We start from the raw sequence: 144,179 nt of genomic DNA, 5'->3' as shown, positions 1-144,179 counted from the left end.
CAACCAACTATACAAGCTGAAGTGCTTCAGAAATTGTGCTATCACTAGTTCTGCATAACACTTGAAAAAGGGCAGGATAATAGAAGTGATAAAGTAGTAAAGACACCCAAACTTACACATTACAATTGTGTATGCATCTAGGTATACACATGTACATATGTAAGTTTCAGTCTCCTTGGTGTTAATCATACATTTTCAGTTTATTATATGATTTGTGCAAAACTGAATGTAACTATACATTTACATTAATGCATGATTAATACTTTAAGTAACTTTCAGGATCATACATTCATGCAATTATTGAGCACTATTTTGTACCAAGTAATGTATTATCCTAATGTTGGATGTTACTATTAACAAGCCTAGAAGGTAAGTTTTCCATTGTATTAAAAACATGCAAAGCAAATGATTTGTATTGGTAAACAATATATGTCTATATGTATACTTATACACATTAATAAGCAGAAGATAATATTAGGACCATTTTTAAACTTTGTTTTAAAATAAGAAGTATGTTTTATTTTGGTATTGAAAAATGTCAAAGAACAATACAATAAACACCCATATAACCTCACCTAGATTCATTAAGTAGTAACGTTTTTGCCACGCCTGATCTCCTGTCTTCCCTCCTTTTCCCCTCCCCTTATACACACACTCAGATCTTCTTTTCTCAACCATCCAAAAATTAAGCTGCATACATCAGGACACTTCATCCCTAAATATTTCAGTTCTCAAGAGTAGGTGATTCCTCTATACACTTCACACAAGTACGACACCTAAGAAAATCATCGTTAGTTCAATAACAACATTCAACATGCAGTCATATCCAAATTTCCTCAATTGTTTCATCCTGTCTTTTTTGCTAGATTATTTTTTCAGCCCAGGATCTAATCAAGGTTGATTTATTTCATTTGGCTGTTATGCCTGTTTAGACTCCCTCAATTTTTATCTATACCATTGATTCCTCTGTTTATAATATTAAATCATTTGAAGAGTCCTGCAGAACATTCCATATTCTGGATTTGTCTGTTTCCTTGTGTTTAGGTTCAAGTTGAACATTTCTGGCAAGAACACATTGTAGGTGATGCTACATACCTCCCATCACATAACATCAGGAGACAGGACTTCAGACTATCCCACTAGTGGAAGTGCCAAGCTCCATCACCTGGTTAATGTGGTGATCTCTCCATTATAAAGGCCCTAAATATAAAATTATATTTTGTTCCTTTGTAATCAGTAAGTTATCTGTGGGCTCATACTTTAAAACTAAGAGACTATCCTGTTCTCCAAAGAATCTTTCCCCTATTGTTTAAAGTGAAACATCTATTCTTGATGATCTGCATCGATTTTTACACTGGGGGTCAGATTTTTCTCATTCTTTCCGTCTTTCTGCATTTATTAATGCTTTAAATAAACACTGAATAAAATGATAAAATTTCATCAACCAAACAGTGTTTTAAATTTTCATCACCAGGCCTTAGTACTTCTGAAACTGATCCCAGCTGTCCAACTAGTTTCTCCAAGTTCAAATGTAGATGATGACATCCAAAAGTGTCTGAGATACCTCAGGACCTCAGCTCATTTTCAATTGGATGCCACCCTGAGGTAAGCCAAGCATGTTCACAAGTTGGGTTGGGTGTCACCCCCTCCAAGGAGCCGTTCCTCACTAACCCCAGGTGGAGACAATTGTTTCATTTGTGCCCAAGCTTTGCCCTGTATAAACCTCCTTGAGAACACCTCTGACACTTCATTACACATAATTATGGTTGTGTTTATTTCCCTCTTCTGGATAAGCTCAGGGAGGACAGAAACCTTGCCTTATTGGTCTTCTTACCCATAGCACCTATGACGATGCTCAATGCATACTGAATTAACATTGAAGTCACACACAATCTACATCATGTAACAAAACCCCTGAGAGGTCAGTAGGGCACATGTCCCTTATTTATTTTATATGGAGAGCAACTCAGAGAGGTTAAGTGACCTGTTTTCAGGAGGCTGGTTTCCCGTCCAGTGATAGCAGACTACTGCATATCACAATTGCTACTTGAGAATAAATGCCAGTGATACTCATCAGTGGTTTAGGGATTTCCAGAAATAGGAAAACATCTCAAACACTTGTTTCTATCACAAAATGCCTTGCCCATTTTATCCAAACCTCCTTTTCTTGTATATTTTTTCCATTTTTCTAAAATTATTAGAGCTATCATTTATTAACTCATTATGCAAAGGTGAAACAGAAGCAAGGAAAGACTAAATAACTTGCTCCATCACATTCCTAAAAATCAAAGGGGCCAGGATTTACCCAGATGGTCCAGAGTGTAGGCTGTAACCCTCTCATGATGGTGCCTTAATCATTGCTTTCGAGCAGACCCAATGTCAGGGCCCCTGGCAAAGAACTACTTAGATAGGAATTATTACTCTCCTCATTTACATAGGAGGAAGTCAGTCTTAGAGAGGGGTCAAGCAACTTCAAGCAATAGCCAGTAACTAGCAAAACTAGACTTTTGAACACATGTGACCTTACTCCATGGCCAGAGCTCTTAACCACCGATCCACTTCCTCTTTAACTTGCTGCTTCTCCCATCAACGTTCAAGAGCACTCTCCTTCTTATACAATGGCCTTTATAGAGGAAGGGAAATCAGCAGTTGTGCCAAAAATAATAACAGGCAATATTTACTGAACACTTACTATGTTCCAGGAAGTGTTCTGAGTATTTAAAATGTATTATTACATTTCATCCTCGTATTTACTCCCTAAAGTAGGTTTTGCTTTAATCATGGCACACACATTCTCATTTAATCCTCGCAACCAATATCCTGACAACCAATGATTTGTGAAAATCATTGAGATTTTATCTCAGGAGTACGACTGGTCCATGAAAATGTGCATAGAATATGCAACTTAAACAGAGAGCACCTCATAAGGACCTGTAGTGACGCTCCAAACTGGTTGTTCACAGAGCACTTTTTACTTGATGCAGTAACAATAAACATTAATCTAATGGCTTAAGAAAAACTGAAAAAATTATCTACCTCAGCAACAAGTTAAAAAGCAGAGATCTGTCTTTTTTTTTTTTTTTTTTTGATCACCAGTTTTGGGGCCTTATGATGAAACTACACTTAGTGGTATTTACTTAGTGGTATTTTCAACAAACTTTGTAGTCACATGTTTTTATTTAAAATTCTGTTAAATGCATATTGCCAAGTGAGAGAAGCCAATCTGAAAAGGCTACATACTGTATAATTTCAACCTTATGACATTGGAAAAGAAAAAACTGTGGCGACAGTAAAAGGATCAGTGGTTGTCAGAGGTTCCGAGGGAGGGGGAAGGAGGGATGAATAGAGAGCACAGAGGATTTTTAGGGCAGTGAAATCATTCAGTATGATAGTGTAATGGTGGATACATGTCAGTAAATATTTGTCAAAATCCATAGAACTTACAAAGAATGAACCCCAATGTAAACTATGGGCTTTAATTATTAAGAATGTATCAATACTGGCTCATTGATTGCTACAAATATACCACACTGATGCAAGATGTTAATAAAAGGGGAAACTGGGGGTGGGGAGGATGGGGTATATGGAAATTCTATGTGCTTTCTGCTTATTTTTCTGTAATCCTAAAAGTGTTCAACAAATGAAGTCAATTAATTTAATATTATATATAATTATTACATATTAATATAAATATTCCTGTTGCAGATAGAATATACATATATATGTGTGTGTATATATGTAAGTTAGAAGTACATGAAGCCACTTCCCTCAGACCATCAAAATATCATTACTAATACAACTCCCCTCCTTACTGAGACAGAAACACCCCCTAGTTAGTTTTGCTGTGGGATATGGTCTTTCCTGCTGTCAACTCTGTGCAGTTCATTAGGAATAAATTTACAAGAAGTTAACTGAGAAGCCCAGTAAAGCCAAATTTAAGAATGTTTCACCATATGACACATGAGCATGTTGTAAACACTGTTCTTTCTTTGTCATACATCCCCATTCCTGTTGCAGATAGAGTGCACACACACACACACACACACACACACACACACACACACACACACACGCCAAAAGGATTTTGACTTCAAGACCCCTGGAGATTAAAGGACATGAACATGGCAGGTGGGCACAGAAGGTAATTAACCCTGAAAGAAGGACTAAAAAGAAATAGGAAGATTCTATTAACACAGTGGTGTGCGTGTGTGTGTGCCCATTTGGCAGGAGAAGGTTGGGGGTGAAAGGTGGGGATGGAATGGGATTTTAAAATGGAAATAACCCCCCCACACACACACACAAATACACACACACACACACACACACACATGCCTGGATCATATAAGAGTCTCTCTAGGGAATAATCTCTAAGAATGAAAGTGCTGGATCACAGGATATGCAAATCCTCAAATTTACTAAACAAAATCAAATTCTTTCTAATTTTATTCCTCCTAGTCTATAGCTTGCTTTAACATATTCTTTTTGGTATATTTTGAAGAGCAGAGGTTTTTAATAAAGTCTAATTTATAAACTCTTTTATATTTAATACTTGTTTGTATGTCCTAAGAAACCTTCACCTGTCCCAAATATTTTCTTCTAGGAGTTTTACGGTTTTAATTTTTCACTCAGTTCTCTAATCAATTCAAGTTAATTTTTTAATATAGTCAAGTATTATGGATCAAAATTCATTTTCTTCAATACAACTGGTATCTTCTGTCTAATTATTTCAGTATTACTTGTTTAAAAAAAGAAAAGAAAAACTATACCTACCTTGATATCTTTGTCAAAAATTGTCCATATGTATGTAAACATATCTAGTATATTCATTCTCTTTCATTGTTCTACACATCTATTCTTATATAAATACCTCACCTTTTTTGTTACTGTAGCTTTATAATAAATCTTGAAATCAGGTAGTGTTAAGTTCTCCAAAACTTTACTGATTCTCTTTCAAAATTGCTTTGGCTCTTATGGGTTTTGTGGTTTTATATTACATGTTGAATTGACATAAATTTCTATCCAAAAAAAGTCCATTAGGATTTTGACTGAGATTGAGCTGAATCCCAAGATCAATATGAGAGAACTGACATCTTAAAGATATTGAATCTTCCAATCTACGAACATGGTATATCTATCCATTTGTTTGGCAATTCATTAATTTCTCTCAATAAAGTTTTATAGTTTTCAGTGTACAGATCTTGCACATATTTTGATAAATTTATCCCTAAGTGTTTAATGTATTTGGAAGGTAGAGAATGGTACTTTTAATTTTATTTTTCAGTTTGTATTGCTGGCATATAGAAAAACTACTGATTTTTGTTCATTGGCCTTATTTCCTACGACCAGCTAGATCAATTTATTGGTAGTTCCCTAATCCATTGTTCTCAGTTATCCTTGGCTCTGCCCTCCAGACTATCAGCTCTGCTTTCTGTGACATCTTTCCTTTTTGGTAAAAAAAAAAATCTATGTTTGTAGCTGAATAGCTTTCTCAACTAGATTTCTGCTTCCTGCCCTCAGAAAACTGATGGACCAAGGGCCTCTTTTCATTCTGTATTGTCTTTCTTTCTTTACTCCAAACTGATGACATTTTCCCAACACAAGTCTTCCAAAAGCCCCTCCACGTAGCTTCTTATCATCCCTGTGTCATGGTCACAAGGCAGTGTTCTAAGAGGAGGACAGTAAAAGTTAAACTTTGTTCCAGTGTAACTGAATTCTCTCTCCCCTGTTCTGTGCTATTATTGTCTTATATGTCATAATTATTTCTTCGTACATTTTCATGTCTTTTAAAGAAGTTAAAAGAAAGGAGAAACATATAGTCTTTTACATTAATTCACATATTTACCATTTCTGATGCTCACTTCTGTCTATGGATTTTAGTTACTGTTTGATCTCATTTCCTTGTTTGAATATATCTCTATCCCCCACCCCACTTTGAACTATTATCGTCATACATATTAGATCTTTATGTGCTATTTGCCCAACAATATATTTTTATAATTATAGTTTCATGCAATGATATTTTAAATAAGAGAAGAAAAGAGGGAAAAAGTATATTTATACTGACTTTTATATATTTACCTATGTAAGTACCAGTGTTCTTTATTTATTGATATGGATTTGAGTTTCCATATTCTGTTTTTCCTTTCAGGCTTATTTAGTATTTCTTGTAAGCCAGGTCTACTAGCAACAAATATGCTCAGTCTTTGTTTATCCGTGATGTCTTTATTTCACCTTCATTTTTGAAACAGTTTTTGTGGGTAGGACTGGAACTGGTGTGAGGCAAATAAGACACTCACCTTGGGGACAAAATTTAAGAGAAACCAAAAATCTCAGTAATCAAGAAATATATTTTAATGCAATATTTTAAAATCAAAATTGATGCAATAAAATCCATGAAGAGTGAAATATAAAAATTTTTTATTTCATTCTTTTTATGGCTGAGTAATATTCCATTGTATATATGTACCACATATTCTTTATCCACTCATCTGTCAATGGACATTTAGGTTGCTTGCATGTCTTGGCTATTTTAAATAGTGCTGCTATGAACATTGGGGTGCATGTATCTTTTTGAGTTAGAGTTTTCTTCAGATATATGCCCAGGAGTGGGATTGCTGGATCATATGGTAACTCTATTTTTAGTTTTTTAAGGAACCTCCATACTGTTCTCCATAATGGCTGCACCAATTTACATTCCCACCAACAGTGTAGGAGGGTTCCCTTTTTTCCACACCTACCTAGAGATTATCATACTAAGTAAAGTAAGTCAGACAGAGAAAGACAAATGTCATACGATACCACTTATATGTGGAGTATAAAAAAAATACAAATGAACTTACTTACAAAACAGAAATAGACTCGCATACATAAAAAACAAACTTATGGTTACCAAAGAGGAAAGGGGGTGAGGGATAAATTTGGAATTTGGGGTTAACAGATACAGACTATTATATATAAAATTGATAAACAAGGACCCATTGTATAGCACAGAGAACTATATTCAATATCTTATTCAATATAACCTATAATAGAAAAGAATATGTAAAAGAATATGTATAACTGAATCACTTTGCTGTACGCCTGAAACACTGCAAATCAACTATATTTCAATAAAAATAAAAACAAACAAAAAGGAAACAACAGCAACAAAAAGAAAGTCCTTCTTCATTTCAAAATAATGAAAAAAAGTTCATAATTTCTTCAAAGATGTCTAATTTTGTCCTTTATGTGTTTAAATACTTGATTCATCTGGAATTGATTTTCGTGTAAGAATATTTTTTAATTATCCAGTTTTCTGAATATTATTTATTGAATAATTGGTCTTTTCTTATTGATTAGAATTGCCATTTTATAAAAAAAAATTAAAGACAGGATCAGTATTACTCATTTTTCTTTGTCTCAGGCTCCCATAAGCTTGGCATGGCATGGCTGGATATAATTCTTCATTGAGAGATTTTTTTCTTTTAGAATTTTGACAATGTTATGCCATTGCCTTTTGGTCACCACTCTTTCTAATGAGAAGTTAGCTATTCATATTAATATGGTTCTCTTGTACATGATAAGTTGCTCTTCTCTTGCTGCTTTCAAGATTTTCTCTTTGTCTTTTGGCAATTTGATATGTCCAGATGTTGAAATCTTTCTGTTTACCCCATGGAGTTCTTTAATCTTCTTGGATGTGAAAAGTAATGATTTCTATCAAATCTGAGAAATTTTTGGCTATTATTTCTTCCAAAATTGTGTTCATTCTCTCTCCTTTCCTTCTGGGACTCCCATTACACATATGTGGGTATGTAATGTATCCCACAGGTCTCAGAGGCTCTGTTCATTTTTCTTTATTCCTTTTTCTATCTTTTCTTCAGATTGGAGCATCTGTATTGACCTAGCTTCAAGTTTCCTGATTCATTTTTTCTGCCAGCTCAAATTTGCTTTCGAGATCCTCTAGTAAACTTTTCATTAAAGATTTATATTTTTCAACTCCAGATTTTCCATTTGCTTCTTTTTAAAAATAATTTATTTTTTCTATTGCTAATCTCTACTTGATAAGTCCCTGACATCATACTTCTTTTAATTCTTTAATCATACTTTTCATTAGTTCTTTGAATATATTTATGACAGTTGCTTTGCTTTGAAGTCTTTATCTTCTAAGTCTAGCATCTGGTCCTTCTCAAGATAGTTTCTATTGGCTTATTTTTTCCCTGTGCATGGGTCACACTTTCCTAGATGTATTTTTTTGCTGTCGCATAAATTTTGTTGAAAATTGGGCACTTTAGAGAATATACTATAGCAACTTTCAATTCTGATTTCTTCCCTCTGGAAAGCATTGCTGTTATTTATTAATTTGTTCAATGACTTCCCTGGACTAAGTCTTGGAAGTCTGTTTCACCTGCAGTGTATGGCCACCAATGTCTCAGCTTTCTTTTCTTTTCTTTTCTTTTTTCTTTTTACTTTTAAATCTGGCTCCCTAGGATTTCTCCTGAATTAGAGTAACTCAGTAGGCAGCTAATGATTGATTAGAGATTTTGCTTAGAGTCAGCAAGGCTTCTACCCTTTGCCGTTGGCTCTATGTGTGGCTTGGGGAATGCTTTGAAACTTCAGTCGGTTTAGAAATTTGTTCCTTATTTTACTTTCGCATGCGTAAGGCCTCACGGCCCCATGTTCAGCCAATGATAACTAGATAGCTTGAATGCTTTCCAGTCTCTCCTGTGTGTATGTATGTCCTTGTGCACACATGCAACCTTCCTGAGCTCTAGGGATATGTGGGAGCTTATCAAACCCACTTTAGCTATCTCATTTCCTAGATCTCCTTGTTAAATTTCTGGCTGATCTGCTGATCTGTTACTTGTTCCAACCAGTGTGATCTCAGACTAACTGCAATGTTGGCCTTCCTGCATATTTGCCAGAAAGCGTTATTTTTATCAATACCCCCTTGGGCATATGTTTTTTGCATTCTGTTCCAAATCAATTGGCCCATTCAGGCACTTAGACTGCCTGTTCTCACAGTGTGCGCCACTCTGGTAGACTCTGTGCTATGGAGCTGATGGGGTATGGAATGCAGAACGGAAGCACCCCCAGTCTAAAACTCCACAGACTCTCACTGTTCTTACAGCAGTTCAGTCATTTTTCCTGTATCAATACTGCTTAAATTGTGTGTCTCTGGTCAATTTCCAGAGTCTTTAAATTATTGTTTTTGAAAATTTTTATCCAGTTTTATCATTACTTTTTTTGCAGAGTATGTGCTAAGCTTCCTTCTGGAGAAAAGAGAACCTTCTTTATGAGGTTCTGTCTCCTGCGAGGCTTTTTAAGACTCAGCCCTTGAAGCCACACAATGTCACCTCTGCTTTATTCTATTGATCATAGCAAGTCAGAAGGGTAAACATATTCTGAGGATGGGGAAATAGGCCTTACCTCTTGATGGGAAGAGTGATAAAAAGCTATAGTGCTAAGTGGCAAGCATATAGGGACAGAAGAATTATTTCAATCATCTTGCCATGCCAGCAATCTATTACATTGTGAATAGATGGAGACAGAGATAAAATAGAGAGAGACAAAGATATGGATAAGGATATAGATATGGATTTAGACACAGATATACATTTAGATCATTATATCCTTATCCTTATCTAAATACTTAGTGAAAAGTGAAAAACATGTTAAAGAAGAGACAGAAGTAAAAGGAGTTGTTAAAAATAAAGCCTCTATTTTATTTTATTATTTTTTTAACATCTTTATTGGAGTATAATTCCTTTACAATGGTGTGTTAGTTTCTGCTTTACAACAAAGTGAATCAGTTATACATAAACATATGTCCCCATATCTCTTCCCTCTTGCGTCTCCCTCCCTCCCATCCTCCCTATCCCACCCCTCTAGGTGGTCACAAAGCACAGAGCTGATCTCCGTGTGCTATGCAACTGCTTCCCACTAGCTATCTATTTTACATCTGGTAGTGTATATATGTCTATGCCACTCTCTCACTTTGTCCCAGCCTACCCTTCCCCCTTCCCATATCCTCAAGTACATTCTCTAGTAGATATACGTCTTTATTCCCGTCTTGCCCCTAGGTTCTTCATGACCATTTTTTTTGTTTGTTTTTTAGATTCCATATATATGTGTTAGCATATGGTATTTGTTTTTCTCTTTCTCACTTAATTCACTCTGTATGACAGACTCTAGGTCCATCCACCTCACTACAAATAACTCAATTTCGTTTCTTTTTATGGCTGAGTAATATTCCATTGTATGTATGGGCCACATCTTCTTTATCCAGTCATCTGTTGATGGACACTTAGGTTGCTTCCATGTCCTGGCTATTGTAAATAGAGCTGCAATGAACATTGTGGTACATGACTCTTTTTGAATTATGGTTTTCTCAGGGTATATGCCCAGTAGTGGGATTGCTGGGTCATACAGTAGTTCTATTTTTAGTTTTTTAAGGAACCAACATACTGTTCTCCATAGTGGCTGTATCAATTTACATTCCCACCAACAGTGCAAGAGGGTTCCCTTTTCTCCACACCCTCTCGTCATTTATTGTTTGTAGATTTTTTGATGATGGCCATTCTGACTGGTGTGAGATGATATCTCATTGTAGTTTCGATTTGCATTTCTCTAATGATTAATGATGTTGAGCATTCTTTCATGTGTTTGTTGGCAATCTGTATATCTTCTTTGGAGAAATGTCTGTTTAGGTCTTCTGCCCATTTTTGGATTGGGTTGTTTGTTTTTTTGATATTGAGCTGCATGAGAGCTGCTTGTAAATTTTGGAGATTAATCCTTTGTCAGTTGCTTCTAAACCCATGCACATATGGTCACCTTATCTTTGATAAAGGAGGCAGGAATGTACAGTGGAGAAAGGACAGACTCTTCAATAAGTGGTTCTGGGAAAACTGGACAGCTACATGTAAAAGAATGAAATTAGAACACTGCCTAACACCATACACAAAAATAAACTCCAAATGAATTAAAGACCTAAATGTAAGGCCAGACACTATCAAACTCTTAGAGGAAAACATAGGCAGAACACTCTATGACATAAATCACAGCAAGATCCTTTTTGACCCACCTCCTAGAGAAATGGAAATAAAAACAAAAATAAACAAATGGGACCTAATGAAACTTAAAAGCTTTTGCACAGCAAAGGAAACCATAAACGAGACGAAAACCATAAACAAGACGAAAACCATAAACAAGACGAATATTTTCTCCCTCTTCAGAATGGGAGAAAATATTTTCAAATGAAGCAACTGACAAAGGATTAATCTCTGTTTTATTTTCTAAAAATTTTTATTAGAGTACAGTTGATTTACAATGTTGTGTTAGTTTCAGGTGTACAGCAAAGTGAATCAGTTATACATATACATATATCCACTCTTTTTTAGATTCTTTTCCCATATAGGCCATTACAGACTATTGAGTAGAGTTCCACTGCAATGAGACAGAAGACACTGTATTTCTGGAAACAGATTTACTTGAAAGTAACAAACTATTGGAATTTTTGAGGTTTGCATCAATGGGCAATTCTGTTCAAATTGGTACAATCTCTTTCTACCACTCCCTCTCATTTCTTTTATGAACTTTAGGGGAAAGTATTTTTATAGATCTAATGTTTTACGTGGCTTTATATATAGTTACAACTATTTTTGTGTAACAGGCCCTAAATCGTTACATTCAAGTGCAAGCACGTCTGAATACTAAGGTTTTTGGAAAAGACAATCCAAATAAAGTTTCATCATGTGAAATCTACAAGTAAGTAATTTTAATTCTACATCAAGTTAAGTCTTGTACAGACAGCATTTATTTGTATTACACCCCATATTTTTCCCACAGGAAATGTTTCACATGCTAATGGTGTTTTTATTTTTAGGAATAGAAAAGGGTAGATTTGAGACATAAGTGAACTGTGCTTAATGAGTTAACTCAATGTGTAGAACAGTACTTGGCACATAATAAATCCACATATGTATTAGCTATAACCAGTCAGAATAGTGGTAGTAGATAAAAAGGGGTTATGGATTGGGTAAGAGTTGCAAAGTCATCTCAATAACTTCCTCTTTGTCACTCACGACAAAGCAAAATAATACATGAAGTTTAGTGGAATCTGAAGGCAAAGTTTAAACTGGGCAGAATTTCCATAAAATCTCTATTCTAGGATTATTTGTTCCTTTTTATTTGGTTACTTTTTTCTAGAAACATTTTAGCAGATAAAGAGCTAAGAAATATACCTCAATTTCTCCTATGTAACTGGAGTGTTTAAGTTTCAATTTGGAGCATAACTATCCATTAGGAGCAATAAGAGATAGTTTAATGTATAACACACACGGCCACACTAAAAGGAACACCATAGTCTCTTCTCTGCTAGGTTCTCCCTCCCTTGATATGCCCCCAAATCCCTCAGAATGCTTACTTATTATGAAAGACCAGCCATGTTTGCCTTTGGCTTGCAGACAGAACCAGAATTGATTGTATCCTCTCTGAGAATGATGAACTCCACAAAGGCTATGAGAAGCTAAGTGTGCAGAATAGGCTACATGGCTTCTGCCTGTTAATGCAGCTGAAACCTGTAGAGTCCAAGAAAATTCTCCATTCACCACAGCCTGCACTGGAGCATGTTACTACTGCCTTCATAGTGATGGTTGCTGCAATCACCAGAGTGGTTCTTCAGGTACAAGATAGGAAAGTCATCACACAGCCATAATGTTAGCATTAAAATTGGTCTGAGCCTCCAACATGACAGTTCTTAATTCACTCAGACCACCCTAAGTACAAAGGCTCCCTACCCCCTACCCCACCAAGGTGGATGACTAATTTGGGAGTGGTTCTGGTGTCTGCGACCCCACAGACCCAAAACCACAGTTCCCCCTTGACTATACACTCAGACCAAGGATCAGCTCACCAATTCTGCCTCTTTCTACCTTCATGGAAACTTTTCTCCCTAGGAGCTTCCATGCCTTCCCTCAACCCAGTCATTATACATGGATCCATTAATTTTGAATAGTTTCTATTACCATGCCTTCACTAATCTTTTGCTTCTGCCGTGTCTAAGCTACTATTTATCTCATCCAGTGTATTTTTCAACTCAGACATCATAGTTTTTGTCTCTAGAAGTTCAGTTTGGCTATTTTTATTTTTTCCATGTCTACTTAACTTTTTTTAAACATAGAGAATACAGTTATAATAATTGTTTTAGTGTTTTTATCTGCTAATTCTAATATGTCAGTTCTGGTTTCAATTGATTGATTTTCCACCTATTTAAATATTCTAATTTCCTGCTTCTTTGCATGCCTTGTAATCTTTGATTGGATGTCAGACATTGTGAATTTTATCATGTTGAATGTTGGATATTTTTTTATTCCTATCAATATTGAGCTTTGTTCTGGGATACAATTAAGATAGTAGGAAACATTTTTATCCCTTTGGGTCTTGCTTTTAAGATTTATTAGGTGGGACCAGAGCCATGTTCAGTGTTTGGCTAATTTTTTCCCACTGCTGAGGCTAAACCCTTCTGAACAATCTATCTTATGTCCTGGGCACATTGAGGTTTTCCCAACTGGCTGGAAAAGGAACTATACCCAGCCCTGTGTGAGTGCTCATACTCATCTCTCTAAGTCTTCTGGGGGATTTCCTTGCCCCTGATAGTTTCCTCACACATATACAGTAATGAGTATACTGTTGCATAGTCAGGGGAACACTCTGTATATCTCTGGATTCTCCCTCCTCTTTAGTACTCTGTTTTTTGAACTCTAGCTGCCTTTGTCTCCCTGGATTCTCAGCTCCATCAACACAACTCAAGGAGTCTGCTAACTCCTCCTGTGTTCCTCCTATTTGCACCACAGCCTGGAAACTCTTTTAAAGCAGTAAGCTGGGGCAAAAGTAGGACTCATCTAATTTGTTTCCTGTCTTTCAAGGATAACTGTCTTATGTTGCCTGATGTTTGGTGTCCTGAAAACCATATAATTTCATGTATTATTTTCCTTTTCTTTGTAGTTTCAGATGGAAGGATAAATTTGGTCCCTGTTATTCAATCCTGGCTATAAATGGAAGTACACCCAAATTTTGAATATCAGACAGACTTCAATAATTTTCCATCTTGAGAGGAATGATTTGAAGAAGTGGCACTTTGAGAATGTCTAAACAAGACAGGTTTATAGATGGCAATCTTATTGGAAGAAGGGACTTAAACCTGTGTTTGCATAGCAGATTACATAATACTGAAATAATCCACAGTCTATCAAAAAATGAGGGAGATTATGGGGAGGGGCATAAACCTGGTTGGTTTTGCCTTCGGATTGGGGTCTCAATCTCTTTTTTACCAATACAACTCTTGGGATTTTTAGGCAAATCTGTCCTAAATCTTTACATCAGGTTCAAACACCATATATGAAAAGTGTTTACCCACCCATAATTAAAATTCTACCCACCTCTTCTCAACAATTCAACCCATGAGAAGGAGAATGCCTCACAGAACATAAAAACATAGCAAGTACTTCTGCTGTGGAACTTTGCACAGTCTGCCTGCTTACTTGTGGATCTGGCGTGGAATACAAAAGGGACACACTGTGGGCTAGCTCAGGAGTGGGATAAAACTAACAAGAACACCCCTGCTGAAAATACATGGTCACGTTTGCCAGATTTATTTCACTACCCATACTTCAAGTGGATACAAAGCAGCCCAGCACATGCCTACATGAGGCCTGGCTGATTCTCCAGAGCAGGGCTGTAGAGAAAGATATCTTATTCTACCTGCCATGCATGAAGATGCTCCAATCTAAGAAACCCTCGCTCCCCCTCTGAGTTCTTACAAAGGCTACTGTCTAAAGCAGATATTGTATTTTTCAAGAACCTATACTCACCCACATGGAAATAAATTCATCTTTTAATTTCTAAAATAACTTCACACAAATGATAGTTTTAGGTGCTTCAAAGAATACAGAAGTATCTGACAAGGAAGGGCCTATGATCTAGTGGGGAAGCAAGTCATGTATTTATTAAGAGTAGCACAAGGGAAGGAAAGGTAAATAAGAGGTAAATAACAATATGAAGTGCCAATAGAACAAATGTCATGGGTTATAAAACAAGTGGTAGAGAAAACAATCATATTCTTAAGTTCAGAGGGATGTGTAATCACTAACTGGGTTGGTTTAAAAAGATCTCATGGAAGAAGTGGGACTTGTGATGTGCTTAATAGGATTTCGGTAAACAGATTTTGAATTTTTTCTTCTACAAGGTTCATTATGACTCATTTTGTTATAACTTTCACTTCACAGACTCATCTTCAAAGGTAAAGGAAAAGTTTCAAGAAAGGGAAGGTGTAAACAATTATAAAATTCAGCACTCCCTACAGTAGAAACTCTGAAGCATTACATCCTAGAGACAGCTGAATCCCAGCTTCTCCTGGGCTCTCCAGCTGTGGTGGTCCCACAAAATAGCTTCTAAACTCTTCTTTCACCAAGATGGGGAGGAAGAGACATCGTTCATAAGGCAGGTACTGTTTCATTGAGTATGTAATAGCGCGAAGAATTGCCCATCATTCTGATCATTACCTGATTCAGTGAACGTGACTAAATGAGACAAAGTTGTTTCGATACCGCTGTGTATGTGCATGCAAGATTGGTAGCATCATTTTTCTGCTGTCTGTGGAAGTATCCTATAGACTGGATGCTAGAAAATTGCTGAATGTGGAACTGCTTGTCAATGAAGCAGAGGGAGTGTGCTATTTACTCCTCCCTCCCCCAGGACACAGAAAAGCAATAATGTTCTACATATATCAAGAGACGTGTTAAATAGAGCTAGTGAAAGTTAAGACTCATGGAATTGGACAAACGAAAAAAATTAAACCCATGAAGGAGGTAAATATAATGCTGCATGCTCTCCTACAGCACAAAGGTAAATTGGGGCAAGTTAAAGAGAGGTACATGCAACCAGGGAGGTGAAAGCACTGAAAAGTGGTCATTACATTTAGAACATAATAGATGAACCCTCCAGTGCATGGCTTATAAGTGAAAGCCAAACATTCTCTTGGATTATGGGACCTTTTCCTGAACTGGCTCGATTTATATCCAAAATATAAAGTGTAATTTCAAAACATCTTAAATTAAGTTTGGCAATGTATTTCATAAAATTATTGTCACCATTATAATTAATCTTCAGATTGAAATTTAAGGAAGTCGTCTTTTTTTTTTTTGCGGTACGCGGGCCTCTCACTGTTGTGGCCTCTCCCGTTGCGGAGCACAGGCTCCGGACGCGCAGGCTCAGCGGCCATGGCTCACGGGCCCAGCCACTCTGCGGCATGTGGGATCTTCCCAGACCGGGGCACGAACCTATGTCCCCTGCATCGGCAGGCGGACTCTCAACCACTGCGCGCCACCAGGGAAGCCCTATCATATAAATTTTTGAATATTATGAGTGCATAGAGGATTCAAAGATATTTTTTCAACTATAATGCCAAATCTTTGTCATTATTCCAGTGCAAAATACTTTAAAGTCACTTCTGTGTGAAGAATAAGTATCGATAATTAAATCCAGGAATTCCACCTTTTTCCTTTTAGAAATAACTACCAATATGTAAATAAAATAACATTTCTATGCTATTCACATCAGAAGTGGAATTATATATATGCATTATGAATACAAAGATGGATACACATCTCAGGGTGTGTTCATCAGGCAGAGCTGTGTGAAATGAAACATGTGAGAATCAGAGAACTATGTAAATTAATATTGTTTAAGTCATTGTGTATAACAGCCATGCTTGTGTTTTACAACCTCAAAAGACAGAGATAAATGAAAAGCAACAAGACATAATAATCGCTATTCCATATTGAAGTCAAAAGCCTTAAAAATGTTTTTAAGAACTTCATGTTAATGTTTCATTCATGTATTGCCAATTTTATTGATTGCCTTCTATGTGCCAGGTACTATGATGAGAAAAATTATTAAATATTGCAAAATAGTTAATCCGATAACTAATGAACATTGACTTTCACTAGATGTAGTAGAAAGAGCATTGGACTGGGTGTCTAAATGTGGCTCTGCCTTCACCTGGCTCATTGACATTTGAAAGGTTACTTAGCCTCACCCTGGGTTTTAATATTCTTATCTATAAACTAGATCATACCTAAACTGCAATGCAGCTCTAAATTCCCATGTTCTTATGAAAGATAAATTTATCTTTATTTTTAAATAAGTTATGGTTGAATAATACAATTTTAAGATGAATTAGAAAAACTGGTTAGGCTGTGATGCTAATGAAATCATGCTAATTTCCATAATTGCCATTTTGACCTAAGTTCTAAAGCAGACTCAGTACTAAGTCCTACTGACCAACCTTGCAGAAAAATGCTGTGATTCAGGGGTAAGGCATAGATGTGATAGATAAGTGACAATCCAACTAAAAGCACACACCCTGCTGATGACAGCACCATAGTTTCACCTTTGTAGACCAAAGAACAACCGCGAGATTCATGGATTTAGGCTGATTTTCCATTACAGAAACTAACAGTTTTCAGGAACTTGTTGAAAGTCAGAAGGTAAAAGTGGAATCAGGACAGTTGCCCTTTTGGTGGTGGCCTGAAAAGGCACTGACAGTTCAAGAATGGTGATAAATAGAGGCTAAAGGAATTGGGAGAAAGGACTTTCCCTGCTCAAAGATAGAAGGTCCTGAGCTGCAGATCCTGCAGCCATTTTTGGAGCCAACAAGGCAAGGTACTGTGTATGATTCAAAGCCAATTTTTGTTTAGATCCCCAAACAAGAGATATTTATTTTGTGCCTGCCATGTGCTGGCACACTTCTAGCAATAGGGATACAAGAAAAAGTTCCTACCCTGTGGAGCTTATATTCTACTTGGCAAGACAAACAATACACATTAATGAAAACCTAAGTGAAATATCTTAGTGGAGAGAAGGCTATGAGAACTATGATGTAATGCAATGGGATAGACAGTGTGAAAGAAGAGGGAGAAGGGCAGTGATAATGAAGCTAAGGTAGTCAGCGAGGCCCTGTCTGAGGAAGAGGCATTGGAGATGAGGCATGAATTGTGAGAAGGAGGCAGCCTTACAAAGGTGTTGCGGAGACATGTTTTAAGTAAGGAAATAGTCCCAAAATGGGACTCCGGGGCGTTTAAGGAACAGAAAGTTCTTGAAAAATGGAGCCTGAGGGATAAAAAGAAAAGATATCTTGGAGGTACTTGCAGGCCGTAGAAAAGTGTCTCAATGTTGTTTCAACTGCATTGGGAAGCCATTGAAAGTTGTAAGCAGGGAAATAATATGACTTATATTTTTAAAAGATTACTATGCCTTGATGTAAATCATATTGTTCGGGAATGAGAAAAGTAAACTTTATTAAAAAAATTTTAAAAATAAAAAAAATTCATAAAGCTTTTCTTGAAGAAAAAAATCTGATTTTAAAACGTGAAATATTTGCTTTATCTACATATGTGTCTGAATGTGAAGATGTCTTTAATAAAGGCTTAATAAGGTATATTTGTTATTTGTCTGTCTTGTAATCCATGTTGTAAAACACAGTCTCCAAGGGGAGGAATAATGCTTAACAATGTCTGAAAGAGGGTCTCAGGATGGGCGGGGTGGGTGAGATGTGGGAAAGAAGATTGGAAGGAAGTGGATAATACATGGAGTGGAAATCTCAGCCGAAATAGGAGGTCAGCAATCAAAAATGTGATTTATGGAAAAGTGCAAAAAGGGGAACCCACATAATTTAACTTATCCTAATAAACTGGAAATATGAAATGATGACAGGAAATGGATTTGTACTTTCTAGAGACAGTATAAACATCTCTTCTTAGTTTATTTAACTTAATGGATCAAGATTTAGGAGGACAATTATTACACTACAGGGAAGTAACAGATGCAGATAAATATCTAGATTTTTCCATGAAAGACTTGACACTGTATAACAATATGTATATGCGTGTTTTTTTCCTAAATACTAAATATCTTCAGGAAAATACTCTACACAAACAAAATAAGAACAATAACACAAAATTGCAAAAGAAATTTCCCATAATTTTATATATCACCAAAGAAAATCACTGCTTTTAACACTTTGATTTATGCTTTCCAGTCTTTTCCTATGTATACATATTTTACAACAGGAGTTTCATATTGTATATATCACTTTGTTGTCTGCTTTTATCAGTTAATGTAAGGCCACATATATTACATTTTGTGCATTTTCTTTTTTTCTACCATAAACCTATATTAGATTCTAATTAAAACAGTTATATGTGGTATCATAATCAAAACTGGTTAATATTCTAGAGAGAAAATCTGAGAAAATGCTGTTATATAAACAGTTCAATTTTAAATTTATAATTAAAAGAGGAAATTAGTTTCTCTTTCAACTTAAATTTTATCTGATTATCACTTAACCACTCACTCTACCTGTATAATATCTTCTACGAATTTGGCACCATGCAATGCAGTGTGCATGTTGGGAAGGGGACTCTCCCAGTGTCCTGACAGGCCTGACGACCAGAAAAATAAGTAGGTCTTATGTGTTGGCTCTTGTAGTACATTTTTACTTAAAAACAATATTATAAATATGATTTGTTGCTTAGGCTAGCTGCAAAGACCTAGATAGTCCATAATGTACCTAAAATAAAAAATTATTCATGGAGAAGTCTGGACTAGCCCATAAATAGTACTAAATTCCTTCTATTAGATTTGGAGATAGCATGGTATGGTTAGTAGTAGCTGAGACCCATAATAACTAACTCATAGCATTGCTGGATGCATTAAAAAGACAGCAAATAAAAGACATCTGGTACCAAGTATGTACCATGAAGGTTGGTTCTTTTTCATTCCATTTCCTTCTTCTTTCCTTCCACCTGAATGCAATTACCTTTACTTCCATTTGTTTCTATGGTATTCTGAAGTGCCAATAAACTGACCTTTGGACAACAAAATAGGGAGTTGCTGTGCCTAAGCCATCCCTAGAAGCAGTGTGGAACCTAGAGTAAATCACTTTATGTGCATCCCCCTCACAGTACAAGTCTGTTCAGGAAAAATCAAGTCAAAATAAATATTTAGAGCAGTGGTGATGGAAATAAGTATAAACTATGAGCATGTAGGTGAATAATGTTTATACGTGAAATAATTGAGAGAGAAGAATTGAAGAGAGAAGGCACTTTGCCTTGGATACGGCCTTAGGACTCGATAAAAATAACAGCAAATGGCACAGCATTGTTCTTCTACATATGTCCTTCTTCTCCTTCTGAGTCACTACAGCATACTAGCAAAATCATCCTAAAATGAGGGGAGGCCAGCATGGGGCAGTCATGGCTAGCTGACCACCAAAGACACATGCTCCTCTCCTGAAGGCTAGAGTCGTTGTTGCCGCCTGCCTGTCCCAGCCCCTTTGCTTTTATGAAGAGCTGTGTGACTAGTTCTGGCCAATGGTTGTGACTGAAAGTAACTTCCAGGCTAAGGTGATTAAAAATCCAGTATGAGGGCTTCCCTGGTGGCGCAGTGGTTGAGAGTCCGCCTGCTGATGCAGGGGACACGTGTTCGTGCTCCGGTCCGGGAAGATCCCACATGCCGCGGAGCGGCTGGGCCCGTGAGCCGTGGCCGCTGGGCCTGCGCGTCCGGAGCCTGTGCTCCGCAACGGGAGAGGCCACAACAGTGAGAGGCCCGCGTACCGCAAAAAAAAAAAAAAATCCAGTATGAGATCCTCTTGTTCTCTTCTCTTCCTGTGGCAACCTTGGAGCCATACATTGAAGAGGGCAACACCACAAGATGGAAGGAGCCTGAACTCCTGACTTGGAGGAGTGCTATCTAGGAGAGCTCACTAACAAAAATATCCACTTTGGATATGGCCTGTGCGAGAAATAAATAACATACTGGTACTGCTTGTTTGGGCAGTTAGACTACATTTACTAATACACAGAATAATCGGCCATTTGAGGACTGGACTAAAAATAAATGACAAATGAATGACATCTAGTGTGTTTACAGGAGGTAAAGAGGATTGACCATTTTGGTCCATCTGGATCAGTGAATGTTTGTTTACTTGAGAAGAGAGGTAAGCTGGGTCCTGAGAACGATTAAAAAGAGAAGAGGAAGGAAAAAGGGAAACCCAGGCAGGAGCATCAGCACAAGCAAATGTGTCATGACAGCAGTGGGTAATGTATGTTTGCAAGATAATCAACAGACCAATTTGGCTTGGGGTAAATTTGAAAAAGGATTCTGAGATGTCAGGAACTTTCTGGAGTGAAGGGAATTGGGGCTTTGAATACCATGTCATGAACTTGATCCTGTCGGTGAATGGGACTTATTGAAAAATTTTCCATAGTGCTACGGGGATGATTTTAGGAAGTTGCGAGGAGACAGGAAATAGGAGAGCCAAAAAAAACCCAACAAAAATAAACACTAAAAAACCACCACCAACAACAAAAATAAGAAAACAGAACAAAAAACCTTAAGTTGAGATGCTGGGAGGATGGACAGCAGGTAGAAAATAAGTAGGAAGCACAAACTTTCTGCTCTTCTCAGCTTTGTCCTTCCCCTCTCCACAGATAAGATCTATTCAGGCAGTGTTTGTGCTCCTTGCTACGTGCTGGCAGTCTTTATTGTCTAGCCGACAGCCATTTCTCCGTTCTTATTTGCCAACAAATATCCTGAGTTTGCGCCAGCAATGTGTGCCGTTCTAGAGATAAACTGGTGTTGTTTCAAGTCAGTCTTTCTATCACATACCTCTCCACCAGGTGAAGCTACAGAAGGGCCAGGTGAGTCAGGACTCCTGAATGAAATGTCGGGGGAAGCCTGCTGAGGACCGCTGGGAAATTATTTTCTTCACTGATAAAAGGAAAGAACTCTTAAGGGAAAGAAACTTACTCTTTCTTCCACCCTCCACATCTTGCTTTTGAAAGTGATTGTCATAGCCGTAACTGTGACAACCAGCTTGGGATCCCATAATAAAGGTGACGGAATGAATAGATAGTCACATATTAGTTTCCTGATGACATTACAGAGCTGCCAAACCCAGATGCTACTCCCTACCTCTAAACTTCTTGTTATGGGAGGTCATTAGACGTCTTTATAGATTAAGCCATAGTTAGCTAAGTTTTCTTTACTTGGAACTAAAAGCATCCCTGACTTATACACTCCAAAAGAAATTCTTTCTGATTCATCTGAAATTTTCATATGCTCCAACCCATGGTAGGCTATACCTGATGATTTCACACTTGGAGATGTGTCCGAATCCCGAATAGAGATTTTAAGCAATCAAGCTAACCGTTGCAATATATGCATATAAATATCTTAACCACAGATGCAAAAGCTATCAGATAAACCAAGAATAAAAGTCACATGAAAGCCCTTTAAAAGCTAATGAAAATCAAGACATCAAAGGAAAGTGTCTAAATGTAGAAGTTAAATAATTCACCAGATTACCATCAATGACAAGAGCAGAAGTAAATGAGGCAACGTATTCAGAAGATAGAAGGAATTGTTACATCCACAAGAAACAGTATTATTATAGTTATTTATAATTATCCAGTTATATTTATAGTTATCCAGTATTATTTTGCCCTGGATTTGCAACATCACTGACCAAGAAAAGCATCTAGAATTAAAGCTTCCAAATCAAAAGTAAATATAAATTTCCCCCCAGATATAAACTTAATAAATGATTCAGATAAATTCAGTGGGAGTCATGATTTTTTTTTTTTTTTGGCCATGCCACGCAGCTTGCAGGATCTTAGTTCCCTGATCAGGATCCAACCTGGACCCACAGCAGTGAAAGCACTGAGTCCTAACCACTGGACCGCCAGGGAATTACCAGGAGTCATAATGTTTTTATAGAAACACATACATCCCATTCACTGAAGAAATAATTTATGGACCCTCTTAACAAATATTCCATGGTGAAGGCAACTGGAAAATAAATGTATAAAAATCCTTTAAAACCTTGAGTAAGAGCTATATATGCTCCCGAAGAACAAAAACAGAGTTCTTAAGTGTATCTCTAGAAAATCAGAAGTGAATGAAAGAAGAGAGTATGCCTTGTCCCAAAAGCCAATATTCTATCTTATTCCAACACTCTTTCTACTTGAGAAAAACTCTTCTACTCTGAGACTGTTTTCATTTGTATTCTTAGTTAGTGCTTTTCGATCAGTTGAAATATATGGCACATTGTGGTTCTCAATAAATGTTTGTTGAATGAATACCTAAAGACTGTTGTATTAATTTCCTGTGGCTTCTATAACAAATTACCACAAGCTTGTGGCTTAAAAATGGCAGAAATTTACTCTCTCACATTTTTGAAAGCCAGAAGTTCAAAATCTGTATCACTGGGCCAAAATCAAGGTGTCAGCATGGCGACTCTTCCTCCAGAAGCTATAAGGAAGAATCTGGTCCTTGTCTCTTACAAAAGCTTCTAGTAGCTGCCAGCATTCCTTAGTTTGTGGCTGCATCACTACAATCTTCAAGACCAGCATCTTCAAATCTTTCTCTGCTCTATCTTCAAATCACCTGTGTGTCTGTGCATAAAATCTCTCTCTGCCTCCCTTTTATAAGAACATGTGAGATTGCATTTCAAACCCACCCTGATACTTGATAATCCCAAAATAATCCCCCCATCTCAAGATTCTTTAATCACATCGACAAAGACCTTTTTTTTTTTAAACCATGTACAGTAACATTCACAGGTTCCAGGGATTAGAATGTGGATATGTTTTACGGGGGCAATTTTTCAGCTTAAGGCACAAGCATACAAAGAAAGTAATAAACAAAAAACAGAATATATGCCAAGAAAAGAGAGCTCCAATAGAGAAACATTCCGTTGCTCATATGGATGTCTTGGATCATCTTAATGCAGCTAAAATCTTCACTTCCAAAAAAACAAAAATTAAAGATAACTTTATTAAAATTAATGTGGTACATAGAGGGGTGGGATAGGGAGGGTGGGAGAGAGAGGCAAGAGGGAGGGGATATGGGGATATATGTACACCTATAGCTGATTCACTCTGTTATACAACAGCAACTAACACAACATTTTAAAGCAATTATACTCCTAAAGATGTTAAAAAAATTAATGTGGTAATAAAGAAATTTTCAAACCAAACAGTCAGTGCTAATAAATAAAAATTGGAAAATTACAGGCCTTTCCCCTGAAAGAAATAATATTACTTAAGATGAAGAATGGGTCTAATAGAATTTTTGTGCGGAACGAGATCCAAAATCACCATTACTAGTATAATTCACTTGGATTCTTTGTGGGATAAAAGAACATTGGTTGAGATATTTTCTCTACACCAACATTATTTTTGCAGACTTCTGCAGATAGGAGAGGAGAGAGAAGAAAATATTGCCAAGAATTTTGACAATACAAAAGGCTGAAAGGAAATGTTGAATGAATTAAGCATTTCAGGGAGTTTTAAAACTCAGAATATAGAGCTATTGTTTAGTGCACTGAGAAAATTGATAATTTTGAAATTCTTAGAACAGAAATCTAGACTATATTATCACTATTATTTTTCTTCTGCTGTTTCTATGTCCTGCCACTGTCTCCCAACGTATTATTGCACATTAGGGAACCCAATATAAAAGCAGTTTAAAATTATAGAAATAATAAAAATCCTTTCATTTTATTTTCTTTGCTTTTCTGAATATTTTCAAAACTTCTATTGATACATTCTAAGAACAAAGCAGGGGTTTACACACATGTCTTTACGAGTATTTATTAACATTTCTTTTAATGTCCACATTTTAAAGTTTATCCTAGAATTCCTTATCCAGTAAATATTTGTTGAAAAGTAAATATTTATTGAGTTAATATATATTTTTTGAGTGGTTGAATATTTACTGAATGACTGAAAGGCAAATGAATGAACAGTGGCTCACAGACACTTTTTCAGAGGTAGGTAAAGTACACCAATTCTACCTAGAGCCATCCAAATGAGAAACAGGAATGTGATTCTTGCTTGTGGCTTATGAAACCCTGGTGCCCACGGACTATGTAGGTGGGGAATATCATCAGCACAGTCTGTGTGTCCAGAAAAGCCTACAGAAGGATTCTCAAATCAGTCTGGAAACAACAAAAATAGAGAAGACATAAACGTTTTCTTTTTCTTTTTTTTTTTTTTTGCGTACACGGGCCTCTCACTGTTGTGGCCTCTCCCGTTATGGAGCACAGGCTCCGGACGCGCAGGCTCAGCGGCCATGGCTCATGGGCCCAGCCGCTCCGCGGCATGTGGGATCTTCCCGCACCGGGGCACGAACCCGTGTCCCCTGCATCGGCAGGCGGACTCTCAACCACTGCGCCACCAGGGAAGCCCTGTTTCATTTATTTTTATTTTTTATTGAATTATGTTTGAATGTATTTTGGAAGTTTATTCTCATCAGTTTCTCTGAAAATGTTTCTTCCCCTCCTCTTTCTTACCTCTTGACCCTCTTCCTCACTCTTTTCCTCCTTGTCTTCCCTACTGTGTAGTTCCTCTTATTGTGTTATCATTGGACAAATTCATCATTATCAACCAACAAAAGTTAGATGTGGCCTGATGAACACTTTCTGCCTGACATCTGCAGCTATTTTCAGCTCTTGGAAAAAGTCAGAAGAGATCACTTAGGTCTTAAGACCAACTGAACGTTTTAAAACAGTTGCTGAGACCACACAAAAGATGACGAATAGAAAATAAAATAAAATATAATTGACCAGGATCACAATGAACATTGCCAATATGGATTTAGAATGCATGGTCGTCCAAATCAAATGCAATGGTACTCTCCTTTTGTAATTCCAACTAAACCTTTAAAGTTTGGAAATACTTGGATTGACCATGGGGTTTATAGAATTGACATGGTTGATAATTGAGACCCTGTGGCAAGATGGAAAGAAACTCATTCTGATTCTCCCTGTTCCTTATATAATATAGCCCAATTTGCAGATTCTGCTTCTTCTATTGTGATTCTAGCTTGCCATTTTTGTTTTTTCTCCTGAACCATTCAGCTATGATCAACTAATAGGAGTGAAGAGCCAGTCAAATAATCACATTGTGGTGTTAGTTATTGACATTTCTGGTGATGCTCTGAGTTCTCTGGTCAGCCAATAGCACCCCATGTACATAGAAGGGTATGTGTAATTCCTGAGACTTAACAGAAGAGCTTTAAACTGCAGCTCCAAGTGAAAAAGGGAGGTATGTGCTGTGTATTCAGTAGTATGGTGGGTCTCCTGCATCAATCTACCTGCTGTGGGAAGAATTAGCCAGGAAGTGCCTTATCTTCTCAAGATCAGGAACGATTTTCAAGTCCTCACCTCCAGGGAACTTCTTTCTAGTCATTATTGCAATTTGAACTGAATTTATTTTATCTCAACATTTCTGGCATATTATGCCCACTAACCCTTCCCATTCTGGATTCTTGGTGTTCTTTTTCCTCCTTTTTATTTATACATTCGTTTGTTTATTCAAAAAGCAATCAATGAACATTTATTGAGTGTCCTATATGGGAGAGATATTGGATTGGTACTTGGGTACAAGATGGTAATAATACACATTGTCAAAAGCTATGGGGGAGTGTGGTTTATGATCTGCAGTGAATGGCCGTGCATTCACTCCTCTGGCTTGAACCTACATGGAAACTGACCAGAGGCAGCCTTTCCAAAGCAGTTACATGTAATGTAGATTTTTCAACATAAGATTAATCAATATAAACTGTTTAACTAGGTGAGTGCCTATGATGGTTCCTTGGTCTCATTATAGGAGTTGATTCTGTGTGTGTGTGTGTGTGTGTGTGTGTGTGTGTGTGTGTGTGTGTATGTGTGTGTGTGTGTGTGTGTGTGTGTGTGTGTGTCCTGCCAGTGGCTGCCTTGACCTTCACTGTGGATTAGATCTGGAACAAGGGCTTTCAAGATCAAGAGCCCCCTGCCACAGACTCAGTGTTCCAGTGTCAGGGAGAAGGACAGCAAGAACTGCTGCAATGGAGTGCAGCATTACCAACTATGAAAGCTGGGGCTTTATATTTAGTAAACCCTAATATGGTGACCCTAAATGTGTTTAGTGCACAGGCTGGCTCTGCTACTCCCACTTGTCTGGCTGGACGTTTTACCTCTATCACCTCAGGCAACCCTAATATGCTGACATGGATAAGATGTGATGCCCTTCACTGGATACAGGCGGCTCTTTTAGGTTGGTACTAATAAAATGCTGTGGTTGGGCCTTAGACTAAAAATTTATGCACGTGTTCACACACACACACACAAAGTACATGGATTTAAGGTATTTTATTTCTGCTAGCAAAGAATTGCATTTATCTATAAATAATGAACCCCTTATGGTGGAATTTCAGGTAAAACAGGAGAGATATTTGATAGCAGGTGGCCATTCTCAAACCCCCTTAAGTGCACCTTATTCCAAAGGTCTATTATCTTCTTTGTTCAGTTTAGTGCAAACATGGGACCTGGTGATAAGACTGCTGTCTTTCTAGACAAAATTGAGTTTAAGAGTTTTATATATGTTTGCCTTAGCTGAGATTTTTAAAAAATGCTTCCAGTTTAATATAATTTTATGTACATTCTTCAAAATCCTTTTCTTTTTCATTTTTTTCAGTAATTATGCTGAGATAAATTTGATCCACACTTTCCTTTTAATTTATGTTCCTTTTAATTTAATTTAATTTTCCTTTTAATCCACACATTAAAATGTTTGCCCTGTGAAACATTTAGTGAAACATCAGATGGTATTTCTGATAAAAAAGGGATTTCAAGGCTAAAGTTCATAAAGTTGATTTACCAAAATTAAACATACTATGATTAAAGTTTAGGATTACTTCAGAATGTGAAATTAATAAACAAGATGAACCTATGATTTAGAAAAATATAACCCTCTTGCCTTTCATTTATTTCTCTTACTACTATTTTATGAGAAAACAATAGAAATGCGTACAGCAAAGTCGACCCTTTCATTCTTAAAATCTTCTCTTTTTATCCGTGTGTTTAATTTATAACTTGGAACAGTTTAAAGTAGGATTTTTCAGAGTGTGGGAACACAAGACCCTCAAAAGGTATCTCACCAAACAAACTCTCTCATCAACTAAATATAGAAATCACACAATAGTATATCCTATCTAGGAGATTCACAGTGTGATGGTAGTGCCATCTGGAAGCTCTGGAAGAATGGAAAGTAGTGAAAGAATATTCTTAACTCTATCTACCGCAGCACTGCCTGCTTTGCAATTATATCTATTAATATTATCCATGGATTGCACTTTGGGAAATATTGACCAAGTTTTTCATGGTTACTTAACCCTTAAACATTTTTCCTCTTCAGAGAACAGAGGCAGTATAGTTAGATATTTGGATTTTGGACTCAGATAACCTGAGTTCAAGCTCCAATGCTGTGACCTTGAGCAAATGACTTACCTCTTTGAATGTCAGTCCTTCCACCTCTAAAATGGGCATCATAATAGTATCAGTCTCATAGAGTTGCTGGTAAGTCTTAAATGATAACTTCTATGAAGTACCTAGCATAGTGCCTGGCATACAGAAAGCTCTCTAATTTTTTATATTTATGATTGTACTGCTACTATTAGAGATGGCTTGGATGTATACATCTTAGCTACTCATAAACGTGGAAGTCATTATTGTGATTTCTATCATCTTGAGCTTTTCATTCAGAGGCAATAGGTTTGGGCAAATAACAGATCTTTCAACAGCCAACTTTGCATCTGGAATCTCCTCCAAACCTCATCTACCACACTCTAGGCTAAAGAATTCAATCTCACTTAGATGAGATTATCTAAGAGTTTAGTTATTTAACCTAACAAGTTAATCAAGTTTATCTTCCTTGTCCTTCTGTCCTTCCAACCCATTACTTTTCTGTCTCTCTTTTTTCTTCTTATGCTTTTGAGCTCCAGTACTGCTTTGACTAATTTATGTTTCCTTTTCTCTTTCATCCAGCATCAACTGAACTGATTTAGGGTGACCTGGCCATGTTTTACTAATCCAATTCAACAAATATTTACTCACTACCTAAGTGGTCCTTGAATTTATGTATCACTCTGTGCACGGAACTCCAGGACCTGACTTTGGCAAAAGGCAGAATCTGAATGTTTACATAAGATGAGGAAAAAGAATGAAAAGAAAACACAGCTACCTAAAAAATAGCTGAGATGCAAAAAGCCCTTTGGTTAGGAGAGAGAGACTGCGCACACAACAGGAAGAAGCCACAGACTCAGTGGCAAAGGGTGAGATTTTCCATCACAAGCACACCTCTTCCCAAACGTTCTCTCCTCGAAAGCTGCTGACAGAGCTTTGGCAAAGGATCATCCTCCCACTGGCTGATAAGCAAAGCCCTGTTTTATATTTAACTCACTCCAGTAGGAGGGGTGGAGTGGGGGATGCGTTGTTTGTAAGAGGAGCCGTGACAATATTCTCGTCAGTCCTCTTCCTCCAGCTCAGCTCCTCTTCTGGAGTCCTTACCCCACCCCCTTGATTCCACATTCATCCTTGAGTGTCTAGTGGGAACGTGAAGGGAGAGGAAAAGATTCAAGCAGCCAGAGAGAGAGAGGTGTGGGAAAGGCGAAAGCAGGCTGCCAAACCAGGGAATTCCTTCCAATTGAAAAAGGAAGACTGCTGACGTTAGTTAGTTAAATTTAACAACCTTTTATGTGTAACATTTGACTTTGGAAACAAAAATGATCTTGGAGGAGGGAGAAGGCTCTAAAAGATACTGCATTAAAAGGAAACATGTGGCCATTATCTGTGCGGTGGTGGTGGGTGTCGGATTAATAGTAGGACTTTCCGTGGGCTTGACCAGATCGTGTGACTCTACCGACGGAGGACAGGGCACAACCCAGGCTCCTTCCCACAGGCCTCCCACTTCGAGCCCTCCACAGGACCAGGGGGTCTGCCCTGCCAGTGAAGATGAAAGTGGAGGCTGGAAAGATTTCAGGCTGCCGGACTTCATCAACCCAGTGCACTACGACCTGGAGGTGAAGCCCCTGTTGGAGGAGGACACGTACACGGGCAGCGTGCACATCTCCATCAACGTGAGCTCACCCACCCGGAACCTGTGGCTACACCTCCGGGAGACGAGGATCACCCAGCTCCCGGTGCTGAGGAAGCCCTCTGGGGAGCAGGTGAAAGTCAGGCGGTGCTTCGAATACAAAAAGCAGGAGTATGTGGTAGTGGAGACAGAAGAAGAGCTTGCACCCAACGGTGGCAAGGGTCTCTACCAGTTGACCATGGAGTTCGCCGGCTGGCTGAATGGCTCGCTCGTGGGGTTTTATAGAACAACATACGTGGAGAAAGGACAAATCAAGTAAATTTTTAAATTTTTTTTGCTTTATTTCTCCAAAGCTGTATATTTGCTTTCCATTTCTTCTCCTTCCCTTTCCTTTCCACCTTTCAATTATATTGATGGCCTGATCTTTATCTAAACTTGGTTTCATTTCTGCCTGTTCATCTGGGAAGCAAAAATTTTTGCCCATTTATATTTTCAAAGCCTACCACAAAATTTGAAAGTATTGAATGAGCTGCATGGAGTCTAAAAAATCAGTGTAAGTCCTTTATTTCATCAGGAAAAATCATAATATACTGCATTCTATCCTTAATATTTACATGAACTACCTCAAACTTTAAAAATACATGTGTCTGGTAAATTTCACTGGTGATATTCTTGCGCTATGTGGCAATGATTTTAAAGTGAACTTTTAAAATTATATCACACTAAATTTAAGTGAAAATCAGTAAATATCAATTATAATTTTGTCTGTTTTATTGGAGAAGAAACATTGAGAGTATGTAAAATTCACACAATTGTTTTTGTGTTTTCATTTAGGAAGGAAGGTAGGACTATGTCTTTTTAATCTCATATGGCCAGAACTATGTTTTACAGATAAGCTTTCAATAAATACTCATTGAGTCCATACATTAGTGGTAGCACACGGATAACTCTTCAGGCTTATTATCTATCATGCAGTATGCAATGGTTATGCTAAGCCTTAAGCAATTAAGAACATAAATATATCCCCCACACACAGCCCTCCTAGTATACATGTATATATACTTGCATTCCCTGAGTCTAGCCAAATGGTTACTTGCCTTGTCGCTCAATCAGAGGCTATTACTAGAGCTTTGTCAAAGGCATAAACTCTCTCAATGAACTCAAAAAACCTTCACTCTGTGGCTGTGGTCCTTGCATCAGAGAGGAAGGCTACACCTGAGGTAACACTGAACTTGAAACTGCTTTGACCTTTGCCTACTTAGATTCTGAACAAGTAAATGATTAAGAAACCTTATATCACTGTTCAGAGTGAGACTGAGGCCAGCCCTCTGTATATTCCTTTCCTATGTTGTTTTAAGCATTTTATAGAGCAAAGCAAATCTTTTGGTCAGAATTCTTCCAATTGTTTGTCAGAGAGACCCAGGGATTAAAATAAAATATTATACGTTCTTATCTCACTGTGTAGTACAGCAATAAACTGAGTAGAAATGATAGTCTGAAAAAATATTTGGAGGGATCATGTTCATATAGATACTGTATCTTAATATTACTTGCAAAAAACAAGCTTCTTTATTGTTTACATATTCTTTCTGTTTATAAAAATTACAAATGTTGAAAGCATAGAAAATTTATAAAAAGGAAAAAAAGAACCTATAAATAATTTCACCACCCAGTGGTTAGCCCTGTTAAAACACTAATGTATATTCTAAATTTTTTTAGGTAATCAAAATTGTAATTATATTATGTCTACATATCTCTCTGTCCATATACCTTTTAACTGAATATACTGTAAGCATTTCCCTTTGTTAAATATTTTCAAGAATCTGATTTTAAAGACTGTGCAATATTTCACTGCATGAATGCAGTTATTTTTTTAAAACCAATTCCCTAATGTTGGACATTCAAGTAGCTTCCAGTGTTTTATTACTATAAGCAAGTCAGAAAGAACATAGTTGTAAGTACCTAAGTGTGTATCTGTTTATTTTCTCATGTTAGGATATAGTCCGAAAAATAGAATTGCTGGGTCAAAGGGTACAAATATGTCAAGAAACATGTAACATTTATTTTGTTTAATTATTTCATAAATAAGACACATTCACTACAGAAAACTTGAGAAACAGAAAATTATAAGAAAAAAAATCCATCTAAAAGTCCATCACTCAAGCATAGTCATTGTTAGCAGTTAGGCAGACATTCTTCTAGTTATTTTTTCTGGATACAGATAAACATGGCATTATTATGCTGTATATAGTATTGTGTAACATGTTTTTACAATATATCAACACTTTAACATATAATTTGGTATTCTTCCACAAATGACTTAATGGATATATGATAGCCCATTGTACCAATAAAATGTAATTCATTCAACTTTCCCATTAGATTTGGGCACTTAAATTGCTTCTACTTTTTTACCTATAAACACCTATAAAATGTAATGAACAGCCTTATAAAAAACTATGAATAGTATTTTCTAATATTTCTATAGGAAATTTCTTAGGAAATTGGCTCAAACTACCCATGTACGAGTGCATGCATGTGTGTGTATATATACACACATCTACACATATATAACACATGTGCATGCACATGTGTATATGTGTGTATCTCCAAACTGACTTTCAAAAATATGTCCCAAATTACATTTCCACAAACAATGAATGAAAGAACTTATTTCTCTGAGCCTTACTAACGATAAGATGATTTTTTTAAGTGTTTGCAATTTGGTAAAGGAATAATACTCTAAAGAATATCTACTTTCAAGAGATTCTAAAAATATGTTAGTGTAAAGTGAAAACAAGTCAAAACTTTTAAATGATTATTGCTGAGTTTAAAACTGCTTTTTGGGTTGTGAAAAGAACAGAAATTGCATCTGGGTAAAGCCATCAAAATACTTTATAAAATTCTATACACTACAGGAAGGCCAAAAAATATGGAACACAGTTCCATTAATAAGTTTCTGTTATATATTTTATAAATACAAAAAATTACTATATGCTAAAATATATATTATTCATTCTAACTCTTTGGATTATTTTACTGTATGAGTTAGTTTTATGATAAGATATATACTTGAGAGATGACATTCTGAAACTTAGCTGTCTTAGTTGCTAAAATACTCAGAAATACTAAGTGACGCAAGGTTGGGGAGGAAGGCTGGTGCTCAATTAGGCTCCCATGGAGGACTGGTGTCACCAGGTTTGTCTGTTTTCATTGGTAGCAGATGAGGCTCTTACATTACACAGGATGCAGCCAGTTTTGCACTGCACACATGGTTTTGGAATGGTTCTGGAACATAATAACCTCATTTAGGCTCAATGGAATACTTTTTGTTTTTCTTATTCTGAAATATTTCAAGCATATGAGAAAAGTGCATTGTTTTCTTTCAAGCCTGTGAATAACATTTTGACAGTGCAGGCCTCTTTACTGGGTCTCATCTACAGAGTGCAGAGGAGGGCCACAAGCATGAGTTCAGGGGGAAGAGCACCGTCCTTTCAGATTATAGAGTGAACTTTGTAATATTTGATGCTCATGCAATTTCAAATGCCATCAGAGTAATACATTTTATGTACACCATCAAGATTATACTTTCCAACCCTTCTGCTTTATTGTAAAATTAACTCCAGGATTGAGTATATGCGGTATGGGATATGACCGTCGCAACCACAGTGCAAATAAACATTAGTGCACTCAATAGTAGCCAAAATTACTTGATTTCTGTAAATACAACTGACACTTGAACTTCACGGAGAAGAGACAACTATCTGAGCTTCTTTCCCTCAAAATTCAGAGGCAAATGGAGACTTGGAGAAGGTAGAGCAAGTTTAGAGTTCCCTAGCCATAATAACCGTATCATCTCACCGGGGAGACAGCTATAGTGAGGGTCAGGAGAAGGAAGTTTGGGAAACTTAACAGTCACTTTTCCTACTCTCTGGTCTGTTCCTTCGGGTCTGAGGAAAACTACTTCGAAGGATTGGAACCTTTGGAATGTTTTCCTGCCCACACCACCAAACCACTTCAACACTCCTTCTCAATAGTTATGTAGGATTTCCAGTTGTTCTCAGAGTTCCCCTCTACTCACATCTCCGAAGTATATAACAATATTCTCTCCTCTCCAAGGTTCAGCATTTCCTTCTCTGCATTTGGATTGCTCTTACACAGCATTTCCTAATTATCTGTTCCAGAGAGTTCTAGTTGCATGGGATATTAATAGATACTGTCAGAAAAATGCAAGGGAGGGATTCTGTGGCCGAATTTCTTTGGGAAATAATACTAACAAAATTATGTTAAAGTTTTTTAAACTTTAAAGTTTTTTTAAAATGGTGGGACTTTTCAGAGACTTTTATATGATAATGTTCATTATGAACCTCTAGAAGCTGCCATAGTATGTAGTTTCCCAACTGCATGAGACTGTGGAACCTTCTGTGGGTCCCTGAGAGTAGGGTCCCTGAGAGTAGGGTCCCTGTGTCTCTCTTGTTCACTACCTAGCACACAGAGAGAACTTAATGAGTATTAAATGAATATATAGAAATTTTCATATAGGCTCACACACTAGTGTCCTCTGGAACATGCTGGGACATGCTGCATCGCCACAGCCCCTTTCCCATAGAGGAATCCAATTTCCACCAATGACAGCTCCACCTTCCCACTCAGTCAGGATGGAAAACTTCCCATGGTTCCTTTTCTCCCCGTCTTGTCAAAGGCAAGAGAAGTCAGTAGAATCTTTTTTTGACTTAGGAATGCAGTCTTCATACTTTAAGGACTGAGAACCATTGGAACTGACAGGAATTGCAAGAAGAATTTAAAAGAGGGACACATGGTTTCTGGTTTGGGTTTTCTGGGTTTTTACAGCATTGCTGGGATTGAAGTTGAATTTTGATGTAATGGTGGGATTTCAATAGGCAGAGGCAAGCAAGAAGGTAAAAAGCAGGCAAACAGGAAAGGCATTAGGTCAAAAAAGCATAGTCGGGAGAAGAAATAAGTTTGTAGGAGAGGTTTATATGAAGAGGCTAGCTAGAGATAACTCTCGAAAACCCACAGGAAAAAAAAAAGTAAGGATATTTAATGACAGGCATTATGCAGGAAAAGTTAACCAATGACTATTTACATGGGGAGGAAAGAACTAAATCTGTACATGAGTATATGAGAGACACTGCAGTTATCCAGGAAAGAGAAGACGATGAGGATCAGGTAGGACAGTGATTTCAGGACAGACAGAAGAGAACATAATGGAGAAAATAGCTTGCAGGTAACGCAGTCAGGATTTGAAGACTGACTGGCTGTGGGGAAGAGATGAGTTATAGATTTAGGATGCTCCAGATATCTGATCTGATAGCCCACACCTTTCACTGATATTGAAAATAGAAGAACCAGGTTTAGAAGGGAAGGTCATGAGTTCGGTGGCAGATGTGTTGAATGCCTGTCAGACATCTAGGAAGAGATGTCTAGTAGGCATTTGGATAATTAAATCTGAAGCACAAGGTTAGGGCTTGTGATAAAGATTTAGCAGTTAAGTGGAAACAGAGCAGAAATCATTGAGAAGGTCATAATTAAGTGTGTGTGTGTGTGTGTGTGTGTGTGTGTGTGCACGTGTGTGTGCATTATATCCTCACACACAGATATGTATACTCATTTGTAGTTTTGATCTTGAAATTTTAATTGTATGTCAGTTTATTCATTATATTGATATGTCGAGCTATCAGTATGCCCATTATCAACAAAGAACAGCTTCAGCAGGGGTGTCTTGTTTACTTGTTGCAGGATGCATAGTAATTTCCTTTATTTTGGAAGCAAGGAAACAATAAGAAATTTTACTTGACCTTGAGTATCCTCTGCATAGAAAAAAAGCATTTGGAAAATAAATTTAAATAATTAATTGGTTCAAACCACCATAAAAATAGGTTGGAGGGGCTTCCCTGGTGGCGCAGTGGTTGAGAGTCCGCCTGCCGATGCAGAGGACACGGGTTCGTGCCCCGGTCCGGGAAGATCCCACATGCCGCGGAGCGGCTGGGCCCATGAGCCATGGCCGCTGAGCCTGTGCGTCCGGAGCCTGTGCTCCGCAACGGGAGAGGCCACAACAGTGAGAGGCCCGGGTACCGCAAAAAAAAAAAAAAAAATTGGTTGGAGTTTGAATAATCTAGATGGGTTGTCTTGCACTGATCAGCTCCTCTACTGAATTCTGGAACCCTTTACTAGTCTGCAAAGATACTTCATTGTGGCTGCCTCGCCTGCATCAGCAGTCTTTCATTTAAGTTTTTCACTCAGACCTTGCTGTTTATTTTTCTGGCTCAAGATATTAAACTGCTGAACACAGCCTGAGAGTCTTCATTGGAAACAGTACGCCAGATGATTTATGAGGTAATCAAGTAGTTGGTTTTTTTAAAGTTGATTCAGAGTGAACGGTTGGTGCTTGCAATCATTACTTCCTCTCTCTTCAGCGTTCTCTAAGGTCAGCTTGATCTGATGCACTCAGAGAAGTCAGAGGAATGCCTTCCCTTTTGTAAATTAACAAGCTACACAGAATTATACTTTTAATGTGCTGGGTCTAGTAAGTGACTTACAACACAGAGAGGCCCCTATGTAAAAATGGTTTACCTCAGCACATTTGCCTGGCATTATAATTATTTAGGACATACCCAAGAGTTACTCCTGAACATACTGTGAGATTAGCCAGGCCTTTTCCATTAATTTGCAAACCAATTCATCTAACTTTAAAAAGAAGTTTTAATCACTGAATAAAACCTCCCCAAAGAAGTTGTGATCTAAAATGGTTTTGTACTGCTATCTCATATACGTTGTTTTCAAATCTGCATATATTTAGAAAACTTTAGTAACTCTGGATGGAATTTAGCATATACAAATAGGGCCTTTTTAAATAATTGAAGTATAGTTGATTTATGGTATTATATTAGTTTCAATATTTTTATAGATTATACTCCATTTAAAGTTACTATAAAATATTAGCTATATTCCCTGTGCTGTACAATATATCCTTGTAGCTTATTTATTTTATACATAGTAGTTTGTACCTCTTAATCCCCTACCACATCTTGCCCCTCCCCCCTTCCCTATCCCCACTGGTAACCACTAGTTTGTTCTCTGTATCTGTAAGTCTATTTCTGTTTTGTTATATTTGTTTGTTTATTTTTTAGATTCCACATATAAGTGATAACATACAATATTTGTCTTTCTCTGTCTGACTTATTTCATTAAGCATAATACCCTTCAGGTCTATGCATATTATTGCAAATGGCAGACTTTCATTCTTTTTTATGGCTGAGTAATATCCATTGTATACATAGATACTACATCCTCTTTATCCATTCATTTGTTGATGGACACTTAGGTTGCTTCCATATCTTGTCTATGAACATTGGAGTGCATGTATCTTTTCAAATTAGTGTTTTCATTTTTTTTCCAGATAGATACCCAGGACTGGAACTGCTGGATTATATGGTAGTCCAATTTTTAGTTTTATGAGGAACCTCCATACTGTTTTCCATAGTGACTGTACCAATTTGCATTCCCACCAACAGTGTACCAGGGTTCCCTTTTCTCCACATCCTTACTAACATTTATTATTTGTGTTTTTTGATAAAAGCCATTCTGACAGGTGTGAGGTGATATCTCACTGCTTTGATTTACATTTCTCTGATGATTAGTGATGTTGAGCATATTTCTGTGTGCCTGTTCCCCATCTGTATGTCTTCTTTGGAAAATTGTCTATTCAGGTCTTCTGCCATTTTTATTCAGGTTGCTCATTTTTTGGGTATTGAGTTGTATAAGCTGTTTATATATTATGGATATTAACCCCTTACTGGTCATATCATTTGCTAATCTTTTCTCCCATTTCATAGGCTGTCTTTTTGTTTTGTTGATGATTCCCTTTGCTGTGCAAAAGCTTTTAAGTTTAATTAGATCCCATTTGTTTATTTTTTATTTTGTTTCCTTTGCCTTAGAAGACAGATCTAAAAATATATTGCTACAATTTATGTGAAAGAGTGTTCTGCCTATGTTTTCTTCTAGGGGTTTTATGATTTCTGGTCTTACATTTAGGTCTTTAATTTATTTTGAGTTGATTTTTGTATATGGTGTGAGAAAATGTTCTAATTTCATTCTTTTACATGTAGTTGTCCAGGTTTCTGAGCACCATTTATTAAAGAAACTGTCTTTTCCCCATTGTATATTCTTGCCTCCTTTGTCATAGATTAATTGACTATAAGTGCGTGTGTTTATTTCTGGGCTCTCTGTTCTGTTCTATTGATCTACGTGTCTGATTTTGTGCCAGTATCATACTGTTTTGGTTACTGTAGCTTTGTAGTCTGAAGTCTGAAGCCAGAGAGTGATATCTCCAGCTTTGTTCTCTTTTCTCAAGATTGCTTTGGAAAATCGGGGTCCTTTGTGGTTCCATATGAATTTCAGGATTATTTGTTCCAGTTTTGTGAAAAACGTCACGAGTATTTTCATAGGGATTGCATTAAATCTGTAGATTGCTTTGGGTAGTGTGGACATTTTAACAGTATCAATTCTTCTAATCCATGAACCTAGGATATCTTTCCATTTCTTTGCATCACCTTCAATTTCCTTCATCAATGTCTTATACTTTTCAGAGTATAGGTTCCTCACCTCCTTGGTTAAGTTTATTCCTAGGCATTTTATTCTTTTTGATATGATTTTAAACAGGATTATTTTCTTGCTTTCTCTTTCTTTTGGTTCATTATTAGTGTATAGACAAAGCAACGGGTTTCTGTATACTAATCTTGTATCTTGCAAGTTTACTGACTTCGTTTATTAGTTCTAATAGTTTTTTAGTGGAGACTTTAGGGTTTTCTCTATATAGTATCATGCAAATAGTGACAATTTTACTTCTTTCTTTCCTATTTGGATGCCTTTTGTTTTTTCTTCTTGTATGATTGCTGTGGCTAGGATCTCCAATACTATGTAAATAATTGACAAGAATGGGCATCCTTGTCTTGTTCCTGATTTTAGAGGAAAAGCTTTCAGCTTTCCACCACTGAGTATGATGTTAGCTGTGGGTTTGTCATGTCTGGGCTTTATTATGTTGAGATATGTTCCCTTTATACCAACTTTAATGAGAGTTTTTATCATGAGTGGATGTTGAATCCTGTTAAATTTTCCTACAGCTGTTGAGATAATCATGTGATTTTTGTGTTTCCTGTTGTTAATGTGGTGTATCACACTGATTGATTTGTGGATCTTGAACCATCACTGCATCCCTGGAATAAATCCTACTTGATCATGATGTCTGATCCTTTTTATATATTGTTGAATTCAGTTTGCTGATATTTCATTGAGGATTTTTATATCTATATTCATCAGAGATATTGGCTTGTAATTTTCTTTTTTTGTAGTATTTTTGCCTACTTTCAGTATCAGAGTAACGGTGGCCTCATGGAGTGAATTTGGAAGTGTTCCCTCCTCTTCAATTTTTTTAGAATAGTTTGAGAAGGATAGATATTAGCTCTTCTCTATATGTTTGGTAGAATTCCCCTGTGACGCTCTCTGGTCCTGGACTTTTGTTTGCTAGGAGGTTTTTTTTAGATCGGTCTGTTCAGATTGTCTATTTCTTCCTGATGCAGTCTTGGAAGATCTTATGTCTCTAGAAATTTATCCATTTCTTCTAGGTTGTCTAAGTTATTGCTTTATTGCTGTTCATAATATTCTCTTTTTTTTTAAATCTCTGTTATATTGGTTGTAATTTCTCCTCTTTCATTTCTTATTTTGTTAATTTGGGTCCTCTCTCTTTTTTCTTGGTGAGCCTGGCTAAACACTTATAAAGTTTGTTTATCTTTCCAAAAAAAAACCAGCTCTTGGTTTTATTGATCTTTTCTATTTTTTTTCAGTGTCTATTTATTTCCTTTCTGATCTTTATTATTTCCTTCTTTCTGCTGACTTTGGGCTCTGTTTGTTCTTCTTTTTCTAAGTCTTTTAGTTGGTAGGTTAGGTTGTTCATGTGAAACTTTTCTTGTTTCTTGAGGTAAGCCTGTGTTGCTATAAATTTCTCTCTTAAAACTGCTTTTGAGGCATCCCATAGATTTTGGATAGTTATGTTTTTATTTCCATTTGTCTCAAGGTATTTTCTAATTTCCTCTTTGATTTCTTGATTGACCCATTAGTTTTTTTTTCTTTCTTTTTTTTTTTTTTTGCGGTACGTGGGCCTCTCACTGTTGTGGCCTCTCCCGTTGCAGAGCACAGGCTCCGGACGCGCAGGCTCAGCAGCCATGGCTCACAGGCCTAGCCGCTCCGCGACATATGGGATCTTCCTGGACCGGGGCACGAACCCGTGTCCCTGCATCGTCAGGCGGCCTCTCAACCACTGTGCCACCAGGGAAGCCCGACCCATTGGTTTTTTAGTAGCATGTTGTTTAGTCTCCACCTGTTTGTGTTTTTCTTGTTTTTCTTCCTGTAAATGATTTCTACTTTCATACCATTGTAGTCAGAAAAAATGCTTGATATAATTTCTATCCTCTTAAATTTGTTCAGACTTGTTTTGTGGCCTAGCACACAATCTATCCTGGAGAATATTGCATGGGTTCTTGAAAAGAATGTGTATTCTGCTGTTTTGGGATGGAATGTCCTGTAGATACATATTAAGTCCAACTGGTCTAATGTGTCATTTAAGACCACTGATTTCTTAATGGTTTTCTATCTGATGATTCTATCTGGATGACTGTCCATTGATGTAAGTGGTGTGATCAAGTCCCCTACTATTATTGTATTATTGTCAATCTCTCCCTTGTCTGTTAATCACACTCATATTCCCAAATTAGTTATCTGGCTTATTTCTGAGGTGTGACTAAATTGAAACATTCTTGCAGAGAGTGACTTTTCCTCTTCCTTTGCCTGGGGAAGAAATCAGAATCCAGAGGAATTCAAAAGAAAAAAGCAGCTGACTAAACATGGGGTTGGAGCCTGGTGGATCTTCTTATAAATCCTTAGTACACTGGGGAAGTGTACAGGCTTCTTTATATTCTGATGCATTTGCAATTCACTACAGTCTACATGTGTTAGAAACTTCAATTGATTAGTTAAACTGTTATCACAAAAACTAATCAGTAATACTGAAGAATAAATTCTTGGCTGGGACTTTTTGGATAACTTTATTTTGAAATAATTTCAAACTTAACAGAACAGTTACAAGAACAATACAAGAAACTCCTAGGAACACTACCAATTGTTTACATTTTGTCCTATTTCCTCTCTCCCCAGCAACCCCATGTCTCTGTCTCTCTCTAGACCTTTAGAGTATATTGAAACATTGTCTTCCTTTACCTCTTCACATTCAATACATATTTCTTAAGTACAGGGACATTTTCTAACATAACCACAGTAATCAGAATCAGAACATTTAACATTGATATGATAATCATCTAATCCACAGTCATAATCAAATTTCATCAATTAACCCAGTATTTTTTTCCCAGTCCAGTATCCAGTTTGGATTCATGCAATGCATTTAATGTCATGCCTTTTTAGACTCCTTTAAACTGGAACAGTCCCTTGCCTTTCTTTGTCTTTCACAACCTTGATATTTTTGAAGAGCACGGGCCAGTTATTTTGAGAATATCCCTCAGTTTTAGTTTGTCTGATTTTCCTCATGATTTAAAAATGCAAGTCAAGCATTTTTGTCAGGAATTTCAGAGAAGTGATACTTAGTCCCTCTCACGAAGTCACATCAGGAGACACGTTATGTTGATCTGTACAATTATTAGTGATCTTTGATTACTTGTTTAAGGCGGTATCCAACACTTTTCTTCATTGTAAAGTTATAATTTTTTTATTTGTAAGTAATTTTCAGAGAAAGCGTTTGAAACTATTCAGATATCCCTTTCCTCAACAAACTTTCATCCACTTTGTTTTGGCATCCACTGATGATTTTCTAAATCCATCATTCCTCCTAAAATTATTAGTAGGCAATCTACTGTAAAGAAGAGCTTTCCTTTGCCCCACTTATTTATTCATATGTTTTATCATGGATTCTTATTTTAATCAATAGTTTATAATTCCATTACTTATTTTGATGTTCCCCCAGATCTGGCCAGGGGTAGTCCCCTCCAGCTGACTTTTGTGTCCTTTTAACTTATTCTTATGATTCTTTGAAAACTTCCTTACTTTCTGGCAAAGCAAGATGTTCCAGGATCATTTTGGACCTTTCTGATCCAGCACTGGAATCAGCCATTTTTATGAAGAGTTCTGGTTCCTTTTATTGGAGAGTGGTAATGGGAACTAGTTGTGCTCATTGCTACAAGCTTGTCATTTCTTCTAGACAAAACTAGGAAATACATGTCTCTGTGTATTTTTATATCCATTTACATATATAGATACATGTGTATGTGAAAAATCATTGAGTATACACTGAACCTGCAGTTACAGTTCAATACCAAGGTCTAGTCTTCCTTTTTTACAAATTTATAACTCTCTTCCCCAGCTGTGAGAAACCTGCCTTCTGCTATCCTCATTTTTTTTTTCATTTGCTCAAGCTTGGGATACAGAAGAGATTGTTTCTGAACTGTTAACTCATGCCACTGCAACAATCCAAATCTAAACCTATTTACTGGAGCTCAATATTGATTTAGTTATTTTTAGGTAAAATTTATATACATTAAATGCACAAATCTAATGGGAACAATTCAATGAATTTTGACAAATGCACACATCTTTGTTAACCACACCCATAAAAAGGTATAGCTTTTTTTTTAACATCTTTATTGGAGTATAATTGCTTTACAATGGTGTGTTAGTTTCTGCTTTATAACAAAATGAATCAGCTATACATAAGGTATAGATTTTTTCAGTCATCCCAGAAAGTTGTCCCCCTCAGTCAACAGTGTCCTAAAAGACAGACCTTTTGCAGTTTTATTTTTTACAGATTAGTTTTTTTGGCTGAGTTTTTAACAACTAATTTTTGTATCCAGAGGGGTTTTAAAAGAAATTCAAAAATATTTTAATTTCTTGTAGTTGGATGTTGACCTATGACATATTATTTTTTATATAAGTTAATGTATATAATGCATCCTTGAACCCAAAGGAAATGAAGACACTTACCATGGCCTCTGCTGACCCCTTACTCCCTCCAGTTCACTGTACTTCAGCTACACTGGACATCTTTCAGGTCTCAACCACATTAAATTCTTTTCCACTCTAGAGACTGTGCACTTGCTGTTCCCTCTGTTAAGGAAACACATTTTCCCTAATCTTCACCTGTCTGGGTTTTTCTCGTCATTCGGATCTCAGCAAACCATCAGCTACTCCAAGAGACTGTCCCTGACTACTCTACCTAATATTGCTCACCACTTTTCCTCATTTTCTGTCACCTCCCCTGTTTCATTTTCTGTATAGCTCTTAACACTCTCCTTATTTATCTATTTATTTATTTATTCTTTGTTATTCCCTCAGAACCTAGAATAATGCCTGGTAGATGTGTGTGTGTGTGTGTGTGTGTGTGTGTGTGTGTGTGTGTGTGTGTGTGTAGAAAGGGGTTCAATTAATATTTATTGGATCAATGAACAATCTAACAATTTGTTATTCTTTATGAAATATGTTCCTTCGTCTCTGAGAATTTTGAAGGATGAAATATTTTCCTTACACAAATTATTAATGAATATAAGTCAACATTTCTTTCCTTTTACACTTTTTACTCTGCTTACTCTTCTAATGAGCAAATGTACAATATCTTACTGTAATATAACTACATGTAAAAAGTTTACATTCATTGATTTGTTTTGAGCAATCACTCAGAAAAAAATATTTCCACTTTGAAATGATGGAAACATTAAACACTAACATTTTAGCTTAATAAGCATTAAGTTAGAGCTATAAAGGAATGCTGTCTCTTTCCAAAAGTGGACTTTAAACCTGGCCAAAGGTTGCTTCACTGGGAGATTGCTCAGGGACTGACTTTGCATGAAAATGAAAACTAAGGGATTTGTCCCTGGTGTAACATAAGTAAGAAAGAATGTACTATTAGGGACAGGAGCTGTGGACTCTGGAATATACTCCTCTACTCAGTGACAGGACACAGCTGTTCACACTCACAAGGACAGGTACAAGCAAGCCTTTGAGTTTGGCTTTGTGTTTATCTACTTGTCGCTTGATGGCTTTAGGATGGAAAGAGTGACAGCTCAGAAACGGATTGATTTTTGCTCATTTAGAGTTCACAGATTTTTAGTTATGGCAACAAAATACCTAACTACTCATATAAAATATCCGAAGCTGTTTCTGAATTTTCATTTATTTGTTAACCTAACAATTCCAGGAAAGACTTTGACAACTATTTGATAGTTTTCTGGATGGAAACTCATTTTAAGAAATGCAGTAGTTATAATTACATAGCTGATTCTTTTCTATAGGAATAGAAACATAGGGGCTATCAGAAGAGGCAACATATATTTTGTTTGTGTGTTTATTTCTAAGGAGCATAGCAGCCACTGATCATGAACCAACAGATGCCAGGAAATCCTTCCCTTGTTTTGATGAGCCCAACAAAAAGGCAACTTATACAATATCTATCGTCCACCCCAAAGAATATAAGGCAATTTCAAATATGCCAGTGGAGGTGAGTATTTTAAATTTTTTAATTTATGCAGATAGTCTGTTTATAATATCAGGTAAATCACCTGCTTTGCTATGAAAGAACCTACTGAATTCTAAAATAAATGTGCTCTAATAGCTTATTTAGAAGCTCAAAAATACATTTGGGCAATCTCTTTTCTTTGATTACTAGACATCTTTAATTCAAGATATCACATTCCAATCAAAACACCATGTTAGGTTTTCTAAGCAAGAATGGATACAGTAGACATACATTAGCTGGGTTCTGCTTAAATGAAAGAAGCCCCTAATCATGACAAATTAAAGGCAAAATAATGGAATTACAGATTTAAAAATATTCAAGGGCCTAGTTACTATTCTTGGTTTTCAGTTGAATATAAACCCAGTTTTTAATATAGGGCTACTACAAAAAATCACCACTTAAATATTGGAATATAGCCACAACTCCAGGAAACACCATGCCTATAGGTATTCTAGTGAACAAGAAGTACTCATTAAATGTTAAAAAAAAAAATAGGCTACAATAAGTTCTGTTTGTATAATTATTAACATGACTCTTTCCTCTGTTACTGAGCCTCCTCTCCAGAATGGGTAACGCAGTTAACTAAAGCATCATTACCTCAAGGTTGAGGTTTATTATTCTTTATACCTTTGACATGTAAAAGGATGAAGCTTGGGGCTTCCCTGGTGGCGCAGTGGTTGAAAGTCCGCCTGCCGATGCAGGGGACACGGGTTCGTGCCCCAGTCCAGGAGGATCCCACATGCCGCGGAGCAGCTGGGCCCTTGAGCCATGGCCGCTGAGCCTGCGCTCCACAACAGGAGAGGCCACAACAGTGAGAGGCCCGCGTACCGCAAAAAAAATAAAATAAAATAAAAGGGTGAAGCTCATCCTTAGATATAACTGTCACCTATCTAATACCAGAAAAGCATTGTGCGTACTTTACAACTCCCATCTTTCTGATCCACTTTGTGAAATATCATCACTGAAATTCATCCTCTTTAATTACAAATATTCCTTGAAAAAGCAAACCAAAGCTTTAAGAAGGTTAAAAAGTAAACTGTTGGTGTAAGCTTATCGACTTTTCTTCTGGTGTCAGACACCTGGGCAATTGGGTTTTGATTGGAGAAGGAAGAGGAAAGGATAAACCTAAACTATGACACTCTAATCCAGAAGACTGGATCAGAATAAAATGCCATCAGAATTTTTTGGCATAGAACAGAGAAAATGAAGGTGGGAGGAGTAAGATGCAAACTTTACTAACCTCTGTTTACAGTTTCCTCACATGACCTTTTTGTTTTGCAGAGTATATACTTCTTCACTTTCACCTAGTTCCAGAAACTAGTCCTGGAAGAAGGTGAATAATCTGGGTCCTTAGGAGATCGAAACTACTACTAGGTTTTTATCATAGAGTAACTTTGCTGGGGCTCCAACTCTTCTCTATAAGCATGTGCACATAACATGCTTGCCTTGCCGATGATGCATCAAGTTCTAGTCTAGCCTCCCTCTCTTAAATCCTTTTTTAAAGCTTTCCACTGTAAAGTGACTCACCGTGTGGCTGCAGGGCATGTGGAAATGTTTAAACAATGGGTAGCAGGAATTAGGCAACTATTCATGGATGAAGTATTAGGACTGATGACTGGCTGAGAGAGGAAGGCAAAGCTGGCATGGACAGAAAACCAGACAGATGGGGTCGGTAGTTGCATGAAGTAATGCAATCCTTCTCTCTCTCCACGGTAACCAAAGCAGTGACTTTAGTGACCATACCCTGGGTCTCAGATGGAGACAACCAGAGATGAAAAAGACAACCTGACATCCTGCTATGCCTGGTACAGCTATTACCCTCTTGCACATAGTCAAATCAGCAAATACCTGCTTAGTTCTTCCTGTGTGCAAGGCACTGAGCACTAGCCTGTTCTTCATTAAGAGGCCACAGTACCTGCTCAAATATTATGGCCAGGATTGTGTGTTTAATGTAGAAAGATAAACTCCTGTCCAGTTTATATCACAAAGTTGTATTTCTCCCTGAGAAACCTCATATGGTATATAGTTCAATCACTCTTTCACAGTACTAAAAATAAAATGAATTTTCCTCTAGTTTTTTTCAACATCACCAGTTAGGGGTAAAATTTCTTTTTACACCTAAGCTTTGACAAAGGACTTCTGACTGGAAAGCTAGGTTTGGAGTAATTTTTTGTTTGTCTTGTCCATGATTGATCTTTTTATAAATAAAAGATTATCTTTTGCTTTCAACAGAAAGAAGAGTCAGTGGATGATAAATGGAATCGAACAACTTTCCAAAAGTCTGTTCCCATGAGCACTTACCTGGTGTGCTTTGCTGTACATCAATTTGACTCCGTAATGAGGATATCAAATAGGGGGATACCTGTGAGTACCATTATATATTTTTTAAATTTACCACCTATGCATTTGTGATTTTACAATTTTTTTGAATAGTTTTTTTTTTTTTCACACAACAGACCGGAAAAGCCCGTTAGTCACCAGGCTCTGTGAGCCTGATGAAACACTGAATAATATAGAAAAATGTAAGCTGAAAGGACCCAGGTGAAAAATAAACAAACAAAACAGCCATAGGAATGGATAGTCTTGAATTATTTAAGGTGAAAATTCACTATAAGTCCAAAGCTAGCTCCTAAGTATATCAGCACAAAGGTATTAAATATTTGCACATGCTTAATTTAGTAAAATGATTGCGTGTATGTGTTTGGGGGTCCCAGATGAAGACCAGAGGGAGAGGAGGAAACCAGAGGGAGATGAAAATCCTTCAAGTAACTAAGCACTGAGGTGTCTGTGGTGCCATTCCAATGTGTAATTCAACATAGGACAACAGCAAAGTATCAAAAAGCATTTTCTAAAAGTGTAAGAAAATATAAATAAGCTTTTTTTAAATCAAAATGATGAACTGAATAATTTTCTTAGAAAAGTAGATTCTAAATTAGATTCTAAATTAGAAAAGTAATTCTAAATACTTTTACCTAATTATTTTTCTCTTTTGGGGGCCCCCAATTTGCTCATGCCCTGAACACTTGCTAAGCTGTCTAACGGTTAGTCTGCCTCTGTGATACATATTATATATATAAAACATTATAATCTTTGCAATGTAATTTTATAAGGAAGAAATCATCGCTCCTACTTTACAGATGAGAAAACTGAAATAATGAGTTTAATTAATTTGCTCAAGATCACCCAACTGGCAAGTGGTGGAGACTCAAATTCCAGATTCTTTTCAAACAATGTGCCCTGCTAAACGTTCTGAAATGTGATATTCTGAAAAATATCTTTACCTCACTGGAGGGGAGAAATGCTCCTCCCTCCACCCCATCTACAGAAGACAGGCAACCAGAGTTTCCCTCCTGCAAAAACCTGTGGGGTTCTTTTCTTCACAACTGAACAGAACCTTGCAGGAGAACTTAAAGGCATCTAATGTGAATGTCAATTCAAGGTAAATTCCACCTCTTTGGCATTTGACTGGCTCCCTACCCATTCACTCTAAATTGAAATCTAGCCCTTAACACCCAAGCACAAATGCTCCAGTACAATTTCCCACTCCAGAGGGAATTACAGGAAAACCACACTACTTATATCTACTTGAAAGTAACATCGGTGGGAACCCACACCAGTCTCACAGTACTACATTCTTAGAGCTAAACAGACAACCTAAGACAAACAGACATATGAGGAAAACAAGCAACATAAAAGAGAAAATCCAAGACCAACAGAAAAGCACAGTGTAAGTAAATAAGAATAGTTAGGGAAACAAAAAAAAAGCCATAAAAAATTAAACATATTCTGACAACACAACCTTTAATTATTACACTCAGAGATTCAAGAAGATATCACCATAAAATAAAAACAGGAAACTATGATAAAACAATCAGCAATAGTAGTCAGAGTTTAAAAAAAATAATCTCCAAAGCATGACCTTGCTCTAACCTCCAGGAATTTGTTGCTAATTCCTTCAAAAACCAGAGCCCAATAAGCGAATAGCTTTAGTTCCTGCCAACTTCTTTGTGTCTTTATCAACTCCATGGAGATGCTTATATTGTTTGAAGCCCTGATACTTCTCGTGGGTTTTCCACTTTTATATTGCAACTATCATTTCTGTTTGTTTGCAGTGGGGGTACATTAAAGCATCAATATTCTGCATGATCTAGAGCCAAAATCTCTATATTACTTGTTCAGCTAAAAAAAAGATTAAGCTAGTTACTTTTTGTGTAATACAACATTTTTAGTAGAAATTTCATGAATCAAAAAACTATTCTTATCCACTCTGTTTCTGACAGTATTATTCTGGTATATTTATCACCTGCTATTCATAGTCAGATTATACTGTGCAGTCCAAAAATCTTTAATACCCTGACTGAACTCACCATTCTGGCAAGAATCCTTTATGTCAGTAAATACTGAATCGAGGCCTATGTTCTTCTTAACTGTCTACCTGGAGTAGCAGATACTAGTACTTGAACCATTCACTATGCTTAAAATGTCCTTGTTGCTCATGAAGATTAGAGGACCCGACCCTAAAAAATTGTTAGGAAAAAAGGTAACCAAGTTTGGAAAGTAGCTCAAAAGACTTAACTCTGCTTATTTCCTTTTTTGAATATTAGTTGCATTACATTTTTTTATTGAGATATAGTTGGTTAACAATGAAGTTCAGATGTGCAACATAGTAATTCACAACTTTTAAAGGTTATACTCCATTCATAGCTATTATAAAATATTGGCTATATTCCCTGGGCTGTACAATATGTCCTTATAGCTTATTTATATTACACATAGCTGTTTGTACCTCTTAATCCTTTACCTGTATTTTGCCCCTCCCCTCCCCCTCCCCACTGGTAACCACTAGTTTGTTTTCTATATCTGTGAGTCTGTTTCTTTTATGTTATATTCATTAGTTTGTTTTATTTTTCAGATTCCACATATAAGTGATATCATACAGTATTTGTCTCTCTCTGTCTGACTTATTTCACTAAGTATAATACACTCCAAGTCCATCCATGTTGTTGCAAATGTCAAATTTTCATTATTTTTTGGCTGCCTAGTATTTCATTGTATATATATATACACCACATCGTCTCCATTCATTTGTTGATGGACACTTAGTTTGCTTCCATATCTTGGCTATTGTAAATATGCTACTATGAACATTGCAGTGCATATACCTTTTTCTTTTTAACATCTTTATTGAAGTATAATTGCTTCACAGTGTTGTGTTAGTTTCTGCTGTATAACAAAGCGAATCAGCTATATGTATACATATATCCCCATATCCCAAATCAGAGCAAGATCCTTTCTGACCCACATCCTAGAGAAACGGAAATAAAAACAAAAATAAACAAATGGGACCTAATGAAACTTAAAAGCTTTTGCACAGCAAAGGAAACCATAAACAAGACAAAAAGACAACCCTCAAAATGGGAGAAGATATTTGCAAACAAAGCAACTGACAAAGGATTAATCTCCAAAATATACAAGCAGCTCATGTAGCTCAATATCAAAAAAACAAACAACCCAATCCATATACCTTTTTGAATTAATGTTTTTGTTTTCTCTGGATGTACCCCCAGCAGTGGAATTGCTGGGTCATATGGTAGTTCTATTTTTAGTTTTTTGAGAAACTTCCATACTGTTTTCCATGGTGGCTGCACAAATTTATATTCCCACTGACAGTGTACAAGTGTTCCCTTTTCTCCACACCCTCTCCAGCATTTGTTATTTGTGGTCTTTTTGATGCCAAGTTTTCAGAATGAGTTTGATTTTTATAACATTTTAATGAATTTTTAAAAAATTTCTTTCTTTACTGGAAGGACTATTCTAAATTAAGTTCTCTTAATCTTCCCTGAAGGAATGTATTTAATTCAGGAAGCCACAGAAGATTGCTAATGATCCTTATTCTTTATTTAAATATACAAAAATAAAAAAGAATATAAAATTCTATGAGATAAGTTAGATTTTTTAATGTTTATTATTTGTTTTGAAAAATTCTACTGCAGGAATGATAATCACCAAGCATCAAACAACTAAAATTTTGAGTTAAATGAGAAGTAAGCTGTCAACAAATGTTTTGTGTAACCTAAGTGACGATGCTGGGTTTCTTCTCAAACAACACCTCATGGCAGCTGAGCTCTGGAACTCAAAGTTCTGAACACATTGTGAAACTTCAAAGCCACAGCGAAATTACAGTCCTTAGTCACCCAAACTTCAAGCCAAGGTTCTGCATATTTATAATAATTTATCTATGGATAAGGGGCAATCTAAAATTTAGGAAGTGTATATCACATTCCTGTGATAAAGCAGTCACAAAGAAAAGTTGAAAAAAAACCCCAAAGTATCACTATTCTTTTCTACTAAGTATTCCCCTTCCCCCAAATTTCTGCCTACTGCTGGAAGAACATTTAGAAGAACATAAACTTATAAAAAATTAAACACATTGATGACTTCCTGTAATATCAACCATGTACCTTAAACACGCATTTATAGAATTAAAAACAATATCAAGTTCTTTTCTCTTTCTCATCCTGGCTACATCAGCATTGATAATAAAATTGAGGGTTCCTCCAATCAGAATGTTTTATCAGTCTTTGTTGAGCACATACTATGTGCACAAGGAAGATGCTAAGCCCTGAAGGGAGTGAAATATGCTAAGGTACCTGCACTTCAATTAAGATGTGAAACAGAAGTGGTCACCACTGTCCAGTGTCTCCCAACTGTGTTTTAAGGTCTCTGCTGATCATGCCATTTTTGAGTGCCAAAGATCTCATCTTCTGCTTTAGGGGCCCTGCAAGGGTCCTGGGCCATTTAAAGGGGTGTGTCTATTTGGAACAGTAGAGATAAGATACAAAAACCTCAAGAGATGAACAGGTGCTAACTCTGCTGGATGATCTGCAGTGGAAAGGCAGACTGTTGTCAATGGGGAGAGTGAGCATACATTTTTATCATTTATAGAATATAAATAATAGAGAAGGCGTTACTAATTATGCTGGCATAAGAGGTGTAAGCAGATAAGCAGCAGACTTACATTCCTGGGACATTCTGGGCAAACCTGGATGTTTGGTCACCTTTGTCAATGGAAGATGCTCAGCAGACAAGGACAACAAAAACATGGACACAGGACACAGCAGACCTGCAGGGCTGCCAGGTGGTAGTGGGAACCCTGTAGGCCCTGACTGGGCTTCTGACTAGGGTGATGGTGGTAGTGGTGGGTAGCATCTGTTCAATCTGATTCCTTTCTGTTCACATGGTCTTCCCAAGTTCAGTGCCTTCACCTCAGACTTTAAGACACCCTTCCAGAGCCTTGCCCCTTCAAGCTTAGTACCCCTCTCCTGGGGTACTAGTTTATTGAGACAGAGCCCTCTGGACGTCCCTCCAGTCTCTTTCCAATCTATTGTTACAGCATAAACGTTGTGGTCTGCTTTTTTCCTTGCCTTCTGTTTTTATTGCTAAAATCCTTTTTAACCAGGCTCTTGCAAATTAAAACAGTTTGGCTTTCAAATTTATTGTGTAGGCATGAAAAGCCTATTCTGGACTTCAAAAACTTAACTTCTATTTTTTCCCCCTTCATTCTCCTAGTATTTCTAATGGTAATGTGGATACCACCCACATATAAGGAAGTGCAGACAAAGAAAATTACAGAGGTTAATCATTCAATGTATTATCTCTAATGATACTAATGTTCTTGATGGGACACAGAGCTATCATGTGTCAAGAATTGCTTATGCATTAGCTTATTAACTGCTCACATTATCAGATAGGTACTGTTGTTACCTCTATTTTGTAGCTAGGGAAAGTCAGTTTTCATTCTTAGGAGTAGAGAAAAGAAGAAGTATGATACAGTAAAAAACAAACTTTGCGCTGAAGTTTAGTGTCAGTTTTGTCTTACTTCATTTTTCTCATGTACACATTTTTCTCACACACACAATGTACACAATGAGGAAGTTTATTTTTAAAACTCTTCCAACTCTAAAATTTGAAATAGAAGTCTACAATCCTTACCTAAAACCTTTGTGTCTAGTTGTATGTTTGACGTCAGAAATTTTCAGATTTGTGAATGGTAATATGGTACGAATATTGAGTATTATTGAGTAACTACAATGGGCTCTGGGGCAGCACCTTATAATCAAACAGTAGTATTTCTGCAGCAATATTTTTTAGTGAGAAAATAAAAATTATTTTTAAAAACTCCTATCAGTCCAGGTCAGATGCTACTGACAAATTTGTTTGCTTAGAACATATAAAACAACTTTTGATTTTCAGAACTCTTTGGACTTTATAATTGTGAAAACTGGGCTAATGAAAGGATTGGGGTAAAGATATCATCAGTGATGCAAAACATTATATTTTATTATTATTAATAGTGCCAGATTCATAGAATTGGTGTGTAGAGTGAGACATTGCATGGTAAGTGCTTATCACATTACCTGGGAATTTTTAAGTATCCAGTAAGACTAATAGTTAATCATAATGATTACACATAAAAGAAGTGACAGCAACCAATTAGAATAAATTCTCATGGACTTACATTCCATCTCTCAAATTCCTGGAGACCCTTAATTAAAAGGACAATATTAACAACTCTAAAAGTGTCCTTTACAGTAGGTTGCCATATGATAAAAGAAAGGCAACAACAACAGTGATAAAGCAGATGTAAGATGTATCACACCTCCTAAAAGAATAATCGGCTGCATATAAGCTTCAGAAAGCACAGATTTTACACCTGACACTAGCTCAATAGATGCAGTGCTTTGAGTTATGACTAAAAGTACCCATGGACCTCCCTGGCAGCCCAGTGGTTAAGACTCCGCGCTTCCAATGCAGGGGGCATGGGTTCAATCCCTCGTCGGGGAGCTAAGATCCCAGAAGTTGTGCAGTGTGGCCAAAAATAAATAAATTTAAAAAATAGTATCCAACAGTGGTATATCTAGGTAACTTAATTCACTTAGGAAACTTAGTATCTTTAAAAACTAAATATATGCATTCAAGTTAAGTTCTTGAAGCCTTACAAACTTCATATATATATATATATATATATAGTTATAAAGCTTATATAAAAACCTTTATATTTAACCTTTAATAGAGTCTTTGAATAATAAAGGCATATATGACTTTTCAGAAAGTAAGAAGAAGAAACAATATGCATGCATATCTCCTTCCTCACCCCATGCTATTTCAATATGGTTATCACAGGCTTTAAAAAAATCATCTCAGTAAAGCAAGCACGTAAACTAGAATGATAGTAATTATTACAAAGCAATGACAATTCAGGAGTAATTTACTCAATTTTGTCATGGACAGAAGTGCTGAGGCTCAGCAAATGAGGGAGGTGGGTAGCAGCTTCTACCGACGCCCATAGAAAGTGATCTTTAACATAAAAATGTTTCTGATATTTGGCAGATAGGACACACAGATATGCTTTGCCTAATAATGTTACAAGGTTAACAGGCTGTATCTATATATTCTGTGATTGCTTAGCTCAGTTGATCAAAGCAGTGGTCATAAAATATGATGGATTATATATCAAAATAAGGGTCATCGATCACATGTGATCTGCAGACTGGCCAGACTGTAAAGACAGAACATACTTCTCTGTGGTGTTGAGTTTCTCAGAAACAAAAAAGGAAGGCATTGCTTTTATTTGGATCGAATTTACACTAACACCAATCCTATTTAAGGACACTGCATTCCTGTTACTGCCAACAATAGAAATATGGAGAGGAAGAAAAACCTGATTATATTGTCTCAGAAGCATTCTGATTGAAGGGAGTCAATCAACCAGCATGGGCAATGTGAACATATTGACAGAAAAAGCACATAGTCTTTCTCCTCCCCATTGCTCCACCTAAGGTGGGAGACCTCACTGTTATCTCTTCTTCCTCTTTTTCAACCCTCTTTCGCTCTCCAAATATTACGCGCAACACAAAAGTACAGAGTGTGTACACAACAGCAGAGTGAGGCAAGAGGAACTACCCATTCTGAAGTTTTTAACAGAAGAGAACAGATGTGGTGGAAATTCTGAGAATCTCAGTTTACAACATGACAATGCTATATGAACGTGATAGTTTTGATTTCACAGGGGGCAATTACCTTCTCTCTGTTCAGTAGCCACCAACTGGATCCTTAGTTTCACTTAACTTCTTGGAAAACGCATGTTGTTCACAAAGAGAACAGGAGGGCGGTGAGGAAATGTATCACTTCTTCTAGAAAGCAAAAATAAATAAATAAATAATAAATAAATAAAACAAAACAAACTTTAAAAGAAAGGGGATGATAAATGAGTGAATTTTGTAGCCTTCGGAGATGAACACATCTTTACTTAGACAAATAAAGCAAGAATGTCAATCACCCAGTAGCTTGGGAGAACAGTGAGTCAGCAATAGTAATTTAAGGGATTCTTTTTATTTATTTTTTTATTATCTTTATTGGAGTATAATTGCTTTACAATGTTGTGTTAGTTTCTGCTGTACAACAAAGTAAATCAGGTATATGTATACATATATCCCCATATCCCCTCCCTCTTGAGCCTTACTCCCACCCTCTCTATCCCACCCCTCTAGGTCAACACAAAGCATCAACCTGATCTCCCTGTGCTATGCAGCTGCTTCCCACGAGCCATCCATTTCACATTTGGTAGTGTATATATGTCAGTGCTGCTCTCTCCTTTCATCCCAGCTTCCCCTTCCCCCGCTCAAACCCCATATCCTCAAGTCCGTTCTCTACGTCTGTGTCTTTATTCCTGCCCTGACACTAGGTTGATCAGTACCGTTTTTTTTTTTAGATTCCATATATGTGCGTTAGCATATGCTATTTGTTTTTCTCTTTCTGACTTAACTTCACTCTGTATGACAGACTCTAGGTCCATCCACCTCATTACAAATAACTCAGTTTGGTGTCTTTTTATGGCTGAGTAATATTCCACTGTATATATGTGCCACATCTTCTTTATCCATTCATCTGTTGAAGGACATTTAGGTTGCTTCCATGTCCTGGTTATTGTAAATAGTGCTGCAGTGAACACTGTGGTATGTGTATCTTTCTGAATTATGGTTTCCTCAGAGTATATGCCCAGTAGTGGGATTGCTGAGTCATATGGTAGTTCTATATTTAGTTTTTTAAGGAACCGCCATACTGCTCTCCATAGTGGCTGTATCAATTTACATTCCCACCAACAGTGCAGGAGAGTTCCCTTTTCTCCACACCCTCTCCAGCATTTATTGTTTGTAGATTTTGTAATGATGGCCATTCTGACTGGTGTGATGTGATACCTCATTGTGGTATTGATTTGCATTTCTCTGATGATTAGTGATGTTGAGCATCTTTGCATGTGCTTTAAAATTCATGATTTAATGTGGTTTTATATATATATATACAATTATATATATATATTCAAAAACTACCATTTTATTTGTTAAAGCATACCATTATGCCATATTGAAGCACTACAGTGTTTTTGTTCTCTAACATCTTTATTGGAGTATAATTGCTTTACAATGGTGTGTTAGTTTCTGCTGTATAACAAAGTGAATCAGCTATACATATACATACACTCCCATTTCTCCTCGCTCTTGCATCTCCCTCCAGGCCTCCCTATCCCACCCCTCTAGGTGAACACAAAGCACCAAGCTGATCTCCCTGTGCCATACAGCTGTTTCCCACTAGCTATCTATTTTACATTTGGTAGTGTGTATATGCCCACACCACTCTCTCACTTCATCCCAGCTTACCCTTCCCCCTCCTCATGTCCTTAAGTCCATTCTCTACATCTGCATCTTTATTCCTGCCCTATCCCTAGTTTCTTCAAAACCATTTTTTTTTTACATTCCATATATATGTGTTAGCATATATTTCTTTCTCTCCGACTTACTTCACTCTGTAATATTCCATTGTATATATGTGCCACATCTTCTTTATCACTTAGATTGCTTAGATTGCTGCCATGTCCTGACTATTCAAAATAGAGCTGCAATGAACATTGTAGTACATGACCCTTTTTGAATTATGGTTTTCTCAGGGTATATGCCCAGTAGTGGGATTGCGGGGTCATATGGTAGTTCTATTTTTAGTATTTTAAGGAACCTCCATACTGTTCTCCATAGTAGCTGTATCAATTTACATTCCCACCAACAGTGCAACAGAGCTCCCTTTTCTCCACATCTGCTCCAGCACTTGTTAGTAGATTTTTTGATGATGGCCATTCTGACCAGTGTGAGGTGAAACCTCATTGTAGTTTTGATTTGCATTTCTCTAATGATTAGTGATGTGGAGTATCCTTTCATGTGTTTGTTGGCAATCTGTATATCTTCTCTGGAGAAATGCCTACTTAAGTCTTCTGCCCATTTTTGGATTGGGTTGTTTTTTTGATATTGAGCTGCATGAGCTGCTTGAATATTTTGGAGATTAATCCTTTGTCAGTTGCTTCATTTGCAAATATCTTCTCCCATTCTAAAGGTTGCTTTTCATCTTGCTTATGGTTTCCTTTGCTGTGAAAAAGTTTTTAAGTTTCATTAGGTCCCATTTGTTTATTTTTGTGTTTATTTCCATTTCTCTACAAGGTGGGTCAAAAAGGATCTTGCTGTGATTTATGTCATAGAGTGTTCTATGTTTTCCACTAAGAGTTTTATAGTGTCTGGCCTTATATTTAGGTCTTTAAACCATTTTGAGTTTATTTTTGTGTATAGTGTTAGGTAGTGTTTTAATTTCATTCTTTTCAATGTAGCTGTCCAATTTTCCCAGCACCACTTATTGAAGAGGCTGTCTTTTCTCCATTGTATATTTTTGCCTCCTTTATCAAAGATAAGGTGACCATATGTGCATAGGTTTATGTCTAGGCTTTCTAGCCTGTTCCATTGATCTATATTTCTGTTTTTGTGCCAGTAGCATACTGTCTTGATTACTGTAGCTTTGTAATATAGTCTGAAGTCAGGGAGCCTGATTCCTCCAGCTCTGCTTTTCTTTCTCAAGATTGCTTTGGCTATTCGGCATCTTTTGTGTTTACACACAAATTGTGAAATTTTTTGTTCTAGTTCTGTGAAAAATGCCATTGGTAGTTTGATAGGGATTGCACTGAATCTGTAGATTGCTTTGGGTAGTAGAGTCATTTTCACAATGTTGACTCTTCCAATCCAAGAACATGGTATATTTCTCCATCTGTTTGTGTCATCTTTAATTTCTTTCATCAGTGTCTTACAGTTTTCTGCATATAGGTCTTTTGTCTCCTTAGGTAGGTTTATTCCTAGATATTTTATTCTTTTTTGTTGCAATGGTAAATGGGAGTGTTTCCTTAAGTTCTCTTTCAAATTTTTCATCATTAGTGTATAGGAATGCAAGATATTTCTGTGCATTAATTTTGTATCTTGCTACTTTACCAAATTCCTTGATTAGCTCTAGTAGTTTTCTGGTAGCATCTTTAGGATTCTCTATGTATATAGAAGCATGTCATTTGCAAACAGTGACAGTTTTACTTCTTCTTTTCTGATTTGGATTTCTTTCATTTCATTTTCTTCTCTGATTGCTGTGGCTAAAACTTCCAAAACTATTTTAAATACTAGTGGTAAGAGTGGGCAACCTTCTCTTTTTCCTCATCCTAGTAGAAATGGTTTCAGTTTTTCACCACTAAGAACAATGCTGGCTGTGCGTTTGTCAACTATGGCCTTTATTTTATTGAGGTAAGTTCCATCTATGCATACTTTCTGGAGGGTTTTTATCTAAAATGCATGTTGAATTTTGTCAAAAGCTTTTTCTCCACCTATTGAGATGATCATATGGTTTTTATCCTTCAGTTTGTTATATGGTGTATCACATTGATTGATTTGCATATACTGAAGAATCCTTGAATTCCTGGGATAAACACCACTTGTTCATGGTGTATGATCCCTTTAATGTGCTGTTGGATTCTCTTTGCTAGTATTTTGTTGAGGATTTCTGCATCTATTTTCATCAGTGATATTGGCCTGTAGTTTTCTTTCTTTGTGACATCTTGTCTGGTTTTGGTATCAGAGTGATGGTGGTCTCATAGAATAAGTTTGGGAGTGCTCCTCCCTCTGCTATATTTTGGAAGAGTTTGAGAAGGATAGGTGTTAGCTCTTCTCTAAATGTTCAAAAGAATTCACCTGTGAAGCCATCTGGTCCTGGACTTTTGTTTGTTGCAAGATTCTTAATCACAGTCTTAATTTCAGTGCTTGTGATTGGTCTGTTCATATTTTCTGTTTCTTCCTGGTTCAGTCTTGGCCGGTTGTGCATTTCTAAGAATTTGTCCATTTCTTCCAGGTTGTCCATTTTATTGGCATAGAGTTGCTTGTAGTAATCTCTAAGGATCCTTTGTATTTCTGCAGTGTCAGCTGTTACTTCTCCTTTTTCATTAATAATTCTATTGATTTGAGTCTTCTCCTTTTTTTTCTTGATGAGTCTGGCTAATGGTTTATCAATTTTGTTTATCTTCTCAAAGAACCAGCATTTAGTTTTACTGATCTTTGCTACCGTTTTCTTCATTTCTTTTTCATTTATTTCTGATCTGATCTTTATAATTTCTTTCCTTTTGGTAACTTTAGGGGGTTTTTGTTCTTCTCTAATTGCTTTAGGTGTAAGGTTAGGTTGTTTATTTAAGATGTTTCTGGTTTCTTGAGGTAGGACTGTATTGCTATAAACTTCCCTCTTAGAACTGCGTTTGCTGCATCCCATAGGTTTTGGGTCACCGTGTTTACATTGTCATTTGTTTCTAGGGTTTTTTTTGTTTGTATTTTTGGGGTTTTTTTTTTGCGGTACTCGGGCCTCTCACTGTTGTGGCCTCTCCCGCTGCGGAGCACAGGCTCCGGACGCGCAGGCCCAGCGGCCATGGCTCACAGGCCCAGCCCCTCCACAGCATGTGCGATCCTCCCGGACTGGGGCACGAACCCGTGTCCCCTGCATCGGCAGGCGGACTCCCAACTAATTCGCCACCAGGGAAGCCCATGTTTCTAGGTATTTTTTGATTTCCTCTTTGATTTCTTCACTGATCTCTTGGTTATTAAGTAGTGTATTGTTTAGCCTCCATGTGTTTGTATATTACAGATTTTTTCCTGTAATTGATATCTAGTCTCATAGCATTGTGGTCAGAAAGGATACCTGATATGATTTCAATTTTCTTAAATTTACCAAGGCTTGATTTGTGAGCCAAGATATGGTCTATCCTGGAGAATGTTCCATGAGCACTTGAGAAGAAAGTGTATTTTGTTGTTTTTGGATGGAATGTCCAATAAATATCAATTAAGTCCATCCTTTTAATGTATCATTTAAAGCTTGTGTTTCCTTATTTTCATTTTGGATGATCTGTCCATCGCTGAAAGTGGGGTGTTAAAGTCCCCTACTATTGTGTTACTATCAATTTCCTCTTTTATGGCTGTTAGCAATGCCTTATGTATTGAGGTGCTCCTATGTTTGGTGCATAAATATTTACAATTCTTATATCTTCTTGGATTGATCCCTTGATCATTATGTAGTGTGCTTCTTTGTCTCTTGTAATAGTCTTTATCTTAAAGTCTATTTTGTCTGATATGAGAATTGTTACTCCAGCTTTCTTTTGATTTCCATTTGCATGGAATATCTTTTTCCATCCCCTCACTTTCAGTCTGTATGTGTCCCTAGGTCTGAAGTGGGTCTCTTGTAGACAGCATATATACGGGTCTTGTTTTTATATCCATTCAGCCACTCTATGTCTTTTGATTGGAGCATTTAATCCATTTACGTTTAAGGTAGTTATCAATGTTGCTATTACCATTTTCTTGTTTTGGGTTTGTTATTGTAGGTCTTTTCCTTCCCTTGTGTTTCCTGCCTAGAGAAGTTCGTTTAGCATTTGTTGTAGGGCTGGTTTGGTGGTGCTGAATTCTCTTAGCTTTTGTCTGTAAAGGTGTTAATTTCTCTGTCGACTCTGAATGAGATCCTTGCTGGGTAGAGTAATCTTGGTTGTTAGGTTTTTCCCTTTCATCACTTTAAGTATGTCCTGCCACTCCCTTCTGGCTTGCAAGTTTCTTCTGAAACATCAGCTGTTAACCTTATGTGGATCCCCACGTATGTTATTTGTTGCTTTTCCCTTGCTGCTTTTAATATTTTTTCTTTGTATTTAATTTTTGGTAGTTTGATTAATACGTGTCTTGGCATGTTTCTCCTTGGATTTATCCTGTGTAGGACTCTCTGTGCTTCCTGGACTTGATTGACTATTCCCTTTCCCATACTAGGGAAGTTTTCAACTATGATCTTTTCAAATATTTTCTCAGTTCTTTTTTTTCCTCTTCTTCTTCTGGGACCCCTATATAATTCAAACGTTGGTGCATTTAATGTTGTCCCAGAGGTCTCTGAGACTGTCCTCAATTCTTTTCATTTTTTTTCTTTATTCTGCCCTGTGGTAGTTATTTCCACTATTTTATCTTCCAGGGCACTTATCCATTCTTCTGCCTCAGTTATTCTGCTATTGATTCCTTCTAGAGAATTTTTCATTTCATTTATTGTGTTGTTCATCATTGGTTTGCTCTTTAGTTCTTGTAGGTCCTGGTTAAACGTTTCTTGTATTTTCTCCATTCTATTTCCAAGATTTGGATCATCTTTACTATCATTACCCTGAATTCTTCTTTAGGTAGACTGCCTATTTCCTCTTCATTTGTTTGGCCTGGTGGGTTTTTACGTTGCTCCTTCATCTGCTGCGTATTTCTCTGTCTTCTCATGTTGCTTAACTTACTGTGTTTGGAGTCTCCTTTTCACAAGCTGCAGGTTCGTATTCACGTTGTTTTTGATGTCTGTGCCCCGTGGGTAAGGTTGTTTCAGTGGTTTGTGTAGGCTTCCTGGTGGAGGGGACTAGTGCCTGTGTTCTGGTGGATGAGGCTGGATCTCATCTTTCTGGTGGGCAGGACCACGTCCAGTTGTGTGTTTTGGTGTGTCTGTGAACTTATTATGATTTTAGGCAGCCTCTCTGCTAATGGGTGGGGTTGTGTTCCTGTCCTGCTAGTTGTTTGGCATAGGGTGTCCAGCACTGTCACTTGCTGGTTGTTGAGTGGAGCTGGGTCTTAGCGTTGAGATGGACATCTCTGGGAGAGCTTTTGCCGTTTGATATTATGTGGGCCATGCAGTCTCTGGTGGACCAATGTCCTGAACTCGGCTCTCCCACCTCAGAGGCTCAGGCCTGACACCCGGCCGGAGCACCGAGACCCTGTCAGCTACTCGGCTCAGAAGAAAAGGGAGAAGAAAAAGAAAGAAAGGAAAAAATAAAATAGTTACTAAAATAAAAAATAAAAAAATATATTATTAAAAATAAAAATTAAAGACGTAATAAAAAAAGAAAGAAACAAGAGAATGACCAAACCGAAAAACAAATCCACCAATGATAACAAGTGCTAAAAACTATATGAAAAAAAAAAAAAGAAAAAACGGACAGACATAACCCTAGGACAAACCATCGAAGAAAAGCTATACAGACAAAATCACACAAAGACGCATACACGTATACAATCAGAAAAAGAAAAGGAGAAAAATATATATACATACAAAGAAAAAAGGAAGAGTGCAACCAAATCAACAAATCTACCAGTGATAATAAGCTCTAAATACTAAATTGAGATAAACATAAAACCAGAAACAAATTAGATGCAGAAAGAAAACCCCAAGTCTGCAGTTGCTCCCAAAGTCCACCACCTCAATTTTGGGATGATTCGTTGACTATTCAGGTATTCCACAGATGCAGGGTACATCAAGTTGATTGTAGAGATTTCATCCACTGCTCCTGAGGCTGCTGGGAGAAATTTCTCTTCTTTGTTTGCACAGCTCCTGGGGTTCAGCTTTGGATTTGGACCCACCTCTGCATGTAGGTTGCCTGAGGGCGTCTGTTCTTTGCCCAGACAGGACAGGGTTAAAATAGCAGCTGATTAGGGGGCTCTGGCTCACTCAGGCTGGGGGGAGGGAAGGGTACAGAATGCGGGGAGAGCCTGTGGCAACAGAGGTTGGTGTGACATTGCACCAGCCTGAGGCGCACCATGTGTTCTCCTGGGGAAGCTGTCCCTGGATGACAGGACCCTGGCAGTGGCGGGCTGCACAGGCTCCTGGGAGGGGACGTGTGGATAGTTACCTGTGCTTGCACACAGGATTCTTAGTGGCTGCAGACTCAGCCTTAGAATCTCATGCCTGTCTCTTGTGTCTGTGCTGATAGCCACAGCTCACACCCACCTCTGGAGGTCGTTTAGGCGGTGCTCTGAATCCCCTCTCCTCGTAGGCAGTTCTGGACTCTTTCCCAGACTCTCTCCCTGCTATCTGTGGCGCACTACCCCCTTCAGGCTGTGTTCACGCAGCCAACCCTAGTCCTCTCCCTGGGGTCTGACCTCCAAAGCCTCAGCCTCAGCTCCCAGCCCCGCCTGCCCTGGCGGGTGAGCAGACAAGCCTCTTGGGCTGGTGAGTGCTGGTCGGCACTGATCCTCTGTGCAGGAATCTCTCCACTTTGCCCTCCGCACCCCTGTTGCTGCATTCTCGTCCGTGGCTCCAAAGCTTCCCCCCTGCCCACCCCTCATCTCCGCCAGTGAAGGGGCTTTCCAGTGTGTGGAACTTTTCCTCCTTCACAGCTCCCTCCCTGAGGTGCAGGTCCCATCGCTATTCTTTTGTCTCTGTTTTTCCTTTTGCCCTACCCAGGTAGGTAGGGAGTTTTTGCCTTTTGGGAAGTCTGAAGTCTTCTGCCAGTGTTCAGTAGGTGTTCTGTAGTTGTTCTACATGTACATGCATTTTTGATGTATTTGTGGGGAGAAAGTTGATCTCCACGTCTTACTCCTCTGCCATCTTGAAGGTCTCCGAGGGATACTTTTTAGAAACTCATCCTTTAAATTATTGGATCTTTCTGCTGTTCTTCACTTCTGAGAAAATATGGCTAAAGTTGTATGCATATATCCATCATTACTATATCATACAGAGTATTTTCACTGCCCTAAAAATCCTCTATGCTCTACCTATTCATCTCTCCACCTCTCACACCCCAGCATGTCATCAACTGATTTTTGTGTGTATGTGTGTGTGTGGTATGTGGGCCTCTCACTGCTGTGGCCTCTCCCGTTGCGGAGCACAGGCTCCGGACACACAGGCTCAACAGCCACGGCTCACGGGCCCAGCAGCTCCGCGGCATGTGGGATCTTCCCGGACTGGGGCACGAACCCGTGTCCCCTGCTTCGGCAGGCGAACTCTCAACCACTGCGCCACCAGGGAAGCCCCACTGACTGATCTCTTTATTGTCTCCATCTTTTTGACTCTTCCAAAATGTCAAACAGGTGGCATCATACAGTGTGTAGCCCTTTCAGATTCATTTCTTTCACTTAATATTGATAATATGCATTTAAGGTTCCTCCCTATTTTTCCATGGTTTCATAGCTTCTTTCTTTTTAGCACTGTGTAATATTCCACTGCCCACAGTTTATCTGGTACATGAAAGACATCTTGGTGCTTCCAAGTTTTGGCAATTACAAATAAAGCTACTATAAACATCCTCGTTCAGGACTTTATTTTTTATTAATTTTTTATTAGTCATCCCTTCTATGCACATCAGTGTATACATGTCAATACCAATCTCCCAATTCATCACACCACAACCCCAACACCTTGCCGCTTTCCCCACTTGGTGTCCATACGTTTTTTCTCTATTTCTGTGTCTCAATTTCTGCTCTGCAAATGGGTTCATGTGTACCATTTTCTACGTTCCACACATATGCGTTAATATACGATATTTGTTTCTCTCTTTCTGACTTACTTAACTCTGTATGACAGTTTCTAGATGCATCCACATCTAAAAATGACCCAATTTCGTTCCTGTTTATGGCTGAGTAATATTCCATTGTATACATGTACCCCAACTTCTTTATCCATTTGTCTGTCGATGGGCATTTAGGTTGCTTCCATGACCTGGCTATTGTAAATACTGCTGCAATGAACACTGGGCTGCATGTGTCTTTTTGAATTATGGTTTTCTCAAGGTATATGCCCAGTAGTGGGATTGCTGGGTCATATGGTAATTCTATTTTATTCTATAGGAACCTCCATACTGTTCTCCATAGTGGCTGTATCAATTTACATTCCCACCAACAGTGCAAGAGGGTTCCCTTTTCTCCACACCCTCTCCAGCATTTGTTGTTTATAGATTTTCTGATGATGCCATTCTAACTGGTGTGGGGTGATACCTCATTGTAGTTCTGATTTGCATTTCTCTAATAATTAGTTATGTTGAACAGCTTTTCATGTACTTCCTGGCCATCTGTATGTCTTCTTTGGAGAAATACCTATTTAGCTCTTCTGCCCATTTTTGGATTTGGTTGTTTTTTTTAATATTGAGCTGCATGAGCTGTTTATATATTTTGGAGATTAATCATTTGTCCATTGATTCCTTTGCAAATATTTTCTCCCATTGTGAGAGTTGTCTTTTCATCTTGTTTATGGTTTCCTTTGCTGTGCAAAAGCTTTTAAGTTTCATTAGGTCCCATTTATTTCTTTTTGTTTTTATTTCCATTACTCTAGGAGGTGGATCAAAAAAGATATTCCTGTGATTTATGTCAAAGAGTTTTCTTCCTATGTTTTTCTCTAAGAGTTTTATAGTGTGCAGTCTTACATTTAGGTCTCTAATCCATTTTGAGTTTATTGTTCTGTATGGTATTAGGGAGTGTTCTAATTTCATTCTTTTACATGTAGCTGTCCAGTTTTCCCAGCACCACTTATTGAAGAGACTGTCTTTTCTCCATTGTATAACCTTGCCTCCTTTGTCATAGATTAGTTAACCATAGGTGTGTGGGTTTCTCTCTGGGCTTTCTATCCTGTTCCATTGATCTATATTTCTGTTTTTGTGCCAGTACCATACTGTCTTGATTACTGTAGCTTTGTAATATAGTCTGAAGTCAGGGAGTCTGATTCCTCCAGCTCCACTGTTTTCCCTCAAGACTGTTCTGGCTACTCGGGGTCTTTTGTGTCTCCATACAAATTTTAAGACTTTTTGTTCTAGTTCTGTAAAAAATGCCATTGGTAATTTGATAGGGATTGCATTGAATCTGTAGATTGCTTTCGGTAGTATACTCATTTTCACAATGTTGATTCTTCCAATCCAAGAACATGGTATATTTCTCCATCTGTTTGTGTCATCTTTAATTTCTTTCATCAGTGTCTTACACTTTTCTGCATACAGGAATTTTGTCTCCCTAGGTAGGTTTATTCCTAGGTATCTTATTCTTTTTGTTGCAATGTTAAATGGGAGTGTTTCCTTAATTCCTCTTTCAGATCTTTCATCATTAGTGTAGAGGAATGCAAGATATTTCTGTACATTAATTTTGTATCCTGCAACTTTACCAAATTCATTTAACTCTAGTAGTTTGCTGGTGGCATCATTAGGATTCTCTATGTATAGTATCATGTCATCTGCAAACAGTGACAGTTTTACTTTTTCTTTTCCAGTTTGTATTCTTTTTTTTACTTTTTGCTTCTCTGATTGCCGTGGCTAGGACTTCCAAAACTATGTTGAATACTAGTGGTGAGAGTGGAAATCCTTGTCTTGCTCCTGATCTTAGAGGAAATGCTTTCAGTTTTTCACCATTGAGAATGATGTTTACTGCTGGTTTATTGTATATAGCCTTTATTATGTTAAAGTAGCTTCCTTCTACGCCCACTTTCTGGAGAGTTTTTATGATAAATGGGTGTTGAATTTTGTCAAAAGCTTCTTCTGCATCTATTGAGATGATCATATGGGTTTTGTTCTTCAATTTGTTAATATGGTGTATCACATTGATTGATTTGCATATATTGAAGAATCCTTGCATCTCTGAGATAAACCCCACTTGATCATGGTGTATCATCCTTTTAATATGTTGTTGGATTCTGCTTGCTAGTGTTTTCTTGAGGATTTTTTCATCTATATTCATCAGTGATATTGGTCTGTAATTTTCTGTTTTTGTAGTATCTTTGGTTTTGGTATCAGGGAGATGGTGGCCTCATAGAGTTTGGGTGTTTTCCTTCCTCTGCAACATTTTAGAAGAGTTTGAGAAGAATGGGTGTTAGCTCTTCTTTAAATGTTTGATAGAATTCACCTGTGAAGCCATCTGGTCCTGGACTTTTGTTTGTTAGAAGACTTTTAATCACAGTTTCAATTTCATTACTTGTGATTGGTCTGTTCCTATTTTCTGTTTCTTCCTGTTCAGTCTTGGAAGGCTATACCTTTCTAAGAATTTGTCCATTTCTTGAAGGTTGCGCATTTTATAGGAACAGAGTTGCTTGTAGTAGCCTCTTAAGATGCTTTGTATTTCTGTCGTGTCTGTTGTAACTTCTCCTTTTTCATTTCTAATTTTATTGATTTGAATCCTCTCCCTCTCTTTCTTGATGAGTCTGGCTAATGGTTTATCAATTCTGTTTACCTTCTCAAAGAACCAGCTTTTAGTTTTACTGATCTTTGCTATTGTTTTCTTTGTTTCTATTTCATTTATTTCTGCTCCAATCTTTATGATTTCTTTCCTTCTGCTAACTTTGGGTTTTGTTTGTTCTTCTTTCTCTAGTTCCTTTAGGTGTAACGTTAGATTATTTGAGATTTTTCTTGTTTCTTGAGGTAGGCTTGTATAGCTATAAACTTCCCTCTTAGAACTGCTTTTGCTGCATTCCATAGGTTTTGGATCGTTGTGTTTTCATTGTCATTTGTCTCTAGGTATATTTTGATTTCCTCTGTGATTTCTTCAGTGATCTCTTGGTTATTTAATAATGTATTGTTTAGCCTCCATGTGTTTGTGTTTTTTACGTTTTTTTCCCTGTAATTCATTTCTAATCTCATAGCGTTGTGGTCAGAAAAGATGCTTGATATGATTTCAGTTTTGTTAAATTTACTGAGGTTTGATTTGTGACCCAAAATGTGATCTATCCTGGAGAATGTTCCATGCACACTTGAGAAGAGAGTGTAATCTGCTGGTTTTGGATGGAATGTCCTAAAAATACCAATTAAATCTATCTGGTCTGTTGTGCCATTTAAAGCTTGTGTTTCCTTATTAATTTTCTGTTTGGATGATCTGTCCATTGGTGTAAGTGAAGTGTTAAAGTCCCCCACTATTACTGTGTTACTGTTAATTTCCTCTTTTAGAGCTGTTAGCAGTTGCCTTACGTATTGAGGTGCTCCTATGTTGGGTGCATATATATTTATAATTGTTCTATATTCTTCTTGGAGTCATCCCTTGATCATTACGTAGTGTCCTTCCTTATCTCTTGTAATATTCTTTATTTTAAAGTCTATTTTATTTGATATGACTATTGCTACTTCAGCTTTCTTTTGATTTCCATTTGCATGGAATATCTTTTTCCAACCCCTCACTTTCAGTCTGTATGTGTCCCTAGATCTGAAGTGGTTCTCTTATAGACAGCATATATATGGATCTTGTTTTTGTATCCATTCAGCAAGCCTGTGTCTTTTGGTTGGAGAATTTAATCCATTCACGTTTAAGGTCATTATCGATATGTATGTTCCTATGACCATTTTCTTAATTGTTTTGGGTCTGTTTTTGTAGATCCTTTTCTTCTCTTGTGTTTCCCACTTAGAGAAGTTCCTTTAGCATTTGCTGTAGAGCTGGTTTGGTGGTGTTGAATTCTTTTAGCTTTTGCTTCTCTGTAAAGCTTTTGATTTCTCCATCAAATCTGAATGAGATCCTTACTGGGCAGAGTAATCTTGGTTGTAGGTTCTTCCCTTTCATCACTCTATCATGCCACTCCCTTCTGGCTTGTAGAGTTTCTGCTGAGAAATCCTCTGTTAACCTTATGTTAACCTTATGGGAGTTCCCTTGTATGTTATTTGTCGTTTTTCCCTTGCTGCTTTCAATAATGTTTTTGTCTTTAATTTTTGCCAATTTGATTACTATGTGTCTCAGCATGTTTCTCCTTGGGTTTATCATGTATGGGACTCTCTGTGCTTCTTGGACTGGGTGGCTATTTCTTTCCCCATGTTACAGAAGTTTTCAACTATAATCTCTTAAAATATTTTCTCAGGTCCTTTCTCTCTCTCTTCTCCTTCTGGGTCCCCTATAATGCGAATGTTGTTGCATTTAATGTTGTCCCAGAGGTCTCTTAAGCTGTCTTCATTTCTTTTCATTCTTTCTTCTTTCTTCTTTTCCGCAGCAGTGAATTCTACCATTCTGTCTTCCAGGTCACTTATTCGTTCTTCTGCCTCAGTTATTCTGCTATTGATTCCTTCTAGTGTATTTTTCATTTCAGTTATTGTATGGTTCATCTGTTTGTTTGTTCTTTATTTCTTCTAGATCTTTGTTAAACATTTCTTGCCTCTTCTCAATCTTTGCCTCCATTCTTTTTCCAAGGTCCTGGATCATCTTCACTATCATTATTCTGAATTCTTTTTCTGGAAGATTGCCTATCTCAATTTCATTTGTTTGTTTTTCTGGGGTTTTATCTTGTTCCTTCATCTGGTACACAGCCCTCTACCTTTTCATCTTGTCTATCTTTGTGTGAATGTGGGTTTTGTCCCACAGGCTGCAGGATTGTAGTTCTTCTTGCTTCTGCTCTCTGCCCTCTGGTGGATGAGGCTATGTAAGAGGCTTGTTGAAGGTTCCTAATGGGAGGGACTGGTGGTGGATAGAGCTGTCTGTTGCTCTGGTGGGGAGAGTTCGATAAAACTTTAATCCACTTGTTTGCTGATGGGTGGGGCTGGGTTCCCTCCCTGTTGGTTGTTTGGCCTGAGGCGACCCAATACTGGAGCCTACCCAGGCTCTTTGGTGGAGCTAATGGCAGACTCAGGGAGGGCTCACGCCAAGGAGTACTTCCCAGACTTCTGCTGCCAGTGTCCTTGTCCTTTGGTGAGCCACAGTTGCCCCCTGCCTCTGCAGGAGACCCTCCAACACTAGCAGGTAGGTCTGGCTCAGTCTCCTATGGGGTCACTGCTCCTTCCCCTGGATCCCAATGTGCACACTACTTTGTGTGTGTCCTCCAAGAGTGGAGTCTCTGTTTCCCCCAGTCCTGTCGAAGTCCTGCAATCAAATCCCTCTGCCTTCAAAGTCTGATTCTCTAGGAATTCCTCCTCCTGTTGTCAGACCCCCAGGTTGGAAAGCCTGATGTGGGGCTCAGAACCTTTACTCCAGTGGGTGACTTCTGTGGTATAAGTGTTCTCCAGTTTGCGAGTCACCCACCCAGCAGTTATGGGATTTGATTTTATTGTGATAGCGTCCCTCCTACCATCTCATTGTGGCTTCTCCTTTGTCTTTGCATGTGGGGTATCTTTTTTGGTGAGTTCCAGTGTCTTCCTGTCGATGACTGTTCAGCAGTTAGTTGTGATTCCAGTGTTCTCGAAAGAGGGAGCAGAGCATGTCCTTCTATCCTGCCATCTTGAACCAACCTCAGGACATGTTTTAAACTCCTTTGGGTAAACACAAAGGAGCAAAATTCTTGGGCCATATGTTAAGAGTATGTTTAGTTTTGTAAGAAACTGCCAAACTATCCTCCAAAATGGCTGTACCAGCTTGCATTCCCACCAGCAATGTATGGGAATTCCTATTGCTCCACATCTTCACCAGCATTTGGTGTTGTCAGTGTTTTGGATTTTGGCATTGTAGTAGGTGTGCTGTGGTACCTCTTTGTTATTTTAATTTGCATCTCCTTGATGACATATGATGTGAAGCATCTTTTCATATACATACTTGATATCTGTATATCTTCTTTGGTGAGGTGTCTTGTTTAGGTCTTTGGCCCATTTTTTAATCAGGTTGTTTCCTTTCTTCTTGTTGGGTTTTAAGAGTTCTTTGTATATTTTGTATAACTGTTGTTTATGAGATGGACCTTCTACAAATATTTCCTCCCAGTCTGCGGCTTATCTTCTCATTCTCTTGACATTGTCTTTCAGAGAGCAAAAGTTTTAATGAAGCCTAGCTTATCAGTTATTTCTTTCATAGATTATGCCTTTGGTGGTAAAGCTAAGAAGTCATCTTCATATCCAAAGTCATCTAGATTTTCCCCTATGTTATCTTCCAGGAGTTTTATAGTTTTGTGTTTTACATTTAGGTATGTGATCAATTTTGAGTTCATATTTGTGAAGGGTGTTAGGTCTGTGTCTAGATTTATTTTTTTGCAGATGGATGTCCAGTTATTCCAGCATCATTCATTGAAGATACTGTCTTTGCTCCATTGTATTGCCTTTACTCCTTTGTCGAAGATCAGTTGACTATATTTATGTGGGTCTATTTCTGGGCTCTCTATTGTCTTGTACTGATCTATTTTTCTATTGTTTTGTTAATACCGCATTGTCTTGATTACTGTAGCTTTACAGTAAGTCTTGAAGTCAGATATTATCAATCTTCCAATATTGTTTTTCTCCTTCAATATTGTGATGGCTACTTGGGGTTATACATGCTTAGAATTGGGGAGTAAAAAGTCTATACTTGGTTTGATTTATAAATTATGTCATGGCATAAAAATAATATCCTAGATACTTAGAGATGTAGCTTATCAAGATTTGGCTTATCAAGATGCCTCCCTCTCAAGAAAATTTTGAGTCATTGTATTTTAGACTCTGGAAGTAGAATAGTTAATATATCAAAGGGTAGTGTGGGTAGCAATGGATAGAAAAGCAAATGGAAAACACGTATCTAAGGGCTCTTTAGATGAGAAAAAAATCACATGCCTTATTTCTTCAAAGACGAATTACACAAAGCAAGATAAATACATAGATACACAAATATTAAGAAGACAATATATGTTCTAAGTAGAAAAAAGTAATATTTAAAAAATATACTGTACATTATGTATAGTATATTTTATTTATATATTATTTATTTATAAATTATTACATTATTTATAGTCATTGAAATTACTTAGTGAGTTATGCGGTATTCTTTTCCTTTACATATGAGTCTCAGAGACATGAAGTGATTTGTCCAAGACCATGCAGAACTGGGATTACAATTAGACTTACCTGGCTCCAAAGCCCACCTTCTTTGTACTATGTCATGTATCATAGTTTTTGTGTTTTTTCAAATGAAAAATTTTCACTGAATTTTTTTATTTTAATAGCTCACTATATATGTCCAGCCAGAGCAAAAGCACACAGCTGAATATGCTGCAAATATAACTAAAAGTGTGTTTGATTATTTTGAAGACTACTTCGCTATGGATTATGCTCTTCCTAAATTAGGTGAGAATCATATTTTATTTTCTTGTTTTTAATATTGCTTTTGTTTTCACTTAAGTTAACTCATTTCCTCCAGCTTTAGCATCCTTAGTTAATGGTCATCCCTTAGTCTTTTCATCATATGCCTATACTATGTATCTAATACTTACTAGATGCTGAAAGATTCTTTCTGGATTCCTCTAAGAATAATGTCTATACTCTGTTCTTACCTGATGAATGTATAGTATTTTATTTCCAAATAAAGATTGAAGTATATACATAAAACTGCAGACATTGATAATGATGGAATGAGAAAGAGCAACCTAGATCAGCTGATTTCAAAATTAGTACCCATCCCAATAGCTTACATTAATAAATAATAGGGATAAATAATGCTGTCAGAGTCCCATGTACTTCCAGTCTTTCCACTGTTGTACAAGACTAATTCTAGATTCTTCAGCAGTTAAAATGAACTGGTGCTCCTTCCATAAGTATTTTTTCTAATATGGAGGATGTGGGGAACATGTTTTCTTTTTAAAATAAAAATAGTGCTATAATCAAAATGGTATGGATATGACACTTCTATCAACAGCAGAAATGCTTTAATAGTAAGCTTGAGTGGTATTAGCAAAGACTTTAAATGTAACACCCATATAGATGTCTGTAGGGATGAAATGAAGGCAACAAGAAAACCAACAATCGACTTCTCTATTTCTGTTTCTTCCCTTACTTTAATAAATTACCAATGCAAAGCAACTGGAATGTCAAATTCTCTACATGGGAATGTCTGTGGCTCTGAGCAACTTTGTGGATGCTCCGGGTTTTTTTCTTCTTTTTTTATTGCTTAACAAATATTAGAGAAGGAAACAGGAAGAAAAACAACTTTCCACAAAATCAGAGTAACATCTAATAAAATGTTAATCACATTAATTTAAAAGCCTTTTTCTCTTTATCTCTCTTGTACCACCCATGATAACCTGGGAAGTGGAAATCTCACAAATTTATCTTTCTGTTCTCTTTTCTTCCTCCCTCTCTCCCATATTCTTCTTCTTCATACTTTTATATGCATTTTCAACTCTTTCAGAATTGACTCTTAAGACTTTCCTTACAATTGATTACTGCATTTATCCACCCCCTAAATTAAACGCACTGGAGTTAATTAATTATAATGTCAATACTCACCAAAGAAATGAGGTTTAAAAAAATTCCTTTTGTTCATGGGTTAGGTACAAATTACACTCTGTAACATTATGGAAAATACTGGCCCTTGGGGGGAATATTTCTCCAAACTTTAAGAGGTACTCTGTGACAAAATAACCAAACCTAAGAATGAAAATAACACTAAAAGTAAACTACTGCTGTAATTCTGACCTCCATTTAAGATGTATCCATTTTCATTATTTTTATAAAAAGCTTTAAGAATCTTTATTTTAACCATAAAGAAAGGACCTTTTCTTTATGTTAGGTGAAAATTTAATTTATTTTCATTTATGTGCCTAATTTAAATTATATGTAATAATAAATCCCATGCTTATTATAGTTCATTAACTGGAGAAGCTGCGTTCTGTCCACCAATCCAACTGAACCTTTTCTGTTTTGGGATTTAACATAGAACTGACCAACACTGCCTCTTTCTGTCAGATCGCATGTCTACCATTATAGGTCCCAGCAAAAATAAGGACTAGAAAGTCTAGATTGAATTCAACATTTTAGACCTGGAAGGGAATTTCCAGAGAATATAGTCAATTCCATGTTGATCCAACTAATTTAATACATACATACAAGTGGATGGTAAGCTATTCAATTAGTAGGGAATCTGGTTGACCACAAATTGTACAGAATTAGGGAAAAAGTGGAATTTTGTGTTCTCTAATAATCTGTTTCCTTGGACAGAAATATATTTCTACACACTTGGAAGCTCTGTACTTCTAAGACCTCATTTGAAAACTTCATTCTCTTATTCCTTACAGCATGCCCCCCCAAACAGAAGATTGGTATTATCTAAGTGAAAGTCATGGGGGAAAAAAGCAAATAAAAATGAAATACAGAAAGGAACAAAAGACATAAAATTATAGAAGATTTGAACAGAGCATTGCCAATAGTATTCTTAAAAAATAAAAGACACATTGATATCTGGAGCCAACAGGAAGAGTTCCATGGATATTCTGAGTGCATTAAAGACTGAAAAGTTTACACAAATAGATGATTGTTTTTCACTCTGAGAAATTATTTTTAGTCTTAAAAAACGTTCACCTGAAGAACTTAATTTGGTAAGAAGTGTTATGAACAAAATGGAAAGAATGTATTTCTCACTGGACTCTTTTTCCATAGATAAAATCGCTATTCCAGATTTTGGCACTGGGGCTATGGAGAACTGGGGACTCATCACTTACAGAGAAACAAACCTGCTTTATGACCCTAATGAATCAGCCTCATCAAACCAACAGAGGGTGGCCACTGTGGTTGCCCATGAACTTGTGCATCAGGTATAGAATCTTAGCACCAACTTAGCTTATTTTAAAAAGTGGCTTAAGACCATAGGAATGATTGAAATTGTAACTTAGCAAATAAAAAGTAGCCAACCCAGAAAATCCTGCTTGAAAGTCTTTCTTACTGCTAATAAACATTTTACCATAAAGAAACTTTTAAGACACATTGTTCTGCCTTTAGTAAAATACACAAGGTTTTCCTATAACTTTAAATATTCCCAGTACTACCAAAATGAAGACAATAAGGAGAATTTCAGATCACTTAAAAACCAGGAGAAATAAAGCAGGAAATAAATGCTAAGTATGATGTCTGCCACTTTTGTGTCAAGTGACAAAATTTGCATGAACAAATGAATGTACTGAAATTTTCTAGGCCTTTCTACCAAAGGCATGAGAATTTAACCCTCTTTCTTGCTTATAATTTCAGTGGTTTGGAAATACTGTGACCATGGAATGGTGGGAAGACTTGTGGTTAAACGAAGGGTTTGCTTCCTTCTTTGAGTTCCTGGGAGTAGACCATGCAGAAAAAGAGTGGCAAATGGTGAGCCCTAAACATATAAGTTCCAAATCTCTGTTTTCCTCATGTCAAGCTGATTGAAGCCTTTGGACTATGACAGTGGCCCTGAGTTTGGGGCCAAGTGCAGTATCGAATTGGGAATTCCATTGGGAGGCTGGGGTGGAACCAGCTGCCTCCACTGAACTACACCATGCTCAGAGCCTATGTCCAGGCTCTAGAGGGCAATTGACCACCACGAGCCAAGAATGTGGTTGGTAGAGTCATTCAACAACACGTGCCAGGGCAGGAAAAAAATATCTAGCTTAGACAATGCCAACTCTGTGTTCAAGAAATTATCTGTAGTGCTAACCCTTTGAAGAATGCCCAAGCCTAATTTTATAAATGACTTCCCTTACACAGGTTGCTGAAATGACACGGTAAAGAGATAAACGCATAAACTTAGTTAGACTCAGGTTCAAATCTTGCACACATCATTTCTTAGATGCATTACAGGGAATGTGACCTCGAGCAAGTTACATATCCTGAGTCAGTTCTCTCCTCTATGAAAGAAGAACACTGTTCTCTGTATTGTAAGCTTAAAAGCTTCCAAAATGTGCATGTAATTACTATTATTATTCTGTGTCTCTGAGGGGCCTGGAACAGAGGCTTCTATGAACTCTGAAGATATTTTTCCCAAAAAGCTACACCTGTTTTCATCTGTATTTAGGTGGTGTATTCTTATCAGTTTGTATATATAAAAGTATAAGTGTGTGGTTATGTGAAAGTAGCATTGCAGGAGGTTGTGTACTGTATAGACTACTGCCCTCCACTGGATACAATAAGAAGAGTGTTAGATGCTCGCAGCCCTTGCCGTTTTCACAACCTGCTTTAAAAAGTGAAAAAAGTTAAACTGGTGAACGCAAAGTCCACCAATTTAAATGTAAATCTCATTCAAAACACCCTCACAGAAACACCCACAATAATGTTTGAGCAAATACCTCGGCACCATGGCCCCATCAATCAATGTGACATAAAATTAACCATCCCAAATATCTAAAACTTAAAAGACTGATAATACCAAATGTAGGTAAATTTGTGGAGCAATTTCAAGTCACATACATTGCTGGTAGACATGATACAGTCACCCTTGAAAATAGTGTGACCACTTCTTATAAGTTAAACATACATTTATCATATAATCCAGCAATCCTACTCCAAGAGACATGAAAACACTTGTCCACACAAAACCTGCATGTAAATGCACATAATGGGAATATTCATAATAGCCAACTGCTAGAAACAACTCAAATTTATAAATAAATTGTAGCATATTGATACAATAGAATACTACTCAACAGTAGAAGGAGCAAATTACTGGTAAAGTAACATTGTGGATGAATCTCTAAAGCATTTGCTATGTGGAAAAAGGCATCTGTGAATGACTACATATTGAATGAGTCCATTTATTGGACATTATAGAAAAGACAAAACTATAGGAATAAAATATATATCACTGGTTGTCAGGGACTAAGGTGAAAGGAGGAGACAGACTGAAAAAGGATTCAAGGGAACTTTTGGGGGTAAGAAATTTTTCCATATCTTGACTATGATTGTAGTTAAGATTGTTTATATCTGTCAAAACTTATCAAACTGTCTACTTTAAGAGGGTAAATTTTAATAATGTAAATTATATTTCAAAAAACAACTTTTAAAAAATGGACCAAGAAAAGCATTAATTAAATTATAAAATTAATTAAACAATTAACTTCTAATAAATGTCTTCAGGTTATAAAAACTGAAATTACTGAAAAATGTTCAATTAGTATTTGGTATTGCATCCTTATTATTTTCTCATATCACAAAAGTATACTTTGAGAACAAGTTAGTCTATAAATTAAAACTGAAAGATAAAAAAAAAGTGAAAAAGTTAATTTGCAACAATTGCTTCTTTAAAATTTAATCTACATTGTGGTTTTTCAAGGATGGAACTATTGACATTTGGGCCAGATAATTCTTTGTTGTGGGGACTGTCCTGTGTATTGTAGGGTATTTAGCAGCATCCCTGGCCTGTATCTATTAGATGCCAATAACCCTCCACCCCAGCTGTGAAACCAAAAATATCTCCATAAGATGGTGTGGAGAAAACAGAACCCTCCTACTCTGTTGGTGGGAATGAAAGTTGGTGCAGCCACTATGGAAAACAGTATGGAAGTTCCTCAGAAAACTAAAAATAAAACTACCACACGCTCCAGCAATCCCACTCCTGGACGTATACCTGGACAAAACCATAAATCAAAGAGATACATGCACCCCTATGTTCACAGCAGCACTATTCACAATAGCCAACACATGGAAACAACCTAAATGTTCATCAAAAGATGAATGGATAAAGACGATGTTGTACATATATACAATGGAATATTACTCAGCTATAAAAAAGAATGAAATAATGCCATTTGCAGCAACACGGATGCAACTAGAGATGATCACACTAAGTAAGTCAGACAGAGAAAGACAGATACCATATGATATCACTTATATGTGGAATCTAAAATATGGCACAATGAACTTATCTACAAAACAGAAATGGACTCACAGACATAGAGAACAGACTTGTGGTTGTCAAGGGGTAGGAGAGGGAGAGGGATGGACTGAGAGTTTGGGGTTAGTAGATGCAAACTATTACATTTAGGATGGATAAACAACAAGGTCCTACTGTATAGCACAGGGAACTATATCCAGTCCCCCGGGATAAACCATAATGGAAAAGAATATAAAAAATAATGTATGTATGTGTATAACTGAGTCACTTTGCTGTACAGTAGAAATTAGCATGACATTGTAAATCAACAATACTTCAATTAAAAAAAGAGAGAAAACAAGAGAAAAATGTCTCCACATATTGCCAGATGTCATCTGAATGATAAAATGTCCCCTAGTTGAGGACCATTCCTCTATGTTGAAAATCGCTGATTTCATAATTTATTGAAATTAAACTATATAAATGAAAAATTATTTTGTCCTGTATTTTCTATAAAGTAACCCTTCTTATATCAAGATGTATTGTTTATGTAATATATTGTATATGTAATATTATAACATTCCATTTTTAGTGTTTCAAAAACAATTAAATATTGGAAAAATTTAGTATGCAGTTCTTAAATGAAATTTAATCATACGATCCAACTCATTCATTCTTCATCTATTCATTCATTCTTCATTCAGTGAACACTACGGAGGACCCAAAACTGAATAAAACACACTTCCTGCCCTTACAGAAGTTCCTAATTTAGGGTCTGGTGGTGGAGGGAATAGATAAACAAAGATACATTGTAAGAGAGCTTGATAAGTACCACAATAGTGGAGTCTCATTTTACAGGTGAAAAATCTGATGCCCAGGAAGGTAATGTACCTTCCAAATGTCACACAGACAACTGGTAGCACAGCCAAGATGAAAGTCAAATTTCCTGACACTGAGATTAAGATCCTTTCTTCTTACCTAAACATTTTAGGGGAACAAAAATTAAAATCCAAGACAAAATTACCTTGATTGACAGTCATCACTTGACAATAGTATCTTGCCTATTATAAGTGGAATTCACAAAATTGGAAAATGTAAACTAATATAGCATGCTCCTTTTGGGAAATATTTTTGATTAAGTAAGATCAATAAAGCTTTTGATTTTTATTATTAGTGATTTAATAGAACTAGATTTCAGAATCTAATTGATTAAGAATCAAAATAATAACAGCAGCTAGTGTGTTAGGTTTTCACTCTGTGCCAGGTTCTATGCCAAATGCCTGTCATGCACTATCTCATTAAATCCTCTGCACGTTTCTAAAAACGTAGCTGCCATCATGGGTGAGGGAAATTACTTAAACTCACATGTCTAGAAAGTGGAGAAACTGAGCTTTGAACCTAGGAAGTTTGACTATAGTGCTAGACCTCTCAAACACTCTATTTTGCTGAGAAAACCTAGGACAGGAATGAGAAGGTAATTATTAGAACTAAAGCAAAAGTTAATGTTTTCTTCAATTAATTACGAATCATCCAAATTCCAATGATTAATGGAAAAAGACCCCTAAAACAATTGTTGACAAATCAACACGTTTCCTCAAGTCTCAGACAAATCCGTGGGGTGGTATCATCATTCTTACTGCACACATATGAAACAGGGCTTGAAAAGTTTGGCTCATGTCTGAAAGTCACAGAGAAGTAGCAGAAACAGAATTTATAAATGCTTCTGTCTTCTTGGCCTGCCATATAGGGGTGAAGTCAAGGGAATTATAAGTAGAAGGGAATGGAATCAGTATAGAAAAATCAGTGCAAAATATGATTAATTTGAACACCTAATATTTGTTTTAAATAATATGAGTCATTTATATTTATTTCCCCCCAATGTGTATTATATAAATGATATTTTGACATATAAACCACTATAAAGGAAGTGCTAGATTTCTTTGGTTCATTCTGTCATTTCAGCGTGATCAGATGCTACTTGAAGAAGTATTACCTGTACAAGAGGATGATTCTTTGATATCTTCACACCCAATTATAGTCACTGTGACAAGTCCTGATGAAATAACATCTGTTTTTGATGGGATTTCCTATAGCAAGGTGCGGAAAATATAACACTGTTTTGAATGTCTTCCTGTTTGGTGGTTCTTCTCTTAGTAAATGCCTAAAAATGGTAAGAATGGTTATACTATGTTAATGGGCTCTGGGAAACAGTGTAGAACTTATTCCAAGTGCTGAATATTCAACAGTTTGTAATTTTCAGCGGAAATGATCAATGCTGGTCATTGTCACAGAATTGTGAAGCAGATTTTTAAAAGTTTCTCTTTTTACTTTTGTTTATAACAGCTATCATTCTGATAACTGAACATTTACCCTTTAGGCATCCAATTTAAAGTTATTTGACTTGATTTTTTAAAACACAGTAAATCTTCTCTTTCTGCCATGTGGTCAATGAGAAGTGCCATATATGTGGACACCTTTTCTAGTAGAATGCTTCCAGGAAGCACTTAAATCCAATTCCGTTTGAAGGAATTACTTTCATCCGTTTTTATATACGATTTAAAGATGAATTTGTTAGCATGTCATAGATGGGGCATTTTTATCCAGTAAAATTTTATGAAAAGTTGCTAATAACCCATAGTGACCTGAAGCTTTATGCTACCCATTTTTCTCCCACAACTTCTCCTGCAGCTTCTCCTCTAAACATATTCCACACCTGTATGCAACATATTTTAGTCGATTTTCCACCCCAGCCTCTTGTGGTTTACCCACTAGGTTAAGTTGTTCAAAAGCCACTGCAAACTAATACATTTTACTGTTCTGGGGATACCCAAAGTTTTATTTAAGACAAAATATTACAATTATGAAAATGAATACTAGATAAAATTGGCTTTAGTGAAAAAGCCTTCTATATATTAGTATTTGAAGTTTATAGCATCATATTTTTTGGCTTTCCCTCTCATATGTTCTCATGGCATTATTTCAGGCTTCCTTTATTCATTTTTCTTTTATATTGTCAATGATTCTTTTTATCTTTCTGTTAAAAGGAAAATCTCTAATCCACTTATAGTATATTCTAATAATTCACATAGAGACATTTATATTTATTAAATCAGCTTCTTCCTAAGTCCTAGATATTCCATGGGTATAAGGTATTAGGTCAGAAATAAATACATGTTTCTAAGCCTTTAGCTTTATACTAGGTACAAAAATAACATTTTAATAAATTACAGTAGAAATTGCTAACTTAAATGGGGAAGCAATGTTTTTCTGGTCAGTTACTTGAAAATTGATTTTTAAATCTATGAATAATGCATTTAAAATTAATCTTATAACATATGAAATGCAAGTAGACAGCGGAAGTATTCATCAGACTCTTCAGACTAAATAAAATCAAATGAGATAAACCACTTTGGAAGAGTAGCATTTTATGCCTAAATTATATACGTAATCTATATTAAACTATTTGACCAGATTAATTCCTCAATTGTCTACCCCTCTCTGTTAAAATATAGTTATTTTTCCCAAATATTCCAATATATTTAAGAAGTAGCCAGAATTTTATCCTGAAGTTGCTTTCCTTGTTCATCAAAGAACATGACGTTTCTAAAACTTTCTCCAGTTTCTCTTTCATTAGGAAAGCCCCATCTACTGGTTCATGTGGTGAAGTGCAATCATTATTTGAACCTTGTTACTGAAACGATGGCCATTTTATCAATTTCTCCTTGCCTTTCAGTTATTTTAGAAGCACAGATACAGGGGGTATGCCAAGTGGTATTTTCATCCTAAAATCACAAATTGATAGCCATATAATTTAGCATAATCATCTTAAAGACATTATCTCACATATATGATCATGAAATACTAGTCACAATAGTGATCACTGATATTTCTTACATATCCTTTATTAATTTAACTTGCCATTCTTTTCCATCATAGGGAGCTTCCATTCTGAGAATGCTTGAAGACTGGATAACACCACAGAAATTTCAAAAAGGATGTCAGGTATGATTTATTACTTTTAATATTATTAAAAAACTACACTGATATATGGCTGATGAATGTTAAGATATGTGATTAATTAAGGACAATTCCCTTTTTACTTTTCTTTTCCTTGCTCAAGGATAATATTGCAGAACACAAAAAGGTGATCACATCCAGGTTATTACCTATGTTGTATCTGTAACTGTCATTTAAAACAAAAGTTTCATAGAGAAGTGAAACAGATTACTTATTTTTTTACACCCTTTACATGTGTATTAGCTCAGTCTGCCATAACAAAACACCATAGATTGGGTGGCATAACAACAAAAATTTATTTTCTCACAGTTCTGTAGACTAAGAAGTCCAAGAACAAGGTGCTGGCAGACTCAGTTTTCGGTGAGAGTTTTCTTTCTGGCTTCCAGATGGTCACCTTTTTGCTGTGTCCTCACATAGCAGAGAGAGAGAGAACCTTCTGGTGCCTCTTCTTATAAGACACTGATCCCATCATGAGGCTCCCACCCTCATGATCTCATCTAAACCTCACCCTAAACCTCCCAAAACCCTCATCTCCAAATACCATCACATTGGGCATTAGGCCTTCAAAGTATGAATTTGGGGGGAACACAATTCAGTCCATAGCAACATAATATAAAAATTTAAATCTATCTATAAAGCTCTTCCATTATAGTTTTTAAAAGGACTTTTCCCTTATTATTAGATTATAAAATGGTTAACACACATATTCCTATTATGATAAAGTCAGTGAATAAAGAGGGCCTGCTTCCGTTTGGAAAGAGAAATAACAGTCAATTCCTTAAAGCATTTCACACATCCCACTTAAGCTTATTCCTCCAGTGGATGTTTCAATTCCATTGCTGTTCTTTTAGACCATAAGCCAATTCTCTTAGGGTTTTATATTATCTATATTACCACCATTGCTACAAAGTCCCTGTAACTGTCCTGTCTGCAGGTTGGCTCTGTTGTAGCCTAGGGATGGAACAGTCTTCCTACTCTTTCTCTTCCGTCTCCATCCCCCCTGCTGTGACATCCCAGGTAGTAGGCAGAGCAGCGCTGATAGTATCCAATCCATAAAATAGAAAATGGGTGAGAGCAGTGCCCTGCTAGCTTTCCCAAAGGGTACCAGTACTTCCTTTGGATGTGATTCCCCAGGACAGTGCCTGCCCACCATTCCTACAGCTCTCACTACTGCCAAGTCTTCTTATGTGGCAATCAGCATTCTCCGTAATACCATAAAAGGAAATGGTCCCCTTCTACCCAATACTTAAATTCCTAGGTGACTATTAAAGTAACAAATAAGACCAGGATTTAGGAAATATTCAGGGAGCACATCAGTACATTTTACTACTTTTGTCCATGAATAAAATATTCTGTGTGGACATTAGGTGGAAAGAGAGAAGCTATGTGTTTGTTCTTAAGTGTACATTAGAACATCTTGTAAACTTTTCATCAGCTTCAGACTCAAATTTCATACTTCTCTAACTGTAAGCACCTTTTGTGAGGAACTGTGTCTTCTATATTTTTGCATATAGTAGGAGGATGCATTACAGATGTTAGAAGATCCAAAAAATGCCTCTTGAATGAATGAATGGTCTATAATAAATAATATAGAATATAAAAATAATTCATTTTTAAAAGTAAATTAAAATTTCATTTGCATAGTTTTCATTCTAAATTAAACTGATGAATAACACGTTCTTGGAATCTTCAAAGTGGACTTCAAATTAAATAATTTTTCATATTAACTTTTTTTGAGAAGTACCAAAAGAGTCTTTAAAAGAGAATACCTATTCTAATCATTTAATAATACTCTTGCATTTTATTTATCTCATATCTGTGATATAATTAATTAAAAACCCAGTCCAGTCTAAAACTAATATTTCTCACGTTAAAACCATCTTCCTCCACCCTAACTGCGACTACAAACGGCGCTAGAATGAATAGATACTAATTTTCATATCATTATAGTGCTATGGAATTAATTTACAAAAAGACACTGAAACACTCATTTTTTGCCTTCAATCTTCAAACACTAGCTAATATCTGAAAATAGTATATGATCAATATAGGCCACACTCAATAAGCTCTCAAACCAATTGGAACATCCCTTCACATAAGTCTAGTATCCAAATGTATCTCTCCTTGATTTATCATCATGCTATGACTGCTGCCCCTAAACCCCACAATATGTGACACTGTCCAAGACTTTTCCCTTGCAAATACTAACTTTCTACCAAAAGTGACTCTTCATTAGCTAACCTGGTGTGGTGCTAACTCTGGGGATGGCCAGCTCTCTGTTCTCTTTCATGCTCATCACTTTAACCCCAAACCCAATCTCAGACAGCAAAGTAGGTACAGAGTGAGGGGAATTAAGAGTAAAACCAGGGCTTCGCTGGTGGCGCAGTGGTTGAGAGTCCGCCTGCCGATGCAGGGGACACGGGTTTGTGCCCAGGTCCGGGAAGATCCCACGTGCCGCGGAGCGGCTGGGCCCGTGAGCCATGGCCGCTGAGCCTGCGCGTCCGGAGCCTGTGCTCCGCAACGGGAGAGGCCACAACAGTGAGAGGCCCGGGTACCGCAAAAAAAAAAGAGTAAAACAATCAACTGGAAAATCTTTCAGGCTGTGCTTGTATGTAAAAAAGCATATTAAATTATGGAGCACTGATAACAATGTATGGTCATGAAATAGAAGCTGAGAAATATATCCATCCTTTCTTTTTCTCCTAGTATCAGTAGTATCGCTGATAAGACAGGAATGGTTCAACTGGAAAATGTCCTGTCCCTTCCTGAGATACTAGTCATAGGAACACTGTTGTTTCCTTTGTGCACACTGATACTAACTGAGGGACTATTACTGGGGGACCTAGGTCATCGTAAGCTTTTGACTGGAATGACTGCATCGTGATTATGCAAGGTGAAGAAGGAAATTTCTTAATATAGAATATTCAAAAGCACTAATCTAGACAAAATAAAATTAGTTCCTTTTAATATACTGTTTATATAAGCCTCTAGATAAGGTGAAGCAAGAAACTGCAATTTAAAAAACAGTAACAATAACAACAGTGACGAAAACCACACAAACTGATCCAGGATTCAGAAGTCTCTTCACCATAATCTCAGGCAAATCTCTTCACCTCTCTAGACACCAGTTTCCTTCATGCCCAAAATGTGAGAGTTGTATAAAATAGTATTTAAGGTTCCTTTCAGTTCCAAGATTGCACGTTTCTAAGTACAAGTCACCATGAATATACAAACTCCTCTAAATTAATTTTAAGAAGATACTATTCACTAGAAATCATCATTACCAGGTAGCTATGATTATAATTATTACTATTCCGAGCATCCAATTATTTTACTAAGAAGGAATGAATGATCTATGCAAAACTCTGGAACGAACACCTAAATTTGATACAGAATCTGTGCCTTTCATTTCTTCTCCCTTCCTTCGCCTGCCCTCCAGTGGCAGTGCTGAGCACTGAACCAATCAAAAGAACAAATATGAAGGCAGCATTCCAAACTGGCCTCAACCCTCTCCCAGGCATCTTGGAGCAGTCCAGATAACACTGTTTTATCTCTCTATGCCTAAAAAGGGGAATTTAGAAGATAACAGGACTAAGGTATAGCACCTCCTGAAAATTAGAGCAACTTAGAGTGAAAATGATATAAGCAAAGTCAACCACTAGTTATTTTCTTTGAAGGTTCAAAGACCACTTAAGAAGGTTCGATTTCTATCGAAGACTTCCACATTTTAAGTAGGACAATTCTAGAGCATAACAGAGGAGTTATACAGCAGGAATTCTGGAAGGTCTCCTGGAGAACTATAAGTAGTGCCCAATTATGAAATTAGAAGAAGACAAGGAATTTTCTCTAGGGATATCATATTATGCCTGAAAACTCATATATAGAGAGGTTTTGTGACTAGAACTGACAAAAAGGGAGACTTGTAGTTAAAAGATTTGTATTTTTAAAATATTTGAAAAATGAAATCTTACTCTTTAGAGTGAATAATTTTCCCAATTTAGCCATCATCATCATGATTATTATTATTCAGAAGACTATATATTCATTTATTTAGAGCAGGAGTCTGCAAACTACTATTACAGCTTGCAGGCCAAATCCAGCCCACCACCCATTTTTGTAAGGTCTGCAAATGAAAATCACTTCTACAGTTTTAAACGGTTGGAAAAAATCAAGAGTATTTCATGACATGTGAAAGTTGTATGCAATTCAAATATCAGTGTGCATAAATAACATTTTATTGGAAAACAGCCATTCTCATTCACTTACATATTATCTATGACTGCTTTTGTGCTATTTGGGCAGAGTTGAGTAGTTGTGACAGAGACTATATGTCTCACAACACTTAAAATCTTTATTATACAGCTTTCTACAGAAAAAGTTTGCTGAGCCTTGGCTTAGAGCCAAGCTCACCAGTTTTATCTTTGCATATCACTTCAATCACTCATATGTGATGGGGTCATCTAGTGTTTGAGATGAGAAAACACTACTGGTGTAAATAAAGGTAGGGGATGCAGCCAGCAGTGGACAGGTTAACACCAATAAGTGAACATCATAGAATTATGGATCTTTTTTCCTAGTGGATCAAAAATGTTTTGGACTGTTGACTGCTTGCTAAATAGTTGACAGTCCTTAAGCATCTTATATTGGTTGTCCTGAAAAAATTAAACTCTTCCCCTCACCTGTTCACAATTCCATTAGACTAAAAAAACAACAAAAAAGAGAATTACCTCATTAATAAAAAATATTCCTTATGCTTTACAAATAAATCGTTATTTGTACAGTGTTTTTATAGGTTACAAAATGTTTTGCATACGGCGTATCATTTGATTTTCATTCTAGGTACATTTGCTATATTATTCATTAGAGCGAGATATGTTGAAGGGTTCAGCTCATGTTGTGGAAGTATGGAAAAAACAAACATTGACTTTTGAAATACTTGTTATCTTTCACATGCAGAGTTACTTGGAAAAATACAAATTTAAGAATGCCAAAACTTCAGATTTTTGGGCAGCACTTGAAGAGGTAAGGAGGAGTATATCCTCAAACATTTCTTTGATTAACAAATGATTTATCAATCATTTCTTTATCTGATTATTCTATCCTTTTATTTCCCCTTATTTGTTGATTGACTATTCTCTATTTTTTAAAAAAATCTTAGGCAAGTAATCTACCAGTGAAAGAAGTAATGGACACCTGGACCAATCAGATGGGTTATCCTGTACTTAATGTGGAAGATATGAGGAACATCACACAGAAACGCTTTCTGTTGGACTCAAGAGTTAATTCTTCTGAGCCACATTCAATTTTGGGGTAAGAATCTATAACGCATTTCAGAAGAAAAGCAGAAATTTGATGGAAATACTGGCCATTTGCTTAGACCTTGCTCTTCAGTACCTGATGCTTAAGCACAGTGTCTTCAGGGAAACAAAGGCATTCAGAAATAGCTCAGTTGTCTTCAGGTTCCAAATGATGGACTGAGCACATGCATGCAAGTACTATTCTTCCCAGAAATCACTGAATAAAGAAACAGAAGTACTAAAAGAAATAAACTCAGAGAAGCAAAGAAAATAGGAAGGGCTAAATGCATCATAAAATTCGAGATGAAGAAAAGCAGAGGGAGAAATATAGACAGAAAACAAACAGAGGAAGATGCAGCCAGATAAAAAGAGACTTTCAGTAGAGGAGGAAGCTGATTTCCCCTATCCGTAGACAGGCTCTGGGCTCAGTGTCAGCACTCAGAGTGGAAGGCAGGAGTGAGGCTGAAAATAGGGCAATTAATTTGAAGTCTGGATTCAGGACAGTTGTGCCAGCCAGACCCCTACCCCTCCACTTTCCCTTCATTGACTGCCATTCTTTCCTCTGCATAGAGCTCTCAAAAGTCTGGCAATGACCCAAGGCAAAAATCCAGAGGGCTTTTTTTCCTAAAGAAATTGACCAAGACGTAGAGGAGAGCTAAGGATTTCCATCTGGTTGGGACACCCAAAGTAAAGCTTTCCTCCTTGTGGCATTTGTAGTATGAATGGGCTGGAGCTGCCAGCTCCCCTCATACATACACAGAGCCTCTAGTCAGACTTCCTGTTCAGCGGAGAAGTCAGTTTCAAAAATATACCTCCCTTCTCTACTCAGCCATAAAAAGAAACGAAATTGAGTTATCTGTGGTGAGGTGGATGGACCTAGAGTCTGTCATACAGAGTGAAGTAAGTCAGAAAGGGAAAAACAAATACCGTACGCTAACACATATATATGGAATCTAAGAAAAAAAAAAAAAAAGGTCATGAAGAACCTAGGGGTAAGATGGGAATAAAGACACAGACCTACTAGAGAATGGACTTGAGGATATGGGAAGGGGGAAGGGTAAGCTGGGACAAAGTGAGAGAATGGCATGGACATATATACGCTACAAAATGTAAAATAGATAGCTAGTGGGAAGCAGCCGCATAGCACAGGGAGATCAGCTCAGTGGTTTGTGACCACCTAGAGGGGTGGGATAGGGAGGGTGGGAGGGAGGGAGACACGAGAGGGAAGAGATATGGGGATATATTTATATGTATAACTGATTCACTTTGCTATAAAGCAGAAACTAACACACCATTATAAAGCAATTATACTCCAATAAAGATGTTAAAATATATATATACCTCCCTTCTCAACAGCAGAGGGGTTACATACAAGACACCAAGAATAACCAATTTAGTCCTTCTTTCTTAAATATGAATGATCAAGGATCGCAAGACACATGAAAGAAATCTAAAAGCATAAAAGGTAAAATCTCACATGAACAAACAAGAAACCTATCTCTGGGCTTCCCTGGTGGCGCAGTGGTTGAGAGTCCGCCTGCCGATGCAGGGGACATGGGTTCGTGCCCGGGTCCGGGAAGATCCCACATGCCGCAGAGCGGCTGGGCCCGTGAGCCATGGCCGCTGAGCCTGCGCGTCCGGAGCCTGTGCTCCGCAACGGGAGAGGCCACAACAGTGAGAGGCCCGCGTACCGAAAAAAAAAAAAAAAGAAACCTATCTCTATAAGAGACATAATTAAAATAAAAAATAAATTTATGAAATATATTAAGAGATCAAAGAAGCTATTATATCCATTAACTAAGAGCAGAATGTTTTCGAAAAGACAAACTGAGAATATAAAAGAGCTATGAAAGATTAAATTTTGGAAAAAAATTAATAGACCAACTAGAAATAAATTTGGGGAATTCCCTAAAAGTACAGGACAAACACACATAGAACTGGCAAATATGAAACAGAAGACAAATATGGAAAATCTAGCACCCAACTAATAGAAGTCTCTCAAAAAAAAGAAAATAGAGAAGCTTAAGGAGCGAATTGTACCGAAGAAATAATAAAGTGCACAAGGATTCTGATTAAAAGGCCCCATTGACTACACAGTACAAAAAAGAAAAAAAAACACCAAAAACATACCTAGCTATAGCCTCATGAAATTTCAGAAAACAAGGGTACATGAGTTAGTGTGGCATTAGACTTCTTTACAATAACTCTGAACTCAAGAAGAAAATGAAGCATTTAAAACGTGGATGCAAAAAATATTTTCAACCTCTAATTCTCTAGGCAGTTCCCTAAACCAAACGTATAAGCACAGTGAAGACATTTTCTGACGTGCAGCCCCAGAAAATGCTTTCCACACAGCACTTCTTAGAAAGTTACTAAGGCTACATACAGTCCAGGGGGATTGGAGCCTGGAGAGAAAAAAATATGAATGAATCAAAAAAAGAGGAAGACATAGGATCCAGGAAACAGTTCATCCAACCTAGGAGAGCCATGAAAGGAAATACAGACCAACAGCGATCCAGTAGGCTCACAGTGCCGCAAGAGCAGGATGACTGGGGCTGAGTTAGGTGATCCCCAGGGAAAAGAGAGTATAATTGGGAGGATGGCAGAATTGGGGAATGGGTGAAGGCCCATCAGTCTGGCCAACTATAAAGAAGAAAATTAGCAAAAAACAAAATCAGGGCTGTATGTAAAAATTGTGATCCAAAAATATGAAGCAGGTAGAATGATTTTATGCCATTGATAAAGTATAAGGAAGAGGAGTCTATTTTACCCTTATGTTAGGGTGTTAGGGGAAATTTGCATTTAAGGGACTCAAGGGCCATGAAATCAGACCATTGAGAAGGAAATATGACTCCAACACACTTCTCGGCCAGCAATATGTATAGAGCATAATTTCGTTTGTGTTATTTATTGTCTTTTGGCTTTTATAATCAACCAATGGATAACATGTTAATGTTTGTTATAGTGACAGGTTAGATTATAAATATAAACAATCTTAACACTATAACAAGAAAAAACAGCTGACAGAAGAAAGGAGGTGGAAGAGGAAGAAAAGGTGGAAAAAAAGGATACTGGATACTGGTTCAGTGGTGGACCGAAGCTGGCTTTAATCCCAACTCAGTGACATCATTCCAGTAGCCTGAAATTGGTCATGATGTGAGTTAATGGAAATCAGCAAATACTACATTCCACTTCCCACCCCTGCCCTGAGAGCTGGTTGTTAAGCATTTATCAGCACTGCACAAGATAACCTTATTCTACAGTTAGGAGAGAGTAACAATACTAAAATTTATAAAACAAGAAAAGGCAGTATGGGTATACTATTTAAAGGAACAATTGTAACCTACAGAAAGTCTAATAATAATAATTTTGCTTTATTATAATTTGAATGTTAAAGGGGGAATGAAAAAGAAAGTAGTATAAGTGAACTAAGTCACCCTCTCTCATGGGTGAGTTAATAAATACTATCTAAAAAATATAGAGGTATTTAGAGTTACAGTATTAGACATCAGAAGAACTAAAACCAGAAGCATTTAAAAGGGGCTGCTTCTGAGAGAGGTGCTGGTCTGTGGAAAGGGTGTAGGAGACAGTGGCTTTTCAATAGTGGTTTTCCCAGTTTTTGATTAAGGATGTTTTTATTTACAATGCATAAATGAAATTCTCCAAACATTTTAACAGCAATTACACACTCAATCAATCAAATTATTTTGCATATATCATTTATGAGACTTCTAAACATCACCACTTAAAATTTTATTAAATTCCATTTATAATTTCAAATATAAACACCGAAAGACACAGTTTTATGAATCTAATTTCTAAAAAGAGTTTTCTACACATTTTTATGAATCTAACAAATTAAAAATCATAAATATAGTATATCAAATTTCTTGGGCATTTTCAAACACATTAAACCTTAACAACCAAAAAGGAAAAAAAAGAATCAAACCTTTAACTTTACAAAATCAGAATTTCCTATTACATGAAAAGATGCTCAACATAACTAAATATCAAAGAAATGCAAATCAAAACTACAATGAGGTATCACCTCACACCAGTAAGAATGACCAGCATCAAAAAGTCTACAAACAATAAATGCCGGAGAGGGTGTGGAGAAAAGGGAAACTTCCTACACTGTTGGTGGGAATATAAATTGGTACAACCACTATGGAGAACGGTATGGAGGTTCCTTAAAAAACAAAAAATAGTACTACCATATGATCCAGCAATCCCACTCCTGGGCATATTCCAGAGAAAACCATAATTCAAAAAGATACACACACCCCAATGTTCATTGCAGCAGTATTTACAATAGCCAAGACATGGAAGCAATCTAAATGTCCATCAACAGAGGAATGGATAAAGAAGATGTGGTACATGTATACAATGGAATATTACTCAGCCATAAAAAAGAATGAAATAATGTCATTTGCAGCAACATGGATGGACCTAGAGATTATCACACTGAGTGAAGTAAGTCAGAGAAAGATAAATATCATATGATATCACTCATGTGGAATCTAATTTAAAAAATGATATAAATAAACTTGTTTACAAAACAGAAACAAACTCACAGATTTCGAAAACAAACGTATGGTTACCAAAGGGGAAACATGCAGGGGAGGGATAAATTAGGAGTTTGGGATTAACATACACACACTACCATATATAAAATAGATAACCAACAAGGGCCTACTATATAGCACAGGGAACTCTATTCAATATTCTGTAATAACCTATATGGGAAAATAATCTGAAAAAAGAATGAATATATGTATATGCATAACTGAATCACTTTGCTGTACACCTGAAACTAACACAACACCGTAAATCAACTCTACTCCAATAAAATTAACAACAACAAAAAAACCTCACCCAAATCAGACTTTTATAGGCATTTAAACATGACTACTGAGTTAAGGTATTCTAAGAATGTCAGATAAAATTACAAATCCAATACGTCATTTCCTCTAATTTGCCAGATTTTTAAAACATACCAAATATTGTAAAAGCTGACAAAACACGTGCCACACAGCCAGTGATTTCAAAACTTATTACACTTGTATGACTACAATTTTTACAAAAGTATTAATAATATAGCCATTTCTGTATAACTAACTAGTTATTTCTGTATACATTTCCGGGGTGCCAACCGGTCCCAAATGAAGAGAACAAAATCACGATCTCAGGACGCCCCCCCTAGCCACTATAGCTGGCCACAGGAACCCGGGTGTACCACTTTGGGGATGTCATCTCCGACCTTCATCGCCCAGCTGAGGCCCCTTCTAGACAGGATCCTGGCTAAATGAGAGCAACACCTTGGTCCCCTGGACAACATTCCAATTTCACCCATGCCAATTTTAATTGTCTTTTAACTTCTTAATATGTGCTTTGGGTGGAGAGAATTTTGTACTCACCACACTCCAGGTGGCCTCTAATCTCCACTACCTGATTTCCACCGAAAAGACCTTTCACCCTCTTCCTTTTTTAATAGTCTCACTGACCTCATTTTACAGTCACATATATAAATCATCACAAGATCAATTATTCAGTAGCAATTAATATAACATGAGGAAGGAGAAATATAGTGTAGAAGGTGTCTCAGGAATCGTTTAATAACTATAAACTGGTTCTTTTACGGTTATTGTTTTATGTTCTAGCAAATTAAATTGGCCCATTTTAATACTGCTAGAGCCTTTGGATACTAAAATTTTTAAAATATTTCTCTCTTGCAAAACTAGCTTCCATTTGGAAGTTTCACAGTAATTATTCTCTCCTGCCATGTGCCCACTGATACGCTGAGCCTGAATTAATTGTGGGACAGGAGGTATGGTGGAGTAGAGAGGACTACAGAAGACTTTCTTTCTTGAGGAAGTGATATTTAAACTGAGTAAATTGGTGTTGGGGGATGACTGTCGGGGTTTTCAAAACAAAATGCAACATATATGAAGGCTCTAAAGTTTAAAAGGAGCATTATACATATAATATGCAATGCTTACTGAGCATTTACTAAGTAGCTGGCACTATTCTAAGTACTTCAGTGTATTTTATTATAACAGATAGAGAACTTTAGGCAGAAAATTTTTAAATAACTTACTCAAGGTTGCACAGAGTGTAAGTGATGGATCCTCGGTTTGAATGCAGGCAGTCTGGCTCCAAGAACTGGACAACAGAGAGGCACTGGGAAGACTGTTGGGAGATAAAGTTGGAGGGGAAGGCAGGGGCAGGCATGCAGACCATGTTAAAGATTTTGAACAAAAGAGTGTGAAAATTCAAGGATGTTAAGGAGAGAACTGGCAGGATCATGTTTACATTTTTCAAAGTTCCCCTCTGGCTGCACTATGGAGAACAGATCAGGTGGGACAAGAGTGGATGCAGGGAGACCAGTTAGGATGATATTGTAGCTAGTGACCCATGTGAGAGGTGATGGAGTTGATGGGGCCTGCCCTAGGAGAACGGCCAGGCTGGGGATGTGTGGCATATGTTCCAAAGATTGAGTTGAGATAAAATTTCCAATTAAAGAATAAACAGTGTGCAGGGAATTGAATCGGATGAATTTACAGAGAACAATCTCCTTTTAGAATACTGTTCTCACCTTGCTCTATATAGTTCATACCCGTATTTCTAGAGAACTGAAAAATCTTTATAAACCCACTTTATGATACCGTACTACAGGCAGCAGGTAACAGAACCTGTTTCCTGATTACCAATTCAGGGCTTTGGGAATTGTTACATGAACAGCACACTCAGGTGATTCCAAAAATTCAAATTGCCAAAAACTTTCTGTCCCTGGCATCGAGAATGAAGAACACTCAGAATTATTAAATTAGCTGCTTCTAGAAACTGGTTGGCCAGAAAGACAAGATCCAGCCTCATCCACCAGAATACAGGCACTAGTCCCCTCCACCAGGAAGCCTACACAACCCACTGAACCAACTTTAGCCACTGGGGACAGACATCAAAAACAACAGGAACTACGAACCTGCAGCCTGCATAAAGGAGACCCCAAACACAGTAAAATAGGCAAAATGAGAAGACAGAAAAACACACAGCAGATAAAGGAGCAAGATAAAAACCCACCAGACCTAACAAATGAAGAGGAAATAGGCAGTCTACCGAAAAAGAATTCAGAATAATGATAGTAAAGATGATGATCCAAAATCTTGGAAATAGAATAGAGAAAATGCACGAAACATTTAACAAGGCCCTAGAAGAACTAAAGATGAAACAAGTAACGATGAACAACACAATAAATGAAATGAAAAATACTCTAGAAGGGATCAATAGCAGAATAACTGAGGCAGAAGAACGGATAAGTGACCTGGAAGATAAAATAGTGGAAATAACTACTGCAGAGCAGAATAAAGAAAAAGGAATGAAAAGAACTGAGGACAGTCTCAGAGACCTCTGGGACAACATTCGAATTATAGGGGTTCCAGAAGAAGAAGAGAAAAAGAAAGGGACTGAGAAAATATTTGAAGAGATTATAGTTGAAAACTTCCCTAATATGGGAAAGGAAATAGTTAATCAAGTCCAGGAAGCACAGACAGTCCCATACAGGATAAATTCAAGGAGAAACACGCCAAGACACATATTAATCAAACTGTCAAAAATTAAATACAAAGAAAACATATTAAAAGCAGCAAGGGAAAAACAACAAATAACACACAAGGGAATCCCCATAAGGTTAACAGCTGATCTTTCAGCAGAAACTCTGCAAGCCAGAAGGGACTGGCAGGACATATTTAAAGTGATGAAGGAGAAAAACCTGCAACCAAGATTACTCTACCCAGCAAGGATCTCATTCAGATTTGATGGAGAAATTAAAACCTTTACAGACAAGCAAAAGCTGAGAGAGTTCAGCACCACCAAACCAGCTTTACAACAAATGCTAAAGGATCTTCCCTAGGCAAGAAACAAAAGAGAAGGAAAAGACCTACAATAACAAACCCAAAACAATTAAGAAAATGAGAATAGGAACATACATATTGATAATTACCTTAAATGTAAATGGATTAAATGCTCCGACCAAAAGGCACAGATGGGCTGAATGGATACAACAACAAGACCTGTATATATGCTGTCTACAAGAGACCCACTTCAGACCTAGAGACACATACAGACTGAAAGTGAGGGGATGGAAAAAGATATTCCATGCAAATGGAAACCAAAAGAAAGCTGGAATAGCAATTCTCATATCAGACAAAATGGACTTTAAAATAAAGACTATTAGAAGAGACAAAGAAGGACACTACATAATGATCAAGGGATCGATCCAAGAAGAAGATATAACAATTGTAAATATTTATGCACACAACATAGGAGCACCTCAATACATAAGGCAAATATTAACAGCCATAAAAGGGGAAATCGAAAGTAACACATTCATAGTAGGGGACTTTAACACCCCACTTTCACCAACGGACAGATCATCCAAAATAAAAATAAATAAGGAAAATGTTCATTGCAGCTCTATTTACAATAGCCCGGAGATGGAAACAACCTAAGTGCCCATCATCCGATGAATGGATAAAGAAGATGTGGCACATATATACAATGGAATATTACTCAGCCATAAAAAGAAACGAAATTGAGCTATTTGTAATGAGGTGGATAGACCTAGAGTCTGTCATACAGAGTGAAGTAAGTCAGAAAGAGAAAGACAAATACCGTATGCTAACACATATATATGGAATTTAAGAAAAAAAAATGCCATGAAGAACCTAGGGGTAAGACAGGAATAAAGATGCAGACCTACTGGAGAACGGACTTGAGGATATGGGGAGGGGGAAGGGTGAGCTGTGATAGGGCGAGAGAGAGTCATGGACATATACACACTAACAAACGTAGTAAGGTAGATAGCTAGTGGGAAGCAGCCGCATGGCACAGGGATATTGGCTTGGTGCTTTGTGACAGCCTGGAGGGGTGGGATAGGGAGGGTGTGAGGGAGGAGACGCAAGAGGGGAGACATATGGGAACATATGTATATGCATAACTAATTCACTTTGTTATAAAGCAGAAACTAACACACCATTGTAAAACAATCATACCCCAATAAAGATGTTAAAAAAAAATAAATAAATAAGGAAACACAAGCTTTAAATGATACATTAAACAAGACTTAATTGATATTTATAGGACATTCCATCCAAAAACAACAGAATACACATTTTTCTCAAGTGCTCATGGAACATTCTCCAGGATATATCATATCTTGGGTCACAAATCAAGCCTTGGTAAATTTAAGAAAACTGATATCGTATCAAGTATCTATTCCGACCACAATGCTATGAGACTAGATATCAATTACAGGAAAAGATCTGTAAAAAATACAAACACATGGAGGCTAAACAATATACTACTTAGTAACGAAGTGATCACTGAAGAAATCAAAAAGGAAATCAAAAATACCTAGAAACAAATGACAATGGAGACACAATGACCCGAAATCTATGGGATGCAGCAAAAGCAGTTCTAAGAGGGAAGTATATAGCAATACAATCCTACCTTAGGAAACAGGAAACATCTCGAATAAACAACCTAACCTTGCACCTAAAGCAATTAGAGAAAGAAGAACAAAAAACCCCCAAAGTTAGCAGAAGGAAAGAAATCATAAAAAGCAGATCAGAAATAAATGAAGAAGAAATGAAGGACGATAGCAAAGATCAATAAAACTAAAAGCTGGTTCTTTGAGAAGATAAACAAAATTGATAAACCATTAGCCAGGCTCATCAAGAAAAAGAGGGAGAAGACTCAAATCAATAGAATTAGAAAAGAAAAAGGAGAAGTAACAACTGACACTGCAGAAATACAAAAGATCATGAGAGATTACTACAAGCAACTCTATGCCAATAAAATGGACAACCTGGAAGAAATGGACAAATTCTTAGAAATGCACAACCGGCCAAGACTGAATCAGGAAGAAACAGAAAATATGAACAGACCAATCACAAGCACTGAAATTGAAACTGTGATTAAAAATCTTCCAGCAAACAGAAGCCCAGGACCTGATGGCTTCACAGGCGAATTCTATCAAACATTTAGAGAAGAGCTAACACCCATCCTTCTCAAACTCTTCCAAAATATAGCAGAGGGAGGAACACTCCCAAGGCCACCATCACCCTGATATCAAAATCAGACAAGGCTGTCACAAAGAAAGAAAACTACAGGCCAATATCACTGATGAACATAGATATGAAAGTCCTCAACAAAATACTAGCAAACAGAATCCAACAGCACATTAAAAGGATCATACACCATGATCAAGTGGGGTTTATTCCAGGAATGCCAGGATTCTTCAATATACGCAAATCAATCAACATGATACACCATATTAACAAACTGAAGGAGAAAAACCATATGATCATCTCAATAGATGCAGAGAAAGCTTTCAACAAAATTCAACACCCATTTATGATAAAAACCCTGCAGAAAGTAGGCATAGAGGGAACTTTCCTCAACATAATAAAGGCCATATATCACAAACCCATAGCCAACATCGTCCTCAATGGTGAAAAACTGAAAGCATTTCCACTAAGATCAGGAACAAGACAAGGTTGCCCACTCTCACCACTCTTATTCAACATAGTTTTGGAAGTTTTAGCCACAGCAATCAGAGAAGAAAAGGAAATAAAAGGAATCCAAATTGGAAAAGAAGAAGTAAAGCTGTCACTGTTTGCAGATGACATGATACTACACATAGAGAATCCTAAAGATGCTACCAGAAAACTACTAGAGCTAATCAATGAATTTGGTAAAGTAGCAGGATACAAAATTAATGCACAGAAATCTCTGGCATTCCTATATACTAATGATGAAAAATCTGAAAATGAAATCAAGAAAACACTCCCATTTACCATTGCAACAAAAAGAATAAAATATCTAGGAATAAACCTACCTAAGGAGACAAAAGACCTGTATGCAGAAAATTATAAGACACTGATGAAAGAAATTAAAGATGATACAAATAGATGGAGAGATATACCATGTTCTTGGATTAGAAGAACCAACATTATGAAAATGACTCTACTACCCAAAGCAATCTACAGATTCAATGCAATCCCTACCAAACTACCACTGGCATTTTTCACAGAACTAGAACAAAAAATTTCACAACTTGTATGGAAACATAAAAGACCTAGAATAGCCAAAGCAACCTTGAGAACGAAAAACAGAGCTGGAGGAATCAGGCTCCCTGACTTCAGACTACACTACAAAGCTACAGTAATCAAGACAGTATGGTACTGGCACAAAAACAGAAAGATAGATCAATGGAACAGGATAGAAAGCCCAGAGATAAACCCACGCACATATGGTCACCTTATCTTTGATAAAGGAGGCAGGAATGTACAGTGGAGAAGACCGACTCTTCAATAAGTGGTGCTGGGAAAACTGGACAGGTACATGTAAAAGTATGAGATTAGAACACTCCCTAACACCATACACAAAAATAAGCTCAAAATGGATTAAAGACCTAAATGTAAGGCCAGAAACTATCAAACTCTTAGAGGAAAACATAGGCAGAACACTCTGTGACATAAATCACGGCAAGATCCTTTTTGACCCACCTCCCTGAGAAATGGAAATAAAAACAAAAGTAAACAAATGGGACCTAATGAAACTTCAAAGCTTTTGCACAGCAAAGGAAACCATAAACAAGACCAAAAGACAACCCTCAGAATGGGAGAAAATATTTGTAAATGAAGCAACTGACAAAGGATTAATCTCCAAAATTTACAAGCAGCTCATGCAGCTCAATAACAAAAAAACAAACAACCCAATCCAAAAATGGGCAGAAGACCTAAATAGACATTTCTTCAAAGAAGATATACAGACTGCCAACAAACACGTGAAAGAATGCTCAACATCATTAATCATTAGAGAAATGCAAATCAAAACTACAATGAGATATCATCTCACACCAGTCAGAATGGCCATCATCAAAAAATCTAGAAACAATAAATGCTGGAGAGGGTGTGGAGAAAAGGGGACACTCTTGCACTGCTGGTGGGAATGTGAATTGGTACAGCCACTATGGAGAACAGTATGGAGGTTCCTTAAAAAACTACAAATAGAACTACCATATGACCCAGCAATCCCACTACTGCCATATACCCTGAGAAAACCATAATTCAAAAAGAGTCATGTACCAAAATGTTCACTGCAGCTCTATTTACAGTAGCCCAGAGATGGAAGCCACCTAAGTGTCCATCATCGGATGAATGGATAAAGAAGATGTGGCACATATATACAATGGAATATTACTCAGCCATAAAAGGAAACGAAATTGAGTTATTTGTAGTGAGGTGGATGGACCTAGAGTCTGTCATACAGAATGAAGTAAGTCAGAAAGAGAAAGACAAATACCGTATGCTAACACATATATATGGAATCTAAGAAAAAAAAATGTCATGAAGAACCTAGGGGTAAGACAGTAAAGACATAGACCTACTAGAGAATGGACTTGAGGATATGGGGAGGGGGAAGGGTAAGCTGTGACAAAGTGAGAGAGTGGCATGTACATATATACACTACCAAATGTAAAATCGTAAAATCGGTAGCTAGTGGGAAGCAGCCGCATAGCACAGGGAGATCAGCTGGGTGCTTTGTGACCACCTAGAGGAGTGGGATAGGGAGGGTGGGAGGGAGGGAGACGCAAGAGGGAAGAGATATGGGAACATATGTATATGTATAACTGATTCACTTTGTTATAAAGCAGAAACTAACACACCATTGTAAAGCAATTATACTCCAATAAAGATGTAAAAAATAAAAAATGAAAATAAATAAATAAAAAAGAAACTGGTTGGCACCTGAACTGGAGAAGCCAGTGGTGCTCACCTTGTTGAAACCTGTTACCAGCCTCTCCCCCTGGAAACCTCACTCAGCTCTTCCACAGTAAATGAAATTCAGAGAAACTGGATATCTTGCTGGAATGCAGTTTCTGAAAATTAATAGTTCATGCCAAAACAAAGGAAAATTTGAGGTCTTAGACCCAATGAAATCAGTCAGGGAGTGTCTGTATTTCCTTCTTTATCTTTATTTTGGAGAGGAAAGATTATGATGGAGAAAACTTCTCTGTTTTTCACTCTTTCCTCTTCATAGTATATGAATGATTTGAAACTTAGATCTGACTTGTTATCAGGTGATAATTCAATTACATAAATCAACATAATTTCTGTGATCATTCTGTTAACCATAAATTGTTTTTTACAGTTACTGTTTTATGTTCTAGCAAATCAGACTGGCCATATTTAACACTGCTATTTAAGAGTGTTTGCACATATAAAATTTTAAAAATATATTTCTTTCTTGCGAAACAAACTTCCATTGGGAAAGCTTCACAGTAGTTGTTCCCTTCTCTTTCATATCCACTGATCTGTTAAGCCAGAGACATAGCCAACACTGTTTTTAAACCTGTGGGATTACATTTTTTTTTTTCTTTTTTTTTTTTTTTTTTTGGTTCGCGGGCCTCTCACTGCTGTGGCCTCCCCCGCCGCGGAGCACAGGCTCCGGACGCACAGGCTCAGCGGCCATGCCTCATGGGCCCAGCCGCTCCGCGGCACGTGGGATCTTCCCGGACCGGGGCACGAACCCGCGTCCCCTGCATCGGCAGGCGGACTCTCAACCACTGCGCCACCAGGGAAGGCCCGGGATTACATTTTTAAAGACTACTCCTGGGTTATAGATTCCTCTCCACACAAACAAAAAAACTTTATTACCAAGGGAACTAAACATATCAACAGGTCTAAAATCACTTTTAAAGTTATAATAAATCTTTAAATTGTATTCATCAAGATTTAGAACATGGAACCATACTAACATTTACACTTTTCTCTAATTTTTTTTTAGTTTTAACCTTCAGAGACTTTAAAAAATTTTTAGATTCATAGATGCATGATTTTTAGTGACCATTTATCATAAAGTCAATCTACATGTTCCCTGTTTTTTTAAAAAAAGTTACAAGTTATATATGCATAGGAAAATAAACCTAGAAAAGACAGGCTACCCTCTTGAGAACATTTCTTAAAAATCTGTAGTGGCTCTTGAACAAATAAGAGAGAAAAAGACATTATATAGAAAGTTATCATTCCTTATTTTTCCGTTTGATTTAAAAGTTAGATCATAATATAATCTAATTATAGATTAGATTATATGGGGCGTAATGCCCCCAGAAAGGAATTCGTTTTTTCTCCTACCCTAGTGTTCACCTGCTCTCTGTTCAGGTATATTACTATCTGGTAGACAATGTTAAGTTGTATTATAAACTAAATGGTCTCTTCCCTTTTCTCACTGCTTAAATATTCCACTATTAGGGAATTCTTACTGACCAGAAACTTTTTATAATTTAAATGGACCACACATTTGTAAGTTACTGTTTTACATTATGGCTTCAACCATCTCTTAGAAATGGGCCAGTTTCACATCTCCATCAGGGAGAGTTCTCTATGGGACAAGTTTACGTGTCTTTGGCAGTCCAGTCAATGTAAACCGGTGGAAGAATGGTAGTAGGTATGTCATGTTGGGGCAAAGTCAGTTTCCTTAGTGAAAATTAGACTGGCCATATTTATACTGTCAGAAACTGTTATATTGTTAGATATTTTAAAAGTGAATTATACCTTTAAAAAATTAAATCTGATACTCTTGAATTTTAGAAAACATATAGGAAACTCTATCGTTTCATTTATGTAATTTCTATTTCTTGACATTTTGTACTCTCCAATCTATAATTTTACTCACATTAGATCCTGTAAGTGGCTCCAAAACTGTAAAATTATATAGCCTCAACCCTGCATCCTTTTTTGTCTTATGATGCTCTTACAGACCTCAGAGTAATATTTTTTACATGACCTTAGCAGTATATCTTATGCCTACTCTTAGGCACAGCCTAGTCCCAGAGACCGTGTCTTAGAGGGGACAGTGGAAATGTGAAATCCTAACTGTGCATACAGTGTATCAAGATACTCCGTACTCTGTTGTTTCAGTCAGGTTGGCATTGGGGAAAGGTGAGGAGGAATGAAATGTTAGTCTACATGGCAACACCACATCAGCAGAGCAGTGAAAGAGTGCAATCTGTAGGTAGAATGTGACTTTTAAAAATGCTTCTTTGTCTATCTGTCGAGAAGCTCTGGCAATATTACTAGTCTATCTAAACTACAGACAGACTTTACTAGACTACAAGTACTAGTCTAGTAAAGGGATCGTTCTTAGGTTGGCTTCACTAAAATCAGACCCTGAGGTGATCATTCAAGTGAAAGTGACTCATTAGGAAGTCTAGGAAAGGCTGGTAGGGGGATTGGCAAGAGGGATATCAAGCAGAAAAGGTGCAACAATAAATAGGTTCTGTCCAGGGTGACTACCCTGCAGGGAAGTTCTAGAGACAGTGCTTCAGTGTGGTCCTGCAGATGGGGCAAAGAACATTTCCATGCCCATCCATCATTGGCTAAGGGCTGCATCCAAGGATGTAAACTCCCAGGAACTTCTAGCTTTCCTTGCTCAGGCAGCCAGAGGGCAGTCCTCTAACAGAGAGACCCAGGTGCTGGCTGTGGGCAGGGAAAGCATAATGGAATCCAGGGTGTACAAAAATGACAAAGAAATTCAAGGGGATAAGGGTGGAGCACTGACAATGTCTCCTATAGGATCCAAGAAACAATTTACGTACTGGTTCTATGAAACTTACATCCAAAAACATTCCACTGCAATAAACTCCTTCAAGAGCGCTAGTTAAAGTTCAATCTATAAAACATTTCACTAGTTAGACAACAAAGGATGACTTCTTTCATGTAGATGGCAAATATATATTCTCCCTGAATTACATAAATTTTATTGTATCTTGAAAGGGAGAAATATCATTCCCCCATTCTCTATTAGGGACTTGAATGATCACAGATGAAGAAAAACAAGGCCAACTCTGAGTTGAAACCTAAACCCAAACACAGATTCATCTTTTCTCTAGATCTCCTGTGTTTTCTGACTGGTAAGATATGATATGAGAACGATCTAAAAGACATTTAAGACCTCTTTTATGAGATTTCAAGACTAAAATGTTAAGTATATATAGTATCAAAGTACAAAGCTAACCTCCTCCCCCCTTGCTCTACAAGAAAATACTAAGAAGCTAAAAAGAACACTAAAACCCACTGAAACATGCTTGCCTGGTGAGTTTTCTTTGCAACACACTGGTTCACATGATTGTAAATAGGAGATATTTAAAGAGCATGATAAGCTTTAAGGGATGATGGTGGTGGTGTCATTGCAACATAATTTCTAAAATGCATTATTTCCTTCACAGCATTTTAATATTGTCTTCTGAATTCTAAAAATGTATTGTGTTCCTTGACAGAAACTATAGCATATTAAAGTCTGTGCAAGTATGTATGTGAATGCTCAATTTTATATGTGTTATATTTATGCAATATCTTTATTCCAAAGCTTCAAGCCATTTTCCTTGAAATAATCTTCTTCATCCTTAGCTAATTTTTGATACAAAGTTCCAAATTTTAGAGATTTATATAAATTGAAAGCAATTACATAGCCTATCTTTACCACAAAAGAGTACTGTATTAACTGTATTAATTGTATACTATACACTGGACAATTGCTTATGAGGAAAATATGCTTGTCTATTGCTTTTTATGCTTGTCTATTTTTACTTTGGAAATGTTATTTTTTAGTAGTAAAAGTTAAAATTTTTCTTTTTAAAAAACTTTAGTTACACATGGAATATTCCAGTTAAATGGACTGAAGATAACAAATCAAGGATTACATTCTACAATAGGTCAGAAACAAGAGGTAAATATCATCAATTGATTTATTTCTTCTTTGAATTAATGTACTACATTAAATGAATAGAAGTGTAAAGAAACAACAATAAAGATGGAACTTATAACGTAAACTTCAGCAAAAAGAAACCTTTTAAGTAATTAACTGGTGAGCCAAAATCCTTATCTATAATAATGAGAACTTTTTTACCTTAAGAAATTCTTTGTAATGATTTACCATGACTGGTACAATAATAAATACCCACATCCAAAGGAGAAGGGTCAGATACCCAACCACTGGAAGATCAATGTATCAATTTTCATCCTTTCTTTGCTCTCTTCCTTCTTTCCTCGCTTTTTCTCCTTCCTTTGTTCCTTCTCTTTTCCTTTCTTCTTTTTAAATATCAGATAACCCACTGAATTTCTTAGAATGTTATGTAACATGCCTGATTTTTAAAATGCTGCCATTAAATTAGACCTATCATTTTTTCAACTAGCACGACATTAGAATCTTTAATGACTCCAAATCATTTTTTCTAAGCTGTCAAGTTGTCACCAGTAGCTCAAGGCATTACCTATATCTATATCCATCCATCTAACCATCTCCCTAAGTGAATGACTTGGCACTTGCCTGTGTTAAATTCAGCTGTGACTGTTCTGCTCACTTAAGCCAACTAGAAATATATTTCTGTATTCTATCTCCATTGATTTGTCTTTTCCCTTCTTGAAAAATTTTAGAGTTACATAAAAACATGGGAGACCTTATCACATGTTCTCTACTACAGATCGCTGAAAAAATAAGACAGGTTTTAGCAACCATCCCAGAAGAATCTTGCTTTTTATACTTTTGCTATTGTGCTTGTTTTGTGTTTCAAAATCACTTCTTATCTAAGACAAATGAGACTCTTCTTCATCCCTTCCCATGAGGACTTGGTTTCAGAATAGCATTTGGCATGGACTCTCCCCCATGGCTTCTCAGGGATAAAAGTAGATCATCTATCCTCTATTTACATATGCCTATTTGCTCCTGTAAGATATTCTAAAATAGTAATTAATTTCCTCTGGCAAGTAAGTTTTTACACTATTTCCAGTAGATTTTGTTTTAAAAACAACTTTATTGAGATATAATTCACATACTAGGAAATTCCCCCATTTAAAGTGTGCAATCCAATGGTTTCTATTACATTCACAGACACTTGTAACCATCATCACAGTAAATTTTAGAGCATTTCAATAGCCTCAAAAAGAAACTCCATATCCTTTAGCTATCAACTCCTCTATTCTCCTACAACCCCAACCCTAAGCAACCACTAATCTACTTTCTGTCTGCATAGATTTGGCTATTTTAGACATTTCACATAAATGGAATGATACATGTAGCATTTTGTGATAGCTTCTTTCACCTAACATAATGTTTTCAAGTTCATCCATGTCATAGCATGTATCAGTACTTCATTCTTTTTTATTGCCAAATTATATTCACATCATATTGATATTACCTTTTGTAATATCATATTGATATTACAAAGGTAGTATCATATTGATACTACCTTTTGTTTATCTGTTCATCAGTTGATGGGCATATGAATTGTTTCTGCCTTTTGGCTGTTATGAATAATGTTGCTATAAACATTTGTGAACAAGGTTTTATGTGGCTCCGATATAGTTTTTCAGCTTTGGTTTTTACTTTTACTATAAATTATTTTGTGAGTTTTAGTTTTTACTATAAACTCTACCAGCTTTGCTATAGTCGAGGTAAGACCCCTTTCTGTTGCCTTTACAACAAAACTTTCTTTTGGTCATTTAGGCTAACCTTAACTGATGTAGTCAGCAATTTCTCTTGAATTCTTTTAGAATACCCAGATCAATGCCATTTTGTCTTAGTATTTTATATAGGATAATTTTGTGTTTGAGTACCAAGCTCTATCTTTTGTGGGCCGTCTTCTGACCATTTTCTTACTCAAGTACACTACTCAAGCCAAAGGAAAATGGAGAAGACAGAAAAAAAGTTTAAAAAATGTGCAATAGCACCGATAAAAGGCATAATAAGGCTAGGATTCCCTTGGGAGGTTTTCAGTGGATCTGGTTTAAATATTACTACATATTTTCCCCATTGGTCACCATTGGTTAACTGAGGGTTGGGGGAATGTCTGGGAAGCTGCTTGATTTGTTGTTTACAAATTTAAAAGCATGAGTAATTTATATACACTAACACAATGTACCTAGCATTTTCATGAAATGAGGTTTCCACAAAAGTAAATTTTCCAGATAACTAAAGCTTATTCAAGTGCTTTGTAAAATAGGTTTCAGGAGTTAACAATAAACATTCTTCTTGTATGTATTATGTACTTATTAGACAGAATATTTGAATAATGAATTAAATAATGAATTAAATTAATTAATTATTTCAAACAAGTATTTACTGAGAACTAACTTATGGGCCAAACACAGGGATAGGTATGGAGATAATGCTGGGTGGGGGGGAACCCACAATCCTTACCTTGTGGTAATTACTGTCTAGGGAGGGTGTGGACAAGTCAGGTAAACATAATACCATGTCATAAGGGCCCGGTGTGGTAACAGCCAAAGGCACTCGCAGGAGAAGCACCAGTGGAGATTTAGGGGTTGAGGAAAGTTACTGAAGAAAGGGACATCTAGTCTCAGAGTTAGGGGGGGCTAAAGGTAGAGTTTAAGTGGATGACAGGATGGACTGAGTGCAGACTGAAATAGTGCTACAGACAGAAAATGCTAGTATGAAAGTGAGAAAGCAAAGGGCTCTTAGGGGAAGCTCTATCCCTCTGTCATTACATTTAAGACATTTTTTGCTGTAACTATTGACTTTATCTGTCTCTCCCCTCTCTGTAGAATATTCCTTGAGAAATGGAGCTTATTTTTTGTTGTTGTGTGGTTGTTCTATATCTCCAGCAGGTACCTAGTAATTGTTTATTGAATGAATGAAGTGGCTCTAATGTTCACAGAGCTTTGATGACAAACCTATCTTTATCTGCAACTTCAGAATCATGACTGGTCACTTAGCCAGAAGCAAACTAGACATCTCTTCCTACTTCAAAGTGCCTGCTCCATTTTTAGGCTATGCAATAAGTTCCGGTTTCCTGTTTGGGGACATCTTCAGCTCTCAGCTCAGAGCACAGATGACAACATGTCCTGAGTGTACTGAATGGGCAATCAGCTCAGGTTACCAGCCCCACCTCCCTCTTCTCGTTTTCTTTGGTGATTCATCAGTTAGAAATTTCCCAGGCAAGAGTGGGACTTCCCCTAAGGTCGTTTATTTACATTTGTGTTACACACGGTATTTTAAATTAAACATGTACTTTATAACACAAGAAGAGGATCTCCATCTCAGATGCTTCTCTGGCTATTCTAACCTACCCTGAATAATCTCTCCTCTCACTGTTGAGAGTATATTTTATGCTATTAGTTTCATCAATCCTTGTTCTTAGTATTATTCCTTAGATTTTAAGCAGCAGCATGGTTATTTACGATTCATATGCTCTGTCTTTTCTTTTTAAAGTAAATTATAAGCTCTTTGAAGATACCAACTACACATCATACTCCTTGTCTCCTGCTCCCCTATTCCCAACAAGGTTCTGTGTGCATCCTAAGAGTTACTAAGAGTTCAGGAAGTCCTTGCTTAATGACGTTTGTTTGCCTGCAGACCGCTGTGCTTCTAGAGGCTGACTGTGTATAGTAATGCCTCTATCTTTAGCATCAGCTACTATTTTGGCTACTGTCAGTGCATCTACATTTAGTAGTATACCACCTTTTTGTTTCTAATCTGCTGCTTTCTAACATTTAGAAGACTTGTAGATTATCACATGATATCAGACAACCAATCTTGCTAAAACATAGTATTTAAAAATAGGGATTTGGGACTTCCCCGGTGGCACAGTGGTTAAGAATCTAACTCGGGGCTTCCCTGGTGGTGCAGTGGTTGAGAATCTGCCTACCAATGCAGGGGACACGGGTTCGAGCCCTGGTCTGAGAGGATCCCACATGCCGCGGAGCAACTGGGCCCATGAGCCACACCTAGTGAGCCTGCGCATCTGGATCCTGTGCTCTGTAACAAGAGAAGCCACGACAGTGAGAGGTCCGCACACCGTGATGAAGAGTGGCCTCCGCTCGCCGCAACTAGAGAAAGCCCTCGCACAGAAATGAAGACCCAACACAGCCAAATAAATAAATAAATAAATGTATTAAAAAAAAAGGATCTGCCTGCCAATGCAGGGGACATGGGTTCAATCCCTGCTCCAGGAAGATCCCACATGCTGCAGAGCAACTAAGCCTGTGCGCCACAACTTCTGAGCCTGCGCTCTAGAGCCCACAAGCCACAACTACTGAGCCCACGAGCCACAACTACTGAAGCCGGCACGCCTAGAGTCTGTGATCCACAACAAAGAGAAGCCACCACAATGAGAAGCCTGCGCACTGCAATGAAGAGTAGCCCCCGGTCGCTGCAACTAGAGAAAGCCCGCGCACTGCAGCGAAGACCCAACACAGCCAAAAAGTAAATTAATTTTTTAAAAAAAGGAAAAAAAATTTTTAATTGCTTTAAAAAATATTTATAAAAAAATAAATAAATAAAAATAGGGGTTCATAAGCACATAGGGTCTAAAAGACAGTTTAGGGCATAGGAGGTGGAACAGATTTTGTGATGACTGTTTTCATAACTCTTTCAGATTGAGGATGCATTCTGGATGGTTTAGATAACCAAATTCTGACTATCATATAAGTAAGATATTACTAAAATTTGATGGTAGTTATACTTAAATATTTCATATCAAAATAATGATGGGCATATATTTTTTAATTTAATGGCAAATAGGGCAGGAGAGAGAGAGAGAGAAACTTTCTTCATTCCTCCAAACTGAGCCTCATGGAATCTTTGAATTTTGATTGAATCATTACGGATTCCGTTTTGCAGATTCAGAAGCTCAGTTTGTTTAATTCAGCCCTGGTCAACCAAGTCTCAGAAATCTTATTCACGTGAACCATACATATAAGAATGCTAATTTGTTAATTTACACAAATAAAAACATACTGGCCAAGGTGAAACAGAATATTCACTTCAGCTAATTAGATATCTCTTCCAGGAAGAAAATTTACTTAATAAGGGTACATAGAGAGTTGGGGTATATTAATTATTTTAAAGAGGTCATAAGCTGTGACTGCTTTGTATATATACTGCATTAACTAGGGGAGTCTAATTATTGCATTGAGAGGCTATCAGGGGTGGCTCCCTGCAATAAAAATTTCTTATTCATGCAACACTCCAATGGAGGTGTTCCTGACCTACCATCTCTCCTAGGTAGCTCACTCTCAGATAATGACTTAGAATTCCTGGCTTTTTCTTTCTCATGGCTCCACCTCCTCCCTCCCCTTGACCCAATCTTGGACTTCTCTGCTGGATCTTTTTCTCTTTTTTTTCTTTTTTTAACTTTTTATTTTACATTGGATTATAGCCGATTAACAATGTTGCAATAGTTTCAGGTGCACAGCAAAGTAACTCAGCCATACATATACATGTATCCGTTCTCCCCCAGACTCCCCTCCCATCCAGGCTGCCACATAACATTTAGCAGAGTTCCCTGTGCTTTATAGTAGGTCCTTGTTGGTTATCCTTTTTAAATAATTCTCTGCTGAATCTTTTGCATCTGATCAGAATACAGAGGAAGATAATGGAGGGACCAGAACTAGAAATGCATCTATTATTTCTCCCCACACTTTATATCTCGGTGTCAATCATATGTTGCCACCTAACTGCAAAGGAGGCTAATAAATATAGTCTAGCTGTGTACCCAGGAGGAAAAGGGAACAGTATGGTAAACAACCAACAGGTTTCTCCATATACACTGTTCTCTATAAGAGCAGATCTGTCAAATGATCTGGAACACATGTACCAACTAAGTTGGGCACCTGCTTTCCTAGGCAGACTACGGACACATCAACAGATCTTCACTATCCAACTCTCCTTTGCAATTATTTCTTCACAATCACCAAAACCATTGCCTATGATAATCCTTCATCACGATAGTCAGATTGCATTTTTTCCCGATTCCTACTTATTATACATTACATATTAATCCTACATCTTTCTTTTCAGGGAGATTCTTTAGGCTACTTGCTGAGACTTAGACGGGACTCTATAATTATTATTAACACAATCAATAATATTTCCTTGAATAAGTAATTTGTTGAAAACATTGTCACAAATGGAACCAATCCATTTGTACAATGGGTCATGTTAGTCTTCGTTTCAGAGATTGAGCTTTTCTTCTTTGACCCCAAATTCCTTTTTTTTTTTAAACTGTAGTCAGAATACTAGTGGAATTTTTTAAAGATATTTTTGATATGAGACATTTTTAAAGTCTTTATTGAATTTGTTATTGTTATTGTTTCTGTTTTATATGTGTTGGTTTTTTGGCCATAAGGCATGTGGGATCTTAGCTCCCTGACCAGGGATCGAACCCACACCCCCTGCATTGGAAGGTGAAGTCTTAACCACTGGACTGCCAGGGAAGTCCCCCCAAATTCTGACAGTGCATCCTACTTGAAATTTTTAGGTCTCCAAATATAATTTGTGTGTAATTAGTCAAAAAATACTACTCTTGTGTATTTCAGCTGTTTTACTACTAACTGATACACAAATTTAATAAGATAGATATAAACTGTCATTTTACACAGAAAAATAACTTGCTTAAAGGATCGATGCAACACAGTATTTATGTCCACAAAGAAAAATGCTTCCTTCTCTAAAAATTTCAGGTTGTCACAAGCTCTCTAGTTGACTGAAGCTTGTTATAATTATTTATATAAAATAGTCTATTAGAGAACTATTATGCATGCTATGTTATTGAAATCTGAGTTGAAACTAGCCTCTGGATGAAATTTTGAAAAGATAATTATCAGACAAATAATAGAAGGAAAAAATTTTTCTAGAAAGAGCCCCTACCCAGAAAGAATTCGTTCACCACTTTTACGTGTAAAACTAGCAAGAAATAGCACAAAACAATTTATAAACTGAATGATAGAGTACTATATGGCCATTAAATTTAAATCTTCATATATAGAAAATGAAATTGCAAAGTGCTTACAATATAATTTCAAATGAAAAGGATTAATAATAATAAACACAGTAAGGTTCCAGTACGTGTATTGTGTGTTCATATGTACATATATATGGAAGATACATACATGCACACAAGATAAAAACATAATGTCAACTGGTGGTGGGTAATTTCTGTATTCTTCATTATACTCTTTTTGTATTTTCCAAATACATATTTGGAACCTAAAGAACACATACTACTGTTATAATCAGAAAATTCTTAATAGTAATTGGAGAAACAGAATGAAACATACACCCTTACTTCTATGCACCACCTGGAATAGGCATCAATATTTTAGTCCTATTTACTTCATTATGTAACTAAACAACCCAACAGTACTTTGTTGTTGACAACTGTTCCAAGAGTAGCATGAACTTGGAAAGTCTGGCAACTACTGACTTCCTGGATCTCAGCTTCCTCATCTATAAAGTGAGAAAAATCACTGTAACTCTAGACAGGCTTAACTAGGTATATATAAAGCACACTTTATAAAATACTGCAGTATTTGGATGGATTGCCAGGAACTTCTCAACGTTATTTATATTTGCTTTGCTATTTATAGAACTGGCGGCATATCCCCTTTCATAATAATGGGGATAGCTACCATCTGTTGGACACATAACTATGTGACCAACACTTTACCTATGTTATCTTATTTAATCTTCACAACAGCCCTGTGAGGGATTTTTATCCCTACTTCCCTCATGATGAACTGAAACACAGAGAGGTCAAGTGATTTGGCCAAGATCACATAGCTAGTAAGTCATAGAGCAATGATTTTATCCTCAGTCTCTCAGACTGGAAAGTTCATGCTCTTTCTCCTATAATATATGGCTCTGTGCTTAAGCAAGAGGCTGTCCTCCCAATACAAACATTCAAAGTGTATGGCTGCCAAAAGATTAGCTTCCTTTCAACAACATGTCCATGGGAGGATGACAAAGAAAGATAAATACTATATGAGTGAGGTAAATGTTTACAATTTGTCAAGAACCTACTCTGAACGTTCCTAAAGAAACTTTATTGAAGAGTTTACTTATATATTATGGAAAACTACTGTGTCCTGGATATCCTCCAAACCTTGTGAATGCTTCCAAAATTTAAATCATCTTTCCTCCCAAACTGACTCATCTTTCTCTATTCTGTAAGGGCAACACCATTATTCATCCAATCATGCAAGCTATTTTTCCCTCCTCTAACTGTCCTCATCAACTCAGAAAAAGGACAGTGTTGATTTTACCAGTGATGTGTCCCTTGAACACATCACCTATTTTCATCATCTCCACATTAGTGTAAGCCCTCATTCTCTCTTGCCCTAGATTATTACAGTAGACTCTAGAATCTCCTTCCAATATCTCCTTCCCATACCACCATCAAAATTATCTTTCTAGAAACAGGCTGGAGCATATTATTTCCCTGCTTAAAAATCTTCTCTATTCTTACCATCTCTCAGAAGATGGACTTCTTGGGCTTCCCTGGTGGTTCAGTGGTTAAGAATCTGCCTGCCAATGCAGGAGACACGGGTTTGAGGCCTGCTCCGGGAAGATCTCACATGCCGTGGAGCAACTAAGCCCATGAACCACAACTACTGAGCCCACGTGCCACAACTATTGAAGCCCATGTGCCTAGAGCCCACGCTCTGCAACAAGAGAAGCCGTCACAATGAAAAGCCCACGCACTGCAAACAAGAGTGGCCCCCGCTCACCACAACTAGAGAAAGCCCGTACGCAGCAACAAAAGACCTAGAGAAAGCCCATATGCAGCAATGAAAGACCCAACGCAGCCAAAATAAATATAAATAAATTTTAAAAAAAAGAAAAAAAAGAAGATGAACTTAACACAGCTTGTGGCTCTTCACACTGAGGCCTCACTTTTACTTCCAGCCTCATCTCCTATTTTCCAATATCATATCCCACATTATCACTACATTAAACTATTTGAAATTATTTAAATATACTAAGTATTCCCACATCATTATTTAAATTGCATATTGTCCACACAAACAAAAGAGTATATAAGTATAAAAGTACAGGATGCTAACGAACATCCTAATGTTCGTTCGCTAATGCTAACGAACACTGGTCATGTCAGAGCATAACTATTATTTTGAGTAGTTTTTACTTAAAACATAAGTCTTTGTTCCTCAATGTTGAACTTCCAAAATCTATATCCTAGAGTCCTATGTAAATTCTGAATGCTACTTCAGAAAGTTAATTTGGTAAATCCACTGATGAAAAAACATTGATGTAATCAGTTGAAATAAGGAAGCAGAAGACTTTACAAAGATAAATAAAATTGGGAGGACGAGCATGAAATGGACCACAAAATCAAGAATGTTGTATCTGGATTTTAGTCCTATTGCAAGCCTTCTTGACATTTTAAAAGCATTACTGACCCTCAAATCATTGCTCTGCTTAGCAATCACCATTTCCATCAATTTGAATGTTGATTTTAATACACAAAGTATTTTTTTTAATGTTTACATTTTTATCCCCTCCCCAGGCTGCCCCAGTAAATATTCTTTGTGTAGTAATTCCATCACGATTAAGAATATATGGATTACCCCCAAAGGGCATGGACTTCTCTGTCTTTAAGCATTGTTTTACTTATTGAAGGATTGACAAGCACAGAATTATTTCACCCATATGACAAGCTTCTGCCAGTAAGAAATAATAATAAGTCACAAATTACAGGACACTTATTTACATTACTTATTTCTTTTTCAGCTCACACACTACAATGACATGTTAAAGTTAGGCAACTAAATAAGAATTAGGCTTTGGGGCTTTGGATCCAAATAAAACTTGACTCCTTGAGCTAATATTTCTTTTCTTTTCTTTTTACCCTCTGGGTCTAATTTCTCTGTGTTTATAGTATGTGCAAACATGTTTCTCATTAGTGTTTATTTACTACCACAGGAATCACTTTGAACTCTCCTAAACCTAGTGGAAACACTTTTCTCAAAATAAACCCAGACCATATTGGGTTTTACCGTGTAAATTATGAAGTATCAACTTGGGAATGGATAGCTACCAATCTTTCCCTCAACCACAAGGTAAGAATAGCAGGTTGTGAATTGTTTTCTTTTTGTTCTAAGAACAGCATCATAATGACATTAATTTTCAACACGTTTCGTTTTAAGATTCATGTTTCTTACCTTTTTTTCTTTCTCTTCCCAGTACTTTTCTTCTGCTGATCGTGCAAGTCTTATCGATGACGCTTTTGCCTTGGCAAGGTGGGTTTTGGAATGAGATTCAATCGTTTAAAATACTGTGGATCTTGTCATAAATCTTTTTAAAAATGAATTACAACAAAGTACTAATTTATAGTTTAAAATATCCGAAGCCACTATTTACATTATTTTTTTCATAACTTTTTTTAAAACTAATATGAGCCTTATAGCTAAAATATTGATATCAACTCAACATACACAAAAACTCACCTACCCTATTGACTTTAGACAGGGTTTGTCTAATCAGAGTCCTTGAGCTAATTAGGAGTGACACTTGCAAATGCACAAAAGTGTACTGTCATAATTTGATTTATTAAAAAGACGAACAGTGTGTTTCATTAACTCATCTCTGTGAGCCCAAGCCCATTGTAAGATTTTATGGTTAGAGTTGTCAAATCTTATTCAGGTCACTGGGGTAAGAAGTATGAGACATAGCGCCCTAGGATTGAATTAAGGTACTGTTTAGGAAATTTGAATTTTTTTCTCATGGCCTGAAGGTAACTTACACTTAGAAAAAAAACAACCTACACTTTGAAAACAATAATCAACATAGATTGGGGTAATGTAAGAGTAGTAACCACAGTACCTTTGAGACATTTTTCTCAGGTAGTCTAACACTAGTAATTCAACAAGTATTTTTTGAATTTCTGGCACTTTTGTAGGAGCTAGGGACACAGCCAACTTGCTCTGCTGGCTTTGTAGTGGCCTCATTTTAGACATAAGCAAGGTACTGAGAATGAGATGCTAGTTCCTCAGGAAGCCTCATGGCCCCTTTGTCTGGGTTAGGTGTCCCTTTTATGGGGTCCTGCATTTCCGATAATATTATATTGTCAATGCTTATTAATTATCCATCTCACCCACCAAACTGCAAGTTTCACAAAGGTAGGCACCTAGATCATGTTCCTATTCATTTTATCCCCAGCTCCTAACTGTGCCCGGCCCCTAGTAGATGTTCATTAAATATGAGCTGAATACATGGCTGGAAGGATAGTATAGCAGCACTAAAGGCATGGGAGAACTATTTTACATGGACTCCCTAGATAGTATACTGGAAGTCAGAAAACATTTGTGACATTTTTAAGGAGGGAATTTATAGGGTTAAAAAACAAGCTCTCAAACCAGGTTAAAATCCTGGTTCTGAATAACCTCGAGAAAGTTTCTTAACCTGTCTCTGCTTCAATTTTATTGTTAGTAAAATGGAGATGACCTTATAAGACTCTCGTGAGGAGCAAATGAAATAATGCACGTAAGGGACACCAAACATTGTCTGGTCTTTAGGAAGTGCTCAGCAGATTGTATTACTTGATGAAAAAGCATCCACCATTGTTTAGTAGCAGCAAAGAAGCATTTAGAAAAGCTCTTATGAATTTGCAATCTAGATTCCCTTTGTAGGTAACAGACAACTTGATTCTCTTTGGTGAATCTCCAAGTTTAATCTCCTGGATATGTAACAGATTAATTATTTTCATTATGCTATGGTATGTCAATCACTCATTTGATAAATATTTATTGAGCACCTACTCTGTACCTGGTACTGTGTAGACTGGGGAAATGAAGTGGTGAAAGAAAATGATCAACATTTTAGGGAATTTACTGACAGTCCAGTGGTTAGGACTCCGTGCTTTCACTGTGGAAGGCACGGGTTCAATCCCTGGCCAAGGAACTAAGAGCCCGAAAGCTATGTGGTGCGGCCAAAAAATTAAAAAATAAACATTTTAAAACATAATAGGACCATTTAGATTTTTTTTTTCAGGAAAACTCTCTCCTGTGAAAACACAGTGATCTCTTACAAAGCTTAGAATCTTGGCTGTTAGAAATTACACAGAGCTGTAATGACCTTATGGTTTAATTTCCATCACAACACAATGCAGACAGTTCTTTTGCTTTAAGAAGTGAAAGCCTCTTGAACAGCTTTCTCTGAGGAACTGTGTACAAAGCAGATAACTCACACAACTGAACGACTTTCTCACATTTGCTCAACTCCTTGGCCATAGCCCATAACATTTTGAAGAGCTTCAGAAAGGTAGAAAGTGAAACAAATTTGAAAGCCAAGAAACATGTAGAATCACACAGCCACCAATCCAGAAAATACCTTAGCTATCACCTGAAATATCGCCTGAGCTACTATCACCCAGTTTCCTTATGTAATGCATGAGGTAAAAGGGACTCAAAGAGAAACAGAGCCCACCTGTGCTGGTTAGAGTCAGGTCCAGATCACTCTGAAACTTTGCAGAAAAGCAGAAATGCGTACTTAGATGGGTAAGTGCATGTGGTTGCATTAGAATTTACACAGTTCTACTCTGGTATTCAAAAAGAAATGGAACTATTGTTTCATCAGCAAGACTAAAAGGGCGGATCTAAAAACAAAAATATGCTTGATACCCCTGCCCCCAGGTTTGAGGAGCTAGTACTCTTACTGCCTTGGATGGAATATCCCGCTGGGCACATTTGTTGAAGATAAGGAGTAAAAATTCACCCAGTCACTTCTGAGTCCCCACAGCAGACTCACTTCAACTATATGCCCTGCCCGGTAAAACCCTCAAATGTTCAACTTCATTTAAAGTTCCTCCAGCCCCCAGCTCAGGCTAGTTTCAGGCCAGCCCCCTGCAATGGGAATAAGGCGCTTGATATCCTCTCCGTTTTGCTGCATGGAACTTCTGCTTCTCACCATGCTGCCTTGATTCCTCCAGTGTTAGGGCAAGGAGAGCAGAAGGAGGGCAGATGAAGGCAAGAAAGATCCTGACATGCTGTCTACTTCTGGTCCTCTCTGAACTTCGCAGATGTTTAACACTGATCCTTTTCCTTGTGTGGTGCTTTCGCGGAATATGTACCATCCACACACATTCCATGGCCAAGGGTCTTTCTCCTGCAGTTCTTTGAGGTGAGGAAGTGAAAACCTCTGAACCGCATCCAGTCTACAGGAAGTATTCATATATCCTTTCCCCTGACAAGGTCTGGAAGGATGGGCAACCTCATGCAGTCCTATATCTTCACTCCGATGTCAGAGCAGTAGCAACCACAGTCTCTCATCCTTTACATTTCTTGGGGTATCAGACACCAGACCACTGTGCCCCCAAGCTCCAGGGTACACAGATAAAACTCTTCAGGTGGTTCCATTAAAGCCCCTTTTCTAGGCTTCATGTGAGGGGAAAAGCATCCTACACCCTCCTGTCTCCTGTGGGAGGACAGCATTCACAGTATACCGACAGAATCCTCCAAAAGCCCTCTTCTAAAATGTCTCCCTCTCCCCCTTTGCCGCTCCAATCTCTTTCGCAGGCTGGTAGTGGGCTATCAGCTAAGGGTCACAAAAACCTGTTCCTAACCACGTCAGTCCTAATTTGATGGGCCTGCGTCTTACTTTGGAGTGTAGGTTAAGGGGCTTGGTTTGGAGGCCTTGCCAAAACTGAGACAGAAAAAATCCTTTTTTTGTCTACCTGTTACAGATTTTTTACCTTTTCAGTAGCTTATATGGCACTCTGCAGCCCTCTGTGTGACAAAGAGAGTGGGTGAGGAACAGCACAAGGGAAAGCAGCGTGCTGGCTAGCAGGCACATGGGAGGGACCAGGAGTCCCTAGGCAAGGAAAGAGTGGCAGAAAGGATGGCTTCAAAGGCCCCCTAAGCTAAGGATCCAAACAGACTTTCAGTCAGGCTTCAAGGTGTAGTGGCTCCAGTGCTTTCCAAGGTGAGGGCCAGGTTAGCAAATAAAGACCACAAGGTGGACATCAGCCACGCCGAGATTACAGACTTCTAGGTACACCAGATTTACCATTTTACAGGTGCTAACAGAGCTGACCAGACCACCACACAGAACTAGATAAGCAACTTTTCCCACCCTATCAAGGACTGCCTTTTAAAGAAGGGAGAAGTAGGGGAATGCGGAAAGACTCCAAAAGGGATCCAGCTGATTGCAAAGAGACTGTTTTAAGCCAGAAATCTGAATTTAATTAGTAAGTTAACATCGAGAGACCAGACACATGGGAAGTTTTCAAAAGTCTCCACACCATCTGAAGGCTCTGCTGAAGAACGAGAGACCATGGGGTCAGTTCTATCCACATAACCACCTCTCTCAACCATTTCTAATGTCCCATTCGAAAGCCATGTTCGGTAAGACACTATGTTTAATTTGAGCTTCTTGGAGAAGGACTGTGCAGTCTTTCCAGGTCACACCGGAGGAAGCAAAAACAAACCTTTTGTTCCAGATTCCCCAATCTTCTGGGTACCTCAGGCCAAGACAGGAAAGTAAGAATTCCCTCAAAAGACCTCTTTGTTTTCTTCTTCTTCTTTACAGCATTTTGTGAGAACTTTAAGTTTATAGCCTCCATCCTCTCCACACTATAGATTATAGGACAATTCTAGGATTTAAGTTCCTCAGGTTGGACTCTTACTATAAATGGAAGATTTCTGAACAAGGAAAATTCTCAACCAAATCTGGCTTTCAGAGCTGCTGCTGGTCTATGGATTTAACAGAGTTTGAGACTCAAAGCTGAGTAAAAAGGCTGTCTTAGGTTGAGTTCCCTCAAAGCAGAGTCTGAAATGGAGGTTCCCGAATAGGTGGTTTATTGAGAGAGTACTCTCGTGAGATAGGGAGTGCGAGAAGCAGGCTGGGGCAGGGAAAAAGGCTGAGCGACAATATGGTCTCAGCTGGAGTCTAGCTTTGCCAGATTCCAGTAGGAAGCCATATCCATGAATTGTACTTGTAACAGAGGGGATCCAACTTGAGGGAAGCAGGCTGGCCTGTTGCATTCCTAAATCAGACAATTAATGGCCAGGGGTGGGGGTAGCATAACCTTTTAAGCCAGATGGATGTATTTGGTCAAGGGCTATTTTCTGAGGAAAGTGCAGCTATGAGCCAACGCAGCACTGTAAGGGGGTCTGGGAGGGAAGGGCACTATACATGTCTTTGTTCTAAAAACAGATTCTTCACTCGTCGTCCCAGTAGTATCAGCATTGCCTAGGAACTTATGAGAAATGCAACTTCTTAGGCCCTACTCCAGACCTGCTGAATCAGAAATTCTAGGGATAGGGCCCAAGGGTATGTGATTAACAAACCTTCCAGGTGTTACTGATACACGCACAAACTTGAGAATCATGATTCTAAATGATACTGCTCTTCCTCGGAAGTATCAAATACCACAGAGTAACATGATTTGTGGGAAATGAAAAGTGCATCAACTTAATTCTCGAAATATTATCTCAATAATAACCGGCAAAAAATTCACTCTCAGTCCAGTGTTCTGACCATGTGACTCAAACTTAAACAAGTGATACCTAAGTGGAACAACTGCATAGCTATCAAGTATGTTGAAAAAACAAGGCACTAGGATAGGATATTGATTTTTTCAACAGTTAAATATATAGTATTTCATCAGGGCCTCTAACCTTTGGATCATTGGATTACTTCCTTACTTCTACTTATGCTAATTTAGCCAATTCTTTTGGCCTTTGTAACCAAGACCCACTCCTTCTAATCTTTTCACCTACTATAAATGTGCAGCCCACGAGGTTTCTAACCAAATTACCTGCCATTCTTCCTGAACTTTCATTAGCCTTTTCGTTAATTTGATCCTCAGAGCAACAATTATTCTTCATAAGTAGTCTAAGAAAATACTGACTGGACTGTTGCACAACTGACTGTTGTGCTATCCACCCGGGAAAATAGAGAATCATTAAAATTAGAAAATTCTCAAGTTTCAACCGTCAACATAAAACTCTACAATTTTTTTTTTTACTCAATAAACATTCTCAATAAAACACTCCATTTCTCAACATTATTTATACTTTTATTAAGACAGGCTGAATGCTCCAAAATATAAATTCTTCTAAATAAGATCAGGAACTGAGAAAATAGAAGAAATCAGCTCTCTGAACTGAAAACAAACTGTATCATATCACATTAGTGCAAATCATATGATACCAACGGTGTTTATTCTTATCTAGCTCTCCAATACCAGTTTATCTTATCAACTCTCAGGGGAGAAATCAAGATATGGTTACATTATTTGTCATTCACAAAAAATGACCTCAAATATACTAGCACTCAATGCATCAGTATTACTTTCTCAATAATTTAAAGTTTATTCTTTAATTTTAACTTTCAAAATGTAATTTGGAAAGACAGGATTCCTATCTAAGATTCTTTCCAAAACCTGGGCTGAAATTTGAGGCATAACAGATTTCTGAGAACATTATTTCAAAAGGTTCCAAAATCTTTTCTAAGGAGGAAGAAATCGAACTCTTTAAACTTTGAAATGTCGATGGTAACTTCACATTTTTTTGAGAAACAAAATCTATTTTTATTTATCAATATTATTGGGAAATGTATAAAAAAGGGAGATGTTTTTATGGTAAATATAAGTTCAATTGGAATGTTTTAAACATTCACAATTCTCGAGTACTGTTATATTTCCTATTCATGTCAAATGTAAAAAAATTCAATACAATACACTTATAAAGGTGCATTTGTATACTACAATCAGCTTGTGAACCTAAAATTTAAGTTTCTATTTGTCAATATTAACTGTATAGCTAAATGGCTTTCGTTTTATCTAAAATTCTGCCATAGCAATTTTTCAAATGCACACCTTAATGTTCTCTCTTCCCCTTTATTACTGAACATATGAAAGCACTAATACATCATTGTGAACAAACCTCTTTGATTGGGCCTTAACAGTAATGCATTTTCTTAATTGTTTAATGGAAGGGTTCTCATTAACATTGAAGTCTATGATCCCCATATTAGTACTTTCAGTCGAAGGAAACTAGTCTGTGGTTTTTAATTTACTGTGGGCTTTCTTTTTCTTTCTTAGAGCTCAACTTCTAAATTACAAGGAGGCTCTGAACTTGACCAAGTATCTCAAACTGGAAGAGGAATTTTTACCATGGCAGAGAGTCATTTCAGCTGTAACCTATATTATTAGCATGTTTGAAGATGATAAAGAGCTATACCCTATGATTGAGGTAATCTTAATGCTGTATCTTATGAAAGGAGATGTTTAGCCATTAGCAGAATAGGAAGATTTCTGAGAGAAGGAGCTCCTGGGAAACACAAAAGCATATCTTGCCTGCCAAGTGAAATCAAAGGAAATTATAATGACTTGACTAATCAAATCAAAGAGATGCTATTTGTTTTTTCAACTTGAAATGTATCAGTATTTCTGGTTCAGTATACCACTTAAAGGTGTATTTTAGTGTTAGAAGCAATACAATAGTTAATATTTTATTTAAAATAAACAACATTTTAAACCATAGATACAAACTAGATCCTATTTTTAATGGATTTATCTATGTTAAAATGAATCTATTCTCATCAAAATATGACATAATTTTTCCTTATTCTTACTGCTATTATTTCCACATTGAGATTTTATTATAAGATAGTCATTCTAAATGCTTTTCTTGGCTTTGTGATTTCTGCAGCACTTTTGCAGGACACTTGTAATTTTAAACAAATTCTGGATTCCAATCTCTAGCTCTTCCACTTTCTTTATGAAAGAACTTGGACAAATGCTTTCATATTTGTGAGTCTTTGTTTCCTTTGTACAATAGGAATGTCAGCAGTTGGCTGCCTATGGTAATGGAATAGTGAGAATCATATAATATAAATGTCATTTTTAAATCCTAAGCCAATATACAAATATTAGTTATCATTTCATCGATACTTGAGCAATCTTCCTTAGTGAGGTAAGTATGTCAGGTGTTATTCTATTTACTACACATGTTAACTAAGAAGTGGAGGTTAAAAGGGGCTTACCCAAAGTTCTATAAAACATTAGAGAGTGATCCAGGATGTTCTTATGTTCGGGACTGAAGTAAAATTACAATGTTATAAAAACTTTAATACATCCCTTTCCTAGGACAGGCCCAAAGTTCTCTGAGCTAGTAGGGGAAAAGATTACCACAGGGAACTGTAGATTATAATAAACGGGAGACTGTTGCTAAATAGTACATTATTACTCACTCTGCATGGTGCTTTTATTTCAGAAATACTTCCGAGATCAAGTGAAGCCCATTGCAGATTCTCTGGGATGGAATGATACTGGAGACCACCTCACAAAGTTATTTTTTACCTTTTTAAAAATTAATATTCATTTAGTATTCGTTTGTATATGTTAAGACATGTTGAAAAGTGGTCAAGGCCCCAGCTGTGTGTGTGTTTCTTTTCTTAGATTACTCCGTGCCTCTGTATTAGGGCTCGCGTGCAAGATGGGAGACAGCGATGCCTTGAACAACGCTTCCCAGCTATTTCAGGCGTGGCTAACTGGGACCGTAAGGTGACTGTTCACCGTGTTTTCATTTCTGGAAGACTTTAAACTGAGAAATGAGGAATTAAAATCTCTGAAATACTGTTTCTTCTTCTAGTCTTCCTGTAAATCTCAGGCTTCTGGTATATCGGTATGGAATGCAGAACTCTGGCAATGAGACTTCATGGAACTACACTCTTCAGCAATACCAGAAAACTTCATTAGCTCAAGAAAAAGAAAAGCTATTGTATGGATTAGCATCAGTGAAGAATGTCACTATTTTGTCAAGGTAAGCTGGAACTTTTGAAAAAATTACATGTATTGGTACTTGATAATTTATACATCACAGTCTCTTTATAATGCTAATTATGGATGATATGTTTCCAAGAAAATCTATTAAATAATTATTTTCCTGGCAAGAAACAGAATATCCCTGTAAGAGTTGCTTAAAAAATAAAGACATGTAATCTCATATAAAAAATTCTGGAGGTAGGGAGCTTCCAGTTGTGTACAGTGGTTCAACATTTTCATCCAAGACCTAGGCTCTTTCTCTTTCTCTTCTGCCATCCTCTACATGTTGGACGTCTTATGACTTCCAGAGCTCCAAGTATTTTGCCTTCACACAAATACATTCAATGGAAGAAGGACAGGAGCAAAAGAGCTCCTCCTCACGAGGCTCTGTCTTTTATGATAAGAGGTCAGTTATCTCCACTTCCCCTCATAATCCAGAACTAGGTCACCCTTGATCATTCTGGGTTATACTCTGGATCTACCATTTGATCATTTGCTGACTAGGATGAACTTGAATTCCTTTGACTGATTTGGGCCAATCATGATACTCTGAGGATGGGGTAGTAGTTTACCTTCCCTAGGATCAAGGATACCTTGACCCAAGCCCAGAACAAAACTGGTCTCTGTCAGCAGAGGAGTGTCTGCCACAACATGCATAGACACACACCCAAAAGGTATTTACATTCCACTCAGAAGGTACAAAGACTGCTTGAAGCCCATTTATGAATGTTCTCCCACTCCACATCTATGTCCCAAATCAACTAGCTTCTGCCTTTTTTATTTTTTCCTTGGTTATGGCTTCTGAGTTATTTACTTCATTCATTTAAACAACACTTAAGATGTCCTTTCTATGTACAGGTATATAGATTGTGGGAATAAAAATGAACAAGAATGAAATCTATCCTTGAGAAACTTAAAGGTTCCTGGGAGAAGCAGAATATAAATAGTAAATTACAATGCAATAACCAATCTGTAAGGACTACCAAAAGCAGTTTGCTTTTACTTAGCAGGGCTTACAATACATTTTCACCATCTCACCTTAGGGCTATATGTGAATTCTTCTCTCTGCCCTAAGATAGTCTATCAAGAACTTGATCATCTTGACATTCCACAAAACATTATATTGTTTCATTACTTTGATGGCATTGTGCTAATTGTATATGATGAGAAAATTAGCAAGTACTTAGATGCCTTACTAAGACTCTTGTGAACTAGAGGATAAGAGATAAATTGTACAAAATTCAGGAGCCCACCACACCAGTGCAGTTTCTGGAAGTTTACCAGAGCACATTCAGATATTCCCTCTGGGTACAGCCACGGCATAAATTTAATAAAAATCTATTGATTTGGTCACTTAATTTATCTTGCACTTATTTGCATTATACCATAATTATAGCCAATTAATCCAACCATACAAGTTACATTAGAAAGTTGTTTTTTACAATCTAGGGAAGAGCAAATAAGACAACTGTAATCCCATATAAAATAATAATATAAGTACTTTCCTTTAATTTGCTGGGTTTTGGGGGGTTTTTTAGTATAATTGAATAACCAGGTAAAATGGATGAAGTACTTCTATTAAATAAATACAAATAATTTTTTAAATTAATAGTTGAAATTGTGGTTGTTTTTAGTACCTCCAAAATAATTTAAATGTTCCTAAAGTTTACATTACACTAGTCCTCAAAATTATAGGTTGTTCTTTAAAAAGTTAAATATTTTAGAAAATATTAAATTGTGTTTTATCATTTGTCTTACTTAATTGACTGTGTCAATTGGTGACTCAAGAATTGAATTACTGGAATGAAAGCGATGTTCTATTGCAATTTAGCTAAGGGTGAACACTAAAAGTTCATTTTGAATTGTGTTTGTTTGGCTTCTCTTAGATATCTGGATTTGCTCAAGGACTCAAATCTTATTAAAACTCAGGATGTGTTTACAGTCATTCGATACATCTCATATAATAGCTATGGGAAGACTATGGCCTGGAATTGGATACAGCTCAACTGGGAATATCTAGTCAACAGGTGGGATGATCAGATAATGGTTTATTGTTCTGTCTGATACCATCTACAAGTTCTTTCTTTTTCTCTTTTCTGTGCTTTCTCTGACATCTATACGATATCTGAAATGGCATATTAGAGGTAAGGATCATGGTATTTTCCTTCCAGGGAAGCAATGTACTAGTTAATTTTAAGCATAATTCATTTTCTGGAAAGTAGTGTTTCCAACTGATCAACAGAATTTTGAAATCTGCAAAGATGACTAAGCATTATTTTTAGTTTGGTTAAAACAAGTTAATTCTGCCTATTTTGCTAGCACCTAGCATAATGCCAGGCACATATTTAGTTCTCAATTAATTTTTAATGAAAACGAAATGATAATTCCTGGACCTGGGTTCCCATTAGAGCCCTACATCTTACTGAGTTCATATGGATAACTTTTGCCACCCTTAACCAGATAATTAAGCTTTAGGTATTTTGAAAATTTCTTTTTTTTAAAATTATTTTTTATTGGAGTATAGTTGTTTTAAAATGTTGTATTAGTTTCTACTGTACAGCAAAGTGAATCAGCTATACATATACATATATCCCCTCTTTTTTTGGATTTCCTTCCCATTTAGGTCACCACAGTGCATTAAGTAGAGTTCCCTGTGCTATACAGTATGTTCTCATTAGTTGTCTATTTTATACATAGCATCAATAGTGTATATATGTCAATCCCAATCTCCCAATTCCTCCCTTCTTAAAAGCAAACTATATTTCCCGGGCAATAGCAGTTTTAAAATAAGGAGCAAGGACAAGAGATGAGCAAATGAGCTAAAGAGATGCTTTCCTAAATTTCTTATTTCTTCCGCCTCATATGGAAGAAATGTTGCTACTCTTGGTCTTGATCCTCTAAATTTAATGCTTATTTCCATTAAAAAGATACTTCTTTGACAGAGTATAAAATATAGATTATATGTCCCAAACAAATATGTAAACACTGACCAAAGAACTATACCATCTATAATCCCCATACCAAGAAATGGCCTCTGTCATCTCCTCCTAATCTCCCCTGTCTTCCCTTCAGCACTGCCTAGTGCATAATGACCACCTTATCAGAAATATTAACTGCAAAGATAACTTTTTATTTCTATACTTTTCTACCCTACAATTAACCAGTGTGCCATTATGTTCATTCACATTTCTTATCCTTCTGAGATCCAAATTATATCTCTAGCTCTCAGCAAAGATACCCTACATTGCTTTTGCTTACTTGTGATAAATTTTTGCCTTTTGTATTATTGCAACTATTGAATGTAACTGCTCATCCATTTCTATGAAGATTGATTGGCATGCTTGTGTATGTGTGTGTGTGGTGTGTATATGATGCTCTGTTCATCTGTTTATAATTGTTTCAATAAACTAATTTGGTTTAGAATTAATAAATCTACCTATTGAAAACATGTTATCTGGAGGTAATAGTTCATATTATGCAAGGTAGTACTTTCCATTTTGAAAGATATATGGCTAATGACACGTACTGTGTATTTTGTTTTAATCGAAAAGACTATGCAACTTTTTTTTTGGTACATGCTGTAAGAAACCTATGTAGATGAAGAAAAATGCTTACTATTAAATTATTGTGAAAATATAAGTAAATAATATTCTATTTTACATAATAAAGTGGGCACTTCCTTATTGTTTATTAAACAGAATATTTCTCAAGGCTTATTTGAATTGCTGTCATGTGAGTTATTTCAAATAATGCATATTTCATTTTTTAAAATTAGCTCATTGTTATACCTCTTAAGAATTAAGAAGTAGGAAAAAGAACAGGTGTTACATTGCCATAAAGTCATAAACAGTTGGCCTTAAAATAAATCTATTAGACCTAATGTTGAAATTTTCAGGAAAAACAAAATGATGAAGTATTTGCAGTGCTAGTTCCAAAACCCTCTCCCAAGGCTTTTAATATTTCTTCATAGTCTAATGATCTAATTCTCATATCATTTCAAATAGCCTAAAACGTAAAATTATATAATAACCACATGTCAGATACAAAAAAGCCCAATATTAATTATGGTTAGTTTGAAAAATATATAATTTCCCCATTAAAATTGGATAAGACAAATTAAACAGAAATGATCCAAGCATTAGCCAAATATTTTCAAACTCTTAAATGTTTTCCAGACTTCAGAATGTGTGGTTTTATTGCCTTTGTTTCTGAACAAGTTATTGTCATCTTAAAATAAATAAGCTGCTTTTTTATAAAGCTTTTGTTACGTGATTTTTATGACAGCTGATGGCGACACCACTAATGTCCTTTCCACTTTGAGACTTAACCACAAAGTTCCAAAGATACTTCAGAAATTATTATTTGCTTTTGTTTATTCCATTAAACTCTTACATGAAACTATGAAGTTGAATGAACTCAATAAGCCAATATAGTGTGGTGTGATAAAGTTTGATTTAAATTTATGACTATGAATGAAAAATTAAGTCAATGGGACATGACTGAAGTCATTTAAACAGTATCTCATAAACAAGATAATTTAATAAGCACTTAACTAAAAGTTTTAAGTGCATCAAAACCATTTCTTCTGGATAACATAATAGTACTTACATAAATATTAAATCCAAGAAGATTATTTTTACATAATTATTTTTCAAAATATTTAAGATATAATTAAATCCTTATTTTAGTTTTAAAAGTAATCAAATATGATAAATATACAGCATATTTCCCCTTAAATGGTACACTTCATATGATGGTTTCTTGGAATGAACGTATTTTGTTTTTATATTTCTGATATTTATACAGGTAGTTGCAGTTTTTATTCAATCTATTCATTGCTAGTTTCTAAATATATTCTTCAATTTTTTTTCACAAAGAACAAAACAGAAGAGGAATATTATAGAAATTATAGAAAGTCACTGGAAAAACTGTTTCCTTACCTGTAATAACAGACTTTCTTTGAATCTGTAAAATATCATTACAGGAACTTAGTGTGATTTCCTTTTTTAAAATCTCAATTTTCTTATTATAAAATAGGTGTGTATTGTTTTGCACAAAATGCAGATAAGCAAAAATAAGGATACAAAAATCACCCATAAACCCACCACCGAAAAATAACCTCTGTTGTCACACTGTTTTTCCTTGAGTCATTTTTCTATGGCTGTTCATTTATTTACAGAAATGGAATTATATTAGACATATGGTTTTTATTTTGTTTTGTTTTGTTTGTGGTATGCGGGCCTCACACTGTTGTGGCCTCTCGCATTGCGGAGCACAGGCTCCGAACGCGCAGGCTCAGCGTCCATGGCTCACGGGCCTAGCCGCTCCGCGGCATGTGGGATCTTCCCGGACTGGGGCATGAACCCGGTCCCCTGCATCGGCAGGCGGACTCTCAACCACTGCGCCACCAGGGAAGCCCTGACATACGGTTTTATAACCTGCTTTTTCTTAACATTATCCTATATTGTGAATATCTTTTCATGTCTTTAAGTATGCTTCTTCGATGTTATTTTAAATTCTCAGTCATATTTCAATGTGTAGATACATCTTAGTTTACTTAGCCAATCTCTATCTGTTGGATAATAAAATTGTTCCAAACTTTCCACTGTATAAATGATGTACTCATGAACATCTTTGAAACTGAACCTCTGTTCTCTTTGAACATCCTTGAGAATTTCCTTAGGATAAAAATAATAGTAGGGCTTCCCTGGTGGTGCAGTGGTTGAGAGTCCGCCTGCCGGTGCGGGGGACACGGGTTCGTGCCCCGGCCCGGGAGGATCCCACATGCCGCAGAGCGGCTGGGCCCGTGAGCCATGGCCGCTGAGCCTGAGCGTCCAGAGCCTGTGCTCTGCAAGGGGTGAGGCCACAGCAGTGAGAGGCCCGTGTACCGCAAAAAAAAATAAATAAATAAATAATAGTAGAAGTAATATTGCTGTGTTAAAGGATGTGTTCATTTTTAGAGTTTCTGATGAGTGCTGCAAAACTGTCATCCACAACAAAATTTACTATTAACTTTGACTATTTTTCCAACCCTTGACAATACTCAGTGCTGTCATTTTAAAATATTCTTGCTAACTGAGTACGTGAAAACTAATATCTCATTTTAAATTATAATTCTTTCATCCTGTAAATATTGTGGAGCATCTACTATGTGCTAGGCACAGTGCTTGGTACTCAAAGTACAACAGTATACAAGGAGAAACAGATCTGGTTCTCTGTTCTCATGGAGCTTAGAGTCTAATAATGAAGATCAATATTAAGTAAAGAATCACACAAATACATGTAGTACAGTTAAAACTGTAATAACTACAAATAGAAGAGGTTCAGGGCACACTGAAAGAGTGTAATGGGGAAACTGACCAAGTCAAGAGAAATTGAAGGTTAAGGGCTTTCCTAAGGGAGTGATGATTGAGCTGAATTCTGAAGGAAGGACAGGAGTGAATTATATGAACAGGAGGCAAAGCTTTCCTCGTTGAATGCCTACTATCAGAAAAGAGGAAAGATAAGGGCTAAGTTTTTCAGGGTCACATTAAGATTTGGGCTTTTGTTCTAAGAGCAATGATAAGGTCACTACAGGGTTTTAAGTAAGAAAGTAAAATGATCAATTTTACTCTGAAAAGAAAGCTCTGGTGGTAAAGTAAAGCACAGACCAGAGCGAATTTGAGGAAAGCAATTAGAGCTATTGGAGTAGTCCCAGCAAAAGACAGTGAGACACTGTACTATGGATGTAATGGTGAAGATGAAAAGATAAGAACATTTAGAATTTGGTAGATTAGAAATGGGAGGCAAGTGAGGTGACAAGAATAAAATGTCTAAATTTCCAGAAAAAGTTTGCAGAAGAACCATGAGTTCAGATCTATCTATCTATCTATCTATATATATATATGCCTTTTGAGTCTCCTTTGAGATGTTAAAGCAGAGATTGTTTCAAGGAAGTTAGAGTCCCTTGCCAAATGCTGCTTAAGGTTTGAATAAATCAAAGAATAAAAATGCTCACTAAACTTATTGGTAACTCAGAAGGAGTCTTTCAGTGGAGTGGTGGGGGCAAAACTCAAATGGAAGCAAATAACAGTCAGTAAGTAGTAAGACAATGGAGGCAAGAAATGTAGAGAAGCCTCTTGAAAAGTTTGACTATGAATGGGGAGGTGAGAGAAGATATTAAGAGAGCAATGCTAGATCAAGGGAGAGGATCTTCCCTTTTTTTATATGGAAGATATTTTAATATGTTTAATATACTTAAAAGCTGATGAGACAGATCCAGTGAAGAGTGAGAGATTTAATATGTAAGACAGGAAAAAGATTTTTTAAAAATTAATGTTTTTGAGAAAGTGAGGAAGAAATAGGAACCAAAGCACAGATGATAGAAGGAAAACAGGTATATTTATATGTTTGTAAGCTAAAAGATGTAGAGGTTACTATGTATTTTCTCCATGAATTAGAAGACAAGATCATCTGAGGAGGAAGGGAAGAGGGAGAGTGTTTGGAGGTTTTAAGAGAGTGAAAACATTTGCAAAAGGCAATTCAAAGAGGAAGAGAATGAGTTGACCAGGATAATGCAGGACTGTCAATGTGAAGGGCCCATTTAAGATTGACAGCCATGAATTTATAGTATATGTATATATACATATACTATATAGTACATAGTATATATAGTATATAGTGTATATATATAGTATATATAGAATATGGGGAATGTTGGGTGACCTCCCTTGACAGAATGTGTCTACGTGGTACAAACAAAGGAAATGAGCAGTTAATTTCACCCAAAGCTGGAGTTTTGCCAGACTCAAATTACTGAAATATAAGGGCGCTTAGGGCTTAGGCAAAAATGTTACTGAAAATGGTAGACCATAGAATCTAAACTATATAAGGAAACAAGTGAAAGCAAAGGAAGAGCTGATGATCCAGAAGAAAGTAGGGGTAGGGATGGTCAATGGGTCAGAAATCCAGATAACGTCAAAGAATGGTCATAGTGGAAAGTGAATGGTAAATTATGTCATGGAGCATGCATAAATTAATAATTTTAGAGTCAGAGTACCTATGGATAATCACAAGGTATGATGATGGGAATTGGTGGCTGGAGTAGAGTGGAGAAAATACCATTGGAAATGAGGAGGTCAAGAAACTAAGGCGCTAAGCTGTTATATCTTCATCCATGTGGACCCTGAAATCATGGCCTGAAGTAGAAAGGATGATAGGAGTCAGGTGTCAAAGTGTATCATAAATGAGATGAAGGGGAATAACTTGAAGGAACAGAGGTTCTTAAAGAGAGAGTGGAGGAATAATGGTTGGGAATCCACAATGGGGAGCATGACCACACCAATTCCCTTTCTGACCTGGTGCTATGGAGGATGTGGGAAAATAAACATTCTCCAAATAAGTAGTATTCCCTGTAAAGGGGCAGTTCCAGAGGGTCAGGTGGCGGGTTTGAGAGGTTGGGCAGCTCTAGACAGCTAAGTCAGAGGCAAGGAGGTACACACATTATAAGGACAGTGTTGAGCATAGATGACTGAGATTCTTACATTTTGAATAATGGCTGATGACATTAAGTAAAGGAAAACTGCTTGCCTTAGATTTCTAAGAGAAGAAAGATGAAAGACATAATGGATTTGAATTCAATGGTGTCTGTGATAAGAGTGAACACTGGACCTAGTATACTGAAATTGTGGATAATTATTAGAACATTTCATCTGTTTCCATTAATACATTTTCTCTTTAGGTTTCTTTTGAAAACTGCTGATTCATTCCTTCACTAATTTCATGTTGGCATATCTCTCCCTATTACCAATCTGTAAGGGTTCTTTTTATAGTGAAAATATTTGCCCTTTTTAAAACAAAATAATAAATTTTTAATTTTATGGCAGTTTTTCTTTAGTATAAAATTTTGTAATGTGTATGTGACAAACTTTATTACTTTTTATTTCACGATTTCTGCTTCTGTGATAAATTTTAAATGTAAAATTTCTCCTGTTTGTTTACCTCTTTATATATTGATATATTTTCCTTTTTCTTTCCCCAACATTCCAACAGTTCAAGGTTTATACATAATTCTTGTGATTATTTTTCTTACACTGTGATTAATTGGGATGAAATTTTTACCTGTATTACAATGATTTGTATTTTGGTCTATAAAGAAATTTCTGATTCTTGTTCTTTAAGAGAGAAAATGCAAAAGAGATTAGGAATAGAATATTATCTCGAAAGTGCTATCTTTGCACCCAGCTTCAAGTGTCTTTGCTTAGCAGACTGATATAGATCATAACCCCAAATATGCAAGCAGCTAATAAAGCTTTTTGAAAGCAGAATAAATAGCCTATATTCAAATTCCTGTACCTGCAGGAAGACAGGAAGTGTTAGTTAGGATAAAGGTGATAGAGCTATTCTGCTGTAACAGAAACACAGAAATGCAGCAGCTTAAAGGACATAAATAATTATTTCTCACTCAGGTTGGTCTCCTGAAATGAGCATTCCAAGTTGTTAGGGTAGTCTGACCTTATTCTATCTGTGTGGTTGAAGTTTGGAAAAAGGGGAGGGGGGAAAAAAAAAAGTCCAAGGCAAGCAATTTCCCTTTACTTAAGCAAGGAGGTGGAAGTTGAACATATCACTTCTTTTTTTAAAAAATTAAGCATTTATTTATTATTTTGGCTGCATTGGGTCTTCGTTGTTGTGCGTGGGCTCTCTCTAGTTGTGGCGAGCAGGGGCTACTCTTTGTTGTGGTGTGCGGGCTTCTCATTGTGGTGGCTTCTCTTGTTGCGCAGCATGGGCTCTAGGCACACAGGCTTCAGTAGTTGCGGCTCGTGGTCTCCAGAGCACAGGCTCAGTAGTTGTGGCACACGGGCTTAGTTGCTCTGCAGCATGTGGGATCTTCCCGGACCAGGGCTGGAACCCGTGCCCCCTGCATTGGCAGGCGGATTCTTAACCACTGCGCCACCAAGGAAGCCCCGAATATATCACTTTTGTTCATATTCCACTGATGAGAACTGGATCACCTGTCTGCACCTAGCTATGAGGAAGGCTGAGAAATGCCATCTGACTGTGGTTCTCATGTGTGCAGGAAAAAAGGAGAACAGGTCTGGGGAATCTAACAAGCAGTCTACCATCTCTGAGTAAGTGGTATGGATATGTCTACAAAAAGAAGTGTAGAATTTGCTGAGAATTTCTCCTGAATTGGATTTTAAATTAAATATGTTTACTTACTCTGTTTTGTACTTTCTGTACTTTGAAAATTACTTTTTAAAAAACTCCCAAAATAAAAAGGATATGTCTGCATTTAGAGAAAATATTTAAAGTTCTGGGCACTTACATACTCTTTTCCTCCCCTAAATTTCTCTTCAGATATACACTCAATAACAGAAACCTTGGCCGGATTGTCACTATAGCAGAGCCATTCAACACTGAACTACAACTCTGGCAGGTATGAAGATAAATTCCTCTATACTTGTCAAGGAAGGAACAGAATTAATTTTTTTTCTAGGAGAAGTGATATTTTCTCTATTCAGATCCCAGAAGACAAGAAAAAAGAAATAATTCTTATATATAATTAAATGTACACCTAGTTTTTTCTAAACTGAAAAAAATTCAAACAACCAAGAAATAAATAAAGTTTAAAAGTTGAGAAACGTGAGGTCTTGGGAGGATTAGAAGGCTCCATGAGACCATTTGGTTTACCAAAGCATGAACAGTATGTCTCCCCTTTCCAGGTAAATGTAATCCTGGGATAAGCTGGTCAAGATTTGATTCCTTTCTGAATTCATAGTTTTGGAATTTCAAAACTAAGCTCAAATCTTTCAGATTTCAAATATCTCAATTCCCAGGGGGGTAGGGAATGTTCATTAATGTTGCACAAATAGAGATCGTATGAATTTTCAGTACCTGTATTAGATACTGGACTGTTACATTCCTCTGTATTAAGAAACAGAATAATCCTTATTTTTATAAATAACAAATACTACTATGGTGGAGTTTGGGGGAGGATTTTGGAGGGAAGAGGGAAAATGAACCAAGTTTAACAGAGATTTTTTGATGAGCCCTCAATAAATGAACTGAACGCGTATTAAAATACTCCAGATTCCTGGAATGAAAGGCTAAGCAAAGCCATCATTTCACAGACCAGATTTTCCAGGGAACACCTTGGGGAATGTGCAGAAAATTGAGAAACCCGAAGCAGCAGAAAGAGCATGCCAGCCACCAGTGTGCTGCTCTCCTTCCCCAATACATCAGGGCCTTTTTTGTGTGACATGCTGCCAGGTGTCCAAAAGCCATGGGTAATGATTGCTAATCTGAGAGATGGGCTCAATCTAAATGATGCACCAGAAAATGTATCTCAGTGTTATTCAGTGATACTGAATGTCCAGGGAAGAAGGAAATAAATCCAGAGTGTAAAGAAAACCCTTGAAGAATAATTGGGCTTAAAATTACTTTCTTATTTCCTTCTCTTTTATAGATGGAGAACTTTTTCAAAAGATATCCAGAAGCTGGAGCAGGAGAAAAACCTAGGGAGCAAGTGCTGGAAACAGTGAAAAACAATATCGAGTGGCTAAAGCAAAACAGAGACACCATAAGAGACTGGTTTTTTGATTTGAATGGTTAATGTGTTCAAATTATCATATTTTAATTTTGTGACTGTATTGTTTCTCCCGTTAAATATTTGGTGGCCTAATTTACAAGCACTCTGGAGGGAGTCTTATACATAGATACTGCTTTTGCTAAGTACTTTAAATTGTTCCTCTTTGTTTATGAAGATACTAATAGAGTAGTTAAGGTACTCAGGGATTTCTTCTAAGTGTACTTCATAGGAGATTCTTTACAAACTGAAGAGAATTTAAGAGCCATTTTAATGTCTTTAAATATCATTCTTTGTATCTTAAATCTGTGAAAATAGAACAATTTGGTCTTAGCTTTACATTTTTTGTACCAAAGAAAAACCACTTAATCTTCTCTCTTGATTGATTTTTAAAGTTTAAATACCAGTACTTGAGGGACCAATAGTATCATCTTAATCTTTATTTTATTATTCAGAATTACACAGATCTAGTATAATTGTATTCACATATGTTTTTACTCCTTTAAATCCTATCAAAGTAACCTGGGCTTATATTTTACTCTAGGATTGCATGAGTTAGCCAAAGAAATGCCTGACTGTTGCCTTTGTTCCCATAATATCAAAAAAGAACTCTCCTCTCCTTTTTAAAATAAATCTGAACGATTACCTTGAAAAAATACATTGTTTTCCAGTGTCACTTTACTCCTGAATAATAATGACTGCAGCATCCCCCAAATAATTTAGCTGGAGGCAAATAAGATTCAAGAACCCAGTCTTTTTCATGCTTGGTACTCTGTCATCTTGCTCCATTCCCTACAAAGCTCCTTCAAATAAGCTATGAAATTAAAGGGAAGATAGTGCTTAACTCTACTCCATGGATTTTAGGGGAAAAGGGCTAAATAATTGGAAACTGATTAGGAAAGAGAGAAGGCTGATTATTCCATAAAACTATATGGAATTAGAATTTAGCTTTGACCTAACCTAGCAATCTAAGTGTGAAAATGAGGAAACCCATGGATGTCTCCAACATGACTCTGCATATGTGAGGATATATCTTCTTATATATAACTTTTATGCATAAATCCTTAGATCCTAATCCATACAGAATAGCATTGATCAAATTTGTATTCATGACTTGATTAAAGACATCAATTTTGTAGAAGCTGGTGGCAAGAACATGTTTAATATGGCACTCGATGCCTAGCAGATCCACAATACAAGTCCAATAGGCAGAAAAGATGGTAAATTACTATGTTCCAATCTGCTATATCTGGAAATCTAAATTTATTTGGAACCTTCAGAAGTATAAGATAATTTAAGATTGGTTTGATGATAATTGAAGCACATGGGAACAATCAAAATCTTTGCTTTGACTTTACATAAAAATGTGCCCTAATCAAGGACTCTCAAATTTTGTAACCTTTCCTATCGCTGTCTCTTAATTATCACTTTTCAATCCACATAGCTAAACTGGCAAATTCAAATGTAGACTGGAGGGGAAAAAAAGACAAAAAAAGAAGAAATTTTATGACTAAAACTTTTAAAGTATTATTTTAAATTACTTCAGAAGAAAAAAACACATTAACATCATAAATCATCAGGAAAAAAAAAAAATCCCTAACTTCAAATTGACCGCAATCAAAACCAGCACTTGAAGTCTATGTATTGTATCAAGTGGACAAATAAGGAAGTGGGATCGTTTATCCTTCTGCTTTATGTAATAAATTCTTAAAAGAAAAATATAAATTTGAGGGGGATGGTAAATGAAACAGATTCCAACTTGCCTACAAGTCATTCTGTTCCATTCTACTTTAAGCACTAAAACTGAGAATGAATTGCTTAGTTCTCTTTAGCCCACGTGAAAAAGAACTGTGCACACTTTGCTATGACACCACTAGCTAATCAGGCCTTTCTCAAACAGCATCTGGTTTTTAAAAGGCTGATGACCAGTAGACAGATCTATGCCAAGAACAGTTTGCTACTGTGCTTTCTTGGTTGTGTCATGATTTTTACAGCGAAAAAATTTAGTACGTTGTATCCAAAATTAAACCACGGTAAACCATCAACTTTAAAGAATTAATTGGAAGAAATGATCAGCAAAGTCATGTAGCAAGAAGCAGTGCCAGTAATAATGATTGCCTCCCCCTAGGCAGTTTATTTCTATATTGCAGATCATTGCTGTGCACCCCCATAAATATAAAGTAGGAGTTTAAATAATAAACTATGAATATAAAAGTGACCAGCAGGGAAGTTCTGGGAAGCAGAGATATACAGCTGGGTTGAAGACAATGGTACTCCTACAGTTACCCTCCATGTTGGTGAAGTGTTAATCCAAAAATAGGTAAATATAAGGTGGGAACAAAAATCTAGAATGGTAATTCTCAAAGGGGATTAAGAAGCAGGGAACAGAAGGAAGAAAGCAGGATAACCAGTGGAGCTTTCCAAAGCTTTGCTAAATAATGATAATAGTGATAGTAGTAATAATACTAATACTCTAATAATATCAACCTCCTTTTTATACCAAGCCCTGTTCTAAACGCAAGCACTCCACATACATCAATTTATATATTTAAACTTTACAAAAACCCCATGAGGTAGGTACTGTTAATATCCCCATTTTACAGATGGAGAAACAGACAGAGAAGTAACAAAACTTGCCCAAGGCCAAAAAATAGTATCTGGCATAAGCCAGGATTTGAACCTAGTCAGTTTATCACCAGAATCTATGTACTTAACCACATATTAAAGTAGAAACATGCATTTTAAAATTAAAGTGACCTGAGTTTGAATCTCAACTACTTGCCTTTAATCTCTCTATTGTTCAGTTTCCTCATCTATAAAGTGGGGGTAAAAATAATCACTACCTCACTGCGTTGTTGTGAGGATTAAATGCAAAAATACATGTAAAGGACGCATGTATGGGAAATGATAATCACTCAACATTAGATGCTATTATTGTTACTATTATAATATCTCCTAGTCCCCATTTAAGACACCCGTTTGGAGAATAAAGTTGGGTTCAGGAATAACCAAACCTAAGCAACTAAAGGCACTAAGTAAAGGCAGTGTGTCAGATTATGTTATTGTTCATTAATAGTCACTGGCCCTCCCTGGAGAGAATTCCATTATCTTACCCCACTGAAGTCTAACATGGGTATGTTGCTTTTGGCTGGTGAAATATGAATGAAAGTGATCTATGTTGATTTCAGGCAGAAATATACGGAGTCAGCACATGTTTTGCCATTTTTCTTCTGCCACCCTACATCCAGCAATGTTTCATATAAAGGCTGCTCTGTTAGCCTGAATTTCAGAATGAAAACAATGAAACCAAAAATTGGTTCTTTGAAAAGAACGACAAAATTGACAAACCTTTAGCTAGGCTGACCAAGAAAAAAGTGAGAAGACTTAAATTACTGAAATCAGGAATGAAAGAGGAGGCATCACTACCAAACCTACAGAGATAAAAAGAAAGAGAATATGCATAACCATACCCCAACAAATTAGTGTTGTCAACAACTTAGACAAAATGAACAAATTCCTAGAAAAACAAACTATCAAACTGACTCAAGAAGAAATAGAAAATCTGAACAGACCTATAACAACTGAAGAGATTTATTTAGTAATAAAAAAAAAAAAAAAAAAAAAAACTTCCCACAAAGAAAAGCCCAGGACCAGATGCCTTCCTTAATGAATTCTACCAAACATTTAAAGAAAAATTAGCACCAATCCTTCATAAACTTGCAAAAAATAGGAGAGGAGGGAACTTCTCAATTCATTCTATGAGATCACAGATACCAAAACTGATACCAAAACTAGGCAATGACATCATAAGGAAAAAAAACCCCAAACTACAGGTCAACATCCCTTTCGAATGTATACACAAAGATCCTCCACAAAATATTAGCAAACTAAATCTAGCAACAAAGAAAAATGATGAAAGACCATGACCAAGTGCCAACTGGAATTTACCCAAGAACGCAAGATTGTTTTGACATATGAAAATCAATCAACATGATATACTATGTTGATGGAATAAGGACAAAAACCACATAATCATACCAATGGTGCAAAAGAAGCATTTGACAAAATCCAGCACTCTTTCATGATAAAACAATCAACAAGCTAGGAATAGAAGGGAACTTCCTCAACCTGATGAAGGGCACCTATGAAACACCAACAGGGGGCCTCCCTGGTGGCGCAGTGGTTAAGAATCTGCCTGCCAATGCAGGGGACACGGGTTCGAGCCATGCCCAGGGACGATCCCACATGTCATGGAGCAACTAAGCCCATGGGCCACAACTACTGAGGCTGCGCTCTAGAGCCTGCGAACCACAACTACTGAGCCCATGTGCCACAACTACTGAAGCCTGCGTGCCTAGAGCCCATGCTGCACAACAAGAGAAGCCACCGCAATGAGAAGCCTGCATACCGCAACGAAGAATAGCCCCCGTTAGCCGCAACTAGAGAAAGCCCACGCACAGCAACAAAGACCCAATGCAGACAAAAATAAATTAATTAAAAAAAAAATAAAGAAATACCAACAGCTAACATCATACATATAGGTAAAAGACTGAATGCTTTGCCCCTAAGATCAGTAACAGGACAAGGATGTTCTCGCTTGCAACTTTACTTAACACTGTAGTGGAAGTTCTTGCAAGGGAAATTATGTAAGGAACAGAAATAAAAGACATAGAAATTGGAAAAAGGAAAAAGGAGAATGATCTTTATTATCAGATGACATGATCTTGCACATAGAAAATCCTAAGGAATACACACACACACACACACACACACAGACACACAAACATACACATGATTACCACTAAATGTGTTCAGCAAAGTTGCAGGATACGAGGTCAATATATAAAAAGTAATTGTATTTTTATATACTAGCAATGAAAAATAAGAAAATGAAATTAAAATTAATTACATTCCAAGACCATCTAAAAGTATAAAATACTTAGGAATAACTTTAACAAAAGAAGTTCAAGACTCGTAGACCTAACACTAGGAAACACTGTTAAAAAAAAGTAAAGATCTAAACAGACAGAAAGACATCTCAGGTTCATAGAATGGAAGACTTAATACTGTGAAAATGGCAATACTCCCCAAATTGACCTACAGATTCAACATGATCCCTAAAAATTCCCAGCTTGTTTTTTTGCAAAAACTGAAAACCTGATCATAAAATTCATATTGAAATGAACACAGAATAAATAAAAGAATCTTCAAAGTAAGAACAAAGTTGTAGAACTCACGTTTCTCAAATTTAAAACTTACTACACAGCTACAGTAACCAATACAATGTGATACTGCCATAAGGACAGATATATAGGTCAATGGAATAGAACTGAGAGTCCAGAAATAAATACTTATGTATATGGTCATTTGATTTTTGACAAAACAATACAGTGGGGAAAAATAGTCTTTTCAATAAATGATGCTGGGAAACTGGATATCCACATGCAAAAAAATAAAGTTGGACCCTTTCTTACACCATACACAAAAATTAACTCAAAATGCATCATAGACCTAAAAGATAAAACTACAAAACTGCTAAAAAATAAAAATAAAAAATGCAAGTAAATCGATCAGGAAAGTGATGACAACCCTATTTGTAAATCAAATATCTGATTAGGGACTGGTATGCAGAATATATAAAGAACTCTTACACTCAATAATAAAAAGACAAATGACCCATAAAAAATGAGCAAAAGAATTGAATAAATATTTCTCTAAAGATAAACAAATATCCAGTAAGTATATGAAAAGATGCTCAACATTACAAACCAATAGTGAAATGCAAATTAAAACCACAATGAGATACCACTTCACACCCACTAGGATGGCAATACTAAAAAAGACAGACAATAACAACTGTTGGCAAGGATATGGAGAAATTGGAACCTTCATACATTGCTTGTAGGAATTTAAAATGCTGCAGCTGCTTTGGAAAAGTTTGGCAGTTCTTCCAAATAGTAGACATAGAGTTAGTATAGGACCCAGCAATTTTACTCCAAGGTATATATCTAAGAAAAATGAAAACATATGCCCACACAAAAAGCTGTATGTAAATGTTTATAGCAATATTTTTCGTAAAAGTCAAAAATGAAACAAATCAAATTATGACTGGATTAAAAAAAAGATGGTATATACCTGTAGTGCAATATTATGGAAAAGGAATGAAATTCTGATACATGATATAACATATATGAACTTTGAAAATCATTTAATTGTACACTTTAAACGGGTGAATTTTATGGTATGTGTATCATGTCTCAATAAGATGTTTTTAAAAGCCACCCAGAAATTGAAAATAGAGAAAGAATATCCCCAAATACACAAAATCAAAACAGAGATACCATTTTTCACCTACCAGATCAACCAAAACTAAAGAGATTGGTAAAATTCACTTTGATGCAGGGATGGGGAAGTGGCCCTCTCACCACAGCTGGTAGCAGTGTGGATTGGAACAGTGTTTTAAATGGGAATTTGGCAACATATTTTACAATTTTAAATATGCTTTTCCTTTGACCCAGCAATACAGCTTCTAGAGATTTATCCTTTAGATGCTATATAAAGACATTCACATGGTATACAGGGATGAAAGGATTTTCACCTCAGAGCTCCTGAAAGTGAAAAACTTATAGCAGTTACTAAACTTGTTAAATAAATTATGATGTTCCCGTACACCAGAATAAGATACCAGCACTCCCATTCCCATATGCTCTACCTTCTCCTCCATTACAGCTGAGCTCCTAGCTAAGGCCAATGCACTAGGTCTCATCTTTGTTCAACTTCCCAAAGCACTGCACTAATAAATCCACGTCCTCTCTCATACCATCAGTGTTTCCTTATCTACTGGATTCTTTGCATCAGGAGAGAACCATGGTATTATTTTCCCCCAAAATAACCTCCCCTCCCAAAATCTCTTAACCCTATTTCTCTTTCCAGATCTCTCCTACTCACTGCAAATTTCTCTAAAGAGTTGTCCATTCTTTTTTAGAGGAGAATTTAGCAGAAACTATCAGATTTTAAATGGGTATGCCATCAGACCTAGCAATTCCAGTATCAGGGATCCCTTTTAGATAAATAGTTAGAGATATTCATTTATTCATTCAACCGATATTATACAGCATTTGTTATGTCCAAGATTTTATCAGCAAATAAAAGACAAAAACAAAACAAAACAGAGTTGTCTAGTGTCATCTAAAATTTCTCCCTTGAGCCCATTCTAATCGGGCTTTAATCCCCACCATTCCACTTAAAGTGCGCTTGTGAGGTCAGGACTTGCTAAATTCAAAAGTCAATTCTCAGCTAACTGATATCTGACTTAATCCAAAGTTAAATTTTAAGACTTCTAGACAAATGAAATGGACTATATATTCTTCAGATAACCTCTCAAAAATAACTATTTTCAACTGAGTTTTGATGTTTTATCAAAATAGTAGTGAGTCTGAATACAGATTTTCTCTCCTGTTATTTTAACAGACAAACTGAGAGAAATGTTGACATATTCTTATGAAAGTTGAGAAGCAGCTGTATGAATAGACTTCCATTCCAAAAGTAGAACCACTGTACAAAGGTAAGATTTTCCCAGATAGATAATTTTGCATCTAACACACAGGCTAATTATTAAGGTCCAAAATTATAGGATGTAGAGCATGGCTCCAGTTGTTTTAGCCTGTAAAAGATTTAAAGAAAATAGTGCTAAGCTTCCTCCTCAGCTATCTTCTCTTAGGGGAAAAAATAAAACAACTCTTGATACAGTATCATAAAATCTATAACTTTAATTAATATACCTTTGCAATCAACACTTCAAGATAGATTAAAGATGTATTATAATTGGAAGGATCTATGTCAACATTATGACAATGATTATCCCTGAGTGATGTAAATGATTCCTACCCAAGGAATTAAAAGGTCTAGGTATAAGAATCAATAAAAGCTCAAATAAATGTATGCTGTTCCTGAAAAATTTACCCACAACATGACAATAAGGAGATTCAATGCTCTGATTTTTCAGGAACGTCTAAACTTGAAATTTATCAAGAAGGAAGCTATAAAAAATTTAGACAAAATTCCTGGTAAACTAACACATGCATAATTTGGGGTAAGTAAAGGGCTGTGCTTTTTTTTTTCTTTCAAATATACAGTGATAGGCTACACTCTGGATCCAGCTAAGATTAGTCAATGACTGTATATAAATTATCAAAGTTTAGGTTAAACTTTTAAATCAAATGTGCAGTCATAACTTGAGAATAGAACAGAGCAACATGGGATCTACAACATTTTCAGCAGTTAGCTGAGAAGAGTCCTAGTGGTCAACTGGGATCTGATCTTCTAACCTCATTCACCAAATTCATGCTGCATGTAACACTGCCCCAGAATCTACCCTAAGTTCTGGTTCTGACTGCCATGCTTAGATTCTCTCACGTGGACGTTTTTATTTTCATATTTCATGTTGGTATTGGGGAAGGAGGGTCTTTAATTTGAAACAATAAAGAATAAGATTTAAGTATACAAGTTCCAACATGGGCACTTCGATTTCATATACACCTTACAGATACGGCCATAGTTTTAGTTGTGCCTTGTTTTGTCAACTGCCAATCTTTTTCAAACCAGACACTGTCAATAGATAATAGGAAATTATAAATATTAAGTCAAGGGTGTAGCTATCCACAAAGCAAACTCAAGAATTAGGGTGATAAGGACTTCCCTGGTGGTGCAGTGGTTAAGAATCCGCCTGCCAATGCAGGGGACATTAAACTCTAGAGCCTGCGAGCCACAACTACTGAAGCCCACACACTCTAGGGGCCCGCGTGCCGCAACTACTGAGCCCGCATACTGCAACTACTGAAGCCCGTGAGCCTGGAGCCTGTGCCCTGCAATAAGAGAAGCCACCGCAATGAGAAGCCCGTGCAGCACAACAAAGAGTAGCCCCCGCTCACCGCAACTAGATAAAGTGCGTGCACAGCAACAAAGACCCAATGCAGCCAAAAAAAAAGAATTAGGGTGATCTTTGGATTATTTATGAGATGGTAGAAGAGAAAGATTCTTTCTCGAAGTTTTCAAGACTATTGATGCAAGTGCTATAAGTCCCTAGGAAATTTCTCTGGCAAGAATCCCTTTTCTTTCTCCCCAAATGTTAGAAATGAATGTATTTCCAACACCTAATGTGTCCTTCAATGCAGAGGTATCTTCTAACGGAGCAAAAGTACTGACACTTCTCTGCCCCTTTACTTCTCCCCTCATATTTAGGAGTAGGACCCTTCTCTGTCTCTTTACTCACTTCTCCCCTCATATTTGGGGCATACCTGGGTCAATTCATACTTCTTTTCTCTTCTAGGAGTCTACCTGTCCAGAGAGTGTAATGTTCTGATACGTTTTCAGAAATAAAACAAACTTAGCAATAAAGGCTCCCTGTGGGGTAGGGGAAGTGGACATGAAGTTGCCCAGGGAGTCGTGGCAGAGTGGTGCGTCTACCTAATTCTCTGGGTTTGTTATTTTTACTGCTTACGAAGCTATGTCCTCCAACCTAGTATTTATCTGTAATAACTCCTTATTTGTCTCTCAGTTGGCTGAGAATTCAGCTAGGAGGAAGGAGGCATACAAACTGTTGATGGATTGAAACTTGACACCAACATGAAGTCCCTCCCAGGGCTGCATGAAACTATATCTGCTCAACCACATCAGCTAACCGATGTACTATGTGAGGTTTTTAGATAAAAGTAGGGCTGTTTGACTAGCATTTTTCAGAAATATTCCCGATTTTCTACTATTTGCCTCTGAAGATACATCTTTAAATGTATATTAGTAAATAGAAACTGTTAGCTTTAAACTGACATTTTAATAACAAAAGTTGGCCTTAACCAGTAATTTAAAGAGTTGGCCAGACTTCCCTGATGGCGCAGTGGTTAAGAATCTACCTGCCAATGCAGGGGACGCAGGTTTGAGCTCTGGTCCGGGAAGATTCCACATGCCACAGAGCAACTAAGCCTGTGCACCGCAATTACTGAGCCTGCACTCTAGAGCCCACAAGCCACCACTACTGAGCCTGAGTGCCACACCTACTGAAGCCCGGGCGCCTAGAGTCCGTGCTCCACAACAAGAGAAGCCACCGCAATGAGAAGCCCACGCCCCGCAACAAAGAGTAGCCCCTGCTCGCCACAACTAGAGAAAAGCCCGCGTGCAGCAACAAAGACCCAACGCAGCCAAAAAAAAAAAAAATTAAATTAAACTAAAAAACAAAGAGTTGGCCAAGTCCTAACTGAATTAGGCCTTAAACTTTATCTTGAAGAATGAGTAAGATACAGCTAGAGGAACACAACAAAGTTGGGGGGAAAAGGCCAGAGTTTTTAATAAACTTGATATAATGTAGAAGAGAGGAAGGGACGAGGATCACAATGCAGGATCACAAACCTGAATTTATGTATAGGGTCCAGAATACGTGAAGTCCTGAAAGTTAACCTGAGGCCTTTATCCCATAGGCAACTAAGGAAACTGTCAAGAGTTCAGGTAAA

At 36.9% G+C, this 144,179-nt stretch overlaps 1 protein-coding gene across 1 annotated transcript; it reads left to right on the top strand.

Annotated features, from left to right (window-relative positions):
* Positions 1 to 29,373: 29,373 nt before the first annotated feature.
* ENPEP (glutamyl aminopeptidase) lies at positions 29,374 to 134,321 on the top strand. The gene is made up of 20 exons (XM_082838529.1): positions 29,374 to 30,266; positions 44,385 to 44,526; positions 46,777 to 46,908; positions 71,551 to 71,671; positions 73,979 to 74,133; positions 74,564 to 74,677; positions 79,116 to 79,250; positions 81,090 to 81,155; positions 86,127 to 86,192; positions 86,329 to 86,480; positions 103,179 to 103,258; positions 113,270 to 113,406; positions 113,531 to 113,586; positions 120,390 to 120,540; positions 121,564 to 121,637; positions 121,749 to 121,853; positions 121,942 to 122,112; positions 124,001 to 124,141; positions 132,450 to 132,528; positions 133,558 to 134,321. The coding sequence occupies exons 1-20, from the start codon at positions 29,641 to 29,643 to the stop codon at positions 133,702 to 133,704; spliced, it is 2,850 nt and encodes a 949-aa protein (XP_082694655.1). The 5' UTR covers positions 29,374 to 29,640; the 3' UTR covers positions 133,705 to 134,321.
* The last annotated feature ends 9,858 nt before the right edge of the window (positions 134,322 to 144,179 follow it).

This window comes from Leucopleurus acutus (genome assembly GCF_964270905.1).
Source record: "Leucopleurus acutus genome assembly, chromosome: 4".
NCBI lineage: Eukaryota > Metazoa > Chordata > Mammalia > Artiodactyla > Delphinidae > Leucopleurus > Leucopleurus acutus.
The sequence above is the reverse complement of the archived record's forward strand: the minus strand, read 5'-3'. Positions and strand labels throughout refer to the sequence as shown.

What these genes read in the sequence shown, in the direction of transcription:
- ENPEP (XM_082838529.1), top strand. Translation starts at nt 29,641, where the DNA reads ATGATCTTGGAGGAGGGAGAAGGCTCTAAAAGATACTGCATTAAAAGG. An exon ending in TTATGCTCTTCCTAAATTAG is followed by an intron (nt 71,672 to 73,978) that starts GTGAGAATCATA and finishes CTTTTTCCATAG; the next exon opens with ATAAAATCGCTATTCCAGAT. An exon ending in AATGTCACTATTTTGTCAAG is followed by an intron (nt 122,113 to 124,000) that starts GTAAGCTGGAAC and finishes GGCTTCTCTTAG; the next exon opens with ATATCTGGATTTGCTCAAGG.